The following is a 144,179-nucleotide window of genomic DNA, read 5'->3' as shown; positions in this document are numbered from 1 at the left end:
AAGCTGAATCCAAGCAAGATGTAGATGCTCATTGTTGGGGGTTATAATCTGCAAGATGAGATAGAACTTCATGTTTTGAATGAGGTTACACTCCCCCAGAGACAACAGGTTCATGTTTGGGAATGCTCTTGGACCTGGTGCCTGAGGTTGAGGCTGTGGCCAGGAGCACTTTTTACCAGCTGCTATTGATTTGACAACTCCACCCATTCCTTGAGGAGAATGACCTTAAAACAGTGGTATACCATCTGGTAACCTCCAGGTTGGACTACTGAAATGCTTTATGTAGGGTTGCCTTTGCACGTAATTCGGAAACTTCAGTTACTTCAAAATGTGGCAGCCATATTAGTCTCTGAGGTATCCTGAATGGACCATATTATGCCTGTTCTTAAATAGGTGTACTTTCTATCGATATGTTTCCAGGCAAAGTACAAAGGGCTAATTATTACCTTTAAAGCCCTGAATGGCTTAGGTCTGGGTTACCTGAGAGAGTGCCTATCTCTACAAGATCCCCTCCACTCACTGAGATCAGCAGGAGGGGTGGGTCTTCAGGTGCCACCAGTTCATCTGGTGGTGACCTGGGATTGGCCCTTCTCAGTTGCCACCCCTAGGTTGTGGGACATACTCCCTGTGGATATGAGAGGATTATCTTCTTTGGGGGCCTTCAGGAGAGCCTTAAAGACACATTTTTTAGCCTGGCTTTTAATATCTACATTAATATTAATCTGGTTCACATTTTTTAAAAAAAATAATTGTATTATTATGTGTTTTTGATTTTAATGTAAACTGCCCTGAGTCACTTTAGGAAGCTGCGGTATAGAAATCAAATTTTAAAAATATTGGTACTGTCTATTCTGCCCAAAAATTTTCTTTTTCCTTTTCCTGTAGGCTTGCTGTCTTCTATACTCTTCACTGAGGTGCATTTAGAACAGTCATAATATTCAGTTAGGGAAACCATAGCTACATGCCTCAAGATTTTATTGAGACCATTTTATTAGGCCTACTTTGGCCTGTAATGCCAGATGCTTTACTCACCATTATCCTTTCTGTACCAGCAAAGAAAAATGAAAACTAATAGACTGTCAAAGATGATCTGAGGTAGCTTTTTAGCATAAAAAGTTTCAAACCTCTAAAGTCTGATAGCTTAAGGGCTTTTTCTCCAAGAAATCAGAGCACATGTCATATGTTACAAAGGGAAACTGAAAACCATCTATCTTTTTGTAATAAAACTCATATTTCTAGCCTTTTAGCACTGTTCAGATATTAAATCTGTTGAGGTTTTATGTATAGAAAACATATTACCAACTGAAGATTATTCAGAGTCTCAGGGAATACATTAGTGTGGGAAACACCTCTATAATACTGACAGGAATGGAAAAAGGACCCCCAAGTGGTCCTTTGACAAAGTAATATAGTGACAGTTCTATCAGTGGTCTTCGGAGTTGAGAGTATATTTCTAAAGATGGTTTCCCCATGTCACTGTAGCCCTAGTCATACCTTATTTCCAAGTTACATATAATCTGTGTACAGTGTACACACATATACATCTGTATGCACCTACAATTATCCATACACTATGTACGCATGTAAAATACTCAGGTTGTTCACACAACCACATGAGCCTACCTGCCTTCCCTAGAGATGTGAAGGCTGGGGGTGGGGGCGTGTAGCAGATTTGTGGGTGGTTTTTTTTTTTTTTCATTTTTTCTGAAGGTCTTTTTTGTTATTTCTCAAAAATTTGGAAAAAAATGGGTTGAACGGAGGTCAGGGCTTGTCACATTACAGAACAGTTTGTGACACTGCAAAATGCCTTTGTGGAGGTTTAGGCCCAGCCAGCCCTACAAGCTATGAAATGGTTCACAGAAACAAACATGGCTTACTTTCTCCATGCAATTTTATACCATTGGTACACTGGCATTTTTGTGAAAATTCTTGGAGATGTTAAGAATTCCACTAAACAGTTTATCAGATGGTGGTGGAAAAATAGACTCCCTGTAATGGTTGTGTGAATAAACAATCTCACTTTATGATCTGAATGTCCCTGCTTCAAAGCTCAGCACCACTATAAATTCACTGAATGATCATAGGCAAGACAGCCTCGGCGATACTGTCTGTAACATGAGATTAATAATACCAGCCTTAAAGAACTGCTGTAAGAATAATACACAACATTTGAGAGTTTAGGAAAATGTACTAGGTAAGTACTAAGCATGATTTTCCCCCGTCATGTACCTTCTTTGTACCTTTGCATAATTCTATTGACTAGCCAACCCTGCACAGAGCATCTGTGCGGCGCTTTGGGGCTGGCTGTTTCCCCCTCCCTCTTCCTCCTGCCCCAGTCTGTCCTCTCTTCCCCTTCCTTTCAGCCCCGTGCTTTCCAGCCCTCCTCCCCTCCCATTCCTCCCACACACACAGAGCCCCGGCGGGCTGCCAAGAAGGGCCCCGCCGCCACCATTTTTAATCCCTCCCATCCACCTGCAGCCACCAGAGCAGCTTTTCTCTCCCCACCTCCATCCTCCTGACGCCGCCGCCTTTCTCTCCCCTGGCCCCCTGCCCGCCACCACCTTTCTCTCCTCCCCCCCCCCCGCACGTGCCGGCCAGCCGGCCACCGCCAGCACTTTCTTCCCCCTCTCCTCCGCAGTCCTCACTTTGGAACTCTCGCAGCATGTCGCAAGAGTTCCACCGCCAAATCCTGGGCACGCATGTCCCAAGAAAATTAAATATACAGTATAGATACCAGAATTACAATAAAAACTGAAATGAGGGGAGGGGTATTCTCTGCATTCTAGCAGTTAAACTGTTCATGATCATGACATCTCAGTAGATCAGCTAATGTACAAGGGGAGTCACAAAGAGGCCATAGGTAGTTACTCCTTTTTGCCTACTGCATAATGTATACAAGTTAAAGCTCTTGTACAACTGCAGGATTCCCCTCAATGATAATTTCTTTGTTGTACTGTATAATAAAAGACTCATTTTGAGTCTTTGGGGGAGGTGGTATATAAGAATATTTTAATTAATAAATACATAATGAATTTTGGGGAAATTTGCTTTCTCCCCTGTGTCACATTCCACCCATTTATCCCCAGAAATAGGTAAAATGTGACAGAGGGAAGGGAGCAAAGAATTGGGTGGCCCTCAGCCTTCATGAGTAGCTTTTAAGAAGGTGGCCGCCTTTGCTCATAATTCCAAACTTCAGGTTGATGAACCTGAGGTTAATCCTTGAACCAAGACCATCTTCCTACCCAGGTCGGGCAATGGTTTTAGAGCAGAGGAGCCCCTCCTTCTCCCTGGTCTGCTGAGGCTGCATCCCAGCAAGCACCTTATTGCTCATATCACCAGGCTGCGGGCAAGGCAATGGCATCAGCATGTCACCACCATTATCTCCTACTAATCTGTACAAAACATAGAGAAGAGCCACTCAAGAATTCCAGGGGCTGCCTTTCAACCCAGACCCTGGGAATAATTCCTTTGGCATCTTTGTTGGAAAACAACCAGTTTGCCCTGTTTATGGTGTCACCGGGACTTCATGTGCTTGTGCAACTATTTCGTCATCACTTAATTTGTGAGGACTTCTTCACAAAGTGCCATCTTGTCAACCCATCCCCTTTTCCTGAAGATTTCCAAAGGGAGGGGGAAGAAATGGGACACAGTGGAAAGCGGGCATCCCCCAATGTGGCTTTTCCCTTTTACATGCTTTGAAGTTTGGAGTGTGCCAACATGGCATCCCTGTTGCTGGACAATGGCTGGAGCAGTGCAGATAGTGGGGAGTGGGACAAGTGTTCCAAGAGGCGGCCAGCAAGAAAAACAGCAGGCAGAGATCTGGCATGTTTCTGGGCTGGTCTGAGCTGCCCTCTCTATGGTTTTGGCAGCAGCCACAGCATGAAACCCAGGTTATGACAGTGGCAGAATTTGGACGGCACGATGCCACCTTCAAACCTCAAGTTGGAGCAGCGAAACTCATCGCAAACCGAAGGTTCAGATTACAGTTTCAGCTTGAATACCTTGGGTTGCTTTTGTGACAAAACTATGGTTTCACACATTCAGGTGACCACAAAATAAAACCTCTGTCCCGCTTTCGTCTCCAGTTTGGCATTATGTGCAAAGGCGGCCAGTGTGAGAATTGTTTTATGGAAGAGGGGCAGAGAGATTTGCTTGTTTGGACTTTCATCTGTGGGATGCAACCCATAACTGAGAGATAGATTATGTGCTACAAAAGGAGGTAGGTGATTGATAAGTCCACTAGCACTCTTCTAACACAGCAATTAATTAGGCAGTTCAGCGTCTAGAGACAGAATGTTCCCGAGTCTTCCCAAAAGGAAGTTTTTTTGGGCTCAAGTGAAAAATCAAGTCTATCCAATATGTTATTTCAGCTTCAGAAACAAAATAAGCTATCATCCCTGCTCTCAGAATAGCTGACTGCATTCTAAAATTTCTTTTATCATTAAAAGCTATCTTCCTAATCCATTATATCTCATGAGCATGATTGTAGAAAGTAATTATTTTGTTTCTTGCAATTAAAAAACAAAATATTTTTGCAATTAAATAATTACTCTTTTCCCAGTGAAACACTGTCATTCTGCATTAACAGATTCTTGCCAAAAATACCATAGCACTCCAATATATATTTATAGGTGCTTGCCAATGACTTTTCCCTTCTCACTGCAAGCCTGCTTCATTAATTTATTGGATGAGAAATAAATATTTGATGTGCAATTAACTGGAAACTAGTGTGGAACTTTCCCATAGAAACAGATGCTCATTTCTTTCCTGGGCTGAAAGGCATTTTACAGTGAAGAACACAATGATATTGTGTCATTTTAGCCAGGAAAATGGTTCAAAACATTCAATTAGTGAATAAAATGGCTGCTCATTTAATACTTTGGGGTTTGATTAATTGCTGCTGTAGTGGGGGGAAACGACCAGTTACCATGTGTTCGTGTAAAATAGTTGCCAAGTGCCCATCTACTCAAAAGTGCTTTGAAATGGAAGCCAGCATAGACAACTCAGTATTTATCCAGTTCACAAATTGCCTGAGCAAGAATGGACTGTCAAATGACCACATGGGTGGGCACCACACCTTCGTAAAGACTTCTTTACATGGCTTGGGTCATTTTAACAAGGGCTGAACCTGAAGTACTCCCTGTTTTTCCTGCCAAAAAGTCCTTCCCTTTCCAGATCACTTTTGTGACTGAAACATTGTTCTCATTCTGAACTGATCAGTGACATCAGGATGTATCTAGTTGTGATGGGCTGCATAGTGTTGCTGTAACAGTTGTAACTTTTCTCAGAAACCTTTCGAAAAGCTTTGTTTGCTTTCCATTTACTATTTTATGCAGATGTATTCTTATTTATCTGTCTTTAAGTTTCTGCTTTATTGGTTGACATACTATGCAACATTATGTATGAACTGCAGTGTAACATTTGTGCTGCTGCATGAATCCCAAGAATTATGCAGATACAGTTGTGCAATTGACGACCATTACTTCTAATGGCCATCAGCTGCACAACTGCATTTGTGCTATTCTGGTGCTTAGCACAACAGCTCTTGTGCAACTGTATGAACGTTACATTGCAGCATACATGTAATGTTGCACAGTATGTCAGCCATTCTGTTTTTTGTTTTTTTTGTGTGTGTGTGATAACATCCATTGAAAGCAGGGTAGGAGCATAGGTACATAGGAAGCTGCCATATACTGAATCAGACCATAGGTCCATCTAGCTCATTATTGTCTGCACAGACTGGCAGTGGCTTCTCTAAAGTTGCAGGCAGGAATCTCTCTCAGCCCTATCTTGGAGATGCCAGGGAGGGAACTTGAAACCTTCTGCTCTTCCCAAAGCGGCCCCATTCCCTAAGGGTGCTCACACATCAAGTCTCCCATATGCAACCAGGGTGGACCCTGCTTAGCTAAGGGGACCAAGTCATGCTTGCTACAACAAGACCAGTAAATAATTTGAAAATAAATCATATTGCTCAGTTCAGTCCTTGACCCCCAGTTTGCCCATATGACTGATCCAGAATGCATTGCCAAAAAATCTCATTTGTTTTTGTTCATATCACAAAATGGTATCATTACATATTCAAATCTGATTTGCTGCATAGCATTGCAATGCTGTTATGACAACTGATTGGTGGGATTGCCTATGTGTCTAATTCAGGAAGAAGATGCCACAATCAGAAGAAAGATATGTCACTTAAGCAGGTAGGTGGAACAACTGAAGTGAACAAGGTTACAATGAACAAACTATTAACAATTTTATTAAGATATAATTTTGTTCCCCCTGCAAAAGCACTACTTTTGACCCAATAATAAAAACAGGAGAATATTCAACCACGCCAATGCAAACCCCTTTCCAGCTACTGTATATATCTCCACCTATACACCAACTAAAAGAATAGGAACCCAGTTCTCTGGCAACCTCAAGTTCTTTGGAGGCAGAAAGCCAATAAGGTAGGGATGTACATGAATTAATTTTTTTGTTTCTCAGATTTGTACCCGAATTTAAACACCCCCAATTTGTTTTGGGTCCGAATTGGACCCCCCCACCCCAAAATCACCCCAGCTTCAATTTGTACCTGGATTTTCCAAATCCGAATCAATTCAGATAAAAAAGGGTTCCAAGGCCAAAAGAGTGGGGGTGGTGGTAGTGCCCAATGGGTTGAAGCTACCACCCAAATTTCAAATACATTGGGCAAAGGGCACAACCAGCATTTTAAAAACCCAGAAATAACTTGAGATAATCTAGAATTCGCAGGACCAAGCCCGATTTATGTGTGGAGTGTGAACAAGGATCTCAAATGGACTTCGGGGTAGGTTTGGCTAGTGTGTGAATACACACACTCTCTTCCGAAAAGATTCAGGGTAGAAGCCCTGTCTGTAAAGCTTCCTACTGGGTCCTTTATTTGCCCCAGTGGACTAACCAATGAGAGAACATGGAGCTGAAAGAACACACTCAAACTCACAAAATACTGACTTGCTGGGTTTACTGAAACAGATCAAGGCAGATTGTACCACTAAGGTCAGAAGGTTTGCTCTGGTTGATCCTGAAGGAAAACCTGCATACATATATTAGGTGAAGTGTGCCGTCAAGTCAGTGCTGACTCCTGGTGACCACAGAGCCCTGTGTTTGTCTTTGGTAGAATACAGGAGGGGTTTACCATTTCTTCCTCCCACGCAGTATGAGATGATGCCTTTCAGCATCTTCCTATATCGCTGCTGCCCGATATAGGTGTTTCCCATAGTCTAGGAAACAAACTAATGGGGATTCGAACCAGCAACCTCTGGCTTGCCAGTCAAGTCATTTCCCCGCTGCGCCATTAGGTGGCTACGCATACATATATTTGTTGGAAGTGAAGGACTATACGCTGTCTCTTGTCTCAACGACAGTGGAGGACAGACTAGTGAGTCAGAGGACTAGAGGGTCAAGACATTGGTCATCTCTTTTCTACTGCTCTGACACTATCCCTTTGGAATGTAGATTGCTACTCTTAGGGACTAACTTCCTTCCTTCCTGCTGTGCACTTCCTCTCTCCCTTCTCTTCCTGTTCCTTTTGCCTTGCAACATGCAAGCTCCTCCCACTTGCACCATGTGTGCAGAGATGCAGAATCCATCTGCATCCAGCTAGCTAAATAGATTAGATATCCTAACTCCTCACTTTCCTGTCTAGAATGGAGTTCTCTAATAAATACCATTTATATTGATTTGAAACTATAAACTGGCTCCAAGTTACTTTACTCTCAGCATACACGCATGCCTAACTAAATTTTGCTGTGTTGTGCCTCTGTGCACTCTGCTATAATGAAAAAGGGTTTCTCCTACCAGAGAGAATTCCCAACAATATTAATATTCTCTTTATTGGTAGTTTTGTCGGAAGAAAATTGACACAAACAAACCACAATTGCATCTATAACTCTCTCTTTTAAAAAAGCATACACTCCATGACAACACAATTTATGCATAGAAGTAATAACATGCAGTAAATGATTTTGATCTGCATCACAAGACAGCATCTTCCAAAATTAACAGAAAACTGAAATGATCTTCAGTTCTTCATTGTGTGTCAGCAAACACATTGTAGCCAAGACAGATGTTCTGACCTCTGTTTACTGGAATCTGACAAGCAGTTTAGGTACCATCTGTCACCTGTTTGGGATACTCATCTGGGAGTGTTAAAATGGCTGAAGCATCATTATACCAGGTGTCATAGTTGATCAGGTGCATCATTATAGGTGCAATGAATGGAAACTTCCCTTTCATTCACCATCATAGAAGACCTTGCTTTTAACCTGCTACTCCTATTGAGGCCTAAACAATAAGTGCAGAAATGAAAGATAAAAATAAATCTCTTGCATATGCAAGATCTGAATATCCTTTTTAAGATGAGAAACAGGGAAACTACCCAGTATAGCAGTGTTGAAATCTGAGTGGCTCTATGAACAAGGTTATTAGGGAAAGATACCATTTCAAATAAGCACACAAGCCAAGAACAAACTATTTTTTAATCCATGCCTTCAAATTGTCACTGCTTCATCTGACAAGCTTGTACTGTCATATCCTTTCTAAGAAACAAGAGGTTTCCTGATCATTGATTGAAAACAAGACATCCAATCATACTGGCTCTCCTGGAACAGTTACTCTAAGGTAATTATTTTAGATGTTTCCTTTTCCTCAGGAGGATACTTCTTCCTATATAATATTGCAGAATAAAGATCACTTCTAAATCAGTTAAGTGAATTCACTTATAGTAAAATGAAAATAGACACTTTGCCAGCATGTTTGCTCTTACAGGTTCACCTGTCAATAGTGGCATGGGAATCCTTTGCAGAATGGCAGCATAAAAGACTCAGGCAATTCCTCCTTGTCACACACTTCTAAGAGTAGCAAATGAAGAAGGAAGGACATAAACCAATTGGGCTTCAATGAGAAGTCAGCCTAAACTATTGACTATTGTTTCTTTACAGGAAAGAGATGTTGGCAGATATGATGAGGAAAATTACTCAAAGTACTCCTATTTAAAAGGACAAAGTACTCCTATTTAAAAGGACCGAACCTGTCCTTTTAATTTCCTCCTAATGTCAGCAACTATGATTAGTAGATTAATTAGTATTATGGGAGACATACTGTAGGTGTTCTTTCAGCAGGGGCAAATAGAGATCTCCTATAATATAACAATGCAGGATATTTACCGCATTCACACATTACGGGAAACAGAAGTTGAAGGAGCCTGAGGTTGACTTTCTTGCATGTCTGAATTTGTGAAACCCCGGTCCAGTCAGAAAAGCAACCTAAGGTTTCTCTTCTCAAATTCCAATTTGAACCATCGGTCTGTAGTGAGATCAGCTGCTCCTACCTGAAGTTTGCAGCTGGCTGCTGTACATTCAAATTCTAAATTACAGGCTTCACTTGCTGTAACTGGAGTTAAGGGGGAAAGCTCCCCTCTCTCTCCAGCTGTGATTGGCTGTTGGGGCTGTTCTTCATGCCAGAATGAAGCACACACAGCCAGTTCCGCTTCCTCTTTGCAGTCTCCAGGACTGCAATTCAGTTCCTGTGCATTTCATTCAAATGTGGACAAGTAAGCATGCAGCAGTGGAGGGTGGAACCATGGGTCCATTGCACCCTTGGTTCCATGTTGTGTGCGAATGAGCCCAATGTTCTTCTTCTCCACCCCCACAAAGTTATATTTAAATTACATGTACAAAAAATTCAAAGAGTAAAATACATGTTGTCTTCCCAATTAAATAACTTTTTTCTACATGTAATTATGTCAGGATTGTATCCCATTACCCTATTTAGTCCAAATTTCCACTTTGTAGTATATTCTAAGGGTCAAACTACAGTTGCCATTAAAGGGCTCAGTGTGGCCTCATTTTATTTATTATTTATTTATTTATTGAATTTATATACTGCCTAGTATAAAAATCTCTAGGTGGTGTACAGAATTAAAACGTAAAATATAACATATTTAAATATAACATATATAAAAATATAACATATATAAAAAGATAAAAACCATAGATAACACATTGAAAACACTTTAAAATTTAAAAAGCAGTTGAAGGCCTTGGAAAACAGGTACATCTTCAGGGTCCTCCTAAAAGCAAACAAAGAAGGAGATGCTCTTTTTTTCAGCAGGGAGCGTGTTCCAAATCCTTGGGGCAGCCACAGAAAAGGCCCAGTCCCTGGACCTAAGCCATTAAGGGCCTTATAGGTAATAACTAGCACTTCGTATTTCATTCGGAAACTTATCAGCAGCCAGTGCAGTTCTTTTAGAATTGGAGTTCTATGGTCCCTTCGGGTTAACCCAGAGTCTAATCTGGGTGCCGTATTCTGTACCAATTGTAGTTTCTGAACTACGTACAAAGGCAGCCCAAGTAGAGTGCATTACAGTAGTCAGGCCTAGAGGTTACTGGCACATGTACCACCATTTTAAGGTCACTAGTCTCCAAGAATGGATGTATCTCGCGTATCAGCTGACGCTGATAAATAGCACTCCTGGCCACATCCTCCACCTAAGAAACCAGGGAGAGTTTGGGATCTAGGAACACTCCCAGACTATGAACCTGATCTTTTAGGGGGAGTGTAACCCCATCAAGAACAGGCAGATCTAAACCATCTCTTGGATCCCGACCCCCTACAGACAGTACCTCCATCTTGTTTGGATTCAACTTCAGTCTGTTATCCCTCATCCAGCCCAATAATACCTCCAGGCTGGCACTTAGGAGCAATTTCTTGATGAAGTTGGTATAGAGAAATAGATCTGGGTGTCATCAACATATTGGCAGCATCCCAAACCAAACTTCCTGATGATCTCTCCCAGTGGTTTCATGTAGATGTTAAAAAGCATTGGAGACAGAATGGAGCCTTGTGGAACCCCACACTTCAGTTCTCACTTAGTCTCCAAGTGACACCATCTGGAATCTGCCAGAGAGGTAGGAACAGAACCAGTGTAAAACAGTGCCACCCAATCCCACCTCCTTCAAGCGACCCAGCAGGATACCATGGTCAATGGTATCGAAAGCCACTGAGAGATCCAAAAGGATCCACAGAGTCATAGTTCCTCTGTTGGTCACCAATTGGAGATCACCCATCTGGCCGACCAAGGCAGTCTCATCCTCATAGCCTGCCTGAAAGCCAATCTTGAAAGGATCTAAATAATCTGTGTCATCCAAAACTGCCTGGAGCTGAGAAGCAACCACTCACTCAGTCACCTTGCCCAACCAAAGAAGATTAGAGAAAGGCCTGTAATTAGCTAACTCTGAGGGATCCAAAGCTGGTTTCTTCAAATAAGGTCTAATAATAGCCTCCTTAAGACAAGGAGGCATCCTGCCCTCCCTCAGAGAAGCATTTATGATATTTACCAGACCTTCTCTGATAATATGACTAACAGGTGAAATAAGCCAAGTTGGACAAGGGTCAAGAGTGCAGGTGGTGGGGCATACAGTCCGAAGCAATTTGTCCACATTGTTAGAAGTAACAAACTGAAAATGACCCAATTCAATCCTACAAGAGGATTGGGTTTTCACAATTTTATGCAGTTAAAAAACAAACAAACGCAGCTATGGGATGGGAGGTAGGAATCTGGATTGGGAGTTTGTGGAATTCATACAGCATACAGCATACAGTTTGTGGAGGTTAATGTTTTGGTCCTGCCACCGTCCAGTTTCAGAGCACCCCCACTTTATCAGCTGCTTTTTGTCCCAGGAGGGAAGCTGTGATAGGAGCCAATGGAAGCTGCCTGGGAAAAGGGCCTGATACAGACTGGTCTGTGGCAGACTAGTAACCTTCTTTCCTGTGCACCACACTTTGAATCTGGATGAGGCCACCTACCTATCATTTAAAAACTACAATGATGGAGAACCACTGACATGTTCAATGTCATGGATGAAAGACAATAGTTTTATACTGCACTGACATCTGAAGAACTTGGCTAGGGCAAGGGTCTGTGGCTAGTGGGTGGGATCCCACTGCATCTCTCATGCATTGGCTATGCCTGTTGATAATTGTTTCTGAACAGGGCTAGTATTTGCATAGCAAGCCCAAGAACTCCCATTGAAATAGTGGACAGAGACATAAATACAGGATATGTTCTTAAAAAGATCTAATTTTCCTGAATATAGGGATGCCAAGCTTTGATTTCAAACTATGTAGTACCTGGAAAGGCCATGGGATGGAACCTAGGACAGTGTTAGACCTAACACTAGGCCTGGGCTTACAGATGGCTTCACTGGAAAACGGATAGGAAATTCAATCTACCCCTGCTGTGGTGCTGTTGACACATAGTCAATTTGTTCTGCCACCAGATATACTCACTCCTTCAGATCAACAGACCTTGGCAGTAACAGTGGGCAAGAGAACCTGCAGAGGAGTTGAGCTGTGTGTCAAACAACCCTACTTTACTCAAAACAATTCTGGCAATTGGGTCAGATTACTGCCGTTTGCAGCATATCTCAAGCAACCAAATCAAAGGTTTTGATTCACACAAAAACCACTACTTTTGTTTTTGTCTGTTGGCAAGAGTGGCTAATCTCCAGATGAATAAAGCATGTGTGCTGCTAGTTGAGACGTACCGGTGCTGCTGTTGAGTTCTACAACCACAGATGTGTGCGTGTGTGAATGTCAATGTCCTCCCCTTTCCAGAAGCACTCTGTGCCATTTGAAAATGGATCCCCAAAAGTTGCACAGTTCTTGGTGACATAGTTTCAGGTGGAACAAAGTGGACCAAGGGTAAGGGAACGTCATCAAAATTACACATCTACCCCTTCATGATTGCCGGAGCTGTGTTAGTTGAAATCTTCAGCAGCACCTCCCTTAGCATCTTCACTTTGTTAGTCTGGATGTCAGCCACTGTATATAACCACAAGGGGGTTTAGAATACATTCGGCCTATTCCCACAAGCAGCCTAACCCAGGGTAGGGCAGCCTAGCCTGGGTTCGGCTGATTGTGTGCAGCACCTAACCCTACTTTCAATCCCAGCCTATAGCCACGGTTAAGGTCGCAAGCATGCCCTTAAACCCAGCACTGGAGTTATGTGTACACAGAGTTGGTCACCTAGACCACTCAACTCTCAGGGTAATCCCCCATTGAGGGATTCCTGGAGGTCAAGACTCATTGTCCTGACCTCCATGCAGTCACATGGCTTTCAGCAGCACCTGTCATGTGGGCACGTGAGCCGTGCAGCTTGGATCAGTGCTAGAGCATCTGGGAGGATGCTTTCCTGCCTTCCTCCTGCCCACCCACCCACCAGCTGTGGAAGGTCATGTGTATGACCTTATTATATTAAAGGGCACAAAACCACATGAATCTAGTTCACAAGGTTGTTTCTCCCCAACTGTCAACTACCCTGAATGGCCTTAGTTTTCCACTTTTTAAAAAGGTTTCTCACAGAACTGGTCTGTAAAGAAGCTTAATATTCCTCTGAAAATAATGTTATTCAAAACATGTGGAGAATACTGGCAAAAGACACATACCCATCTTCATAAGAACATAGGAACAGCCTTGCTGAATTAGGCACAAGGCCTATCTAGTATGGCATCCTATTTCACACAGTGGCCCACCAGATGCATCTGGGAGTCCACAGGCAGGAGCTGAAGGCATGCCCTCTCTCCTGCTGTTACTCCCATGCAAATGATATTTAGAGGCCTCTTGCCTCTTAGGCTGGATACAAACTAGTAGCCATTGATAGACCTGTCATCCATGAATTCATCTAAACTCTCCTTAAAACCATGCAGGTTGATGGCTGTCTCCACATCTTGTGGCAGAGAATTCCATAGGTTAATATGTATTGTGTGAAAAAGTACTTCCTTTTGTTGGTCCTAAATTTATTAGCAATCAGTTTTATGGGATAACCCCTGGTTCTAGTGTTATGAGAAATGGAGAAAATTATCTTCATCAACTTTCTCCACACCATGCATGATTTTATATACCTCTATCATGACCTCTGTCTCCCCGTGGTTGCCTTTTTTCTAAACTAAAAAGCCCCAGGTGTTGTAGCCTTGCCTTGTAAGGAAGGTGCTCCAGGCCCCTATTCATCTTAGTTGCCCTCTTCTGCACCTTCTCCAGTTCTATGTCCTTTCTGAGCTATGGTGACCTGAACTGTACACAGTATTCCAAATGTGGCCACATCATAGTTTTGTATAAGGGCATTATAACATTAGCAGTTTTATTTTCAATCCCCTTCCGAACTATACCAAGAATGTAATTGGCCGTTTCCACAGTTTCAGCACATTGAATCAACACTTTCAATAGGGATGAGTCCGAACCGGTTCGGAGGCCATTGTAAAGGCCTCCTGACTGTCCGGACCGGTCAGGACCTGGCCGGTTCGATTCGGGTAGAGGGGGTAGCTTTAAGGGCGGGGAGGGTTTACTTACCCCTCCCGCCGCTTTGCCCCCTCCAGCGTGCGTATTTACTGTAATAATTGGGGCGGCAGGATACCTCCCTGCCGCCCCTTGTCCCTCTGAATGCCGCCTCCAGGACGGGGTGGGTGCGCGCGGGGCTCTGAGAAGGAAATATCCTGAGGACTCACGTTTTTAAAGTTAACTCCTGATGGCATCATGGCAATGGTAAACAAACCCCAATGAGAAGCCGGCACAGCACCGAGCTGGCCTCCGGCGCCTCCCCGCTCGGCGGCTCCCCCATCCTGAGCTGCCGCCAGCAGCCAATGCGAAGAGCTCCGCCAGAGAGAATGTGCCGACACGCCCAGCGCACTCTCACTTCCGGATCCCACGCGACTCCCCCCCCCCGCCACATAGCGTGGCCCGATGGGAGGAGGAGAAGCAGGCAGCCACACTGTGTGGGGGGGGAAGTCGCTTGGAAGCCGGAAGTGAGAGTGCACTGGGCGCATCGGTGCGTTCTCTCTGGCGGAGCTCTTCGCATTGGCTGCTGGCGGTGGCTCAGGAGGGGGCAAAGCTGGAGGGGGCAAAGCAGCGGGAGGGGTAAGTAAACCCTCCCTGCCCTTAAAGGAACCCACCCCACAGCGCCAGACCGCAGCTCTGCAGTTCCATGCACACCCCTAACTTTCAATGATCTGTCCACCACAACCCCAAGATCCCTCTCTGGTAAGTCACCAACAGCTGAGACCCCACCAGCGTATATGTGAAGTTGGGTGTGTGTGTTTCCCCAATATGCATTACTTTACACTTGCTAACACTGAACCACATTTGCCATTTTGCTACCCACTCCCCCAGTTTGGAGAGATCCTTTTGGAACTCCTCCAAATCTGTTGTGGATTTCACTAACCTATATAGTTTAATGTCATCTGCAAATTTGCCAGCCTCACTGCTTACCCCAACTTCTAGATCATTTATGAATTATCCCAGTACAGATCCCTGGGGAACCCCACTTCTTACTTCCTGCCAATTAGAGAACGATCCATTTACACCCTCTGTTTCCAGTCCTTCAACCAGTTACCAATCCACACATTAACCTGTCCTCTTATCCCATGACTGCTAAGTTTTCTCAAAGTTTCTTTGAGGAACTTTGTCAAATGTTTTTGGAAAGTTGAACCATGCTATGACAACTGGATCACCTGGTTGGTTCCATGACCAGCTGTTCTAGGGCACAGTCATTTAATGTATCTAGAAATTTGTCCTCTTTGTCATTACCTGAATGTGAATTTATCCAGTCTATGTGTGGGTAATTGAGGTAACCCATTATTACCATTCTGCTCACACTTCATGAGGGGGTTAGCGGGGAGAGCGGGCTTAGCCCGCACTCCCCGCACACGAGCAGGCAGTCTGCTCTGGGAAGCCGAAGTGGCCGCCCACATGACTGCCAGCTCCGTTACGGAACCGGCGGGGGCTGGGAGGGTCGGGGGCCACACATCCTCTGGAAGCTCCAGCATGCCTGGCATGCTGGAGAGACCCCTGAGCTGGGAGGCTGCTTTTCAGCCTCCCAGTCAGGGGTCTCCTTGTGAGTTGCTGCGGCGTGGAGTCGCACTGCGGCAACTCACAATTTTAAAAACCAGGTTTGCGGAGCCAACCTGGGTAGGGGTAGTTTGGCAGGTTAACCGCCTGGAGGCCACCAGGCTCGCTGCGAGCCCAGTGGTTCTCACGGTCAGGCGAAATCAGGCTAGGCTCCCCTAGCCCAATTTTGCCTGATCGTGGGAATAGCCTCCTAGTCTCCCATTCATATGTAACCTGGTGGACCCTGCTTAGCTAAGGGGACAAGTCATGTTTGCTACCACAAGATCAGCTCTCCTCTCCTTAAGGGGGGAGGAGAGAAAAGGGGGATAATCCAAATCACCCCTATACATGCACTAAAATCCCTGTTTAAACAGTGTGTCATAAGAACAGTCCTGTTAGTCCAAGGCCTTTCTAGTATAGTATTCTGTTTAACACAGTGGCCCAGATGCCTATGGGAAGCCCACAGGTAAGAGGTGAGGGCATGCCCTCTCTCCTGCTGCTGGTCTCCTGCAACTGGTGCTGTCAGAACAATGCTGACAGAAAACTTCATGTAGATCAAGGTATGAGAAAGAGAGATCTTCAAAACATTGCTTTTGTGACTAAGCAATCACAGCAAGTTTTCTGTTTACATGGGCTTATATACAGGCAAGAAGAAAAGAGCTGTTTGCAGTTGACTTCCCCTGACACATATTAAAGAATCTGAATTACATTTCTTCCTGGCCCATCTGCTTCTTATTGTCCTCCTTGTCTTTTTTACAGGGCAAAAAATAGGGATATAGTTGGTACACCCCAACTTCTGTGATTTTGCCAACTGAGGACATATTTATGGAGCTGAGTGCAAAAAAAAGAGAGATACTTATTTCAAGTCCTAATTTACTTGAAACTGAATTTAGTGCTGAAGAAAGGTGATAGGTTAACACCGCAATGGCAATATTATTTGGCTCATACATTGTGGGAGTGGGGTGAGAATGCCTTTAACTTTCCAGCATCTCTATTTCTTTTATTTTCTATTTATGAAGTAGAAAATTATTATTTTCTACTTATCAATTAGTCACTTTTTTCCATTTATGAGTCAGCCCTAAGGTTATTGTTTTGATTTCTAAATAGCTGGCCAGCACCTGAAGTGTTATGGTGACTGAAATATGGAGACTTGCAGCCATGTGTAAGTTTTATTTTTTTAGAAACTCATTTAATTTCTTTTTATATATATTCTCAGTATTGTAGCCTTGAGTTTCCATGAGACAGAAGATGTTTTATCTTCTCTTTTAAATAGAAAGAATGTGTATGTTCTTCCACAGCTTGCCAGTGGTGAAAAGAGAAATCGTTTTTGTAAATTAAAAGAAGCCTTAGGCTAACAATGAAATATTGTTGTTTTTGTGTTGGTTTGGAAAGTATTTAGGAATCTTCTAGATGATAACTATCAATTTTGACTACCATTACGTCTCTTCATAGAACAATTCAAAATAGGTAAGCGAACATTATCCAGCTCCATAAGCCTGTGTTAAATCATTGATGATAGATGACAACATTTTTAGAAATTCATTTCAGTTTCCCCTATTTATCTGTAGAATGATATACCCACAGAAAATGAGAGGGAGGAGCAAATTAATATGTTCTTGCCTTCCAACACTTTATTTTCACAACTTGTTTTATAGGGATTAATGTTATGCATTGCTCCCACAAAGAACACTCTAAGTATTGACATGCACAGCCTAACCCCAGCCTGCATTAGGCTATGCATGTGAAGTGCCAGGAATGAGCCAAACCCCATGCTTGACCCTGGCATTTGGCTGAGCTTATGTGAACCTGTGGTTCATTTAGCCTTGGCTGGTGATCATCTGGGCGATTGCCACTGGGTTAAACAGCACCCCCGCCCTCGCCCACCAACATGCCACCATTTCTGGCAGCTGCTCCAATGAGAGCAGCTGCCGTGCTGATGCCCCAGGGCACCCTGGAATGCAGGAGGGGGAAGTCCTCCCATTCCCAATGTTTCCCTTCGTCGTGCCACTGCTTGTAGGAGTACGCAGCAGGTGAAGGTGAGGACGGCATCCACTCATCTGCTGGAGAAAACAGGTGAGCTTCTGCCTTCTCTGCAGCCAACCCGTTCTCCCCAGTGAGGCCATGTGCACAACCTCTATGCCTGAAAAGGGATATTACAGAACTGGAGAAGGTGCAGAAGAAAGCAACCAAAATGATCAGGGGGCTGTAGCATTTTCCTTAAGAGGAAAAGCTACAACACTTGGGGCTTTTTAGTTTAGAAAAGAAGTCAATTAAGGGGGAAGATGATACATGTTTATAAAATATTTCATCCTATACAACCAAATAATTAAAAACGGAGAGGTTGTTTCAGAGCCATGGTTAAATGTGCATCTTTCCCAACCTCAATCTGTCTGATGCCAGACTTTGCAGACACATTTTTTAAAAGTAGCTAGCTTCAGTTCTTTAAAAACGCTGTACCCACATAAAACGTTCCAAGAATGTTCCTGCATGTCTTGCCCTGGTTTCTGACCTGTTCAGAAGCGTCACCACTCTGAACACATAGTGTTTGTCTGCAGAGACAAATGGTGTAAGCATGAAGAGATTCTTTCCATGATCAGAAGTGTGGGGAGCCCCAGCCTACAAGGACAGAATTTCTTCATGTTTACAGCATTTGTCTCTGCAGACAAACACTAGCCTCACGGAGTTGTTTATTTTTTAAACAACTTGCTCATGGCTACAGTACCAAATGTGGATAGAGGTCTGTCACTCAGCCTCTCAGCTCACTCGCTCATGGTTAAGGCACTGTTTGTTTGAAGCGGAAAGTGCTGCAGTTGTGCTGATTGGTGCTTCTGTGGTCAGCAGCCTGGATCACCTGAGACTGCCAATTACAGAAGCGCAAACCATCATGATTATGACACTTACACTGAAACCACATTTGCCATTTTGTTGCCCAGTCCCCCAGTTTGGAGAGTTCATCATAATCTGAAATCATGAAATCTTTTTGGAGTTCATCATAATCTGCTGTGGATTTCACTACCCTTAATAGTTTAGTGTCATCTGCAAATTTGGCGACTTCGCTGGTCACCCCAACTTCTAGATCATTTATGAACAAGTTAAAGAGCACTGGTCCCAGTATCGATCCTTGGGTAACCCCACTTCTCAGTTAAGTCCATTGTGAAAACTGTCCATTTATTCCTAATCTCTGTTTCCTGTTCCTCAATCAGTTACTGATCCACACATGAACCTTATTCCATGACTGCTAAGTTTACTCAAGAGTCTTTGGTGGGGAACTTTATCAAAAACATTTTGGAAGCCCAAGTATATTATGTCAACCAGATCACTTTTATCCACATCCCTGTGGACACTCTCAAAGAACTCCAAAAGGTTAGTGAGGCAAGACATTCCCTTGCAGAAGCCATGCTGGTTCTCCTTCAACAAGGCTTGTTCTTTTATATGCTTAACAATTTTGTCCTTAAGTGTGCTTTCCATCAATTTACCCGGCACCAAAGTTAAGGTGACTGGCTTGTAATTTCCCGGATCCCCACTGGGTCCCTTCTTGAAAATCGGAGTCACATTGGCTACTTTGCACAGAGCCTGACTGTAGGGACAGGTTATATTTTTTTCTAGGAGATAGACAATATCACATTTGAGTTCCTTCAAAACTCTTGGGTGGATGCCATCTGGCCCAGGCAATTTGTTAATTTTTAGCTTTTCAAGGCAGTTTAGAACATCTTCCCTGGTCACCTCAAATTCACCCAGTTCCTCAGCTGCTAAACCTGAAGATCTCAATTCTGGAGAGGTTAGATGCAAAGAACTCATTCAGCTTCTCTGCAATCTCATCCTCTTTAATATTCCCTTTCACACTCTCTTCATCTAAGGGTCCAACCGCCTTCCTGGCAGGTTTTCTACTTCTGATATATTTAAAGAAATCTTTGTTATTCCTCTTGACACTATATGATCCTCAAACACTCTTTGCATCCCTTATTGTGTCCTTGCATTTTTTTTTTTTTTGGTCAGAGTTGATGTTCCTTCCTGTTCTCTTCATCTGGGCAGGACTTCCACTTTCTGAAGGAAATCTTCTTCCCTTTTATAGCCTCCCTGACTCTACTTGTTAGCCATGCTAGCGTCCTGAACTTGGTGGTACTTTTCCTCCTTCTTGGTATACATCCCAACTGTGCTTCTAGTATTGTGGTTTTAAATAGGTCCCATGCTTTCTGGAGTGATTTGACCCTCCTGACTTCCCTTTTCAACTTCCTTCTTACCAGTCCCCTCATTTTTGAGAAGTTTCCTCTTCTGAAGTCCCACACATCTGTGTTGGACCTCCTTGACAGTTATCCACTCGCATATATGCTGAATTGGATCACACTATGGTCACTGCTACCCAATGGTTCTGCAACTCTGACATCTCGCACCAAGTTCTGGGTATGTGGCCCCATTTCCAGATATGGTCTCATCCCGTGTCTGATGTCAGATGCAGGGGCTAGGTTGTATGGGGTGGCTTCACAGCAAGTGGTGGCTGGGTTCAATGGACCCACCCACACAATGGTGGCTCCTCCCATTTGTGAAATATTTCAATTAAAAGTGTGCTGTTTCAAGTTTCACTCTTTAAATAAAGGACTTGTTTGAAGCAGAACAATGCTGCTTGAAACATTTCAACATTTCTAGCTCTACTTTGGAGCTTTTTGGAACAAGTTCTCCCCTTGTTGATCGGTTTTCCAGCACTGACTTCCTATACAAATCAAGTGTTGTCATGGGCAACTGTGCCCCCATTGGCTGGGGGACGAGAGAACGGAGGGGGGAACTTCAACTTCAAAATGTATTCAAAAGAACTGGGGGGCAGTGTCACGCCCTCGATCTCAGATAGCGAGGAGGAAGGGGAAGCTGTCAACTTTCCAGCCAATGCAGGAGAGTCTGGGGGGCAGAGCCCAGCTGTCAGTGTTCACGAAACAGCTGTGGTAGATCTAGCTAATGATTCAGAGCAGGCACAACAACCTGAGACAGCAGAAATCGTGAATGACCAATCCGAAGAGGAGCTCTGCAATCAACCTCCACTGACTCCACAATAGGGGTGTGCAATTCAGGTTTTCGGGTGATTCGGCTCGGACCCGAACCGAATCACCCCTGTTCTGTCTTGTGCCCGAATCTGGGTCACCCGAATCACCCTTGATTCGGTTCGGATTCGGATTTAATCCGAATCTGAATCGATTCGGGGGGATAAAAAGGGGCCTAGGGGCAAAATTTTGGGGTGGGGTGGTAGTGCCCAATGGGTAGAGTCTACCACCCCAATTTCAGGGGGATTGGGCAAAGTCCTGATTTTTGGTGAATTTTTGAAGTTTTAGTGACTTTGGGGCAGTTCGGGGACATAGCATGGGATCTGAGCAAAAGGAGTGGGGTGGGGTGGTAGTGCCTAATGGGTGCCTAAAGGGCTGATTTTTGGTAAATTTCTGAAATTTTCATGTCTTTGGGGCAGATTGGGGCAGAAAGTGGGGCCTGGGGCAGAATAGTGGGGTGGGTGGTAGTGCCTAATGGGTGGAGGCTACCACCCCATTTTCAGGGGGTTTGGACAATTCACTGTGAATTCTCATTGTATCATAGCAAATGAGATTTTTTTCAATTAAACAACTCTCATGACCGCACTTTCACTTTTTCACACTCTCTATTACTATGAATAATATGAGGAAGTAATCAATTTAGCACACTTCACCTTATGAAGACAAACCTCATAAAAATAAATTCACCAAAATTCACCCCTCTGCCCAATCACTCTTAAATTGGGGGTGGGTGGTAGCCTCCACCCATTAGGCACTATCTACCAGCCCACCCCACTCCTTTGGGGCAGATCCACTTTCTGCCCCCAATCTGCCCCAAAGAAACCCAAACTTCAAATATTCCCCAAAAATCAGCCCTCTGCCCAATCCCCCTGAAATTGGGGTGGTAGCCTCCACCCATTAGGCACTACCACCCCACCCCACTCTTTTGGGGTAGATCCACTTTCTGCCCCCAAACTGCCCCAAAGTCACTAAAACTTCAAAAATTCTCAAAAAATCAGCCCTTTGTCCAAACCCCCTGAAAATGGGGTGGTAGCCTCCACCCATTAGGCACTACCACCCCACCCCACTCCCTTTGCCCAGATCCCATGCTATGCCCCCAAACTGCCCCAAAGTCACTAAAACTTCAAAAAATCACCAAAAATCAACCATGAACCGAATCACCTGAATTTTTCGGGTCTGAAATTCGGGTGATTCGGCTCGTGCCCGAAAAATATCGGGGGACATCGGGGGTGATTCAGTTCAGCCCCGAATCACCCAAAATTGTTCGTTTCGGGCACAGATCGTTCTGTGCCCGAAATTTTTTGCACATCCCTACTCCACAACAGTGGTGTCTTACGAGATGCAGGACTCAATTAGAGACTATTAGGAGGAGCAAATGCCTCTTGCAGAGGGCTGATAAGCCTTGAATTCCTGCCAGCTGGCAGCTCTCGGCTTGCACTATAAATTACATCACCAGATTTCTACTCACTGCTGGACAACAACATTTATCAACCTCCGTGTCAACAGCGTGCAGCCAAGTCTGGTCAAGATGAACTTTCTGAGCCCTATACTGTTGCAGCAGCTCCGTTTTGTCCCGTGATCTTCCCTGGCAGTCGGCCAGACCATGACAGGCAGAGCTAGCCATTATAATGGGTGACTCCCTTGAAGAAGATAATAATTCACCATGAGTTGCTCCTAGGGAAACCAAAGTGGTTGTGTGGTATAGCATGATAGGTGCTACCTACCACCAAACCCACAAAAAGAAATGGGCATGGGCAATTTTAAACAAATGTTTAACCTCTTCCCCAATCTCCCTTAGAATCCCACTTTGGTGTCCCCAGGGGAATTATGGGGTATTTCAAGTTTCCTCATTGTTCCCTACGGCCGAAACACTCAAAATGCTTTGAGTTGTTTTATCAGAACTGCCGGCTTGACCAGTTTTCAATTAAACGTTTCGAGTACAAAATAGAACACAAAATCTGTTTTGTGTACATCCCTCACCTGTACATTGATATAACTTACAACTTTTAAAATGGCAGTCAAGACATATTTGTCCACCCAGGCTTTTAATTATATATTGTTTTAACTGTGTTTTAATAGTTTTAACATTTTAAATGTTAATAGTTGAAATGTTTTAATCCTTTTATTGGTTATTTTCATTGTTTTGTTGTAAACTACCCAGAGAACTTGTGTTTTGGGCGGTATAAAATGTGTTAAATAAATAAATACATAACATTCATACAGCAAGAGAGGGTAATGTAATTGCTTATTATGTTGTACTGGAATAACTCCCTATTTCTCCATTCTAGGTGCTTACTTTTGGCAAAGCAAACACTGAGACTGAGCCAAGAGTAATTTCAATGGTGTTTCAGACCCATTTGTGAACTTTCAATGGGCCTTAACTCTCTTGTGATTTCCTAAGCTGTGGGTCTTTTGTGGTTGACTTCAGCTGACTGACAATAGCTTAAGGACATCTGGCATGGAGGAAAATAATTTGCCAGTTTTGCTTTATAGTTATATACCCACAAACTGAGGGAGGTTAATTTTCTTCTTCAAAACACTCATTAATATTCTAAGTGCCTCTACCACAAATTTGACGAGACAAACATGGCTGGTCACCTACATGGAAAGCTACATGAAATGGGCATTCTAAAAGCTTTGTAAAGCAGCATAAAATTGTGACAGAATGTATATTTTGCACTGCAAAGCAAGTCTGAATTTGTCAAGGGATAGTAACCATGCCTGAGTCCAGGCTAGAAAGACTGGTCTCGTTCTTTAAATTTTGCTATATAAAATAAGACAAGCTACTTGATTATTTCCCCCCTCCCAAGAACAATTATTATTATACAAGGACATTTCACTGAATAAGATTAAAATGTATTTGTGTAGAGTGCCAGCACACAGCTTCTTCTAGAACAAAGAAATCATGCTAGCAAATGTCTATCACATAAAGGGGGAACAAAGGTCGGCAATGATTAATTATTGTACTGTCCTATAACAAGGAACACACAGAATGTTAAATACCCATCAAATATGGACAGTATATGTAAATTCAAATATTCATTCTGCTTAGAAACAGAAAATGGTTTCTAAGAATGAATAACTAACTTGCAACTCTGAAGTGGAACACTTTTCCCATGATGCTGTGACTTCAGTTCTTGGACAATCTTATCAACATTCTCTTGCCTTTGTTCTCTGTCACCTACAAGCTGGAGCAGAACTGAATAGGTAAAAAATTCCATTTACAGTGATCAGCTGGTATTGATGTAGTTGAACTTCAATGTGATATAATTAAGTAGCTGGTTATGATTATTATGACTGCTTGCTTGATTATATAAAATGTGCATTCCACCTTTCCTATGCTCAGTGTGACATACAACATCAAATTACAACAAATTTAAATGGTTTTAAAAACCCAATAGAAACGAAGTAAACTTTGAACAGAGGCAACTTAATAATAGAAATTCAGAAGTACACGCATCAATGCAAACTAAAGGCTACTTTAATTCCAGAAACAATGGTCTGAAGATGCAAGATATACCCCATGGGGCAAGGAATTTCATAATCTGGTGCTGCCTCTGAGAGGGTGCTTTCCTGCCTGCTCATCAACCAGTGGTGGAACACGGAGGGGACTCCTCAGATGACTTTAGAAAGCAAGTAGTCTCTCTGTTCTTCAGATACTTTGGACTCATGCCATTTAGGGCTTTAGAGGCCATAATCAGCATCTTGAATTGACTCCAGAAATGAATCAGCAGCAAGTGCAGTTACAGTTGTTGCTTCAACAGTAATCAGCCACAAGACTTCTCATATACAACTGGCAGTTCCTTGAAAAGCAGATCTGAGAGGTTGCTCTTTCTAAGTATATTTTGTCACATTCCTCCAGGACATTGGCATTTAGGATGGTTCTGTTCCCTTCTGTCCCATCTGGGACTGCTGACTGTCTAAGACAGGCAGACAAACCATTCTGCACTCTCACAATAGGTGCAAGTGGGAAACTTCATTCACATGATTTGTGTTCTACTGTTTTACATGTAACTGGCTATTTTCCCAACGGCAACAGTCTTGTCCTTCTTGAAGGCTTTGGCTGTGATCTAAAGAGTGGACCTGTCAATGGGCATGGGTCAAAAAAATTCAGATTCTTTTTGGATGGCATGGTTCAGGACATTAGAGAGACTGCTTGATTTAGAGATGCTCAAGTTATATATGGAGCACCAGGATTAAGTATTGTTTATTAAGGGAATAATTAAAACTATTTAAGATGGGTGATTCAATATTCTATAGTTTGAAAAACTAATCTTAAAAGACTGGAGGGTTTTCCAAGTAGGCATGGCTTAGTCCTAACCTCTACCAAAACTGATTCAGATGCTTTATCCATCCCGATAGCACTTACCTGCTTACTAAAGTAAAGTACTTAATCCACAAGTCTCTGAATAAAAAGGGACATTTTTCCCCTTCAGTTACCTCTAGTAGCTGTTGAGGCAGATAGAATATTGGGATATTGGGCCCAAGAGTTCTGCTGCAGCTACTGGCCTTGGTCTGTGCCTTGTCTACTGTCTCAGGCATGAAGTTGGTCCTCCATTCCATTGCTGGTCAGTAAAGTGGTTGATTACCAGGATCCCAGATGAGGTATCTTTGCTAGCCAACTGTTAGGTTGCCTCAAGATGTGGGGGCAAAGCTCCTTGGATGCATTGCCAGTAGCTCCAAGAGTTGGGGTGCTGGACACATTGACCTGCTCCACAGAGCTCCCATAATGCATTGTTTCCCCCCTCCCCTCCCTGAAGATAACTGGGAGTCCCACAGTCAGCCAGCCTGGGCTGCAAACAGCTATGGCTGGCAGATGATCGTAAAAACGGGGTTAGGTGAGCACTTGCTCTCCTAACCTTGTTTTGGATGGTTGCTCTGTAGCTGGGTTTGCTGCTGCAGTACCACCACCGGGATCGGGCCGAATCCCAGTGGTACACACACATATGCAAAACCGGGCTGGGTTTCATTAGCCCAGTTTTGCACAGGCGTGTGAATAGCTTCTATATCTGTTTCTTGATTTTGATATATCTGTTTCTTTATAACAATTCCCATATCTATTTCTCTAAAGCTATTTCTCTATTTTCTCGATTTTTTACTTAAAAAAATATCGTAGGTATGTGCAGAATGTTTCATTGGCAAAACATTCTGACTAGAAATAGGACACCATCTAAATAAAGGGCCCGTTACAAGCTCAGAACAGAACCCTGTTTCAATCTGAATGTTTCAACATTCTAAGCACTATTGTGAATTCCTGACAAAGGAGGGAGTTTCAAAATATATTTAAGGAGACTGGGAGGCAGAGAGAGCTTGCTTCTTTATTTTGGTAGGATTTAATTTTTCTAGTTTCTGTGTGTGCGCTACAGTGCTACAGATAGCACTTTGTGTGGCACACACAGCATAAAGAGACCACCCAGACCCCAAACTCCTTTTTAAAATAACCACCTTAAAAGTGCTTCTTCTCCCTCACCCCCCATCAAATTTAGGGCTTGAATTTAAAAAACAACAACCAAGATGTCCATGAGGCATGAGCAGAGGGGCGATGCTGGTTTTGGTGGGTGACCGCAGTAGGGGCCCACTCCCTGATTCATCTGCATTGCTGTGCCTGCATGCAGGCTCACTTTTGAGGATGAGGGTGGCCCTGCAGTGCAACCACTGGGTCCGACTGAGCTAGAATTAGGAGGAAGGTCCGCCGCTGTCAGGGAAGAAGCTCTTCCTGTGACAGCGAAGGAGATTGTGTTGGCTGATAGCCCAGCCAGATCAGCCTCGCCATCCTCCCCAATCTCTCTTAGAAGTGTGTACCCTCTGGTTTGAGACTGAGGAAGAGCAGAAGGAACTAATTCTGCTTCCTGGACCTTCTCAGCCACAAACCAAGGGTGGTGGCGGTGGCCCCCAGAAGAAATCAGCAGCCCCAGTACCACCACCACCCAAATAGAGCCAGACCAGCTCTAAAGGCAACATGGTGTGGGACCAATTTGAGCTTTGCTCTGGTAACCCAACCCATGCCATCTGCTCCCACTGAAGGGCACAGGTCAGCAGAGGGAAGGACCCTAAGCATTTTGGGACATCAGGGATGCTGAAGCACCTGCAATGGCATCACCCAGGGGCCCCTGCATCTGCTGGCAGCAATAGGCCTCATATGACCTCAACCCAAGGATGAAGGGAGGATGAAGGGCGAAGCTGTCACCCCTGACTAGCTGCCCAGGTGGAGGGACCACCTGGTTGAAGAGGTTAGGCGAGCCCAGGAGAGGAGGCTGGGGCACCTATGGGGGTTTTGGGGAAAGGTTAAAAATTTGTATAATCATCAGCTTGCCCACTTCTTTTGTGTGCTGTGTGGTAGATAGCACCTATAATACCGTATCACCTAACTCACTTTAGTGCTCCTAGGAGCTACCCATGGGGAACAATGGGGTGTTTGAAGTTTCTCCATTGTTCCCTATGGCTGAAACACTCGTAACGTTTTGAGTTTGTTCCATCAAATCAACCTGCAGACTGGTTGTTTCCATGGAATGTTTCAGACATCTGCATTTTATTTCAAGCCCCAAACAGAACATGAATTCTGTTCTGTGCACATCCCTAAAATATAGCATATAAACCAGGCCCTTTTTTTCCCCTTAGGGGTATGCAATTTGATTTGAGGTCAATTGAATTTGGGTTGAATAGGGGGCAATTCACAGATTGACCTTGAATCAAATCACCCTCAAAATAAAAGGCCTGATATGGGGTCTAAGTTAATCACTTGATTCAACCCTAATTGATTTAGGTGATTTGAATGCCATTTTGAGGCCTGTTTTGCTGAGGGGGCGGGTAAGGGACTCAAAAGGGTTTTTCCCCAGGGAGAGCTGGTTTATCAATTGGGGTCAGTGGGTAGACCGGTCCTCCAAGGCAGGTAGATGCGTTAAGTCCACAGCAGAGGGCTGGTCTATCCACCGATCCCAATTGGTAGACCAGCTCTCCTGTTTTTCCGAGGAGTGCTGGTCTACCAATTGGGGTCGGTGGGTAGACCACTCCTCCACTCCCGACGGCGCATCTGCTCTCCTCAGAGGACTGACCTACCCACCGACCTCAACTGGTAGACCAACTCTACCAGAAGGGGGGGACATTTTGAGGCCCTTTCCCCAGCAAATTGGGTGTCAAAATGGTGCTCTAATCTCTCAAATTGATTCAGGTGATTCGTCAAGCAAGCCAGCCAAGCTGGCTGACCTTGATGAATCAATTTGATGGTTCTGCAATTTGATTCAATCTCTATTGGAATAGCAGAATTTGTAATCATGCACACCCCTACTTTTTCTTTTTAGCTATCTCCTATTTGCTTCAAATTTCTTTTCATTCTTCAGTGCTATCATTCTACTTACTTTCTGTCCTGAAAACAAGCAAGGTCTTTATAATTGTATACTTCCCACTTCTTTCTTTTGTCCCTCTCAGCAATGCTATTGTCAGAGGCTATACACTCAAAATAAATGCATTTCAATTTTATCAAAATGTTTCAAAATAACAGGTAGCATTCATAGGCCTCATAGCTGGTCTATTTATCCTTAAAGTTTATTCCCAGTGAGTGTAAATCCTCCTCACCTCCCAGAATAAAGAAGAAAAAAATCCTACCATACCAAGACAGCTAATATAATACACAGCAAGCAGCTCCTAATTATGTTGCATTCTGGTCTCATCAAACTGTTTTCTGAGTTTAATTTATATTTCATACATTTTTGTACTGCTCTTCAATAAAACATTCCTAGGATGGCTAACAAAGGTAACAAAAGACAGCATGCTAAAAAATTAACAAACAATGCAAACAAAAAACAAGAAGTACAAACTAGTAGCATTAAAACATTCTTCAAATGTTAGAAGGCCTAGGAAAATAAAAAGGCCTATACCCTGGGTGAAACCCCCCCTCAATGTATGCACCAGGTAAACTTCCTGAGTTTTGTCTTAGTGATCTCATTTGCTCCTTCTTTGACATCACCCACCAAAACAACACACACACACACACACACACACACACACACACACACACACACACACACACACACACCAGTACAATTCTAGACGCATTTACTCAGAAGTAAGTCCCATTGATTTCAATGAGACTGCTTGGTAGTTAAAAAAAAAATCCTTCAAAGGATTTAGACATGCTGTAGCCTATCTACGAGCATTTTGCTTTGGCTCCGTTTCTCTCTGCAAAAGAACCCTATGAAGCTTGGAAGTTTCCACTAATAAGAAAGATAATTATTCATTATCATCCATAACAAAAATGAGTGATGCTTCATAATCTTCTTCAGTGTAAAATGATGAATGGGCTTAGAAAGAATCCACTCCAATTTCCTACCAGAGAATCTAATCTCAGAACACCTCAGACATTGAAAACAATAAAACCCAGTGCCCTATGGGCTTGTGGTTCTGGGGATGGTTGGCACCCTATGTGCACTACACAACAACCTGCTCTGGGCCACCCTGGTACCTCCCAAGTGGAGTTATGGGGCTGCTGGATTCCCCATTATTCCCTATGGGGGGAAAGCGTAATGATGTGCCAAATTCAACAATTTTTAAAAAATCACCCCTTTTACCAATTGCTTTGAAATCTGGGTGGAGATAGGCACCCATTGGGGCACTACCACCTGACACACTCCTCATGCTGCCACTTGAGTGTCCAGTCCTGGCAGGGTAGCCCTGCCTAGCCCAGCTTTTAAGCCTGATATTTTGCATGAGTTAACGGTGCCAACACACCATTTGCCCAGGCTCCAGGATCGCATTTCTTCAGGCTTCGTTTAGCCTGTGGAGAAACAGAGACAGGTGCCTAGAGTGCCCACCTCCTGGGGGAATCCCCCAATGCACCATGCTTGGCACATTGTGGGATACCCAGATGCTGGGACATGTTGTTTCGTCCTCTGGAGCTCTGTGCTGTCAGTGCAGCAGAGGGTCATCTGGGAGCAAGGTTCGCACTCCCAGCAACAATAGATGGCTAATCGGGAGGGGGGCAGGGAGAGGTTTGTGCAGCTACTGTGATGTATTCAAAATGTAGTTTTGAATACACTTGCATTGGGTATTTAAATCAATGGATGGTTATGCAGCAAGCCATAATTAGACTGAAGCAAATATGTGTGTCATCGTAATCACATAAATGTTCCATGTGATGGGAGTTTTTCGTTTTCCAGCCATTATGCTTTCTATATAATGATTTTTAAAATATGTATATCTTTTAGCCAGTCAGATCCTCAAGGGGGAAGAAACCCTTGATTCTGAATAAAATATTTTTCAACAAAAAGTGAGAGAGAAAAAGAGCTAAAAAGAGATAAACACTGCAAGTTTAGCAAAGGTCTCCAGCAGTTACACTCTCTTTGAGATATCCTCTCACTTCCACATTGCTCCTATAAAGAAATTTTATATTCCCAAGCCCTGTTAAGAGTGTGGGTGGGATTTGGTTTTGTTTTGCTTGCTTGTTTGTTTGTTTAAAAGTCTAACTGCATGCACTAGCAGAGGAACACAGGTTATACTAAAAGGAAAACCAACTCACAAGGTGTTTTAGAAGGAAAATTGACAAGGATGCTTGCCATATATACGTCAATTGCCTGCTCGTGGCAAAGGATTGGATATAAGCAGATAATGTAGAGAACACATTGTGTAATGAAGCCTATGGGTCTGCATTAGAGTCTAAACAGATGTGTGATTTCAACCGTAAGGTACATTCATCAAAGAATGGGCTTAAATATATTAGGATTCTTCAGGCTAGAAAAGAAGAGTCTCAGGAAATATTGTGCTTACGTATAGCCTCTTCTCTATACTAGTGGATAATCATATTTTATTTACACTTTTAGGTAATGCTGGGAACAGGAAAAAACCTGATCAAATCAATCTTCAGAAATCAGACACTGAATCAATGAGACAGTGAATGGCCAGAGCTTCCCAGGTATGAGGATTTCTATGCAGTCTGTCTTTGAACTAATGGTCTTGGCAGAACATTGTTTCATAGTGTAGTTGTCACTTTGTCAGTAATAGAGGTCACTAAGGATGTATGATCTCAATGGTCTTCTTACACTGCTATCTATCTACTGAATATCAAATTGAATCAAAGGTTCAATAGCCAAGCTGCTTAAAAAAATGTTGCACACTGAAGTCTTGAACTGCAACACCAGCTCCATTTGTTAGAAACCAGAACTGTCAACCACATAACAGAAATATGGAAATACAAAGTTTGTGGCTTTGTTGAATGCTAATTCAATACAAAATGAAGCAATTCAGACAATCAAAAACTGCGTTCTTCCTGTGTTTGGGAGATGTGTGTGCTCCCAATTTTCGGTTCTGTAGAAGAAAACCTGTGTAGAAGTGATTGTATGGAAGCAAGGTAGGTGGAAAAGCTACCCAGGTTTCCCTCCTATCTTGCTTCCACACAAACACTTCTACCCAGGTTCTCCTCTTACGTTGCTTCCACAGAACCGAAAATTGGGAGCACACACAGCTTCCAAACCTGGACAGAACACAGTTTTTGATTGTCTGAATCATCTCAATGTCTTCATTTTATACATCTCCTTCATCAAAAGGTCCATTTGATGAGTTATAAATGTTGTATGAGCGTCAGCAATCCAGTCACTTAATTACTCTGAGAAAATATAAATATTCTTTCTACCTCTTTTCTAGTTGGTTACTGCCTCTTATTTTAGAACACATTGGTACAGTTCACAAATAAATGTTCATTACTTGATGAGTGCAGCAAGTTCTAGCTTGTATGTGTGAATAACTCCTCATAGGTCAAATTTTCATACTCAAGACTCTTCAGAAGCACAACTACACATTTTACACACAAGCAGTTTACACAACCCTACACACAAGCAGTTTATAGAGCCGAAAGGGGGTTTGCAAGGAGAGCGGGTTTGACCTGCTCTGCACACAGGTGATCAGGGAGCCCTACCTGCGTGGGTGGATCACCCGCCCAGATGAGCGGCAGCTTCGCTTGGGTGCTCCTATGCCTTGTCCAACAGTTCCAGGAGTCGGGTGAAGGGAAGTGCCCCACTTTGGAGCCCCAGGAATGCACCACGCAAGTGCGTGGCATTTTAGCTTTTATGTCCAAGCCACTCATAGCAAATAGCAGATAACTCAATGATTAACAGAGAACATCATGAGAGACTGGAAATACATAAACAATTTCTGAATTTCTTAAACATCTCAAGTTTATGTTGTGACACAGGACTCAAGCAGAATCAGTCCTGTTCTTGTATTATAATATCAGCAGCATTCTTACTACTATAAATTCAAAACCTGTAGGTCCCACCAACACAGGAACTAATATGAGTGAAGTAAGTCTCCCCGTCACTCCCCTCAGACATTTGGACAATTCTGACATCAGCAAATTCCAGTTTATGGACAATAATTGTCTTAGCAACATTCACTTCATCCAAATGGCTCACCAAGTGATTACGAACCAAAGTAGTTTATATTCTTGATGGAGAACACATCAATATAATTTAAGAATGGTCCAACTTTTTTCAAAGTATTTTATAGGACAGAAAGCAAAAATGAGATTTTTTAAAAGTCTATGCAAATTAAAAATGTAAGGTTATATAATTTATTGGAGAACAAGATGTACTAACTACAAAACACAAATGCATAAAAATATACGCAGATAATTTCTTTGGTCTCCCACAGTGTCTTTGTAATTGGAGTTCATGCTTGAGACTACAGTAGGGGGAAAAGATCTAAAACAAGAACATGAGTATGAAACTCTACACATACAGTGTATATTTTCACTATGGCTCACATTCACTGTACTGGTGTAACAGTGGCTGATATCTGGAATATACACCTATGAGCAATGGGAGAAGAAGCTATTTCTATGATCTCCCCTTAGCCTCCTGAAAATATGTCCCTGAGAACTGAGCAACCCTCAGGGACATATTTTTGAGATGTCCAAAAAGCGATGATTTCGATTCAGAGGGAAAGCGAGATAATCTAAAATTGCCCCTTGTACAACAGTGCAACATTAGTCTGGATGTCAGTCAATGTCTCACCAAAACAGTGCTAGTCTGGATATTAGCCAATATAGACAAATATCTCATATCTAAGGAATGCCAGCAATAATATTTCAGCATTTCTAGAATTAATACTCCATACTGTGCTAGCCATTCTACAGCACCACACAAGAGAAAACACTTTGATTTTTATTCCTTTAATCTCTAAAAAGCAGATTCTCTTTCTACATAAGTCAATTCAATTTCATTTGAACCCATTTATATGTTCAATCTAACACACCTATATACAAACACTTGTTTGACAGTGACAGATGCAATTCCTTTGGCATTTATTTTAGATAAAAAGAAATTCTGACAGCAATCCCGTGAGCTCTGCGGAGTCTTTGTAGCTTTGCTCTGACAGACATCAGACTCTGTTAATTTTCAACACACATATTCTATTCAAACCAGTTTTCCTTCAGTAAAAAATGTACGGCATCATCATATCCATCTTGGTATAGTGATTCCATTTTCTTTTGACATGGTGGAAATAGAGCCTGATGAAGTCTTACAAAGTTGGTTACGGACAACTGCAGCCCAGAAGCAAGACAAATGTAAGGATTGTATTTTTCAGCATTCAGCTTTTTTTTTTTTTAACAGAACTATCTATCTATCTATCTATCTATCTATCTATCTATATATATACTGAAAAGCAATATAATAGAGTTCATAATTATAACAGCCTAATATTTTGTTTGTTTCCATTAGCTTGTTTTTGAGGTAATACATGGGGCTGCCTTTGTGCATAGTTTGGAAACTACAATTGGTACAGAATGTGGGAGCCAGATTGGTCTCTGGGTTTACCCGAAGGGACCACATAACACTGATTCTAAAAGAACTGCACTGGCTGCCAATATATTTCCCAGCAAAATACAAAGTGCTGGTAATTACCTATAAAGCCCTTAACGGCTTAGGTCCAGGGTACTTAAGAGAGACCCTTCTCTGTCATGAACCCTGTCACCTATTAAGATCATCTGGAGAGGTCTGGTTACGGTTGCCACCAACTCGTTTAGTGGCATCTCGGGACAGGGCCTTCTCTATGGCTGCCCCAGGGCTTTGAAAAGTGCTCTCTGCTGAAATAAGAGCATATCCTTTTCTGTTTGTTTTTAGGAGGATCCTAAAGACGTACCTATTTTCCCAGGCTTTCGCTGAAATCTAATTTTTAAATTTTAATGTGTTTTTATCTATTGTGATTTTTATCTGTTTTATGGATTTTAAATGTTTTATATTTTATATTATGTTTTAATCTGTATACCGCCTAGAGATTTCTATATTAGGCGGTATAGTAATTAATTAATTAATTAATTAATTAATTAATTATGAAATATAGGGAGGTTTCATGTGACTTGTTCTGATATTCAACCAGAGTTGTGAGATGAAAAGTTTTCCAAAATGAAATTGTTTGGGGGGAAAGTCCCCATACTTTATTTGTCCAAGGAAAATTTTCTATTTGCCAAAATGTGGCTACTTGAAAAACTTTTAAGATACAGTGAAGGGAAATTAATATAGTGGAGGTTTTGTTTTGTTCCTTAACTGTAAAATAGGCCGAAAAACATGTCAGATCACTATCTATTTACAGAATCAGAAGAGTTTGTATAGTAACTTGTTTTAGAAAAAAATGACAATTTTATGCAAATACTAGGAAAATTGCATCAGAAAATTTTCCAGTTCTAAATTTTCTAGAAAACCCACATTTCTTCACTCAACATACAAGTTATTACCATCATTTATAATAATTTGACCCCACCTTTCCAAGGAGCTCAGGCCATTGAGCATGGAGTTATTCCATAATTTTATTATTTATTTTATTTATTTATCATATTTTTACACTGCCCAAAACTTACGTCTCTGGGCGGTTTACAACAAGATTAAAAGTAAAATGTTAATTAAAAACAAAAAGTCTGTATTGCGTTTATGCTTTTGTTTTAAATTTTTAATCAGATTTGTTTAATTTCCCCCCCCCCTTAATATTTTAATGGTGTCTTTTTTACCATCTTGTGTTTAAATTTTTTGCTGTAAACTGCCTTGGGATTGCTTTAATGAAAGGTGGTATATAAATTTAACAATCAATCAATCAATCAATCAATAAAAACAAAAAATTTAAAAGCAAGAAATTTAAAACACAATTTAAAAACAATATTCTAAAAACAACATTAAAACAATCAAAACAATATCAGTTAAAAGTCTGGGTGAAGAAATGCGTCTTTAGAAACTTTTAAAAAGATGTCAGAGATGGGGAGGCTCTTATTTCACTAGGGAGCACATTCCAAAGCCTCGGGGCAGCAACGGAGAAGACCCGTCCCTGAGTAGCCACCAGACGAGCTGGCAAAATGCAGCCAGGTGGCAAATGCAGACAAGGTGGCAAATGCAGACGGACCTCTCCTGATGATGATCTCAATGGGCGGTGGGGTTCATAACAAAGAAGGCGTTCTCTTAAAAACCCAGGGCCCAAGCTGTTTAGTGCTTTATAGGTTATGACCAACACCTTGTATTTTGCCCGGAAACATATTGGCAGCCAGTGTAACTCCTTCAATACGGGAGTAATATGGTCTCTCCTGGATGACCCAGAGACCAATCTGGCTGCTGCATTCTAGACCAACTGTAGTTTCCAGACTACGTACAAAGGCAGCCCCACATAGAGCACATTGCTGTAATCCAGTCTGGAGGTTACCAGCAGATGTACCACTGTTTTGAGGTCATCTAACTCAAGAAACGGACGTAGCTGGCATATCAGCCAAAGCTGATAGAAGGCACTTCTGGCCACTGTCTCAACTTGGGACACCAAGGAGAGACTTGGATCCAGAAGCACCCCTAGACTGCGTACCTGTCCCTTCTGGGGAAGTGTGACCCCATCCAGAACAGGCATTTGTCTCTCGAGTTCCAACCCCGCACAATGAGCACCTCCGTCTTATCTGGATTCAGTCTCAGTTTGTTATCCCTCATCCAGCCCATTACCGACTCCAGGCAGGCATTTAGGGAGGTTATGCCCTCTCCTGATGATGCTGACATGGAGAAATAGATTTGGGTGTCATCAGCATACTGATAGCACCCTGCACCAAATCTCCTGATGATCTCTCCCAGCGCTTTCATGTACACCTTAAAGAGCATTGAAGACAATACGGAGTTCTGGGGGACGCCATATAAAAGTTCTGATTTTGAAGAACAGCAGTCTCCAAGGTACACCATCTGGAACCTGCCAGAGAGGTAGGAGCGGAACCACTGCAAAGCAGTGCCTCCCACCACCAACCCCCTCAGACGCTCCAGAAGGATACTATGGTTGATAGTATCGAAAGCCGCCAAGAGGTGCAAAAGGACCAACAGAGTCACACTTCCTCTGTCCATTCCCAGTTGGAGATCATCCATCAGGCCGACCAAGGCAGTCTCCACCCCCATAGCCAGCCCAGAAGCCAGTTTGAAATGGGTCTAGATAATCCGTTTCCTCCAAGACTGTCTGGAGCTGGGAGGCCACCACCCTCTCAATTACCTTGCCCAGCCACGGAAGGTTGGAGACAGGCCTGTAGTTACTCAGCTCCGAGGGATCCAAGGTAGGCTTCTTTAGAAGCGGTCTAATAATTGCCTCCTTAAGACTAGGAGGCATCCTACCTTCCCTCAGAGATGCATTTATAATCTCTACCAGGCCTTCTACAACAACCTTCCTGCTAGATCGAACAAGCCATGTTGGGCAAGGGTCAAGAGGACAGGTGGTGGGCCGCACCGTTCCAATCAGCTTGTCCACATCCTCAGGAGTCACAAACTGGAAGTGATCCAACCTAACCACATAAGAGGACTCACTGGATACCTCCACATCAGATACTGAAGTAAGTGCAAAATCCAAGTCAAGACAAAATCCAAGTCGGCCCAAATATGAGAGATTTTTTCCACTTAAACACATCACAGCGGGTAATAGATGGTTCCAAATTCTGATTCAAGGGAGGAGGAGCACATACAAGCCCTCTCACAACCCTGGACAACTCTGCCGGACGTGAATTTGCGAATGCAATACGGGCAGAAAAGAACTGCTTCTTTGCCGCACGTATCGCCTGAGCATAGGTCTGTAAATGCGCTCTATGTTGCAATCTGTCGGATTCAAGCCGAGTCGTTCTCCACCTGCACTCTAGTCATCTACCTCGCCGCTTCAGCCCCCGTAGTTCTTCCCTATACCAAGGGGCCAGTTCTGAAGCGGGTCGGAGAGGACGCTTAGGAGCGATCATGTCTACCGCCCCAGTGAGTTTGCTGTTCCAATTCTTCACCAGGACATCAATCATAATGCCCTTCAATAGTAAAATAGGTCGTCTCAGGCTGACCAGTACTAGGAATATGCACGGAACTGGCGGAGGCCGGTTTGAAGGGGGGGGGACACAAGGGCAGGGGAAGGTGCACTTATCCCCCCGCCACATTTCCCCCTTTGGTGCTCTATTAAAAACCAGTCTGGCAGGGCGGCAGCATACCTCCCTGCCACCCCGTTCCCTCCTCGGTCCAAAAGTGACCAGAACTACCCCATGTGTGTGTACGTCAGCGCGCGCAAGCAAGCACATGTGCCCAACATGTGTACACACACGGGGTACTTCCGGTCACATCTGGACCGAGGAGGGAACGGGGTGGCAGGGAGGTATGCTGCCACCCTGCCAGACTAGTTTTTAAGAGAGCGCCAGTGAGGGAAACGCGGGGGGGGGGGGAGTGCATCCTCCCCTGCCGTTAAAGGTGTTCCTCCCGCCTTCAAACCGGCTGAACTGCCGGCTGTTCAAACCTGAGGCCTGTAAAAAGGGCCTCCAAACAGGTTCATGCACATCCCAAACCAGTACAGTAGTGAAAAGGGGTCACCCAGACAAGTTGTATCTAGAGGACACCCCAGGAACAAGTAACGTTGTTGATTTAACTTTTTAAAGAACACTCTCAAAAATTAGAAGACTGAGAATGAAAATGCACTATAGCCTCATGCTGTCATGGAATCCTGGAAGGATAAGAGAAGAGCTCAGATACAAGAGCTCTGTGCACTGTGTGACTGTTAGGCTAATGAACAGCTAACAGGCCTTACAGGGGAAAGGAAGTAAGATTAGGGTTAGGGGCTGCAGGCTAGGATGCTAGAGCAGTCAGATGTGAAATTAAGGATCTTTTTTCTTCTAGTCCATGATGCAAATAAATTTTAAAGGGCTGTGCTACCTCTAAGCTAAGATGGGGCTGATTAATTAGGATCAGCTTACAGTGCTTCCCACATTGTCATTAATCTTGACCAATAAAGCGCTACCTTACTGAAGTTCAGGCTGACTAAGCAGAAAGCTGCTCACATAGCCCAGAACCTGAACAGTGCAGCTGGAGGGAATATCCCATCAGAAGGGAGAGAAGAAGAAAAACACAAAACAATACACTTTGTTCTACTAGATTTATTCTCAGAGTGACACTGAGAAGTAGGCCACCCTGAAAAACAATAGCTTGCCCACAAGTCTCCTGAGCAGATCTGGCCCTGGGTTTTTCCTATTTATCCAGTCCTCTGTCTACTAGGGATCCAAAACTAGAGTCTCAATTGATTAATTATCACTGTTACTTGAATAAAACCTCATCAGAACTTTTATTCCCTAATGAGACAAAATTTTAATTGAAGTTGGTAATAGTTTTGAATAGTTTTGAGGAAAGCAGGTAGCTTCAAATTAGCACCTAATTTGTGAAATGATGAAAATACAGTGTAATATAACAGCGTTCCTAGAATTCACTATACAGTGCCCAAATTCTCATTTTACAACTCTAGTCTATAATAAAGTACCCATTTGATTTATTTTCCCAGAGCTTCCTTCCTGCTCATATAAACAGTGGATTTCTGAGTCTTCTGAAATTCCTCCATTGCCTTTTAATACCATTGATAATCTGAAATAAAACTTGTGCCAAAAACTTTTACATATCCTACACCCATGAAGAATCCAATGTCTTTTAGAGACACGTAACTCATGCCTGGCTTTTTGTTGCTTCTGAGGCTGCTTCTGGAGGGAGAGGAGATAAGTTAAAATCACTTCCCCCTTCCCTTCTGCCCACTCTGTGCTGTGGAATGCTGTCTCCACACAGCAAGCCACTCAAGTTCAAGCACTTACCATATAGAGACTGAGGGCGTTTTCTCCTCACCATTAAAAAAGCCACTAAAGCTATTGCCATGCAGTGGTTGTCAGTTAAACTAACCCCAAGAAAGGAGGTGATACAACAGCACAGCTTTCGTATCACCTACAAGTCAAAAGATTTTTAAACATGGCTTTTTTTGTTTTGCCGTCTGTTACTTTAAAGATACAACTTATCTGAAGACCTAGTGCCAAACAGAAGTAACAAACTTACCAGCCAAATAAAAGTACAAAGGTTTTGTTTTAGTTTATGAGATAGCTTAAGCATTCTCTCTTCTTCTGGCCTTTGTTGGCGTTAGTGGCCTACATCTTCTGTAGCCCAGAAGAGAGGGAGAGAACACCATGTCCCCCTCCCCTCTGGGCTGTGGGAGAAGCCTTTAAGTCATTCTGCAGGCAGTCACTCTGTAAGGGCACTGCTCTTTTTGTGCTGCAGAAGATTTAGGCCACTGAATTTAATTGTCAAAATTTTACTTTAGGGGAATGGGAGTTTGAACCAGACAGTGTTAAAGAAAGCTACATACCCAGAAATATACAGTGAGAATTACAACGTTATAAAATCTATCTTTAAGCCCAAATGTTTAGTACAATCGTCAAAAATTATTGCTAAGCTGTGCACTCACCATTAAGTCTTGTTTGGCGACTTTAACATAGGCATCTATGCGTCCTTTATCATGTGGGCATATGTCTAGTCGACCACAAAAAGGAGAAACAGTCACAGTTCGACCCACTGGCAGGATTGGGAGGCCATTGGTTAAACCTCCATCAATCCATTTCTAGTAGAAAATGAAACTGGATTATGTTATGTCAGTATTTAAACAGGTTCATTATTCTATCTTTGCATATGTTCCATTGACCTGTGAAAGGTGTGGCCCCTGCCTATAAAACAACCCTTTAAGATGTAGATTTCTCTAACACCTGCTAGCTCAGTGCACAGGTTTAGTTAACAGTTTATTCAAAAGTGCATAAATTTCCTGTTACAAAATGTCTTTTCAGATGCTAACCAGAAACATGTTGCTATATTCCATTTTGAGAACATCCTGCTTCTTTTTTCTTCTAGCTTTTACAATTGCTTTTGCCAAAACTTATCTTATCATATCCCCTTCTTAATTATCTCAACCCACAACACTTAAGGTGCTCCTCAAAATGTATTACATACAGAGTGATGTGTTATGCATAGGACTCACTGCAACCCATCAGAGAATGTCAGAGTCTTCATGAGTTGTTTGCCAGCAGTTCATGTTGGGGCCAATAAAGCATAATGAATTCAATCCGATATTATTATTATTAACAATATATCCTCAGGAACAACAATCAAAGCATACCTCACCATATTCATTATCTCAACTACTTCTCTACTCATCATTATACAACTTCAAATGGAATAAAGAGTCCCACAAACTATTCCATGAAGTCAATTCTAAAATAACGGCAATTGACTTCCTAGGCAAGCAGGAATTAGAACTGAGAAAGAGGTCCAAATCAGAGTCCAAAGTCAAACAATAACTGTGATTGTTTTTCATTCATTTGTTTTGACTTTCAGGATCCACAAGTATCCTGAATAAAACAAGCAATAGTTCATTCCCCAAATTTTTCATTATGAATGATCCTTGTTGAACATCAGAATAGTTTACTATGAAAGCCACAAAGAGGAAGACAGTTTGCTTAACAATTCAAATGTCCCTTTTCTGGTTTGAAATTTCTATACTCTTACAACCAATGGAAAAGATGTATTTCGAGTTGAGAGAGCCAAAGATAAAGGGCAGATTGATTTAAGGGAACACCTTCTTCACTGTGAACCACCCACCACCACCAATTAAGATAGCTGGAGGTTTATCTGCTGTTACCATTGGCTCAAGTGATGACTCAGTGGCGAGCCTTTTCTGTAGTGCCCCGGGGGGGAAGTAACTTCTGTCTCTGTAGAAGTAAGAGCTGCACCAACTTCAAATGGACTTCAGAAGAGCACAGAAGACCCACTTGTTCAGTCAGGCTTTTAGCTGAATTTTAAATTTGATTTTAATTTTAATCATCTGTTTTTAACTGTTGATCTTATTATTTATAGCTGCTTTTAGCCAACTGCAAACTGGCACGAGACATTTGTGTTTGGTGGTATATAAATGTGCTAAATAAATAAATAAATGTAAATCAAGGAGATTTAAAACAGTCTAATTCAACAAGGAAAAGGTCCAGTGAAAATGACTTTTCTTTTTCATCCAAGTAGATGAAAAATGGTCCAATAGGGTCCAAATTGACTGACTGACTGAGGGTCCAAATCAAATCAACTCCAGGTATGGGCCCAATTCAATGCACAGCCCTAACGTTTTCCTTCTTTACCTAAAGAGATCTTTTCTAATAATAATAATAATAATAATAATAATAATAATAAATGTTTCAACAACAAAAAGCTCACAGTTTATATAGCAAAGGGAATAAGGAGTCCTAAAAAGTCATAATATTAAAGAAAACAACCACATGTAAACAGGAGACATAAACAACCAACACTGGGAAGGATACTAAGCTGGGCCGAATAGAGATGGATGCCACCTCCCCTGCGAAATATAAGAGACTCATCATTTTAAAAGATGTTTCTTTGTCCTGTTAGCAGGGATTCCCAAATATTCTCCAATAGGGTCTCTTTTACATAGAGCCAAAACAGGGTTTTGTACAGTAGGGATATGTATGAACCTGTTTGGCGTTCTATTTCTAGACACTGCTTTAATCTGAAACACAGCACTGCACCCATGTTCTCTTTTTGCAAAGGTGTGGAGTTAATCAGAATGTTGGTCTATATGTTTGCATTAAGATCACATTTCATTTTAAACTAGGCTGGTTTTTTAAAGAAATCTATTAAATCTAACTTTTTTTTTAAAGATCCACTTTAATTTTGAAAAATACTATTTAAAAAAACAAACACAATCATGAGTTTTTAACCACACTTCTGTAAGGTAAAGTGTGCCGTCAAGTCGATTTCGACTCCTGGCGCCCACAGAGCCCTGTGGTTTTCTTTGGTAGAATACAGGAGAAGTTTACCATTGCCTCCTTCCACATGGTATGAGATGATGCCTTTCAGCATCTTCCTATATCGCTGCTGCCCAATATAATAGCAGTGGGGATTCAAACCAGCAACCTTCTGCTTGTTAGTCAAGCATTTCCCCACTGTGCCACTGAAGGTTACTACTGTAGGATGATCCATTTCCATTGCAGAAGAAAGTCTGCCTAAGGACAAGGACATGATTGCAGTAGCAGAAGAAGAGGGGGACATCAAGCATTAAGGTGTAGCTGAGCAATCCCAGCTAGAACAACACCTCTGACGATAGGGATGTGCTCCCTATTCTCTCAAGAGGAGATAGCCTCATCAGCTTTCAGGGAGGGATATGGAGGATTGTGCCCTTATTTCGCGCTAGCAGAGTCATTGGCCCAGAAGGATTTTGCTGGAGTTCAAATGGAAAGTGAGAAGAGACAGCCTTTGGTAGTCTAATCTCCTACAACTTATTATCTGAGGCTGCAGCAGCAGCACAGATGGACCATGTCAGGGCAGGACACTTTAACTTCCAACCAAACATTGAGGTGGGAGAAGCTACAATATTTTTGCTATAGCACTGTGGCCTCAAATGCATTTCTTCATAAATTCAGAGGGTGTATCACTTTTAGGTATTATTTCTAGTAATTCAAATATATATTACAAGCTGAAGAGACACTGTGAAATAGTGTGTAGTTAAAATCCACTTAAAAGAAGCACATGAAGCATGAAGACTAAACTTAATGGAATATACATCTACAAATACATGCAGGTATCTAAATCTATGTAATTCGGGGCTCATTCGTTTTAGAGTGCCATGTGTTGGTTCATGAAGCACACAAAGTATTATCTGGCAGTAAATGAAGAAAAGTCTGTTTTACTAATCCTCTGAAACATCATTCAGCATAAAGCTCCACACAGTGAATGGCGCTTCTGGAACAAAGTCTGGCTTATTAATACTACTGGTACCGGGATATTAACTCCATTAGGTACAGGTACAACATGGCTATAGATAAAGATCCATGGCAAGCAGGAAGAGCCCTGCCCTGAAGCCTGGAGATCTTTATTTTGTTCCCAGAAGTGAGTGTGATCACGTTTCTGTCATACCATGTTAGGGCTAAAGGAGACAAAGATACCTTCTGTACACATAGTGGGACTGAGAAACAGACTTCTTTCTAGCAGGTCACTCTCACTTGAAATTAGGATGATTAGGTGGCAGAGCACAGGCCTCCTGTCGCTTTAAATGTTTGCACAGAGGAGGGAATTTTGGCAGACACAGCTCTTCTAATAAAATGACAATCATTGCAGTTCTTCCTAAAAAAAAATTTTCCCCATACAAATGTATCCCAGCCTATTTGGCAGTCACCAAAAAGTCCACGGTGGATATTCCACACTATATCAATGATGTGCAGATATGCCAATCACATGGGTCACCCAGATAATGCGATTACTTACAGCATCAGAGGCACCAATCTTAGCTGAACAACCCACATGACTGGTGCCTTTGCCTTCATAACATGTGGTCTCAGAGCAGAACCAGAGAGAAGTTAGTTTTCAAGAAGAGGTTAAGAGTTAGAGGTGACATGCAAGCTGGAACTCTACTGCATCCTATTCAATGCCATGCTGATTTGGTCAGGGGAGGATTAAGCTTTTTGCCACCCACAGGCAAAAAGGCTTTGCTGCCCTTTTACCTTAAACAAAAAAGGTTTGCCTTTTTTATATAAGGTAAAAGGGGAGACTTTCTCTGTGGGCAGCTGCCACTGCCCACAGAGAGGGGCGGCAAAATTTGAGGAGAGGCAAAATTTGCTGCTCCTCAAATTTTGCCACCATAGGCAAATGCCAACTCTGCCTCTCCATTAATCCACCACTGAATTTGGTAGTAACAATGGAACTGTATTATCATAATATATAACATTTCAATATTACAGACCTCTCCTTTATAATCCATTGCATTGATTCCTGCATACAAAGGAATAAAACTGCTGGCCAGCAGAGCCTGAAGAAGAAGTAGAAAAATTAAATTAAATAAAAAACAAAAAAATTAAACGAAACTGAGATATTAATACTTCCTTAAGTTTTCATTACTAGAAAATGCAGTTATAATTACTGAATCCCTGTTTCATCATCCTCATAATACTAGAAAACTGAGACAACTAAAATGTTACAATTCTTGCATATTCAGTGGCAGCTTTTGTACAAAAATGGTATTTTAGTTTGCAAATTAAACACAAAGGTATGGTAGGAGGGAACCCCTCAAAATGGCTCAAAAGTAGGGATGTGCATGAAACACAATTCAGAAACCAATTTGCGGCACATCCCTTTAAAACAGAGGTATTACACATCTCCATTAACATGGAGGAGAGCAGGTCCATACCTGCTCCTTGTCAATTCGCTGCCACTTATGTAATCGCGACACAACCCCAGCCAAGCTCACATGCCACCATAGCATCTCCCAGTCCCCCACCCCATGACACTCACACACACATGGCGTTGCAAATGCACGGAGGCCATGTGTGGACCAGGTTTGCGCGGGGGCAGCTGGGAGATTCCCTGCCAACATGCCAGCATAGCTGTGGGAAGCACCACAATTACGATATGGTGGCGAGTGGAGGAACAGGTATGGACCTGCTCTCCTCCATGTTAAAGGGGATGTGTAATACCTCCATTTTAAAGGGATGTGCCGCAATTTGGTTTCTGAATCGCATTTTGCACACATCCCTACTCAAAAGGGACCTGTGGTCACTTAGCATGCGTGAATGAGCACTTTTCTAAACCTACACTGGTTCTTAAACTGAGCTTTTAAACTGAACTCAAGTCTAAACTCAAACTTTAACTAATTAACTGTACTAGGTCTCTGACTGAGGTTTATTACAGTAGAGCTGAAAGACTGTACATTTCTATGAAATTATTTTGTTAGGATTCAGCTCCTGACACACAGTACTTGACACACACAATTAGCTTCATCTAATAAATGTGATGCTTCTTTGGGAATCTGCTTTCTTAAGCAACTGCTTCATTCACTTTGCCCACAGTAAGGTATTCTTTGTTTTCACTGTAAACCACAGCTGATTATCTTGTATTGTGATCGTTGCCAAAACAATTTTCCATATGGTTATCTGCCATTTTTGTTGCAGGGTTGTTAATTTTACCCCCAGTAGATAAACAGCAGAGCACTAAGGAAGAGAGCACAAACTGCAGTTACAGAGTAGGTAGCAGAGGATTGTTTAGATGTTGCAGCTATTTAATGAAAACACATGGAAATTCTTGTAGAACTAAATATTAAGTATTTATTAGTTAAGTACATTTGGATAGGAAAGACCTGATCATAATTCAACATAATGAATAGGTAAGGAGAGGGAGCAATGTTTCCATCTACTCTCTAGGAGGAAAGGAAGGATTGAGACTCAGAACAAGAACAAGTGCTGAAGAGTCAGTTCAGGGGTCATAGAGTAGGGACAGATAGGGAGACCCTTACTCACTGTCTCTACTCCCAATGCCCCTAGTGGTCATGAGGATAGTTGGTGCAAAAGGTGGATGCACTGGAACTCCATCTCCAACGATTTTTACCTTCCGTCATTTTTTTAGAACTACACAATAAATAGAGCCCTAAAATCAAGTGCTTGAGCATTCTTAAACAGTCAGGAAGTTGCCTAGTTTTCTAGGAAAATTGTGCTCTGAAAAAATTTACATAAGATGTGCTGGTCCACCTTCACTAACCACAACTTGTTCTATCCACTGGTGATCATCTTCCTATTTGCTTTGACCAAAGCACATTCTCCACATGAGAGCCTTTTGCTTTACTCAAGCATGATGGCCTTTACAAGAAAGGAATTAAAAGACACCAAGGAACCATTGGCAGCCACACATTTATTTATCTAGCTAGATACTTAAGTTGAGGAAGGGCAATAAGATGTTCTTGTGGGAGCTAGTTCTTTGTGTAAAAAAAAAAGGGGAGAGAGAGAAAGGTGAGAGAACCGTCAGAAAATGAGAAAGGTGAGAGAACATTTGATGTTCAAAATCGAACTACTGAGTTATTCAATTGAATACATTTTAGAAAGAACTAGCCGACCCGCACAGAGCACCTGTGCGCTCTTTGGGGCTGGCTGTTATCCCCTCCCTCCTGCCCCACTCTCTCCTGCCCTCCCTCCTCCTCCTGCCCCACTTTCTCCTGCCCTCCTTCCCCCTCCTGCCCCACTCTCTCCTGCCCTCCCTCCCCCTCCTGCCCCACTCTCTCTTGCCCTCCCCCACTGACTCTTGCCCTCCCCCTCCCCGAACTGAGTTCTTTACCTCTGCTGCCACAGGCCTTACCGGGTGGCCGAGAAGGGCCCCGCCGCTGCCGCCCCTCCTGCTGGGCGGCGAACAGGGAAGTTTCGCCGCCTGGTTCCCTCCCGCTCTGGCCTCCCACGGGCGCCTTGCCTCAATGTGCGGGCCAGGGCCACCGTCGCCGCCTGGCCTCTAAGGGCAGGCTGGGCCCACCACCGCCTGGCCTCCGCGTGCAGGCCGGGCCCACTGTCTGGCAGGCCCACTGCTGGGCCAAGTACCGGTTTTGCAGCCCACCACTTGCCTCCGCAGCCGCTGCTTGCCTCCCAGTGCCAGCCAGTCCCAGCAAGCTGGCCCGCCGCCACCGCAGCCTCACCTGCAAGCCCACCGCCAGGCCGAGTACCAGTTACATGGCCCGCCACTGGCCTCCGCCACAGCATCACCGCTGCAGCCGGGCCTGCAGGCCTGCCACCGGGATGAGTACTGGTTCTGTGGCCCGCCGCTGGCCTCCCAGTGCTAGCGAGTCCCAGTAGGCCGGCCTGCCGCCGCCATTGGCCTGCGCATCGACCAATCAGGTGTGTCTGCCGCCCAGCCAATCAGCTGGGTTGCTGGGACACATCCCCACAGGCACGTTTACAAGAATTAAATATATGGATAAATTCTAATAGCAGACCAGGTGTTGAGTGCTACTAATCATCACCTCTTTGTACTGGCATAGCCTGCTCCCAAAACCTTACAGCTCTGTTCTCCCTATAGCCTGAAGCATCCACTTGCAACCATCATCCACATTCTCCCATTTGGTTACCAGTTTACAGAACTGGATGTGGAACTAAAAAGAGCTACTGACTTACTTTTATTTATTTATTTGTACACTTATATCCCACTCTCCTTCTGAGGAGCTCAGCATGAAGAACTTACCTCAGACACTATAAATATAATCCCCAGTTCAAGGAGACCTGGATGAGCACTGCACTGTGGATGAGCATTGGAGCCTGCTTGCACACTCAGCCCACTCTTGCTGGATTGGAGTGATAATCTCTCAAAACCCTTTTCTTCATTTGATTTTACTGTACACATGAAGATCTGGCTTGGCTTCTGGCTATCATTTTGTTTGGTATAAAGGCAAAGTTTCCACATGTGCACACACATACAGAGATGATTATTTTTAAAGGAATACATAAGACCCTGGTTATTAAGATTTTCAGAAATATTATGTTGTGCCATTTATGCTTTAACTACATCAGCAGTCCTTAAAGCAATGCAGTTACTCGAGTGAATAAAACGAAGAGTGCTCAGGTCACAGTTAATAAAACCCAAACTCATAGACCCTGGAGACAGTCATGCATTCTCATTTATAGAAGTGATATGCAACTCTCCTACCTTAACAAGATCCTCCCTGGAGGCAAAATTTGAAAGCAAATGATTTTTTCCATTTTTAGCACTAGTGACTGATACAAAGAGGCGATTTTCTGCTATCTCATGAGCATTAGGAGGGAGAATGGAATCAATGCTACTCCTACAGAAAAAGAGAATGATAAACATTAGTCAGTCTTAATAATTAAACACCTGGTAAATAATTAAGGAGGGAAAGAATGTTCCAATTCTTCACAGTTATTACAACAGCCATCCACACAGAATTTTCTCAGCAGCATTTATTCCGGGTATTACATAAAGCTAAATTTGAGAGAGACTTTGCAAAAGTACCTACCTAAGTTTTGTCATGAGATCATAGCCTGGTGTCAGTGCTCCAAAATGTAGTTTTCTTGTTTCTTCTGCAAATGTATAAGCAATTTTTGTACATTCCTGAAAAATAATGGTGGGTGGTTGTTTTTAAAATTACAGATTTTATTTATTTATTATTATTATTTATTTTTATTTGTTTATTCCTTTAAGTTAGAAAAACGTTTGATTTAAATATATTGGCCCATGTCTTCTACAGTTCTATGGGGGGGGGGGAATGTTCCACCTTCACAGAGCAGCAGGAGCTTCAAAAAGCCCTTTTTGCTGCCAGGATTATGTCCCTGAGGACTGTGTGATTGTCAGGGGACATATTCCTGGCAAAAAGGGGCTTTTGGAGGGAGGAAAGAAGTGAAAATAGCTTTCCCCTCCCTGCTGGCCCATGTTGGGGTGAGAATAAAGGTTCAATGCAGCTTGGTGCTGCTTGGTGAGGATGGAACCCTCCTTTAGCCCTCAAAGCAGCATGGGAGATGTCAGTCATTAAGTAGACTACAGAAAAAAAAATTAGAATTCCTGAAAAACAAAATGCCTAGCTATTCACTGAATTCCTAGTATGGTAGCACATGCTGGCTCACATATATTCCATATTTTCTTAATTACTAGACAATCTGTAATATTCAGGATGTTTAAGACTAGATTGAGCAACAAACTAATTTTATCTTCACTAAATTCAAGTCACTACTTTTATTTCACTCAAATGTTTAAGCAGTGCCTGAAACTCCACATAGCCAAAAGTGCAGATGCTGACCACAAAACTAAATTAGATCTTCCATGAGCAGAGAGCCATAAATAATAGGGATGTGCAAGAACTGGTTTGGCACCTCCTTAGGGAAGCGCCAAACCAGTTCGGGCACCAGGAGCCAAACCAGTTCAGTGGGGCAGAAAGCGGTTCCCTTAAGGAGCAGATGAACAGGCCCTTACCTGTTCCACTGCTGCCCTGACATGTTTCAGGGTGTGGCGCTCGCTCTGCCAAAGCCAGCCATGTGCGTGCCGATGCTGCACATAGGCTAGGGAACAGTGGCCTTTGGTAGAAGAAGGAGTGTTGTGCCCGGGAAAAGTGGCAGAGTGGCAGCAGAGCAGGAAAGGACCTGCTTACCTATTTCTTAAGGGAACCGCTCCCCGCCCCGCTCGGGTACATCCCTAATACACTGAAAAAATAATGCAGACTTAAAATCAAATATAGTGATAACAACTAGCTGACAATTTTGCATTTTTTTTAATGTCACCAACTAAAAGTTGTAATTTACAAAGACTAAAGCTCATAAAAATGCAAAATTAGCTTAAACAGCTGCAGACAGCATATGGGAAATATGTGTGGCTGTTGGAATTTAAAAGAAAATATTAGTTAAACAGGAATGATTTCCACCAGTGACTTACAAAAGCCTTTGAGGAGCTGTTATTGACTCCCCTGCTACTGGCCAAAAAGGCACCTTTCAAAGTAGTGATTCTCTTTATATTAAGCATAAGGAGATCAACTGGTCTTGTTTAGTGCTAGCACAGCTTATCTCCTGTCGATGTTGCTGGTGTCTACCTCGTGTTTTTTTAGGTTGTGAGCCTTTTGGGAACAGGGAACTCCTCTGGAGAGGAGAGCTGGTCTTGTGGTAGAAAGCATGACTTGTCCCCTTAGCTAAGCAGGGTCTGCCCTGGTTGCATATGACTGGGAGACGTGATGTGTAAGATATTCCCCTTAGGGGATGGAACTGCTCTGGGAAGAGCATCTAGGTTCCATGTCCACCCACCGCCCCGGCATCTCCAAGATAGGGCTGAGAGGGATTCCTGCCTGTAACTTGGAGAAACTGCTGCCAGTCTGTGAAGACAATACTCAGCGTTAATAGACCAATGGTCTGACTCAGTATATGGCAGCTTCCTATGTTCCTATGAACTATCTTCTTATTCTTTTTCTATGTAAACCACACTGTGAACTTTCTCTTGAAAAGTGGTGTGTAAATAATAATAATAGTAGAATCAAGGCCAGGGTAGCAGTCTTCGGAAAGACATGTTTTTATGCAGCAAATATGGTTTGGGGGTTTCAGGTAAAATGATATAATCAACATTTAAATCCTAATCTTATATAGCATTTCACTATTGGGGGTTCAATGAAAAACAAATTAGGGAGAAATTAGGGAGTAAGACAAGTAGTAGACATGAGTCCAGTTGAAGAGAAAGAACTCTACTGTAGTATAACATCTTAAACTATCTTGAACAGTTTAGTTATAAAAACTGATACCATGCAATACCATGCAGTTGTATGGACCCATTCTTGATTAAAATTCCTGCTTCTAATTAGGAACCCTGAGGTAATCTAGCAGATACGGTTTCTGAAGCAGATACTACACCTCCACTGATACTCATTTTCATTTCTACCCATTGTACCTGTACTACATAACACTTACACTGCCCAATGTCCTGCACTGGTGCTATGTAAGATGTGCTACTGCCGAGTTCTATACTAATGAAGCGCTGGTACAGTACTTATAGGAATGTACAAAGCTGCTTTATACCATCAGACCACTGGTCCATCTAGCTCAGTCCTGGCTGCAGAGACCGGCAGTGGCTCTCCAAGGTTTCAGGCAGAAGTCTCTCCTAGCCCTAACTGGAAATGCCAGGGAGTAAACCTGGAACCTTCTGCATGCAAGCATATTTTCCATTGAGCTTGGCCCCATCCCCTAAGGCAGGGATGTCAAACTGTGGCCCTCCAGCTGTTTTTGTACTACAACTCCCATAATCCCCAGCCACAGTGGCCAATAGCCAGGGATGATGGGAGTTGTAGGCCAACCTCAGCATAAGGGCCAAAGTTTGACATCCCTGCCCGAAGGAGAAAATCTAATGATGCTCACATGCAATCACCTATTCAACTGCAAGCCAATGCAGATCTTTCTCAGCAAAGGAGACAATTCATGCTCACTACCAGCTCTCCTCCTGGTGAGGGATGTACAAGGGACATATTTCTGGGCTGGGCAGAGAGCTTTCATGGGGAGGGGAGATCATTAAAATTCACTCCTCCCACACATGTCAGTGCTATGCTAGTCAAACCTACCAGTAGCTCAACACAAACCTATCACTAGCACCGGCACTTTAATAGTCAGGATGTTGGCCACTAACTGTAATTATCAGTCTATTTTAGCTTTGGTACAATTATTTTTATATCATTTAAGAAGAATAGGGTGGTTTTTAGCTATAGTCTCTGCCACAAATTCCTCGCTAACTACAGGATTCTCAGTCAATCAACAGACAACTCTTCGCATGCTTCATAGTACATATTTAATAATGGTCATGAGGAGGAAAATTACTCAAGATAGTCCCAATGAAATTAAAAGGACAACTTATGCAATATCTAAGTTGTCTTTTTAATTTCAAAAGGTCTACTCTGAGTAATTTTCTTCATCATGTCAGCCAATAATATTAGCATCTGTGTGGTGCTTTTAAGTGTTCAAATATTGTTTACTGTAATCCTGACAACAATCTTGTGACTATTATTATCCCCGAATGACAGATGAGGGGCTGGACATGAGAGGTAGTGGTTTACCTAAGGCCACCTAGTGAATTCATAGCAAAGATTAGAACTATGTATAATTGAATGCAAATTATAAAGTAACCAAACAAGTCTAAAAAATATTCAGATGGTCCACTTTTCTTGCAATAGTCCATATGCAAGATATACAAAAAGACATTAAAAAGCTTTAAATAAATCCATCACTGCTACATCGTTTTTTAACTAGAAAATTGAAGCAAGAGCATTTAGCTTTATTACAAAGCTTTGGCCTTGTTATTAGCATTACAATTGATATCATCAAAAGTGAGTCAATTTAAGACATCATCTCTTTTCAAAATCATATGTTCTTTTTCAATTACCTCTAGATTTTCTGGCACCGTTAAAAGAACAGTGGCAATCAAAGATCCTGAAGAAGCTCCTGCAAAGGCCTTCACAACCTTCAATAACTTCTTACCATGTCTGCAAAGAGCAGATGCTGCCCCCAAGTGGTATATCCCCAGAAACCCACAGGCTGCAAATGACAAGTTGAGATGTTTCATTTTGGCTGTGAAAAGAAAGTTTGCACTCATGGAATGGATCATTTAGGATGTTTTTCACCCAAATACTGTTAATTAGTATAAGCTTAAAATCTAGAGGGTATGTAGAGTTTTTCGAGGGGAAAAGGATCCGCAGCTTACCAAAAATATCTGGAAATGAAAAAATACAACTCTTTTGATATTCAATCCCTGATTTTTTGAAAGCTGATTTCCCCCCCCAATCTTTTAACCAGAACATTATTTTATCTAAAAGGAATTTTAATCTACTGTATAACAAAACACATTATTACATGTATCCCCTATAATCTAGCAGCTAATTCAAGAAAATATCTTCAAAAATACAATTTCCCCACATTTGTTTATACTCGTGTATAGTTTTTTATGCTTGTATTTTATAGATTTTAAATTTGGTTTGTTTTTATATTTTTAGCTTAATTTTTATTGTATGTTTTTTAACTTTTGTAAACCGCCTTGAGATTGTTTTTAATGAAAGGCGGTATATAAATCCAACAATAAATAAATAAATAAATAAAGTTGAAAGACAGGCACTAGGGATGTGCACAAACCTGTTCGGAGGCCCCTTTATGAGCCTCTGAAGAGGTCCAAACACTGGCCGGCTTCAAAGCTTGATGACGGGGCTGGGATAACTTTAGGGGTGGAGGAGGGTGCACTTACCCCCCCTCCGCTTTCCCCCCGCCGGCGCTGGCTGGAAAACTGGTCCGGTGGGGTGGCAGGTACTCCCTGCCACCCCGTCCACTCTTCGGACTGGAAGTAGGTGGAAGTAGCGAGCGCACGCACAAACTACCAGTCAGATTCGGGTACAAATAGTTTTGTACCTAAATTGAGTTGCACATCCCTAGTTTTTAAGGACTTAGAAAACAGAACATCAATTCTGCTCCACGGGGGACTACTTTAAAACTAACCATGGAGCCCATTTCTAGTGTAAATTGTCCTTACATACAATTTAATTATTTATTTAGTTTCATAATTAAATCATATGCGAGAAGGGGCCCTTCTAAGGAACCCCCCCCCCATGATCTGGGAAGTGGAACAGCACACCACAAGCATGGTCACGTCCCTGATCACATGGCGGGGCCAGGTAAGGATTTATTGTCCAAACTAGTCCACTCATGTTGAAGAGCCAATTAAAACTGCCATGTTAAAAACAGATTCCATATCAGAGAACTAAATATTAGAGAACTGCACACGCAGTGAAATCCTAAACATATTTACTCAGAATAAAGTCTAACCACTTTAATATGGCACATTTATAGACAATGCGGTCCATCTCTATCCCAATATAAGGATGTCTGCAAAGCATCCTCTAGATTGCCAAGAATAAATTTGGGAGTGGGGGAGTCAATTGACTAATCTGTAGCCTTCAAGTCATATAAATACCAAGCTGCTACTGTAAATATGCATTTTTTGTATCACAGGGAAATTACAGGAATAATGAGGAGCCAACCATTAGTCCAAAGTCTTTATGTTGGCTCATAAAATGAAGACATTAGCCAGAACATGACGGCCAATATGTGGCTGCTGCTAAAAGCAGCCCTTCTTCTCCCCACACCATCCTAACGTTTACTAATTCAAAATGTGTGCTGTGACATCATCACTTTGGACAGCATCCAAACTAGCACTCTTGACAGCGGAAGCTCCATCAGTTCATGGAAGGATCTTTGCTGGCAGAGGCTTAGTCTGGATGCCACCCATTGTATTTTTCCCACCCCCATAAGCAGAAGCCAGTTAAGTGGAGGGGGAGGTGTGGAAACTCACAATGCAATGCCACCACATTATCAGGCATTACTCCATGTTAGCAGAACAGACAAGGAAACACAGGGATTCTGTTTTCATAGTGGACTTAATGTACAGTTTCACCTACAAGATTATCCCACCTTAGCTTATAAATTTAGTGTGAGATGGTTGGCCATAGGATTGAAAGAAAATACTGCAAGAATACAGGTGAGTACTTCTCTAGTGTGAAAAACAACCCTGAAACTTCCACAAGTATATGGACAAAAACATTTCAGCAAAGACTTCAGGAAAGTATCTGAGAGTGTAGGTTGGAAACTTTGTATTTGCCACTATTTGTAAATTTTGGTGGTGGCATATAATGTACATGATTATATGCCAAGCCTGTCATCTTATGTTTTGACTTCCACCTTCTTTAGCTACTCTGGTATTATTGAAAAGGTCGCCTTTTCAATAACATCAGAGCAGCTGAAGAAGGCAAAAGCTGAAAAATCTTGCCCATATTCATAGTATCTCTTATGTAAATCAACAATAAATTCATACTTAAAAAAAATAACTGCATCTTTCTGGAATACAGATAATACTTGCATGCTGAGTGTGCTGGAAGCTTTAAAAATCAAGTCTCTCCCTCCCCTTCTTATGTGCGTGCATGTGACAAGCTCAACCTTCCTGTTCCAATCCATTCAGGTTCACACTACCATCAATAAAACTAGCACAATGACAAAAGAGTTAAAGTGTAATAGGGCGGGGGGGGGGGCAGAGTGGCATATGGGCACTTTCATAGTCTCCTGATACTATTAGTTCCAACAACAATAGCAGTTTGTAAAAGATAGGTAAAACTAATTAAGTATACAGTATATGTATAGTTCATGTGGCTAAGCATGCTGTTTGCATTACCAAAATCCACTATAATAAGCTTTAGAATGTTCTTTTCCCTGAGTAATCTACTTATTGCATTGTCTTTTTGTGTGTGTGCTTTAACTTCCAAAATCATATAAAAGATATGCTGGACGGATTGCACTGTGTTTCCAAGATTAATTGCCTAGAGGTACACTAATGGTATTATATTAGGAAGGGTGCTCAGCCTCAGCACGGTTCTACAAGTTCACTGACAAAGCAAAGTCATTAGTGGGGAGATCATTTTGGTCTCTGAATCATAGCATAGGATGTAGGCTGCCTTATGCAACTCAGTAATGAATAGTCACACATTGACTATTGATGCTTAGGCACAGCAGAGCTCTGTGGAACAAGGTCAGATCTTTAGTAATGTCTTCAAAGGCAGAGTTATGAATAAACTTGTATCTTCAGCATATAAGCCTTAGTATTTTGTCAGAGACTTTCTGGCAAGACTCAGCACCGAACCCATGGGCCACAGCTAGTCCTAGGAACAAAGTCTAATGCAAATCACACAAACTGGACTTTTGAGACATTCACAACAGTCTGTTGTATACAAATAGCTCTACAGGAAGTAAAAGAGTTGGGCAGAGATGGGGCAGTTTAAATTCAGATTGAGCCCAACTATTATGAACAAAAGTGGAGAACACTCTGATTCTGCCACCCTCAAGATTGTTATATTTGCTTGTAATTACCAGGAATCCTCAAGTATTGGCTGGTAGCCAAGCCAAGATGTGTGGCTGCTATTTAATGAGGGCTGAAACAAACAAACCAAATATTTATATACCACATTTCAATTAAAGTTGCTAAAGCGATTTACATAGAGAAATAATAAATAAATAAAATGGGTCCCTGTCCCCAAAGCCCCCCCAATCTAAAAAGAAACGTAAAATGGATACCAGCAACAGTCACTGGAGGTACTGTGCTGAGGGTGGATAGGGCCAGTTACTCACCCCCTGCTAAATAAAGAGAATCACCATGTTAAAAGGTGCCTCTTTGCCCAGTTAGCAGGGATCAACCTCCTTATCCCTTTGCTGCTCTAGCAACTGTTGCCACAAGAGCAAGATGTATAGGTAAGGGTGGGAGTTCTTCTCCAGCTCTGAGTAAAACTCAGGAATTAATGGTTGGTCTCATATTAAAGTTGAGCATTATGAATCTGCAGAGATCATATTAGGTGACTGAAATTTACTTATTGGCAACATTTCTACTGATGAGATGCAGGAGGCTAAGACAAGGAAGAATCCAGGAAGCAGGAAAATAAAGGCTGGATAGCTAAATCAGCAGTTTCATTGCAAGAGAAACATGGATATCTGTTGCATGTCCTGCCTAGGTCTTTGAGCAACCTTGCTAAATATTGCAAAAGGCCAATCAGGCTATCGCAGGGTAAGTAGTAGCAGGTGCGGCTGAGGCACTAAAGCAAACAGAGGCCAGGGAGTGTATCCTGACACTATTCATTCCATTGGCTCCCAATCTCGTTTTCTTTTGTTTGTCAGCTTATACTGTATGAACTCACAACCCACAGCTACTGAAGTAATGAGCAAGAGTACAGTATTGTAATCATCAGCATAACGTCATCAGCGTAATTATCCATGTGCAAATCAATAAGGCTTGCTGATGAGGAGCAGCATCACTTCTATCTTTCCTGGGTTTTGTAAATGCATGCCACTTAATTAGTTTCCAAAAGGTAGCTAAGGACTACTTTGACTTTATCTATAGTTAAGCAAGGGAGTATATAACCAATTGTTTCTACAATGTCTATAGCTTTAAGTTTAGCATTTGCAGGACATTAATAGTTAGAATTGGTTGGAAGCTCATTCTTGCCTAAGCTCTGTTGTACAATACTGAATGATGGCAAAAGCTAGAATGAAGCAGAAGCCCCATATGAAGTATCTGCTGTGGAGCAGTACCCTGCAGTCCCATCACAAAGCTAAAGCGTGATGTAGATTGCAGCCTTCTCCCTGCCACATCAGTTTTGAATGTGTGGAAGGAATATTTTATGTGAGCAGCATTCAAATATTCAGTTTTGCCTGCGGTGTTAAATTGCCCAGCAATAGAAACATCACATCAAGCCTCAGCTTATTTGAGAATAGTGGCTCCAGAGAGAAGCAAGGCAGTCCTCCTTTACTCAGAGAAAGCAACTGGTTAATCACACAACAAGAAAATAAGAAGCGTTTTACATCTGGCTTAAATAATCTTAACAATCCATTTCTGTATGAAACCATGAAGTCCTTTGGCTCTAATTAAAAGGATCAGATGACAGCGATTAGATTGTTATAATTATCAGTAGTTGTAAACTTTCTCTCTCTCCAAGAGACAGGTTTAACAGCAGTATATTCACTCAGGGCAAAAAGCAACACTGTTATGAAATTATAATTTATAAGTTAATAGGTATCATTTTTTTAGAAAGAAGAGACAGACTACAAACCAAATTAACCATGTAACAAGCAAGTCAAGCAATATGTAAGAGAGAAGTAATTGCTGGATATGAATATTTTATGTAGACAGAGGGAGGGGAAAAAATGATACAAGACAAAAGAGAGTCCCAGAGAGGCCTATTTTTGAAAAGAAAGGCAGCAGAAATATCATAGGAAAGAATTAAAACTTCATGTGCTCTGCTCTCAGACTACAAGCAATTTATGCAATACAGATAAAAGGAATAGTCTATGGGCAACTGAAATAATTAAACCTTAACTAGAAAGAGGCAGTGTTTTTCCTTCAAAAATTGTCATGCCAGGCAGCATGGTTAATGTCACCGAAATGCTTAGATGCATAGTTCTGCCTTGTAGTTTGTACACACCTGAAGTCATGATTGCAGCTGCTGCCTCCCCTTTCCATGATGGAGAAGAGTACTACAGACATTTCTCATATCTGAAGGGGGAAATGCTTTGTGGTAGCTCAAGAATTGGAAAAGTGGGCAGGCAGGATTGGAAGTCAAGTGGCAGTTAAAGAATGGAGAGAGGGTAGAGCTGGACTCATAGGAAGTAGTAAGAACTATATATATGACAGGACTAGATGGACATTTGGCTCCTATACATCCAATTATTTTGGCACATGATAATTTTTTGGTCTTACTAGAGGTTTCATCTGTGCCATGCTACTCAATTTTGCCTAACCTGCAACAACAATGATGCAATACAATCCTTTGTGGGCTTACTCAGAAGTTCCAATGCATTCTTTGGGGCTTACTTCCAGGCAAAGAAGATGCAAAGGATTTCACCCTTTGATAATACAACAATTAAATAAATGCATTAGGCAAACAGGATTCCAACCAAGTGCTCATCTATGCATTTTAAAATATTAAGTTAAATTGGTGCATTTTTTCTTAGATAGACTGGTCCTTTTATCTCTAGGAGATAAAGGACACAGTTTTGCAGTCCACCCTAACATGGGAGTTAATCCAACTGAGTTCAATAGGACTTATTCCAGAAAAGATAAGGTGACCATATCTTCAACTTGAAAAATGAGAACACCCTTCCAGTGCTCCCTCTAAGGCATATGCATGTGCATGTCCACACAAGTTTTTTTTAATGTCTGCTCAGTTAATTTTAGATCCCGCTCAAGCTGGATCTGGAATGCCCCACTCTGAATGCACAAATGCATACATTGCTTTGATACTGCTGCCCCAAACAAAACTCATTCTGCACACACGTGAAAAAAAATTAGAGAGTACACTGTACCCTCTCCACATTAAGATCTGGCCACTGGTGCAGTGGAGACCAGGTTTACCAATTAAGTTCAGTGGGCCAATGGCAACAATACACATGGCCTCCAGAATGCTCAGCCAGGTCCACCCATTGTTTTGGGTGGGGTAGTGCTCCACCCACCCATTAGACCTGGCCACTGGAACAACAGAGATCAGGTCTACCTAGACTTGACCTCCTATGCAGGTTAGCTCTGGCCACTGCTGCAAATCCATGTCTACCTGCTGGACTTCTTTCTTGGATTGGTAGCCCTGGCTTCTGGGAACTAATAGACCAAGCTACTGACTTGAAGGTGGCAGCTAAACACTGGACAGATTGCTTTGCCTCAGGGACATTCCTCTTTTTCACAGAAATGAGAACATGTCCAGGGGAAATGAGGATCTATGGTAGCCCTATGAAAAGAAAGTCCTGAATGTTTAAGATTTTAACTTTGGTGCCTTAACTGTTTATGTTACAGTGATTGTCTGAAATTTGGGCAATGCCAGCATTTGTGTGCAAATGTTAACAATCCCAGAATGGACCTCCCTATTTGCAGACCCAACATCCGCAGTTTTGCATATCCACGGTAGTAATTAACACTCAACCTTGGCATACATGGGAAAACTGGCAGAAAAGGGGTTAATTCTTCGTATCCGTGGGTTGGAGATGGCCAGAAATGACCTTGGAGGTCATTCACGGCCATCTTTTTGTGGAAGAGAGCCATTTTGTGGCCCATCTGTTAGCACCAAAAAAACCATGGGGTATTTTTGCAGAATTTTAGGGACTTTGGGATGTGGCGGGTTGGCATCCTCAGACTTCTGAAGGCCCACGGAGCACAAAAGGGCACTTTATTTGGCCCATTTTCATGTTTGTGTGTGTGCGGGGGTTGAATCTGGGAACCTAACCCTTGTATTCCTATGGACTCAATATCTGCAGTTTTGTTAACTGCAGTAATATGCAGGAAGGGAACTCCACGGGGTAAAAAGGTACAGCTGTATATTTTAAAAAGATGAATCAATGAATGCTGACAGTCAGCTAAATATGATGGTTAGTATTTTCGAGGATGTCTAAAAAATGGGGAATCACTTTTGCTATTCAGAAAGTATGTCTGAGATTGTCAACAAGTTCAGAAATTCACTGTAGTATTAACAATCTGTATTGTTTTTACTACAGTCAAAATGCATATTCCTAGATTGTGTTTATTCCATTGCACAACATCAGTGGTGTGCCAAACTCACAGAATAACTTAAAAGTTGAAGAGTAACTTATGACACAATCTACCCTTCCAGTACTCATTCAAGAACTATCCTTTACTCTTCTGGATAAGATCTACAATATTTTGACAATGTACTTGGTAGATAGGCTTATACTAAGAAAAAATTGCTTACTACAATAATGAAAAAATAATTTAGAAATCTGGTAATAATTCTGCAGTGCAATAATGTGATATGTTTACATTCACTGAAAGAAATTACATTTTAAAAACAGCTTCAATATAAAACACATGCCTGAGTCTAGGCATGACTTGAAAAAGAAATAGAAACATTTGAACTGGAAGTTTTTTCAACTTAAGCTAAGCACAATGGCTTTGGAACATGTTCCAGTACACCAATTTAGCGTGCTTCCTAGTAAATGTGATCACACCTTATCCTTCTGATTAGCAAATGAAAGTTAAATACCTTGGATATACAAAGTTAAAGTCTAACATCTGTCCAAGGTATGTTCCAGGACTGATTTCCATGGTGTTTATTTAGTAAGTCATAGTAAACTAAAAGGAGATGATGAGCGAATAATAATAAATATAATAAGAATAATTTGACCAGAAAGATCACAGGGACTAATTTTGTTTGTGTGAAGAAGTCATCAAAAGAGGATGCTCATCTTCAAAAACGATATTTTTTTAGTTATCTGGAGTGTAACAACTTCAAATGAACTCAGTTAGTACAATAACTCAAAGCAAATATTTTGAAATAAGAAAGGGCAAAGATCACTTGACCCCAATTCGTGGCATATTTGTCTTAAACTGGGAATCATTTCCCAGGGCAGGGAGAACCACAGATTTGCTGGTAAAACACACAAAACTATCTTTAAAGTTCCAAGCTATCATCAGCTAAATGGTAGATAGAAATGTATAACAAGTTTTTTGATCAGAGATGGAAATCTGTATACCTACTGTGTATGACAGAATGTGGAATATAGCATCTTACCTGGCAGCTTTAGAAATGTATTAAGAATCCCAGCTTTTTTTCCCTTTTTAAACATAGTTTACAGCTTTGTCGGGGGTGAGGGATGGGGAGGAACAGAAAGCTTTCTCTACATAGCACCTCTGTTTAACTCAATTAAACACCACCTGTCATTGGAAGGTGCTGAATGTATCTCAAATTACCCTGAGGATTCAACTAGAACTGTCCGCCCCCCCCCCCCGCCCCCCCACTATCTGCATGTTCTGTCAGGTTAGAGATTCAGGAAGATCCCAGCTATTCATATCTATTCATTCTTTCTCTCTCTCTGATACATATGAGATCTAGCATAGTATAGTACAGTGCAATGATTAACATACTGAGCTACAAATTAGGAAATGATTGGTTTGAATCTCTCCTCTGTCATGAACTCACTACATGGCCTTTAGCAAGCCTCTCTTACCTGTAATACTGGAATAATTCAAATAATACAGCCCTTATAGGAGGTGATTAAGAAGGCCAAACATGACATAGTAGATATAGTGCCTGCTATATGTCCTATGTGCTATATGCACCTGCTAAATGTTAGTGCCTGCTAACTGAGCAAAGAGGCACCTTTTTCAAGTGGTGATTCTCTTTTCTGAGCAGGGGGAGAGCAACTGGCCCAATTCATCCCTAGCACAGCATCCCTGCAGTGGCTGTTGTTGGTGTCTATCTTAGGTCTCTTTTTTAGATTGTGAGCCCTTTGGGGACAGGAAGCCATTTTATTTATTTATATATATGTAATCCACTTTGGGAACTTTTTGTTGAAAAGTGGTATATAAATATTCGTCATATTCATACTCATAATGCTCAACTAGCACTGGGCAGACTCAGGTTCAAATTCCCAGTCAGTCATAAAGCTCACTGGCTGATTTGACCAGTCACTATATCTTACTCTGACCTATCTCACAGGCTTGTTGTGAAGATAAAATGTACATGCAGATATACATGTATGTACAGAAAGCATGTTGTTAATATTTATTTCAAAGGAATAGAACCAATGAATTTAAAATTCTTGTTTAATACTGGAGCCGCTCCTTCCAGGAATTCCAGAACAGGCATCACTTTTAAGATATATCAAGGAAACAGCTAGAAATGTTCCCAATAGTTTCCTTTCAATGCCCTGATTTTTATTTTATTTTTTTTGGTTGTTGTTCCAGTGGTGCATTAAAATGCTGAGCTTTAATTGCAAACCTACTATTCTTCTTAATTTCAATACTTTTGGGGGTGACCTAAAAACACAATTTTAGAAAACCAAATATTAGCAGAAGACTGAGAACATAAACACCTATACAGATAATAGTCTAAGCCAGCTCCTTCCTTCCTTGTAGTTTACGAAAATGTCAGCTGACTGTGTTGGTTGAATAAAGTGTGGCAGGCAGGGGAAGGAGGTTAAAAAAATCAGAAATTAACCAGATTGACTGGGAAACCTGACCTGCAATTCTGTGTACCCATTCCAGGTATAAGCCCTTTGGACTTAGCAGTAACTACTTCGAAGTAGATACACAGAGATGGGGCTCTTATCCCCCAGAGTAATATAAGATGTCTTGCAAACATATTTCATGTTCAAAGAACCAATCAATCTGCAGTGCTGGACAAATTTTTCAATAATTCCTAGCTATTAACCCCAGGCAAATAAAAATTCTGAAGCACATGCTTTTGTCAAACCCACCCTTTAAGAAGTTTTAAAAAACATATTTACTTTTAAAAGGCAACTGGCAGAAAGCATTCTAGAGGAATAAAATAAGATACCTTCCATCTCATGCTGCCTTCTACCATATGGTGCCTTGGATTCTTTGGCACAAACAGTATTGCTTCCCTCTGTATTGACAGCCGTTTTCATGTCCATTATCAGCCATGCGTTCTGAACTCGAGAAACCTACTCACACAATAAGGAAATTAATGTTTTAGAATATCAATGGGGAGAGAGAAATCGAAGTATATACACCACATAGGATTTTACAACAATTAAAAAAATCACACCCCTCAAAAACTGCTAGGTTTGCTTTATATCTAAGAAAAGAACTTATATCTAACAAAATTATTTTTAATGCAATTACTGCAAGCTATGCGCTCTTCTTACATCATTTTGCTGTAGAAGTTTCTTCAGTGAGTTACTATTAGTAAACTACATGGAAGTAGATAGTGTTTATTTGTTGTATAAATAACTGTATGAGTTGGTAAATACTTCCTTGCCCATAATCACCACTTACGGAACAGCATATCTGGACATATATTCATTTTACTAGCCCACTCCTGAATGCTTACAGAGTAAGCCCCATTGATTTCAATGGGACTTACTTGGAAGCAAGTATGCTTAGGACTGCAGGGTAAAATCCCAATTGTAGGCAAGTTTCACCAAACTCAGTAAGATTTATTGTCAATCGTAATACAATTTTAATTAAATAATAAAATATGAACATGTACTTTATGCCACCTATCACTCTGTTGATCCCTCCCACCCCAAAATCCACATTTTCTGTGGGGCGATGCTCTTTATTCTCAACCCATATGCAACCAAGCATTAAATACATATCATGGCTGCTTACACTCTTTTGCCTTCTTGCCTATTCTGGTCTTCTTCCCTCTTTATGTTGCCCCCACCATCCACTCCAGATTGAAAGTTCCTTGGAAACAAGGACCTGTTTATGTTAACTCTCTAGGGTGCATGTTGATTGAGCATGAGCTATAAGAAAACGTTTAGGACCTATATATTTTCATTTTCTATTTCTTCTGTCACAGTTTAGAAAAAGAAGGATAAAGCCATAAGATACTGCAGTAAAACCTGTGTGTGGCATATCAATTAGACTGACTAGAAATGGAGCTGGTAATAACCTAGCAGGCTATGGATTCTAGTTAGGCTCACTCTGCAATACAGGATGCTTTTTATTAAGTAGCTTTGTTGTAATTCACTCACAATGGGTCTGCGGCTCTGGGAAGATTGAAACAACTGAGCATGTCCTATTTCACTGTTTGTATTACAGAGACATTCTTTCCTCCTTTATCCACCCATTGCTAATGCGTTTTGCGTTATCCTCCCATTGCTAATGCGTTCGAGCCATATCTATGTCCCTATGCTGTGCTCCGACTCTAAGCCCGCTAATACATACAGCATTGCCAGGTTCTGTGCAGCAGCGTCCAAAATCTGCCGGGCATTGGTAAGCAGTTAGTCCAAGCAGTTTTACGTTTGATTGCCCGCAGACTTCTGTGTGATACAATGCGCTCATCCAATACAGCGCACCACCCGAATGAGCTGGGCTCCTCCAACTTTGCAATAGCTTTGCGCTTTTCGTTACATAATCTTGTAGTATTCATTATTTAGTAGTTTATTAATTAGGCATTTAGGCAATCATGGTTTTTATTTTATTTATCCCTTTTATGCCTTTTAATGCTATTTTAATGTCCTATTTTGTGCCTAAATACTTTTTAATGTCTCCAAATGTATCTTAATGTACCACTATGCATCACACTTTGCATTATAATCATCTCCTGTATCTTATGCTAGTCTATGATAGTAATAAAGATGATTGATTGATTGATTGGCTCACCCTGGGCAACAATTGGTGTTGGACAAATCTGGACATCTTCTGCTGACTTTAGGTTTATGAAAGCAGGAAGAATAGTTCATTTTTTGTAGTGTGTGTCAAAATATTTTATATTAAAAAGAATATCTAAATGACATTTTGATCTGAACTGCAACTATCCAACACCCTGATCATGTTTCTATTCACCTCCAGCCCTTAGTCCCAGTCAGCTGCCTTGAATCAAATTTCTTGATTCCTTGCCTACTGCTTTTCTGCACATGCTTGTGAGAAAACCTATTTCCCCAAGGTACTAAAACTGTTCAAAACCTCCAAACAAACTTTATTAACAAATGAATTCATCATTTACAAAACTGTATTTCACACATTAAAAATGCAGCCTCTAGAAAAAAGAAGGAAAATCCCCCTTTCTATACATCTCCCTTGATTTGTTCCCCAACCCCTATCCCCAGCCAATAAAATTTATCACTGTATCAGACCTCATTTATGAATCCAAACCCAAGCCTTAAGACAATAAACATGGTTCATGGTCATAGGAATTTGTGGGACAATACTTGTTCAATGCTAGTTAAAGGATCCTGTTTGTTTGTTTTTAACTTGAAGGCAAGTTAGTATACACAGCCATTTCAATACAAAAGTAATACTTACATTGTATGTTGATAAAACACGTATCGCTTGTAAAATGTAGCAGCTATCAGCAACACTCCCAAACCATTGGATTTTAAGAAACAGAGAACTGTTAAGTCCAGCCTGCTTCAAGTGAATCCACTGTCTTGAGGATTTATAAATGCCTTTCGTAGCCCACATTCCTCTGAATTCAGATAATATCAGGACAAGCTCAAAGAAGATTCATTTTTCTGTCCACCAACAGGAATAATAAGGCACACAAAATGTCACCAGAGAACACTTTGAAGATTCCAGATATTCCTATAACAAATTTGAGGCTAGCTACCTAGTTAAAAACAAAACACAGTTGTCGAAATATTATTGCACACTAGCGAATTAACAGTGCAGGAAGATTAACAAGACTGAAGTAGAAGACAGCAGTCACAGGATCAAGAGAATCAAACCTCCTTGACATCAGCTGAATATGACATTGCTGGAGAGACATTTGTGAATACTACAAAATAATCACCTTGTATTTGCAGCCATATAGGAAGATGCTGAAAGGCATCATCTCATACTGCGCAGGAAATGGCAATCGTAAACCCCTCCTGTACTCAACCAAAGACAACCGCAGGGCTCTGTGGTCGCCAGGATTCGGCACACTTTACCTCTATTATTTCTTAAAGGCCTGAAACTGCACACACTTAAGGCAATGATAAGCCATGGTTCTTTTCACATGACAAAATTATGATTCAGACTTTGGGTTCCAACCTTACAATATGCGCATTCAAGCAATATTCTACTGTATGGCAGAATTCTAATAAATAAAGTAAAATAATAATATTAATAATTCAACACTGTACGGAATATACCACTGCAGTAGGGCAAATGGAAATCACTGTTAAAACAACAAGACTAACAAACCTTCCTGCAACATATATGCTACTGTATTTACCCAAATTGAAGACAACTCTGAATTTAAGACAACCCCTTTAAAAAGTAGAGGTTATACCTGCATTTACTCAAAAGGCTCTGAATTTAAGACCCCATGATATACAGTATCAAAAAAACTTGGGGGGAAACTAGTATTGGATTAAGGTGAATGCAGTATGTAGAAGACTAAAAATCCTTTATTCAAACATAGCATCTTCAAGAGAAAAAGTTAAAATGAAATAGGTGTTTGTTCCTGGAGCATTAATCATGGAGAAAATTTCCAAATTTTCCTTAATAAGACATTGTTGTGGCAATTAGCTTGAGAATATAGACCAGTGTGTTATCAGCTTGTGATAGGTTTCACTGACTTGTAGCATAAAGATAGGAAGAACTCCACATACACAGTCTCACTTCAGTGTACCTGACTGTATGGAAGAAGACATAACACTGGCCAACATCTTGACTTAACAAAGTGCCTGTGCTCAGCTGATCACACAAGTAGCATTGCCAGCTCCCTGAATTTGCAGGATAGTACCTAGATTTTAAGCATGTCACCTGGATTCCCCTGGATTTCAGCTTGCTTGCTTTCTTTCAAGCTAAGCTCTAGCCCTTGTAGAAGCAGAGTTATGGAGCAAAATGTGCAGTCACAAATCTGCTCAACCACTGGACTTGGATTAAGGCAGGAGGCTACCTGGGATAGTTTCAGAAGTACAGTAATCCCCTGAAGAATGTTGCCATTGTTTTTTTTATCAACAGGAGATCTCTATCAGACTGAGAGGATAGCTTGCTTTTCATGTAAATCATTGCCTGCCTACCAGGCTGTGTATTGTAATGTTTAAGGACTTTGAATTTACATTCTACGCTTGCCTGCTTTTCAAGTTTCAATCAGATCTTCTATCAAGTAAGTGTGTATAGAATTGCAGCCTTAACTGAAAAGCAGTACTTGTTTGTTTGTTCTATTGACATGTCAAGGAAAATGGTCAGGCAAAGATATTTCCCCCAACTATTGTTAGTAGATATTCAGAGCAAATACAAGTCAACTGGAAAGCGCATCTGCTAATCTGCATAATATGCAAATCCTTTGCAAGTCAATTTGCATAATGTGCAAATTAGGGCACCTGGATTTGGAGAATCAGAATATGGTAACCCTTCACACAAAGAGCTGCACGACCCTCAGGCACTTTTGGATGGCAGGGTGCATTTCAGGTTCGGGGAGATCAGTGAAAATAAGTTCTCTGAGCATACCACTTTATCCCAGAAGGCAGCAGCATTGCACATAAGGTGCTGGTACTTTGTTAGTTGGGATATCAGCCACTGTAATGAACAATACAGCAGACAAAAATTTCCAGAGAATCCCTGTAAAAGTGCCCAATACTATTCAATTTTGTTGGGGTGAATGCAGTTTAATGTATTTATCCACCAACATGATGGGCAAAGGTATGTAACAGATATGATGAGGACAAGTACATCATTGGGGTCAAGTGGCTGGTTTTTCAGTTTTTGAATGCTGGTGGGCAACAGTATTTTATTTTTAATAGCTCACCATGATAGAATATAAGCAGAATGCCCTTCAATGCAGACATATTCATATATTTTATTTTATTTTCTATTGTATCCCACTATTGCTTCAAGTAAGAAAGAACACCATATGTGGAGTATATTCTTAGGTAAGTCAGGCTAAAGTAAGTGAACTTCAAGTTCATTCAAAAGTTTTATGATTGAATAATCATGAATTTTAGACAATACATGAAAATTTGTTCTTAGTAAAAAGAGTACAGTGTTAAGATTATTTATTGAATACTGTATTTTTTATTTTATTTTTTACCAGTCATCTGCAATGGACGACTTACTTCCAGGTAATGTGTTCCTGGGATGATAATTTCAGGATGCCCCGCTTTAAAAATCATCAACTCAAGGCAAAAAGCTATAACCAGAAGCAACGCAAACAACATGGTTAGAAATACATATTTACAAGTTTCCTGTACAAATATTTGAGAGGACTGCATTAACTTTTCATTCTAACCATCACTATGATGGTGGCAGGGTTTTCTTTCCCCAAGGCAGCTGTTTTGTGCAATATAGTTCAATGATGTTTAATAAGTGAAAAGTTTATTTTTTTAAAATGTATTTAACATTTTCATACTGCCCAAAACTCATGTCTCTGGGTGGTTTACAAAAAGAAGTTGACTGCCCTACTGCCTAACACACAAACTCACTCACACATATATCTGATACCAGTGCCTCAGTGTTGCAGACACATATCAATGTCAATCCACCATATGTTACTGCCAGTTCAGAGATATAAGACATCACAATTTACCTTATTGAACTATACCACCCAGGAGCAGTTTTGTACAATGCTAACAAACCTAATGTGCTTGATGAAAAAACTACATTTCAGGGGCATAGCTATAATTGAGCCTATGGGTTCAAAGAACTCAGGCCCCCAAGCTCCTGAGGGCCCCACAGCTCCACCCCTCCCTATTTTCTTCATTATCCCCCTCACTTTGAGGGGCTGCCAGGGAGAGGGGCAAACACAGGCCCCCTCTCCCTTACTACACCCCTGCTACATTTACATCATTATCACCAAATTTGAATCTAGCACATTAAAACTACCACTGCTCAAGCTAAAAGCAGTTCCCACTTGGCAACAGAAGTATTTTCCATATCTTTGTCTCCTGAAATACAAGTTTTAATCGGTTGGATTGTTGCAGAGAGGATGGAGAAGCATTTTGCCTGAAAAGCTGCTACTTCAGATCTTCATGCCCTTTAAACAAGGACTTGTCTATTAAACCTATCCTACTTTCTTTTCTGAAATAGATTTTTCAGTTACTAGTTCAGTAACTTAAACAAGCAACAAAAGAGAAAACATAGGGGCTTCATTTTTTTGTCATTAAGAGCACCAACTTTTAATAAAAATTCCAATCCAATCAAAATTTAAAGCCATAGGTTTGGTGGTGGTGTCAGCTCAGCTCATTATGAACCAACAGGTATACATCTATGCCAAAGGACTGTAGTTAAGGGAAAGGAATCATAGCTCAGTAGTACAGCCCATTATTTGCATGTCTAAATTTAATCCTTGGCATCCTTCTTAGGATCTTAGCAGGGCTGGCAAAATCTAAGATTTAAGCTGCCAGCCAGCCAGCATAAACAGTCCTAGGTTTCATGGACCAATGGCCTGACTCAGGATAAGGCAGCTCAATTTCAGCATCCTATTTCCATGCATAATAGATTGAACTTGGGTCCCAATAACTGCCATTTACAAATCAGCAACCAAGAGCAACCTGGAATCGTCGTTTCCAGCAAACACAGCGCTGGCATACACCTACTTTTTCCTAATTTGGAAACTATTCCAGCGACAGTGACCAAACTTCAAGATTACAGTCTCCCAATAGCAATTCGCACTGAAGTTTGAAAGAGATGGCTCTCACCCTAGGGATAACTCGCGGAGAGGGGACGGGACAGAAGAAGAAAAGGACAGGACGAGAACTAGAAAGGACAGCAATTTCGCAGCCTCTTGAATCCTCCTGGGCTCCTTCCCTTTGGATTCGCTCTCCGCTTCTTTCCAGCCCCGCCTCTCTTAGTAGTACGTACTACGTAGTCCTCGAACTACGTTTACCTAAAGCGATTGGCAGATTCCACACACACCACTTCACCTTCCTTTTAGAGCGAAGGAAAGATCAAGCAAAACAGAATCGGCTATCTCGGATACCTTGCTGACTTACTTACAGACGTATCTTCTTTGTATAATAAACTTTGTATAATAATTAGGGTTATCCGCTCTGAGCTTCTCACTGGACACTGAAATTACTCCTGGAGAATTACCCCGCGCGCCTCCACCGCAATATCTTTTTTCAGAAAATCAAGCTACTAATATTTCCAGGGTTGCTTTCATTATTTTATTGGAGATTGATGTGGATTTCTCGAGAGTCCAGGTCTCCTCCTCGTATTCATACAAGTTTGCAACGTCCAACGTGCGTTTTTAAGTTATTTTCATTTATCCTTTTAAATTATTTTCATTTATCCTCACAAGGTCCTGAAGTAAGGTGACTCACCTCCTTACAAAGGGAGGAGAGCTGGTCTTGTGGTATCAAGCATGGATGTCTTCTTTGCTAAGCAGGGTCTGCCATGGTCTCATTTGAATGGGAGACTGGATGTGTGAGCACTGCAAGATATTCCCCTCAGAGGGTGGGGTTGCTCTGGGAAAAACATCATGCTAGGGATGTGCACGGAACCGGTTTGGAGGCTGGTTTAAAGGCCGGGGGGGTGCAGCTTTAAGGGTGGGGGAGGATGCACTTACCCCTCCCTCTGCTTTTCCCCTGCCTGTGCTCCTTTTTTTAAAAAAGAGCCAACATGGTATAGTGGTGAGAGTGCTGGATTAGGAATGGGGAGATCCGAGTTCAAATCCCCATTCAGCCATGATACTTGCTGGGTGACTCTGGGCCGGTCACTTCTCTCTCAGCCTAACCTACTTCACAGGGTTGTTGTGAGGAGAAGCATAAGTATGTAGTACACCGCTCTGGGCTCCTTGGAGGAAAAGCAGGATATAAAATGTTAAAAAAATAATAATAAAGTTCATCGGGGCAGCAGCGTACCTACCTGCTGCCCCATTGCCCTCTTTACCGGAAGTAGTCAGAAGTTTCCAACTCACCTGCATGCCCCAGGCACAGGTGCATGCACATCACACACGGGCGCGGGTGCGTGACAGGCGCAAGCCCATGCCCAGCATGCACAGGTGTGGCGGATACCTCTGGTTACTTCCGGTAAAGGGGGCAACAGGGCGGTACACTGCAGCCCCGACTGACTTTTAAAAAATAAAGCACTGGCAGGGGAAATGTGGAGGGAGGACAAAGCGCACCCTCTCCCGCCCTTAAAGCTGTACCCCCCCGCCTTTGAACCACCCCCGCCCGGTTCCATGCACATCCCTACTGCATGTTTGTATGTAGAAGGTTCCAAGTGCCCCCCCCCGCCAGACATCTCCAAGGCAGGGCTGAGAGAGACTCCTACCTGTAACCTTGGAGAAGTTGCTGCCAGTCTGGGTAGACAATACTGAGCTAGATGGACCAGTTCCTTTGGGTCAGTCAGGGTGGAAGAGTCAAGGTTTGTCCACTGTGATGATCTGTGGGAAAGCACTTGAGAAGGGAGGTGTGTGTGTGTGTGGGGGGGGGGTTACTATTAAAAAGCAAACAGTTTACAAAATGGTGGAGACATTCACGACTCCTTCACATTCGTGCTCTGCTTATAAGCTTCCAAGAAGCAAATGGCTGCTTCTGTTGAAAAATAGAAACCTATTTTCCAGTTTTATTTTTTTAATTTATTTAGTACCATTGGTGTCCTGCAATAGATGCTTCCCTTCTGAAGCTGAGAGGAGGCCATTTTAACTGGGACTGTGAGGCAAGGGGAAAGGAGCTACCTCTTCCCTACATGCCCAGGTGTCAATCCATCTGGATCGCTACTATTTTAAGAGACAGACGTACAGACAGACTTAAGGAAAGAACACTTTAATGAAGCTTCTAAGCCTCAGTGATGCAAGTTCCACTCCAAGTAGTTTCCTAATGTTCTCATTAGGAATTTCAGGAATTCCCCTGAACCTTAAAAATCTCTCTTTTTGTCTTAATTCTAACAAAGCCATTTGATCCAGTAATTTTTCTCTATCATCTTTCAGTGATTGCACATCTTTTTCTACAACATCCACTAAATCTGACTCTCACTGAGCCCTGAGTTAGAGTGTTTGATTATCACCTTTAGCAACTCTGGCTTTTCCTTCTACATTCTCTTGTCCTGGCCACAGTACAGGCCTGGGGTTCAATTCAGCCGGGTTCTTCTGTGATTTCAGCTCTTGCTACAGCCACAGGCAGCACTGATTCTCTCAGCCTGTGCTAGCAATTCCCCAGCTTTGACTGGCCTCCAGCTTCTCCACTTGGACTAGTTCCTACAAGTCTCCAACATTTACTTCTTGTCCTTCTGACTTCTCTCTCCTTTTCTCTGCACACTCCAGCACTTGTAACTGCAGACTCTCCACTCTGACTTTCAAAACTGAACTCCCACTGCTGTCTTCTGGAACAGCTTCTTCACTCTTCCGCTGATGACTTCAGACACTACCCTTCTACTCTGACTAACTCTCTCTCTGCTAAAGCAGCCTCCTATATACGTATACACAGATTGTCCCAACAGTTCTTTTTGAACAATCCAATCCGTATAACACAACGTTCCCTCCATTTTACAAAATGTTTCTTTCCTCCCAAGCCAAACTGTCAAACTGACAACCTAAGTGTGAAACTAAAATACAGCAGGCATGAACTCTTGACCTCACAAGCATTCTTTGCAACATAGGGACTTTGCAAGCATTTTATATATACTATTTACAATAAGAAGAATTTTAGGAATATCAATGCAATAATAATACAATTCATTTGCAAGGGATTATTTTACAAAAACCAAGAGGACTAGGCATCCACACATGTTTTGACTCTCAGAGAAGATTTGCTCCAAAATTCACTACAGTAGACAGACAGTTTTAGATAGGGCTCCCCCATGTCCAGAATCGGCCTGAACAGCCCAGGAATCAGACACCCCTGTCCAGGATGTACGAAAAGTGTGGTCCTGAACATGAAATGTCCAGAAATTTTAGTGGGAAGATGGATTTAATAATTTGTACCCCTTTTTCTGGTACCTCTCCCCTAAGCATTGTATCTTCATGGTTTCAGCATCTAAACCCCCATATTCTTAGCCTTTCCCTGGCATCAGTGCTGTTGACTGGCTAGGTTGGCTATATATGGCTCAGTACGACTATTACTACAAATATTTATATACCACTCTTCAACCAAAGTTCTCAAAGTGGTTTATAATTTGGAAAAATAAATAATAGATATCATAGTCCCCAGTCCCCAAAAGGCTCACAATCTGTGCTGGGGTTGGACAGGCTAGTTATTCTCCCACTTTAAAAGGTGTTACTTGGCTCAGTTAACAGGAATCAATAAAGCCCTTATGTTCTTTTCTGGATCATCTCTGGAGCTAGAAAGGGTGGTAGTCAATAAACCCCTTACAGTCTTTTCTGGATCATCTCTGGAGCTAGAAAGGGTGGTAGTGGGGCTTCTGGGCCTACCTGTGAAGTATATGAACACAGAGAGCCCCCTTTTCTCTATGGCATGGTTGGAATCCCACTTATCTCCAGAACACTCATTGCCTGATGCAGAATCTGCAGTCTTGCGAAGGCCCCTCTTTGCCAACAGGAAGTATCTGCAGTGAGGAGTAGCAGGAATAAATGCAAGAAGCAACAGGCCTTAAAACAAACCTGTCCTTTATTGTTGCAGCATGAAAGAGAAAGTTCTGCATCCAGCTGCTGTTCCCAAAAGATATAAGCACTTAACTCTCTCCTGCACAAAGAACATTATTGAGGGAAATGTGTGAAAGATCAGCCAGACATCACTGTTGAGCACTCTTTCCAATCCCGGTGAAAAAAGTATGGTTCTTCAATTATTGGAAGAGGGGACTGTAATTTTTGTATATTCAGAAATAGTGCCACTTTTGATGTAGCTTGCAATCCTTAATCTCTGTCTAGAGCCACTAGTTATTGACTGTTTTAGTTAAAAATGACTGCATTGTGATGAAAGCCTTAAAAACACCATCAATTTTTAAGATAATTGCTTTTTTTGGTAACAAAAACCAATTTTTAAAAAACCAAATCAAAACTGCAGCATTCTGTAAATCACTAAAGAAGTAGTAAGTGCCAGGTTGTATTTTTCCCCCTGTTCTTCTTTTTGGTAGAAGCTGAAAGCCATCTCTGGATCCCCAAGAGAACTGAAGGTGAAGAGAATGGTGTAACACTGTGTGCTTGGGGAAGGAAGGGAGATGGTATAGATAGACAAAGCAAGCCTTTGAAGAAGAAATAAGAGCTGCAGGCCTATACTGTACAAAATACACAGTACTAAGTACACTTTCTTAGACTGGAAATCCAAGAGTGTTTTTGTTTTTTAAACTGGTGACATGGCAAATCAACAACAATATACATTCTTCCCATCTTAATGCTGAATTGGTAATATATTTTCTCTTTAGAGAGTTTTCTCTCTTTCTTTCCTTGTGCCAGCTCATAAATATTTTTACCTTCATATTTTAACACAGTTTGACTTTTACCAGTGCATTTTGACATTTTAAATTGTCTTCTGGATATTTAGCTTGGTCCAGATCATGAGTCACCTTATGCTGAAGGTTAGGACATTCCTGTGAACGATAACTGTAACACTTGGAGCAGTTTTATAAGACACGCATATGAGTTATAACGCACGGAGTATGATATGAAGTTGCAAAGAGGTTCAGTATGGGAACAGGGAAGCTTTGTACAAACAATAAGTCCCATGTTCTCATCTCTGTTTATAAATATTGACCACAAACAAATCAGATACTCCCCAATGCACAGGCATTATTCAGTTCACAAAAAAGAATAGAATGCTCCTGCGTGCAAACAGCTCTGTATTGACAGCAGAACCCCAACCAGAGCCTCTAGATCATAACCATTGTCTTAAAAAAGACCCAGAGATCTAGGAACTCTGATTAACAGACAGATGTAGTCCTCAAGGTGAAGATCATCACTGTATATGGAAAACAAACTGCAGTAGTTTATTAGATTCTTAAAATGATTTTTTGTAACATTATAACCTGTATATCCATTTTTATTATTTATCATCTTACATGTGTTTTAAACCATGGTTACCTGCTAGATCAAGTGGGCTGAAAAACAGATGCTATTATCTTTGTCACAGTCTATTGATATATGTGTATCAGGCTTTTCATTACTTTGCCAACCTGGTATTGAAACAGTTTTGCTACTCAGGAGCCCATGAAACCTCAAAGGTGAAATCTGATCTAAAAATCCTTTTCTCCCTATAAACACATATTAAAATGTCAAAGGCCTTCCAATATAATCTGCCATTTTACAACAGTTTTTAAATACGGGAAATGATGCACAGCTAGTTTTGGCAGAAACTGCAGTAAGTTCATGGGGCCTGAAAAAAAAGCATAATGCTGTAATATTTGGCTGGTTATAAGCAATAGCAAGCAGATTTTATCCTTGGGCATTTTTTTTATTCCAAGTTAATTCCCAAGATTTTACTGATGCCAAGAAATACTAAACAGGAGTGAAATATAACAGCACTGTGAAATATACCATATGTGCAGATATTAAATGGTACTCTTTAAAATTATGCAAACATTTATCTTCAGACAAACATGACAGCTATAAAATTAATAGTCAAAATAGCCAATAAAACTAATAAAATCTTAACTCTCTCATTTTAACAATAAGTATATAAAATTAGGAGCAATATTAGTAGCAATAGCCTGCAATTCTGTTTACACTTACTTGGGAGCAAGTCCCACCTACACAATGAGCCTTAATTCTGAGTAAACATGCATGAGTTCAAGACTGCACAACTGCAAAATGCTATTTGAAGGTAAGTTGCAATGATTGCAATTACATTCCCTTCAGTGTAAACATAATTAGGCGCAGACAACAAAATGTAGGAATAAATTCATAAAATCTGGTTACAAGTTACATTAATGGATCCTGTTGTGGTAATTCCCATGTTTGTCTGTCCCCACGGGAGCAAGCATTGTGAGTTGTGTCCTCTCCCTTAGCAGGCTCTCAAAAGGTTCTCTTCCTTCCCCCTTCCCAAGATCCTCTCTGCCTGTACAATGGGGTTTTTTGTTTGTTAGTATTTTTGCATAAAGGTGTTCTTCCAATACACTAAAACTGTGGAAGTCTCACCCTCCCCCCTGCACAATACACCATTTGCTCTTCCACTGCACCTTTGTTAAGGAGGACACCCCCCAAATCTATATTATTAATTCTCCAAGACGGGCCATGCATGGGGACGTGGTAGAAAGGAGGCGATTGGCCGACAGAGGGGGAGGAGGTGATTGGCTGACAGAGTTCGCAAGCAGAAGCACCTGATTGGGCAGTGTATAATAACTCCATATGCAGATAGGGAGAAGGAGCCTGTGAGAGCAGAAGTACCATGGTGATTGGGCAGTGGGGATTCCATTTGCCGATAGGGAGGAGACTGTGGCACTGTGATGATTGGGCAATGGGGATTCCATAACCCCTGCTAACTGGGCAAAGAGGCACCTTTTACCGTGGCGATTCTCTTTATTTAGCAGGGGGAGAGTAACTGGCCCTATCCACCCCCAGCACAGTACTTCCAGTGACTGTTGCTGGTGTGTGTCTTATGTTTCTTTTTAGAATGTGAGCCCTTTGGGGACAGAGCCATCTTATTTGTTTTATTTCTCTTTGTAAACTGCCCTGAGCCATTTTTGGAAGGCTGGTATAGAAATCGAAATAATAATAATAATATAATAATATAATAATAATATGCAGATAAGGAGGAGGAGCCTGCGATGGTTAAGGTCAGTTGGAATGCAACTGTTAGTGGTTGGAGGATGTTCTGTCAGCAGCCTGAGGGGAATGAGCGGCCATGGCAGCACTTGCAGCAAGGAAGGGCCCAGTCAACCACTGCTGCTGTTTGGGGCTACCGAGGCCATTGTCAGAGGGGGGCTGTGGCAGGGGGTGAGGGGAGCAATCAAGTACTAGCACATAGATGCTCTAGAGCTAGGGATGGTGGGAGTTGTAGTTCAAAAACAGGTGGAGGGCCAAGGTTTCCCACCCCTGCTCTAGAGTGAGCAAGAGTTGGCGGTGGCCAGGAGTCGGAGGCAGAGGGCCGGTGGGCAAAACCCCACTGGGTGGAGGAGGCAGTGGACAGCCTGGCCCTGGCTGGCCCGCCAGGGTGAGACAGCCTGGCCCAGGGGGATCCACTATGTCACAGAAAAGGCTAACATGACTGCTGCATTTTATTGTTTGTTTTTGTTTTTCCCTGCTCTCAAGGCAAAAAGAATGCTATCGCATGGGTGCACAAGAGAAGTAAAACACGAGAACACTGAAGTTTTAAAAAAGATCTTTCCACCCCTTTCCAAAAGGACTAGACACCCTAGATTAAAGGGCTTAATTAGCAGTAGCTGGAACAAGCCTGTCAAAGTCAACTGAAGTCATTAATTCCATTCCCCCAAGGTAGAGACAAGACACTCATTTTTGCAGAAGTTTGTAATACTTGATTCAAGAGGTAGAATGCTAGAACAATGCATAATGTCTAACAAACGAGCATAAACAAAAAACCAAACCCGCAATTGTCTGCTGGTCAATTTCATCACTGCCGCATAATCCTCCATTTGGAATTCAGCTGGTCAGTTTCACGTACCAAGCCACCCGGAAACAAAAGCAACATATATTTGAAGCATATCTTTCCTTGGACGTTGTTGCTTCTTGATTAAACATTTTCTAAATTCAGTAATCCAAAAACCTATTGTTTTTATATTACTGAAACTATCCATGATACGATCTTGAGAATGTACCCACCATTTTCAAGTAAAGGACGAATGTGAAAAGAGACTTCCAAAGACCAAGAAACAGAAGAAAGCAAAATGGATGTCAGAACAGATGGTGGGCATTACCAAGAAGAGGAGAAAAGCCAAAGTCAAGAAAGATAAAGACCTCAGGAAGAAACTTAATAGGGAATTTCAGAAAACTATTAGGAGAGACAAGGAGCAGTACTACAATGACATCTGTAAAGACCTTGAGGATGGAAATAGACATGGAAAAACAAGGAAAGTTTCCCAAAAGATCTCTGAACTTAGTGGGAGGTTCCAACTTGGAATTGGTATGTTAAGGGATGTCAAAGGACAGATAGTAACTGATTCTGAGAAAATCAAACAGAGATGGAAAGATTATATTGAAAATCTGTACAGCAGGAATGTCAACATCCAATATACTCTAGAAGATATTCCCTATTTGCAAGAAGCTCTAATCTGGGAAGATTACGTTAGATCAGCACTCCGACCATTACCAAGTTGGAAGACTACAGGAATTGATGGAATAGTTACAGAAATATGGCTGGCAACAGAAGAAGAATTAGTCAAGACTCTAACCAAACTATGCCAGCAAATTTGGAGAATGACACAGTGGCCAACAGTCTACATACCCATATTAAAGAAAGGAAACCGAATGGATTGTGCAAACCATCACACAATATTGTTAATTTCACATGCTAGCAAAATTCTGATCAGGATCATCCAATGCAGATTAGAGTCCTACGTGGAAAAGGAAATGTCAGATATTCAAGCTGGTTTCACACTGGATAATTGAGAAAGCCAAAGAATTTTTTAAAAACCCAGTCAATATGTGCTTTATTGACTACAGAAAAGCCTTCGATTGCGTCAACCATGTCAAGTTGTGGAATAGCCTTAGGAAAATGGGCATCCAAGAACATCATATTATTCTCATGAGAAACCTATACATAGGACAGGAAGCCACAGTCCAGATGGAACATGGTAAATCAGACTGGCTCCTGGTCGGCAAAGGAGTAAGATAAGGCTGTATATTTTCTCTCTCTTTATTCAATTTATATGCTGAACATATAATGACAGAAGCTGGATTGGAAGAAGATGAGCATGGTTTTAAAATTTGAGGAAGAAACATCAATGACCTGCACCACGCTGATGACACTACTCTGATACCTGAGAATGCAGATGATCTGCAAGCTCTAGTTATGAAGGTCAAGGAGCACAGTGAAAAAAATGGGACTACAATTAAATTTAAAGACGACTAAACGAATGACAATGGGTACAGCAACCAGCCTCAGAACTGACAATGAAGACATTGAAGTGGTGGATAGTTTCTGCCTTTTAGGATCAACCATCAACAGTAAAGGATCCAGCAGTCAGGAAATACGCCGCAGACTAGCACTTGGTAAGGTTGCAATAAAGGTCTTGGAAAGGATATTTAGATACTGTGACATGTCTATACCTACAAAGATTAGAATTGTTTAGAGAGTGGTTTTTCCTGTGACACTCTTATGGATGTGAAAGCTAGTCTCTGAAGAAGCAAGATAGAAAAAGTATTGACACTTTTGAACTTTGGTGCTGGAGAAGACTTTTGAGGATACCATGGACAGCCAGGAAAACAAACAAATGGATCATAGAACAAATCAATTCAGAACTTTCACTCTAGGCACAAATTACCAGGCTCAAACTATTATACTTTGGACACATTATGTGAAAACCCAGCTTCCTTGAGAAATCCATAATGCTGGGAAAATTTGAAGGAAAGAGAAGAAGAGCAGCAAGGGGGATGGACTTGATTATGATAGCAATGCATACACCACTGAGAGACCTAAAAGGCCAAGCTGAAGACAGATCATCCTGAAGAGAATCTATATGGTCACTAAGAGTCAACACCGACTTGATGGCACTTAATCAATCAATCATTGATTTAAAATAAGAGTTAAACTGCTTTACCTTTTCACTTGTGCCCTAAAAAGAATGAAAATTCCAAGTTAACGTGTCCATCTTAACTTCCGTGCCATATAAGCTGTAAATACTTTGCACAGTCTGGTGTATGATGATGGCTTTAGAAATGAGGTTCTATGCACCCACACTTTACCTTGGTCTTTCAGTTAGACATTGGGATGTGGAGGGATGCATCCAGTCAGACATTTAACAGGTGCAGTTTCCCTAATTACTTCCTAGAGATGTCCTTGATTAATTTCTGCCTGATTCATCTCTGATCAAGGCAAAGTGTGGATGCATGGAGCCTCATTTCTAACATAGGCTTCTGCTGGTTCACGTTAACTTACAATTCATCGCAGTGCCATAGAATGTTAGAGTTGGAAGGGACCTTAGAGGCCTTCTAGGCCAACCCTCTGTTCAATGCAGGAAACTGCTACTTTATCCTGACAGATAGCTAAGCTGCTGGAAACCTCCAGTAGATCATTTTAGAAGCAAATTGTTTCATTATCAAAGAGCTCTTATAATAAGAAAATTCCTCGTCTAACTTAAATGTTTCCTTGCAATTTCAAGCTGTTGCTACGGAGAACAAGTTTGCTCATTTTTTTTAATGCAACCCTTCAGACCTTTGAAGATGGTTCACGTATCTCCCCCATGTCTTCCCTCCTCTGAACCAATTCCAGTCTATCAATCTCCTTCATAAATGTACAAGGGAGTTCCGCTATCTTTATGACTTTGCCCATGTGGTAAAGAGGTTATAGAATCTACCTCATATGTTTACCTTCCTTGTGATTTTTATAGTGAACCCCTTTCAAGACGTATATCTCCTATGTTAGATAATTTGTCTGGCCGGTCTGATTAATTTTATTTAAATTATCTTTTAACTAATGTGAATAATGACATTATCTCTGGTGTGGCCAGGTTTTGTTATATTATTTGTAAAATGCGTACTGTTTTATTGTAAATGTTTGCTGGTCAATGACTGAATAAACTCATCTCTCTCTAAATGTAGGTCCCAAAATTCAACACAGTATTCCAAGTGATGTTTGACCAGTGCAAAATAGAGTGGAACTATCACTATCCAATGGATCTCTCCCAATTTCCTAAAGGAAAAATCTCCTGAGTTGGGAGAGTCAAGAAGGAATTCTGCATATATATTATACTGTACTTTAGCAGACAGCACCATAATCTTCAACAGAGCTGCTAAAGAGGTCTGTATGGCATTAAAAAATGTTTTCAAGTAATATCTTGTAAAGTTCTCTCTGATATCTCTTATGAGCCCCAAGTGAATTTCTTCTGTGAAGCACCAAACCACCTAGGGTGCCGGCATTCAAACCAGCTCAGCAAGGCAGGGAGTGGTTCCCTTAAAATGCAGGTAAGCAGCTCATTACCTGCTCGTCTGCTCCCCCACTGCTTTTCCAGTGGCAGCACCCAATCTCCAAAAGGCCACACATAGAGGGAATGCAGCGTTTCACTCTTCAGTGTGATGGAAAGCAGGAGGGGTGTACAGATTACTAGAGGAAGAGGTGCCCACTAGAAAGGTTTCTCCGTGGGTCCAGCTTCCTATGGATTTGAGGTAAGCTGGATGGATTGGCACAAGGGCCAATACAGATATTGATTTCAAGCTCTTTGTAGGTTGTAGTAGGGCAAAAGCAGTGCCCAATGGAGTCCCAAGTATAGCATATGAGAGAGCATGAAGGCTGCTGGTTGGAGTCCCAAGTTTTAGCACATGGTGGAGTATACAAAGAAGACTGGTTTGGTTCAAATAGAACTGGACTTGAACCAAACTGGGCCCAGTTTGGTTCCATTCATGTCAAGCCAGACCCCAGTTCGGCTCAAGGCCAAACTGGTTTGGGCCCGGGTCAAGGCGGGGTGGGGGGTGTTCCAGAGGGTTTAAAAAAAAAATTAAAGAAATTACCGCTCGGTCCAGCGGCTTCCGGGGGGTGATGCCACAGGGGGATCTCCAAACAATCCTTGCTCCTCCCACCAGCCATCCTAGATATTTTTAGGGCCGGTTCAGCCCATTTACGGGCCTTTCTGGCCCTGTGCCTGCTCGTGGTGGCCATTTTGAAGACTGCCACATGTGCGCACTGGCCATTTGTGTGCCCGGGTGCTGCCGCCAGACCAGATGGTAAGTTTTTATATCTATATCTATGCCCATACCCTGGCCCAGAATGGCAAATATCACTGCCTCTCACAGAGTGGTGCTTGCCTGGTCCATTTTGGAGAAAGGAGTGGGGATTCTACCCCAGTTAACAGCTCAATGCTAGCCCCTTTCAGAATAGCAAGTCCTGGCTCTCCTTCCTGAAGGTCATCATAAAGACTTGTGCAGAAGTTCTCCACGGGGGAGAAGATATTTGCAGTTCGCCAAGGAATGGGCAGCCAGGTTGTCCTAGTGAGTGATTTACAGCATGGTCATCCAGGGGCAAAGGAGGCAGTTGGAGGTGAGTGGGAGGCCTGGATGGGGGCAAATTGGGTTGAAGACAAGCTTGTGGGTGTGGCAAAAGGAAGGTTGAGTTAACCCTTGGAATAGGGTGAAATACAGCCCTGAGAGAGTGGAGCTGGGGCAGGACTAGGTCATCCAAATGAAGGGAATGATCCTCTGGTGTCCAGAGAGACTCTCTCCTGTTTGCACATGTTTTCACTGGCAATGATAGCCCTTTCCTGCTTGAGGTATGTGTGGCAGGGAGAGATATTTTTTCATTGTGGTGAAGGCTGAAGGGGGGGGGGAGTTGTGTAAGGAAGAGACAGTTTGAGGAGACCCCAGAGATTTGCAGAAAGAGTAACAAGAGTCCATAATGAGGGAAAACGCAGGAAGGAACTCAAAGGCCATGCAAGAGAAGGGATTGCCCCTTGGCCACAGCATCCTCCACACCCCCAGCCCAGAAGGTGTTGGGGGAAAGACTAGGAGAGACTGAAAAGGCTCAGAGAGGGGTTTCCCACAGCCGTAAGCAATTTCTTCCAGGGCTTTAGAAAAGTTGGCCTCCCACCTTGGGACCAAGGGTGTAGCTAGGGGAGAGGGGGCCCATGTTAAACCCTCTCTTTAGTGGCCCCTCGGAATGAGAGAGATAATGAAGAAAATAGGGAGAGCCTATTTATATAATAGGGAGAGCTGGGGGCACTCAGGAGCTGGGACACCTGGGTTTTTTGAACACATTAGCTCAATTATAGCTACACCCCTGCTTGGGACACACAGCTTGAGTGCCAAAAAATATCCAGCTCTCTTCTTCCCTGCCTCAAGGACTCCTCAGACCAGGGGACTGAGGGAGCTATCTGGACTCTTTCCCTCGGGCATGTTATTGATAGTATTTTCTGTCCTGGATGGATTTCTAATATTTTCCCTTTTCATTCAGCCATCAGATGAAACCTCACTGGGGCAAGCAAACAGAATTAAAGGTGATTGAGGAGTCACTCTTCTGCCTGTGACACCTACCAGAGAAAGGTACGGAAGAAGACAGTGAGATAAATTCCTTTGGAGCTTCCCCTCCTGTACCTTGGCAAAGATTCTAGCTGGGCCTGTGCTAACTGGGTGGGGGAGCCTGGCTAGCTCTCAGACTGTATGGAGACAGGTGCTGGATGGAGACAGGTGCCTTGAGCCCCCTTGACCATGAGGGAAAAGGACAGACAGGGGTCTTCTGAGACCCAAAGGGACAATGAGCCCCTCAGGCCACTAGGGATGTGCACGGAACCGGCAGGGGCCAGTTCAAAGGTGTGGGGGGGGGTACCTTTAAGGGCTGGGGAGGGTGCTCTTACGCCTCCTGCCACATTTCCCCCACCAGCACTGCATTTTAAAAGGGTCTGGCAGGGCAGCAGCATACCTGCCTGCTGCTCTGTTCCCTCGTCGGACTGGAAATGACAGGAAGTACCAACTCTAATGGTTCTGGTTCCAAATTGTTAGAAATGGCCTGTGGTTTGGTTCTAATTAGAACCCCCTAGAACCGGTTATAAAAAGTTCTCCATAGGGAATAATGGGGCTGAAACCGGCCCATTATTCCCTATAGGTAGCACCCAGGGATACCAAAGTGGGGTGTGTGGCAGGCTCCCATGGTTGCCAACTACCACCCAAGCCCCAAAGCACTCGGTCAAAGGGGTGATATTTAACGATTAAAAAAAATATTTTTAAAGTTTTATTATTTCTACCATAGGGAGTAAAGGGGATTGGATTTTTTGATGTCACATAGATTCTACATAATGAATTCCTGATTATCCATCAGATAATCCAACACTAGTTGGCCCCCATGGGGACCCACCACACACCCCACACCCCACCCTAGGTGCGCCACCAGCCCAAACACTCAACGCAAAGTCCCAAAAACCATAAAAGTGACCAAAATGAAAACTACAAACACACTACAAACCTAGCCTAAAACCACAAACCATGTGCAAACCACAAATGTAACTACAAACCACAAACCTCACCTGACCAAGACAGGAAGGCACAATCCAAACTAACAAGAAGTAACCACAGAAGACTGCAAGCCTGTTGGAGCAAACCACAAACCAAACAAGCAGACACCACAAACACATTGCAAATCACAAACCTGCTAATACCACCAAGTAACACAAACTACAGAAAAAGCATTTAGACACAGGTGTTTCAGAAGCTTTCTCCTTTTCTTGGAGTTGTGCAGAGACCCTCTGCCTCTTTCCAAAATAAAAGTGTTGTAATTATCTGATCTTCTTTCCCAACCAGAGTACCTCTTCCTGGGATAGTATGAGGCATAATGAGAAGATTTTGAGACAGTATGGGAAGACTGAGGGAGAACCGGGAGACCCTTAATGAACAACTGACATTCTATTGACTTCCACTGGTGTTCATTAGGCCTCTACATAAGTGTTCTCTTCATCTCTTAATGCAAAAGCTATCAGTATTTTTGAGAATACTGCAATTTTTTATTGTTTCATCTCCTTTTTGCTTGCACAGCATTTGAGGGATCTGTTCTTTATCTTGTACTTACTTTGGTTGTTGTTGGCTGTAGGTTGTGCTTGTTATTTGCTTAGTATCAAATTGACTTCATCTTATTTGCATTTGTGCTGACCTTATTTCAAAGATCCATCATTATTGCAGATATTGGTGGACTGACCTCCTTTATAATTGTTCCCATCAGTTATCACCTTACTGATTGGCACTGGTTTTGACACTCTTGTCAAAAGCACGAATCAAGTTACTCTTGAGTAGAAGAGTTCTTATTCATCTTAAAAGTGTCATGAATTCACACTCTTATAAACTATAATTTATTTCAAACCACCATCACTCCAGACATTTATCAGTTCTGCAATGTAGTTTCCTTCTCTCTCTCCCCCTTGCTCTCTGCAAATCAGCCACCAATTTTACCTCAGAAAAGAAAAAGAAAGAGAGATCCATCAACCAGGGTGGCCCAAGTTATCCCAGTGCCTGATAGGCACAAAATACTGCCTTTGCCCCTTGCCCCTGATAGGGGCCAACCCCCTCCCAAAACCAACTTTTTGCAGGTTTTGAAAGTGCATGGTGGGAAAGTGCAACAACTTTACATCTTGCTACATTAGTGGTCCAACAATCTACTGACTGTATTTCATCATTTCTCATGAAAGGGCTGTTCCTGCCATCAACAGCATGCAGTCTTTTCACTGATGTGACAACGGCTGGTGGTGGTGAGTTGCAAAGTTTCATTTTCAATCTTTAATAGAATTGTGGAGGAATGGATTGATGAGAAGAGGATACAGAGTTTCTGTCACTACAGGGTGAGAATATGGAATGACGGGAACCGACTAGGTGGCCAAGTTTCACCTGGAGCTCTGAGAGTCGTTGCTGTTCCTCAGTGTATAGATCCATCAGTCCTTTACTAAAGTCCTGTGATACTCCTGGTCTACCACTGTCATGGACTTGTAGTATGACCTTGAGCAAGTCATTGTGTATGAACTTTAGTTCTCTACCTGCAAAACTAAAATAATAGTAATAGTTACTTGGCTGCAATTAATATAGCGAAGCACTTTTAAAGTATATATTTATAATATAGCAAAGCACTTTTAAAGTATATATTTATAGGTTGTTCAAATTATAAGTACTAAATTAATAACTAATAATCTGCAGTTTCTCAGTAATTATATTGCATGAAATAAATTGTTGAACATCCTAATAAAGGAGATGAAATGGTGACATCCAAGAGCTTTTGGTGCCTGAGGCAGAAAATCCAAATGACACTACCACTGAATAATGAACTAGGTGATTGACAATTGTTGCCTTTTAATGGTACCTCCCCCCCAAATCTTGCTGTCTGAGGCAAGCTACTTTACATTGTCTAACGTATTAGGGGTGTTCTTATGAAAATTAAAGTGAAAACATGAGGCAGGAGACAACAGAGCTTCCCCTCTATTAGCAAGAAGCAGCCTCCTCTGTATACCAGTACCCATCTAATAGTTGAAAACTTAAGTTTCCAAATTAATTGTTTACAGAGACATGGCATGAGAGTTCAAATAATAACTTTAAAATTAGCACAGTGAATTAAAATAATAACATCCTACTAGGAATTCAGCTAGGCGTCATGCTAATTACCACTTATTCACAAGTTTGAAGTCAAGGCCTGTTGGCTTTGCAAATGTAAAAATCTAATTTTAACACTTCTAATGGTACCAAGGGAAACATAGATTAAAAGGCTACTGTTGCTGCTGCCAAGCATGTTGTTATTTAACAGACAAATTAAAACCTTGGGGAAAACCACTAACTCCTCTCAGATACTGATTAGATGTACATCTATTTAAGTGCTGATTCAGTGTGCTAGTGGCTACAGGCAACAAGCAGTGAAGGGAAATAGCAACAAAAGATACAGAAAGATCTTCTCATCCCAATCCTCTGATTGGCTCTGCTAAGGCAGATATGTGCAAAATTAGGTAACAAGCAGGTACAAGGTGAAACTACCTCTGCACAAATGAAACATGGGCTCTTTTGCTACTTACCAGGAACATTCCCTATTTTCTGGAATCTGTCCCTGGTAAATCACTGTCCCCATTTTGTCCTTATTTTTACCTCCTAGGGATGCCTTGCTCAATTTTTCTTTTCTTCACTTGAGGTTTTCAGGGTTCAGTTCTCTCCCCAGAGTCTATAGAAATTAAACTTCCAATTGGATGGGTGGATGAATCATGTCTCTAGTGAACTTGCATGTAAATGGGTGCACAACATTAAGGCACTATGTAGTGCAGAGTATATAAGAGGCAAAATCCAATCTTCAGCAATCTGTAATAGTGGGAGGGCTGCATTTCATTCTGACCCCTCCACCCATGAACATCACCGTTTAAGGGTGCAACGAACATCTCAAATTGGGTTTCCAAGGAAATGCTTCAAAAATGAATGTTTTCATATCCCTCCCAGAAACATGGGAATCTGCTAAAAAAAACCCTCTACCAAAGTTTTGTGCTAGTTTGTGCCATTTTTTTTGCCACAAACCCCATGTTTTGAACTGCCTCATTTAATGGACATCTCAGATTAAATAAGGCAGTGCAAAATTTAAAGTGAACACAAAATGAAAATGAACACAAAACTCTGGTAAAGGTTTTGAGGGGATCCCCATGCGGATAGGAGGGAATATGAACATATTACTTTTGGGGGGGGCGTATTCCTTTGGAACCCCAATTTGAAATGTCCAGTACACCATTAAACGAGGTGGCACAAAACCCGGAGTTTGTGGCACAAAATTAGCACAAAACTTTGGTAGCGGTTTTGAGAGGATATGACAATGTTCATTTGAGGGTGGGTCAGGAGGAAATGCATCTTGTTTGTCCAGTAATTTTTAGTATGAGAATTGTTTGTTACAAGTGTATTTTAATCTGCAAAACATTAGGGAGTATGAGTTTGGTTCATCAGCTTGGTAATCTGAAATAATGTGTTCTGCATTCACTTTATTTCCTGCTTTCCATTTGAGGCATGGAAAAAAGAATTGTCTGTCACACTTCCCAAACTGCTTGGCCAGTTCCCTTCATATTGAACATTACACTTCCTAGCTTGCTTGGCACATTCACAAACATGTCCCTGTTTTTATCAGTGATACACTGGATGGTTTGATAAAAAGTCACTGTCGGTATTAGGGCTGAACTGAATAGTTGGGTGGGGGTAGGACTGAATTTTAAATTAAAACCACCAATCAAGTAAAACTTTTCATTGAAGCAGTATGTACTTCCAGCCAAGGAGGGCAACGGGGTGGCAGGGAGATACGCTGCCACCCTAAAGACTTTTAACTGCAATGGGCGCCAGTGGGGGGAAAGCAGCAGGAGGGGTAAGTACACCCTCCCCCACCCTTAAAGAGGCACTCCCGCCACCTTTGAACCGCCCAGCTCTGTGCACATCCCTAGTGAATAGCAGTGAAGAGAGTTCTACTATTCTTCTCCCCCTTGCATGTTTCACATTTCTGATTGTATACAGATGTATGCCAAAAGTCTCAACACTTGACATGAAGTTACTGCCAACACTCTTATATAATGGATGCATATATTACACAGGCAGGGGAGTTCCTGTGTGTTATAGGGGAGAGGTAAAACAGCATTCTGTAACCCAACCAGCCCCCCCACCCAAACACCCAATACTCTGTGGCTTCTCAAAGCTTTCTGCTACCACTATTGGTGCCTGAAGGGGCATTGTTACACTCAGAATCGCCTACTCAACAACGATGCCAGTTTTTAAAATCAAATCCATGGAATAATGGCAAAGTTATGAAGAATAAAAGCTGAAAGGAAATTTGTCATTGTTGAAAAACAGACATGACACCTTGTGACTGCAGCTAGGTCTCCCCCCCCCACACCCACACCCACACCCACCATATTTATAATGGGTATCTTTTGCCTTGACTAAGGAAGCACAAATTTACTTAATTGCTTTAGGAAAGGTCTCTTCAAATGGCCTGTGTCATGTACTGTGTGCTTTCATTGTTTAGTCAAAATAAAGATGTTTGAAATTTCTGCAAATTACAGACAAAGAGGGGCCCAAAACATCAAGTGAGGAGTATGCTCAAATCACTCAGAATATTCGAGAGGAGAAAAGGGAAGGAGGGAGGGGGAGTGGGCAGAGAAGGGAGGGGCAAGTGCACAGCTTCTGCCCTGATTGCCCAGAAAACAGCTGTGCAGGGGAGCTTTGTTTTTGCTCCTTCTCCGAAGAAATCGAAATGTCTAGAAAGGATAACCATTACAGCTGAATGGTATAACTGATGTATCTGAGGAAAACAGGCCTCATTGTTGGTTCATTTTACCTCAGAACTGGTAGGCCTCAGTGCTCCTGTATGGTTTTAAATACCTTCTAACCTCATTCCTCATAATGGGGAAGGGCTGTTGAGTTCCTTGTAAGGGCCAGAGGGAGCAGGACATTTAACAGTTGTGTGGCAGGCAGAAATTTAACAGGTGCAACTTTGGTTAGCACAGGAGGGTGCAAGCAGCACCTGCTGATATTCTCCCTTTACTTCAAGCTCCTTGGCAGCCATGTGTGCGCACACACGTCGATATGACACTTACCAGGGCTGCAGGGAGGTACACTCTAGTCTCGCACCAGTGGTTTTAAGGAGAGCGTTGGTGGGGGGAAAGCAGCAGGGAAGGTAAGGGCACCCTCCCTGCTCCTTAACCCCGCCTGCCTCCTGAGAGTGCACGAATCAGTTCATGCACATCCCTATTGATAAATGACTGAATGTATTCACTCTCTGCATCTGAGAAGCATATGAGAGGCAGCATGGTGTAGTGGTTAGACTAGGACCGGGGAGACCTGGGTTCAAATCCCCATTCAGCCATGATACTAGCTGGGTGACTCTGGGCCAGTCACTTCTCTCTCAGCCTAACCTACTTCACAGGGTTGTTGTGAGGAGAAACTCAAGTATGTAGTATACCACTCTGGGCCCCTTGGAGGAAGAGCAGGATATAAATGTAATAATGATGATGATGATGATGATGATGATGATGAACTTGTATCACTATAATGGAGAATATACTCAAAAATTATTTCACTGTAGATTTTTGATGAAAATGAGAAATATATTGATTAAAAACTGAATTTTTGTATCACAGTACAGTGATGGCACACTCCTATTCCAGCCAACTTCAAAAAGCTATTGATTACATTGTAAGGAAGCACACATTTATCATTTGATTCATGCCCAGCCTGTTTCCTTCACTCCTCGCATTATTTTCTGTTCAGCACATTTCTGTTTTTTAAGGGTGTTCCTTTCTATGAATATCTGAGTAATACAAATTGATGTGATTTATGAAAAACTATAATAAATATGATGTAATTCTAATATAAGCAATTATATAATTGCAGAGAGAGAGAGAGAGAGAGAGAGAGAGAGAGAGAGAGAGAGAGAGTAAAATTAAAGTTTGCAGGCTAGCACCAGAGAAGCAACAGATTCTGGATTCTTCCTGCAGGGGGCAATGTACTACAATAAAAGGAAACAATGAAAATAAGCAAAGTAATTTCTCCAGATTACACAATTAATTTTTATAGCTCAGAAGCATAGTGTTTAACTATCTCTCTTTTTAATGTTTCGCAATATTGTAATGGCTATAAAGAAAAGATACTAAAATGTTTTTCCTTCTTTATTTTATATTCATGTTTTGAGAGAAACAACACTTAAGCATCCATTAAGCTTGTTATTGACAGAATGACTGGTGTTTCTATGAGAAAAAAAGATCAGATCAGATGGCAGAAGATGGGAATGATTAAACGATCAGACATCACAATGTATGAACAGCAACTGTTTGAACAACAGTGTACAGGAAATGCATAATGTGGAAAATGTATAAGAAAGTGTTTTGACATATTCCCATGAACTTCAGTGTCAAAATTCATCCCCTTTAAATTTCAACTTTTGCTAAAACAGTGACTGACATCCAAACTAGCACTGCACTGTAAGAGTGCAGAGTTCCAGCCAAGAAGACTATTCACACACACGTGCAAAACTGAACTAAGGGAGCCCAGCCCTGTTTTGCATGCACGTGTGAACCACCGGGATTAGGCCAATCCTGGCAGCTCCACAGTGGCAAACCCGCCGAAATAGCCAACCTATAAAATGAGGTTGAGCATTCCTTTAAACTCATTTCTGTATCATGTGTCAGCCACACTGTGTGGTGCCCGGGAAGGAGAGGGGAGGCGGGATCCCCATGATGCACTGCACACTTGTGCAGTGCATAATGATATTTCTGGGGGCTGATCTTGGCCTGACCCTCCCCACTGCCTGGCTGCACGGGTAATCGTCTGGATGCACAGGGAATGTGCCCAGCAACACCAACGGGATCATCTGTGAGGAAGAGAAGTATAACCCACCTTCCCTGCAGCCCGCTCAAGAGCCCTTCTCACAGATCGTGAGAAGAGGCTCTACCTCTGCACTGTCATATGAGCAAGTAAAATGTGATTTTCACCAATTTCTCCTCCCTTCTGAAGCCCATTGTACATCATGAAAATATCTGCTATGTGACATCCATAGATATGTCATCTAACCCTCAGGGACGTATTTTCAGGTTACACAGAGGGTTTCCTGAGGAGGGGAAGATAGTTGAAATTTCTTCCCACTCCACAAACACAGACAAGCCACAGACAGGTGTTAGTCTGGAATTCTTCAGAATGGGAATTCTTTCCCCATTGCACCAGTGCTTCTCTAGGTGCAATGTCAGCCACTGTGCCCTAAGCAATGTGGAAGAAGAGTGAGAAATAAATGTAATAGACAGTAAACATAATTCCTGGAGGAGATGCAGTGATTTAGTGCTAGCACTATTTATGTTTGTTTTTGAAAAATGGTATCTCAATTCCCTTAAAATGTAACTTGATATGGCTAATAAAGTTAAAAGTTAAAACATTTTTTAAAAAACCACAGCAGCCCAGAATAAAAACAACAGCAGGACAGAAAATCAGACTGACCAGAATTTAAATCAGTCAGGACCAACAGCCTCTTTACAAAGCCATGTCTTAGCCAAGCATCTGAAGGCATAAAGTGAGGATAACATACTTGCTTCCTTGGGGAAGGCATTCCACAATTTCAGTGCCACCACAGAGAGGACAAACTACCACATTATTCTAGTAGATTTCTGACAAAGCAGCAAGTGACATTTATATATTTGATGAAATGTTTCCATTAGGCTTGCTAAATTCATTATAAAACAGTTCCTTTTGACACACATTTGTGTCCATTTTTCCCTTCGGCCTTAAGCATAACAGACAAGAGTTATTTGATTTAATGTATGCCCTAGAAAGGCTACATTTGCAGTTTGGATTAGAAGAATGCATTTTGCAGTTTTAACTTCACAGTTTTATACTTTTACTTTGAATTCCGTATGGATTTGGCATTGGGTTAATTACCAGAGCAATTTGAGACACACATGACAGTTTCCATGGCCCTATTCACATGTACCACCAAACCACAGTTAAATGGGGCAGAGATTGGAATTCCTGTACATCTGAACACGTGAAACTGCAGTTTCATGCCCAAAGTGACCTGCGGTTCACCTTGCCAAATTTCAATTTGAATCTTCGGTTTGTAGTGAGTTTCACCTTGAGGTTTGGGGGTGGCAGCATTATGTCTGAATGCAAACACTGCCATAAACATGGTTTCACACTGTTTATGGAACCAAAATCATAGAAATAGTGGCCGAGACACACCCAGGGACACATCCGCTCCATGCCTGCCGTGCTTTTCGATGGCTGCCTCTCTGAGCACTTGCCACATTCTACCCCTTGCACTTGTTGGAGACTCGAAAACAGAAAGCTTTCCTGAAGGTTAATAAGATTCTCCTGTATTTTATAGCTAGTTTTAGTCTTTGAAATGGTTTACATGATTAAAGTGATGTCTGGGAAAGGAAATCTTGAAATCTCTGCAGTGCTTACCACAACGCTCCTGTGGGTAAAATCTTGGGTCTGCATCACACCAACCTGATATTCTTGATACCCAAGACTGCCAGCCAGGTTCAGTTCTAAAATAAACTGCAGTTGCCAGGTTCTGCCTAATTACCAGTAGAATTCAAAAGACCATTTTATGTATTTGAACTGAGTATTATTATCTATTAAAGATAGCTATTATATAATGAGGCACTTCTCATGAGCAGTGGGAAGCGCTGAGAGGAGGTTTGTGGGGAGAATGGGCTTAGCCCATTACGGAGCCGGTGGGGGCTGTGGGGGTCACCCCGGAAGTTCCAGGATGCCCTGTGCAGGGTATCCTGGAGAGACCCCCTAGCCCGGGAGGCTGATTGCAGACTCCCAGCGGGGGTCTCCTCTTGTGTTGCTGTGGTGCAAAGCTGTGCCACAGCAGTACACGATTAGGAAACCTGGGTTTCACGATCATGAAACCCGGAGCGCTCGCTCTGGGGAGGGCTACTTTGGCAGTCTAGTTGCCAGGGAACCATCGGGCTCGCACACAAGCCCGCTGGTTCTCACGATGGGGAAAAACTGGGCTGGGCTTCTTTAGCCCGGTTTTCCCTCACCATGAGAATGGCCTCATTGAGTTGGTTTTTTCCTGCTTCCCCATAAATGTTGTTGCTTCCCCAATATTTTTAAGTGTTTCTAGGAACCTTTAGGAAGTCTATGTATTTTCAACTTTTGTATTTTATTTTATTATTTTTCTTTTTACTTTCGCTCTTCTGTATTTGCTGGTCAGTGACCGAAATAAAAATTACTACTACTAGATTAATTATCCCTGATAAAAGTCAGGTTGATGTTGTGCCAAACTGGAATCACAGTTTTCCCCTCCTTTCTCATGGGAAGCACACGCACTGCTCCACAGGAACATACAGAGGCAATTCACATGAGTAGCCAAGCCCAGGCTTGGATCGCCTACCCTGGACTTTGCTGCCCGTGTGCACCACTGGGATCAATCCTGATCCTGGCGCTGCATCAGCCCCAGGCCCGGGAATTTACCTCAGGCTTTAACCTGGATTTAAGGGTGCAAGCACACCCGTAACCCTATGTTTGGGGTCGTGTGTGTACATGTGGGGCTTAGTATGATGGACTTTGTGACTTGGCATAGGAAATGCACTGTCTTACCCCAGTCCTGTACTATAATTCTCAGGCCCATTGAAAGAATGTGTGTGTGCTCAAAATAGGGATATACACAAGCTGGTTTGGCACCACAGGGAGGAGAGTGAGGAGCAGGATCTTTAAGAAAGAGAGTCAAAAAACATTCCAACCTGGCAATCCTTCATCTCTTCCCTTCAGACTAAGGGCCAAGAAAGCCATTGCATTGCATGGAGCCTGAAAGATGGGGAAAACCTTTCCCAGATGGGGAGAACAATATGTGAAACTGCTACATGACTTGAATTTCTTCTAGTTAGTTTGAATTGAATACAGTTTGTGTATGTCTCTAATAAGCAGTAATCACTGCCCTTTGTAGAGATTCATCAGGCAGAAATTCATTAGGGTATCTCTAGCAAGTGATTGGAGCAGCAATACCTGTTGAATTTGTACCTAGATACACCTCTGCACAGCCCAGTGTTGAGCTGAAATATCAAAATAAAATGTAGATGAATGGAGCCTGATTTGTAAACCCAGCATAATATAGGAAACTGTACAAATCTTTTATGTAGTATATATGCTGTGGAAGTTAAGATTGACACTTTAACTTCAAATTCCCACACTTTTCAGAGCACAAGTTTAATGCACCTCAACTCTAATCTTTTTGGATTACTGAAGACTATAATGTTACAAACTACCCATCTATGTCAGCCTATTTGTGAAGGCATGAACTAAGTTCCACCTATCTTGTACAAAAAAGCCATTTCATGGGGGGGGGGGAATAACATTTCCCCCCCAGATATAGGAAACCAGGCTTCACTAGGTTCACCTAACTGCCTGAACCAATGTGCTGTTCCTTAGGAAGAATTAGTCATATCAAAATGGCTTCAATTAATTGATAAAGACCAAGGTCATGGTAACAAAGATAAGCTGGTTTCAGAAATTTCCCATTTAGATAGATAGCTTATTACGGTCTATAGACCAGAACAAAACTGCCTATTTGTAACCTATTTTATAGCTGCTTCCCTCACAAACACAAGGTAATCTTATATAGATTTAACAAAGAGTTTATTCAGAAACAATTCCATTTTCTCCTCCTTTCCCTCCTTTTTACTTTCTGACTCCGCTCCCCGCCACCATACTCTCTACCGGATCTCCACTGGGACAAACTTCTAAACAACAAAACATAAAATATACTGGATAGATTACAACATAACCTTATCAAAAAAAGAGAAAAGATAGACCCTTTCTTCCAAATATGATTCATTAGTTACCATTTTTGAGAAGTGAAGTGACCTTCTCACTAAAGGTAAAAATACAGATGGCAAGCCAATGGAATTTTGTGTTTGCACCATAAGTGCCATAATCAATGCTTCCAGAGAGAACCTTTCTACTGAAATTTTTAGGGAAGCACTGCGTTCATCCTTTCCTTTTAAGGATGCCATAAGAGTCAGATAGTCACCTGCATTAGAGAAGATGAAATACCTATGGGTGCTCCAAGACTGAATTGTAGAGGGGACCAGTATGACCTATCCCCGTTAAAGCAAAATTTCCACTGTTCCCAAATGCTACTTCTTGACCTGGAACAATCTTCCCTGAGTACTAAGAGCTTCAATCTATACAAAAATGTTTTATTATTCCAATGTACAAAATACAGCTCGCTACACATGTAATGTGACTTGTAACTTGGCCAGTTTCACACAGATCACTGTGCATGTCCATTGTAAATTCCTTTATAACCGTATTTTCCCCCCTTCAGTGAATAGCCATTCAAACATTTGAATGGTAGAATACAAGCCAGTTCCTGATGCCGAGAAGTTGTCGTAGAAGATCCTGTCAGATTTAAGGCCAATTTCTGTAAACCACAAAGCTCCGAAGCAATGGACACTGTGTCTTTCATACCGTCCACTATTAGCATTGCTAATTCTGCCATTTGATACTGTGTTCAATTGATCCCTGGACTGAATGGTGTTATGTTTACACATTTTTTCCATATTATGTTTTCTTTACCACCATGTTCCATTTTGCCATGGGAGTTCAGACCTCTTGTGCTCAGCTATAAATATTTGACCCCTCATTCTCTCATTTGTCTGTTTTCTCCTGCTGAGCCTTTGCCTTTTCGTATAAAAGTCAGTCAGATTGAGTGAGGCCCGTGAATGATAGCCTGTCAGGGGCTGCTAACCTCGTTGAGTTGCACAGCACTTCCCCTCAGCAGGTAACATCCTGGAAAAACAGTGAGTGTGACAGGTTCAGAACACAAAGGGCTTCTCTTATTGTTATTTTAAAAGAGCAGTGGACTTTTCATTGCCAGTTTTTATCATAGATGGATATTGGTAAACAGGACCAGTGTCCATTGTACCTGCGTTAAGCAACATTAAGGTTCAGTCTGAAATCTTGTAACAGTGATCTTCAAATATCCAGACTGCACAAATAATAAGCTTCATAGCGTCTGGAGGGAATAATTTTCACCTCTTACGCATTTTTATTCATTACCTTCATATCTCTTCATCCAAGTTGCTCAGGATAATGTACATTGTCTTTTCTCACACCATTTTATCCTCATAACAACTCTGTGAGGACAAACTATACATTACAATAAATACTTGTAGGTGGGGCCTGAGTGTTTGTGGAGTTATTTTTAGTGCCACTCTGCAGCTGGAGTTGAAAGGCCCATGGATTCCTGGAACCTGCACTACATGCCTGTGCAAAACAATATGATGAGAACTCATCATGTGATAGTATTTTGAGGACAATGTGCTCAAAAGGGAAAGAGGGAAATTGTGGCAAGGAGGGGAGGGTGGCAAAGAAGCTGCAGAGCAAGAGCACGGTCTGGGGAAAAGCCTCTTTTTGGCATAGGAAGTATTATGTTTAATGTATAACTTTTGATTCCTTCGGAAAATGGACGTCCCAGAACATCTCATTGTTCTCATGAGAAACCTATACACAGGACAAGAAGCCACAGTTCAGATGGAACATGGTGAAACAGACTGGTTCCAGATCGGCAAAGGAGTAAGACAAGGCTGTATATTTTCTCCCTCTTTATTTAATTTATATGCTGAGGAGCTGGATTGGAAGAAGATGAGCATGGTTTTAAAGTTGGAGGAAGAAACATCAATATCCTGCGCTACACTGATGACACCACTCTGATAGCTGAGAATGCGGATGATCTGCAAGCTCTCGTAATGAAAGTCAAGATGCACAGTAAAAAAATGGGACTACAGCTAAATGTCAAGAAGACTAAACTAATGACAATGGTTACAGCAACCAGCCTCAAAACTGATAATGAAGGCACTGAAGTGGTGGATAGCTTCTGCCTTTTAGGATCGACTGTCAACAGTAAAGGATCCAGCAGTCAAGAAATAAGCTGCAGACAAGCACTTGGTAGGGTTTCAGTAAAAGACTTGGAAAGGATATTTAGATGCTGTGACATTTCTATACCTACAAAGATTAGAATCATTCGGACAATGGTTTTTCCCATGACACTCTATGGATGCGAAAGCTGGACTTTGAAGAAGCAAGATAGAAAAAGTATTGATGCTTTTGAACTTTGATGCTGGAGAAGACTTTTGAGGATACCATGGACAGCCAGGAAAACAAACAAATGGATCATAGAACAAATCCATCCAGAATTTTCACTCGAGGCACAAATGACCAGGCCCAAACTATCATACTTTGGACACATAATGTGAAATCCCAGCTCCTTTGAGAAGTCCATAATGCTGAGAAAAGTTTAAGGAAAGACAAGAAGAGGACAACCAGCAGCAAGGTGGATGGACTCAATTACGAGATAATCTATTTATGTGGTCGCTAAGAGTTGACACCGACTTGATGGCACTTAATCAATCAATCAATCAATAATTTTTGATATAAATAGTGGGTAATTTTGTAATTGCTTCTATTTCATTAATCCAACAATGCCCTTTTCAAAGGTACTATAAAGTGCCTGCCTATCTATCTATCTATCTATCTATCTATCTATCTATCTATCTATCCCTGCCATTGTGCCCTCAAACAACTTTATACCATTTCATAAAGAAAAACACATATCTCATATTTGCCTTGCATTTCTTAGTCATCTCCCTCTGTGGAAGTGAAGGTGGGGGCTGCTCCCTATTCTTGGATGACCTTTACCGGGGAATTGACAGAGGGAGTGTGATTCTCTTGGTCCTCTTGGATCTCTCGGCGGCATTCGATACCATCGACCATGGTATCCTTCTGCGTCACCTGGCAGAGTTGGGAATAAGGGGCACTGCTCTGCAGTGGTTCCGTTCCTATCTCTCGGGTAGATCCCAGATGGTGGAGCTTGGTGACAGTCGCTCCTCAAAGCAGGAGCTGTTATATGGAGTCCCTCAGGGCTCCATTCTGTCACCAGTGCTTTTCAATATCTACATGAAACCGCTGGGTGAGGTCATCAGGAGATTTGGTGCTGGGTGTTATCAGTATGCTAATGACACCCAAATCTACTTCTCCCTTTCATCTTCAGGAAATGGCACTCATTCTTTAAATGCCTGCCTACAGGCAGTAATGGGCTGGATGAGGGATAACAAATTGAAGCTGAATCCAAGCAAGACATAGGTGCTCATTGTGGGGGCTCAGAATCTGAGGATTGAGTTAGAGCTTCCTGTGCTGGATGGGGTTACACTCCCCCAGAAGGAGCAGGTTCACAGCTTAGGAGTACTCCTGGACCCAGGCCTCACCCTCGTTTCTAAGGTGGAGGCCATGGCCAGGAGTGCTTTCTATCAACTTCAGCTGATTCGACAGCTGCAGCCATTCCTTGAGGAGGATGACCTCAAAACAGTGGTGCACCAGCTAGTAACCTCCCAGCTTGACTATTGCAATGTGCTCTATGTGGGGCTGCCTTTGTACATAGTTCAGAAACTTCAATTAGTTCAGAATGTGGCAGCCAGACTGGTCTCTGGGGCAACCCGGAGAGACCATATTATGCCTATTCTGAAATAATTGCACTGGCTGCTGCTATGTTTCCGGGCAAAATACAAAGTGCTGATTATTACCTTTAAAGCCCTGAATGGCTTAGGCCCGAGTTACCTTAGAGAGTGCCTTCTTCTGCGTGATCCTCACGGCACATTAAGGTCATCTGAGGAGGTTCGTCTCCAGTTACCACCAGCTCGTCTGGTGGCAACTTGGAGGTGGGTCTTCTCTATAGCTGCTCCGGGGCTGTGGAATGCGCTCCCTGTGGAAATCCGCAATTTGAATTCTCTATTAGCCTTCAGGAGAGCCCTTAAAATGTATTTGTTTGGCCTGGCTTTCCAGGGTTTTAAAATCTGTTTTAATATTCTAACCCGATTTGGGGGCTTTTAATCACTGTAATTGTTTAATTGTTGTTTTAAAATGTTTTTAAATTGTTAATTGTTGTTATATTGTTTTTAATTTGTTTTAGCTCTTTATTGTTTTAATGGTTTGTTTTAATTGTAAACCGCCTGAGCCATTTTGGAGGGGCAGTATATAAATCAAATAAATAAACAAATAAGTAATGCACCCAGACCCAACGAGATGCAGAGAGATTACTATGGTGTAATTGGCCAATTCTTTATTGAGGTTTAGCTGTATTGCACATACAAGCATATTAGCTGGGATTGGCTTGTCCCTCTACAGTGCGGCAGCTACCTGGCCGGCCACAGCCGTGGCCACCATTATCTAAACGACCGTGGCGATAGCACCTTGGCTCCAAGCCGCTCCTCCGTTCTAAAACGGAGGCGCCCTTCTTCACCGATCTAAGGTCAGGTTTTAACTATCAGACACCACCCCTCCAATGCTGCACAGCCATACAGAAAGGGTGTCACCTGCATAAGAGTTACACAGCAACCCTGATCTGTCAAGCCTCAAGGGATCCGCTCTTCCTCCTTGATTTTAAACGCTTACCTAAGGTGCCACACCTATTTTCTTAGCTGTTCCATGCCGCACTGTACCTGCCACAGTGGGCGTTGGCCTAGCTTAACGCCCCACACCCCATAGGCCCAGTATGACCTTAGCCAATCCCAGCCTCAGATCGTCAATGAAAAAAACCTCATGCCAATGGCTGAAAGGTGGACTCCGTTGGCCCGGTACAGGGCGGGCTGTGTGAATACGATGTCATCATGCGGGATGCACCCGCCACCCCTAGTGGCCAGGAAATGGGCCATTGCCGCGTTAACCCCTCGCCTTGCCCTGTCCACCTTGTTCTGCTTGCAGACCCCGCACCACACCCTTCACTGCGTGATGTCAGACCAAAGCAGGATTATGCCTGGGCACCAAGCTAGGACTGTCCCCAGGTCCTGCATGATCTGTTGAGACAGTGACAGGCCGGCCCTTCTTGCAGTGGCTGTGTGACACCGTGGCCAGATGCAGGCTGCCGTACTTCCGTATCAGGGTGACTGCGGATATGAGGGAGGATATGAGGCTCTGGTTGGGCTTCCTGGACTCTTTCAATGGGGTTTCCTTCTGGCGCTCCTTGCAGCTCCTGGAAGCGGACTTCCAGTACAGTCAGATATGGCCGGGGGCCTCGGCTTTGGCCTGTATCTAAGGGGGAAATGGTGTGCGGAGCGCTGGCCTAGTGACTGGACAGAGAGGGGAGTCACAAGGGACCTCACCTTTCTCGAATTATTCCCCCATAGTGGTAGCTGTGCACATCTGGGCGGACCATTTCAGAGACTCGGTCGTGCGCTTCTGGTGCGACAACCTGGTGACAGTGCAGGTGGTTAACCACATTGGTTGCATTGGTTTGAGCCTGCCCTACCTCCAAAAAGGTAGTCGTCAAGTTAGTGAGCTGAGGAACAGAGCTGCACTCTACGGTGCAGCGCCCATTCTAACATTGAGCTGCAGGCCTTGAAGGCCGCACAGGAAACAGTGCAGCCCATGGGCAATGCCCTGTCAATGTAGTATTTTCCCTCAAATGCAAACCCCAACAGGTCAAAGTCATCTGGGTGGACAGGCAGTAGCCGGAAAGCCGACTCAATATCACACTTGGCCAGCAGTGCCCCAGGCCCACAAGCCTGGACCATTGCTGTTGCCTCATCAAAGGAGGTGTAACGGACCGAGCATAGCTCGGCTGGTATGCCATCATTGACGGAGCTGCCCCTTGGGTAAGATAAGTGGTGTATTAGTCTGTATTCCCCAGGTGCCTTCTTGGGCACCACCCCCAGTGGGGCTATCCTTAACGTCCGCAAGGGAAGCTCAGTAAAAGGGCCAAGCACATGGCCTAAGGCCACCTCCTTGTTTATCTTCCTCGCTACCACCTGCTCCATCCCTTCTACCAATTTTAGATTGGTGGTGAAACTAAATGTGCATGGAAACTGGCACGGGATCCTAAAACCCTCTGCAAAACCAGCCGGCTCCAAATACCGTGCACGCCCTGTCAGGGTAATCGCGCAGCAGCCTCTTAAGCACGGGCATTATAATTGGGGTGGGTCCCTTTTCCCACACTGCCTCCCTGGGCGGCTGTGGGCCCTCTGCTACCACCACCCCTGTTGCCCCCATTTCCCATTCTAAAGCCCTTAGCCCGCGAGCAGTTGAGGCCAGGGTGCGAGCCGCCGCAAAAACCTCATTCATGCCTGAATTTGCAGGGAGAGTGAGCATACATGCCGCTCCTGTTGAACTCCCAGCACACCAAGGGACTTTGAACCCCCTGGGCGCCAGCGGGCGAAGCTGCTGATGCCGCTGGAGTTTTAGAGATTAAATGGCCGCTTTCGGTGCGCTCCCCAGTCAATGGCCTTGAGGGCATCATGATTCTAAGCCACAGCTCAGAATACTGCTTTCCCCAAGAAATCCCGGGGTTGTTGGATGCCCGCTTTCTGAACGCCTGGTCATACGCCTCCCAGGCATTACATGCAAAGTCCATAAATGCCCTGTGAATGCTGTCAAAGTATTTGATGAGCCCTGGGCTCCTTTCAGGAATCTTCTGGGTGACCACCCCCATGTAAATGGTGAACCCAGACACCAAGTGGTTCCAGTTACTCTCAGTGGGCTTCCTTTTGGTACGCACCTTATCCTTTTCCTGCTCACCCTCGGTGCCAACAGGCTCAGGTTCTTTAAGCAGCAGTTGGAAGATATCTATGTACTCTCCCTTCCAAATGCGCTCTTTTACGTGGGGCAATAAATGGTCACCCAACGGGACTGTCCTGTCGCCTGAACTGTTGCCCGCACTTGTCGGGGCAGCCTGCGCAGGGGTGGCACTTGCGCCTGCCTGCCCCTCCTCCCCTTGCCAAACCTGGTTACAGGTGGCATGCGGAGATGCCCAATTGGTCTGGCCTGGGAACCACCCAAAGGCCCCTGTAAGCAGGCCCCACGGTAAGCCCCAAGGCCAGACTCCCTGGGGGAACTCACCGTATCCGAGCCCTTGTCCAACCATGTCCTCAGCAGCACCTTCTGGTGTCGGTCCATCTGCCCTCCCGCTGCCTCCTGGACGGGCCCCAGTTGATGTAGCTGCCTTGAGTGCTGCCAAATGGTCAGTAAAACCCTGCATCAGTTTGGCACGCTTTGCAGCCCCGGATAGCCTGCGGCTTCCTCCACCCTTCCCTCTGGGATTCGCTACCCCAGATGGGCCACCCCCTCTGCTATCTCCCTTGGGCGCCGTGTGCTCTTTTTCTATTGCCCCCAAACGGGCAATAAGCGCCCTGATAGCTGACAACCCAAGTTCCCATTTGTCCTCTGACAAGGAGTCTGGTTGAGTTGGGGGCCTCTTGCGCCTCAGGGCAGGTTGTTTTCCCTTTCCCGCTGGCGCCTTCTTGGGTCCCATTGTCATGGGGCGGGGGGGGGGAGAGAGGCTGAACCGATGCGCAGAAGAGGGTGAATGGTGCGGGTGCCCACCAATCTGCCCTTTCTTTCCTTTTCCCTTCCCTGAATACAGTTGGTGGGAGGGATTAGGATGAATTGTTAACTAGGTGTTAAGGGGTGCTGGGGGGGGTTCTGAAAGCCCATTAAGGGGTGCTGGGGGGTTCTGAAAGCCCAATTGATCACCCACCCCGCTCTCCAGGGCCTTATCCCGGCCTGCCCCTGCTCTCCCCAAGCCCCCCAAACCTGGGCCAGGTCAACCCCGGCCTGTTGCCCAGCAAGGGAGCGCTGCTGCTGTTGCTGCTGCCGCTGTTGCTGCTGCTACCGTGTGCTGGCCCCGATGTGGCAAGGAAGCACTGCTGCTGTTGCTGCTGCTGCCGCCGTGGGCTGGCCCCGAAGCCTGCCACCCAGGCGCATCGAGCACGCCAGGTTAAATAAGGGAGCGGGCGGGCTGCGGCCCGAACTCTCCGCTCTGCCCCCCTGCCAGGCCCTGCCAAAAATGCGGGCTGGCATGGCCTAAAATGGTGGCCGGGCCTGCCATGCCAGGCACCGCCGCCCAAGGCACTCCGAGCACGCCTCCGCCCTGGCACTCTGAGAGCACCGGGCTAAAGAAAAGGGAAGCGGGCGGGCTGTAGCCCGAAATCTCCACTCTGCCCCCCAGCTGGCAGCTCTCGGAGCCAGGCCACATGCTTCGTGGCCCAGCCAGAGCTCCTCCCGGCACGTCCAACCTCATGAAAGAGGCAGACTGAATGCCGGCACAGGCTTGCTGCCGGCTTCTTCACTTCCACCCCTGCCCCCGGAAGAGGCCGGGGCCCAATGGGGGCCGGTTCCCCAGTCCCCACGTGCTCCTCTCCGAGGGGAGGGGGCTGGGGCAAAGCAGCCGTGCCGCCGATATGGGCGGCGAGCAGCTTCCTTCTTAACGGCAAATTTCCACTGGAGGAAGCATCCTTATACAAACCACTTTCACTTTGAACAGCTGTGAGTTTGGGCAGGAACAAGAAACATGTGCAAATGGTCATTTATGAATGCATTTATCACATATTTGCAAACTCAATATTGGGTTTTAACCACAACTCCTAAGTACTGCTAATATCTGCCAGGAAAATAATGAATGACCCAGAAGTTGCTTTTCATATTTTCCCCCTTTTTCATTGTTCAGGATTGGTGAACAAACTCAGTACATAAAGAAGTTGAAAAAACCAGTTTCACACTGTATGTCTTTGATGCATTGGCCATAATGAAAAATGTGGAGGGCAGAACTATATTTGTAAACATGCAGTGGATATATGCTAGAGAACTGTGTTTAATTATACCTCCCCAGCTCATGGTTACCACATGTGCTTTTATGTTCTATGTAATCATAGAACATAATTATGTTCTATGCACATCTGTACAACTTATAAACACACCTTTTATAATGATACAAAATCAGGGCCAGTTTCACTTTTCCAGAGTCCTTAGCAAACTGGTGTTCATAGGCCCATGGGTGATCCTTGAAAGAGTCACTCCACCACCACCACCACCACATGAAGGCTGTGAGCTCAAAGATGGTTTCAGGAATCCACAGTGGCTCATCTGACAGCTCAGCAACTTGACACCAGCCCTTTCCAAATAAATAAAAACCAAACTGTTTAGAAACAAATGATGCAAACTCTCGATGTAATCCTTACCCATAAAAGCCTTGGGCGTGCGCCCGTGCCGCCCGTGTCTTTTTCGCCCGTTCTGGGCATGCGCGGAGATGGGCGGCCATGTTGGACCCGGCCGCCAGTGGGCGACTGGCCCCGATGGCGGCGGCCGCCGCCACGGGAGACCAGAAGGAGCAGAAGCGGCGGGCGGAGAGTGCGGCCGAGGCGGCGGCGGAGCCGCGGCCTCAGCCAAAGGAGTGCGGGCCAAGGAGGCGGTGGCCGTGGCGGGGCGACTGGTTCCGATGGCGGCGGCCGCCGCCACAAGAAACGGCGGGCGGAGAGAGCGCCCGAGGCGGCGGCGGAGGTGTCGGCCCAAGGAGTGCGCCCGAGGCGGGTGAGGCGGCAGCGGGAACCCCCCCCCCACTAGAGCCCATTATTACAACGGGCTTACACATACTAGTATAAAAATAAACTCCATTTGTCTGGTTTTACATAGGAGAGTCTTTACCTGAGGGATACTCAGTAGCAATAATCATTGATACCAAGTCTTTTTTAAAATTCTAGTCTCTTCCTTTCTGCCTGTGGGTATACAGAACATATGCAAACATACACTTTTTGAGATATAAAGAACTTTCACTCAAGCTATTTTCAATCTGTACGATCATGTGGTATCAGCAGATAACTGAGTAACTCATCCATCTTTTTAATGCTTGGGAATATAGAATGGCAGTATAGAAGTCATGCATCTCCCCCTTAATGAGATGTATAAGCTATCTTCACACAAAATAGATAAGTGACTCGATCATGCAATCAGCATAGCTTGATCATAACATCTGCACACACACACCCTTTTTTTGCAAGAGCTTATTGTATATGTACTATATGCAACAGAATGGTTTACCATGTGAGAAGCCGCATGGGACCTGTGATTACTTCATTTTAAGGAGCTACAGAGATGGATATAGGAAGCAGGAAAATGGCACCGGATTCTGCTGCCTGAAGCAATTCAACAGTGTAACATAGACTGATGGCATACTGACAATCCAGTTACTATAATGAATATATAATCTGTTTTTAGAACACTGGCTCTTCTCCCGATGAATCAGCTGCAACACAGAAAAAGATTGTTGAATCTCTCAAGAGAGTTGATGGTCTTGCAGGACTGAGATGCCAAGTTCTAGTCAAAATAGAATTTTGGTGTGTTTATGTACAGGAGGTATCCTTCAGCCAAAAAGTCTTGATTTCTAAACAAACTAATAAATGCCATGTGTCAAGCTTTCCCTACCCCATTTCAGTTAACCTTGTTAAGCGGGTTAGTTAAAAAAATACCGGTTTAATATATCACAGGCACTGACCTGACCAGATGACCTAGGCCGCTCAGATGAAGAATATCAATTTCTAGGATTATTAGGGGAGAAGGACAAGAATTAAAATGTTCACAGCTGAGACACCTTGTTGTCAAGCTGTCACATTTCTGAGTATCAGGATCTGACATGGATTGCAGGTGAAAGTGCAAATGCCCACACCGCAAGAAGATGAAAAGTACAGCTTGCGAAAAAGGCCAAACAACTGAGCTAGGATTACTTACGTAGATGACATTTCAAACCATTATGTAGCCCAACCTAACAAAGCAGTATTGCATATTGTATTGTGTAGTTATAAATCAGAGGGTCAGCTGGGAGATGGACAGTATATGATGGGGCAAAAGGCTAGTAGGGGTGTGCACAGAACCAGCTGATCCAGAACTGGACTGGGCCAGTTCAGTCCAGCACCCCCTCAACCCCGCCCCCCAGTCCGTTCCGCGAGTTTAAATTTTTTTAAACTTACCCCCTCGGGGGGGGGGGTCTCCGAGGCAGTGACAGGGGGTTCGTGGAGGATCCCCCTCCCCCTACCGGACTCCCATTAATCCCAAACCGGCCTGTTCTGCCATTCTTTGGCCCGTTCAGGCCTTTCCCCCTGGCATGGTGGCCATTTTGGAGGCCGCCATGCCTGCACAATTGGCCTCCGAGTGGCCTGTGTGCACATCCCTAAAGGCAAGTCCAGGCAGGATTGGGGAAGCTAAGAGAAATCAGGTAAAGAATAAGGAAACATGCCAGGCAAGATTCAGAATTATTATTCATGGCATATCATAGCAAAGAAGAAGAAAAAGGAGAGAATGCAAACACACTGAAAACACAGCCAAGGAGCTCTAACCCACTTCTAGGTTGCCGGGTTGGATACATCCAAAAACCTTGAGATTTCTGAGCTGTTCCTTGGTGATGTCTCAAAGCTGCCAACATTTGAGAAATGAGGAAAAACAATATGGCTAGGTAGCGGAGTCCAGCAGCAGCCCCAAAATGGGCTGAGATTACCCTGTGCCACCCATCTTAGGGGGAAAGAAGAAGAAATGGAGAAATACAGAAATGTGGCTGTGAGCCCGATGGTTCTTAAGTGGGTCACCCACTTAAGTAGCCCGGTGCTTAAACCCGGTTTTTGCAATCATGAGTTGCCGTGGCAACTCACGAGTAGACTCCCAACTGGGTGGCTCAAAAGCAGCCTCCTGGCTCAGGGGTCTCTCCAGCATGCCTTGAGCCTCCCCCTCCCCCTCAGCTAAGAATTCTATTTGTATATGTACAGACAGATGAGACTTAGATAAGGAAAACAAAGTAAAATTGTGGTACTCTGGGATTCCAAATGAAAAACAAATTAGCTTATGCTTCCACTTAATGTAGTATAAGAAATAAGATGACAGTTAAATTGTTTGTTTTACAATATAAAATGCATGTGCTTCTGAAAAGTAGAAAATAACTGAAAAGTAAATCGCCATCATATTAAGCCATGCACAGTGGGAGAGGCTCGAACTCCATTTGTGTTTTCCCTGGGATGTGCCACAACCTTTACAGAGGAGCTAGTTTCACAGTTAGAGACCTGTTGGTTTAAACCACGGATTCTCAACGTTGGGTCCCCAGATGTTATTGGACTTCAACTCCCATAATCCCCAACCAAAGGCCACTGGGGCTGGGGATTATGGGAGGTGAAGTCCAAAAACCTCTGGGGACCCAACGTTGAGAACCCCTGTTTTAAACTATGATAGTGCAACAACAATACTCTCCATTTATTAGAATGGCAAGGTCTCAAGGAGAATGAACCCTCAATATGACTGCTCCTGTGTGATCTCTAATGGATATTTGACTAGCACAGAATGTTGTCATGCATTTTGAAAAAGTTAGTACTCTAGCAGTTTCAGATTTATATGCTAAGGGATATGTCAGTGTGATAAATAAGTTTATAAATGATCAACTTTCAACAATGTAGCAGTTCCCACTAGATGTTAAATCTATTGAACATAATTTTAAATAATCAGAACATACACACACATCACGTTGCTGAGGCGGTTTGGGAGGACTTTTGCAGCACATAAAACAAATGTTCCATTGAGCAAGAGGAAAAGAGGATGACAGACTTGAAGGACTGAAAAACTGTGTACTTATTTATCTTTTATTGCTAGAACTCATGGAGGCAGATATCTGAAAGTGAAGTTGTTAGGGGTTTTTTCATTTTTATGTAAGATTATTTCAATATAGCAACATCTGAACTTTACAAAATAAAAAAAGTTCTCTCTACAAACTTTTTTTATCAAGCTGATTTTCACCTAATCTCTAAACCAATTTAGCTAGAGTACATAAATTTAAACCAGTTTAATCCATTGACTCTGGATTGACAGGGTAATCCTCTAAATCAGGTTTGACAGATTGGCAGAGTAATCTAAGTCAGGGCTATGCATATTCAGCCCTCCAGCTGTTTCTGGACTATAGTTCCCAGCATCACCAGCCACAGTGCCTAAATCAGGGATTATGGGAGTTGTAGGCCAACATCTGCAAGGGGGCAAAGTTGAGTAGCCCTGCTCTAAATCATGCCTGTTAGACTAGGATAGTATATTTTACTAAGTCCCCTTGTGCTGGCAAATCTTGAAAACATGCTGGTGCAACCACTATGCTCTTGGGCAGCACCAACCCAGGGCACAAATGGGCAGTATTCAGTGCATAGCTGGAATCTATTACTTAGATGTTGGTCCAGCCTCACCCCCCCGCCAATGATGGCAGCGTGCCTGCAAAAGGTATATGTTGAAACCATTGTGTAATCAGACCCGATCACCTTCTCTCTCTCTCGCTGCACACAACATCACAATGGAAGAAAATAATATTTCTAACACTGAAGTCAAGCACAGCATGCAAAAAAGCCAAGTTCATTTTAAATCAACAATTACATATAGTCCTACTAAGAATTTATTGCAGTCATATGAAGCTATTCTCACGATCAGTGGAAAGCAGGCTAAGGGTGCTTAGCCCACTTCCCACCAGACTTGAGACTCACTGGGCTCGCAACCAAGCCCAGTTGAGTCAAAGTGGGTAACCCGCTTAATTGCCCCTGCCTCAAGCCCAGGTTAGCGAGCGCTCCGCTAACCTGGGCTTTCCGATCGTGAGTTGCTGCTGCGTGGCACGGCTCCACGCCACGGCAACTCACAAGTAGACACCCGACCAGGAGGCTTAAAAGCAGCTGGGAGGCTTAAAAGACTCCTGGCTCGGGGGTCTCTCCAGCATGCCCTGTGCACTTGCGCAGGGCATACTGGAGCTTCCGGGGGCCACACGGCCCCCCAACTCCCCAGCCCCTGCTGGCTTCGTAACAGAGTCGGCAGTCGTGTGGCCAGCCAGTTCAGCCACCCGCAGCCGACTGAAGGGTCATCTGCCGGGAGAGCAGGCTAAGCTTGCTCTCCCCACTAACCCCATTTTGGCAGTTTCCACTGATTGTGGGAACCACCTCCAGGTGTAAAAGCAAGCAATGACAAGGTGGTGCAAAACTGACAAAGTGAATGGTAAATGGTGGGCAGTGGCAGAGTGGCCATGCTCTCTGCAGAAGTAACAGTGGCCATCAGGCTTCCTTCATTAGCACATGCTTTGAATATTCCTCTTGGGTCTCTGACTTTGATACTAGGAGTGCATAGGAGCATGACTACAGAACACCAGTGTAACAGCTGACCATACAGATTCCGCCCTGAGGAAGAATATGGGCTCAAAAATGCATCAGTACCCATTTCCCAATAAATTACTGGCAGTATTTGCGATGTATACTGATAGTATTTACAATTGTTGTAGGGGCAGCCCTCTGCTTTCTCCATCTGATCAAAGCTAAGTGCTCTACTTCATGTAATTTTTAAAAAGACCTTTTAAAAAAGAAAATAATTTCATGAATAAGATTATCCCAGAAGTTAAAAAAAAAGATGGAGAAGTATAAATATTTTTATTTTAGGAATAAATTGATTTTAGATTGTGAACCTGTTGGGGACAGGGGGACCATCTTCTTCCTCCCCATCCCCCATGTAATTTCTAAGAGAATGTTTTTGTTGAAAAGTGGTATAGACTTCGTCATAAAATAATAGTGATGATGATGATGATGATGATGATGATGATGAAGTTTCTTTTTCCACATTAACAAGGGAAAAATATAACAGTAGCATCAGTCATAGTAAACATTCTTGCTCTATATGCCAGCTCATTTATTTATTACTGTTTATTCTTTCTTTTGTTTCCCACCTGATAATTGTACTGCAGTTCATTATTTCATTGAGGAACCTTTCACACACACCATCCCCTCCACCCCCTTGCCTTTGCTCTCTTGCTGGTCTATGGGAAATAGTTTGGATTGTGCAAAAGCAGTCAGAAATGAAACACATGTTCCAAAAGGGGGAAAGGTATGCTAATTATTTTCTGAACCATCATAAAGAGTCACTAAGGAGCTGTGCCTGTATAAACAGTGGCTGACAATTTGACAATCTGACTAATGCCGTATGCATGTGTGCGTCTAACAAGAGTGTGCATGCAATGCTAGCCCACGCACTAGTTCCCCAAGTGCATGACTATTTTTGGCACTCTCCCTCTGCATCAGAAGCACTCCGTTACAATATTTCTGCTCTAACAGAGTGGTTCTGAGCATGGAGAGAGTGATGAAAATAATCACACTCTTGCTCAAGCATGCCTGTGCTTCAGAAGTGGGGGGACTGGTGCGGGGTTAGCACCGGGTGCACACTGTTAGAAGCGGACACATAGCATTTGTCAAAATGTCAACCAGGGCATTTTATACAGGCTCATGGAAAGGAAGCAACTATAATTTTCAATCCCTCTTTGACCTTTTTCTTGATTATACTTCATTTTAAATATTGACTTGCATTTTCTCCTTCCTTTACAAGGCATTGATAATAGAGTTAACAAGGCAGTGTCAACAGTTTGCAGCACTACAGTGAATGTTTTTGTTCTTTTCATGCAGGGAACAGAGAAGAAACACTGACAGCTGAAATGTCATTTCCTCTTTCCACCTCTCTCCCACATCACTCTGATACCTAAAGTTTCTGAAAGGCAATGATGTCCATCAGAGAAGCTGGCAAAAGATACTTATACTGTTCAATGCTGTCACATACTTGTCACATTCATACTTTAGTCCTTCATGGAAAGGGTTTCCCCCCCACCCTGGCAGCTCAAATGATCGAGTTGATAGGCCTCCTTGTCTCTATATACACTTTTCCTTTTTGAAAAGCTATTCAGTTCCCACACATCCAAGAATCTGCTTTACACATTTCAAAAAAGAGAACTCATTGCAGTTCCTCAAAAGGCCAAAAACAAACGTTGAGAAATAGGTGATAGATGCCAGCAAGACTGAGAAATGGTGTTCAGGTGCAGAAATAGTCAAGTAGAATTTTGAAAGAAAGAAATATGATCATTCTTTTCATACAGAGGCATTGCCAGGCTGGCATAATTTCTGTTAGCAACCTAATGAGCCACATCCTAACACAAACAAAACAACAATACAGTTGGTTTTAAATGAATTAAACCCACAACATGTCATAACAAACAAGTAAGGGATTTGCATCTCTTTGGAATAGCCTAATTCAATTTGGCATAAGGTTTAAAAGCATGAAAGTTGCAAGCTTTTTATTTATCCATATTACATTAGCAGACGTTATGAATTTAAATGTTCACAGCAAAGGATATGAGACATTTTTTTCTAGAACTATGTTTGTTCATGTCTCCCAAATTAAAGGCCACTCCAAATCTTATGCATTTCGTAAATAGGCAGATGTTCATGTAGGGAAAAGTGGGAAACCCTCACATTTAGATTGTTATACAAATGTTTGTAACAAAGTATTTCACCACATGTATGTATGACTTCCACATAGACATCCTCATCTATTTCAATGGAGGATGCAGATCAGTCTGAACAAAAGAATGTTCATCAGCTGTTCCCACTAATATGAATGGAATATTCCTTGGTGGGGCAGAAGCTCTGTGTACATATATATCTAAATATAACTCATATCAACTTAAATGTTTTAAACAATCATTCTTAGGAAAATAAGACAGCGAATTCATAGGGCTGGTCCAGTTTCTAGTCAACAAGCAGAATTTTCTTTTCTATAATCCACTAATGTTTTTAAAAGAAAACATATTCAAAGGGCACCTGAGACATGCGAATATGAATTTATAGTCATGTATCTGCATGTTTTACTCCTCCATTATACTGGCACAGTTGTGCCAGTATAGTTAAGATAAGTAGTGTTTTCAACATTCCACCATCATAAGTCCTGAACATTCTATTGCTTATAAAATCAAAAGTATCCATTCACACCTGAATACAAGTAACTAAATGCCCCATTCAAAAGCTTACCTAGATCAAGGAATGATTGACCAAAACACCACATTTCTCCTTTGCCTTCAAATAAAAGACCAGTCCCATCAAAATACTAACAAAATTTGGAACACAAAACTATACACATAAAACAAGAAATAAAGATCAAAAGTTGGTCCACAGGCCATGAAATGTAGGACCAACAAAATGAAGTATTCCTTCAAGAGTGCATAACTAATCTATGGAATTCTCTGCCATGGGATGTGGTAATGGCCATAAGGTTGGATGGCTTTAAAAGGGGCTTGAACAAATTCACGTCTTGCTTGTGGGCTTTCCAGAGGAATCTGGTGGGCCACTGTGTGAAACAGGGTGCTGGACCTGATAGGCCTAGGACCTGATCCAGCAGGGCTGTTCTTATGTTCTTATGTGAGTTGTTTCCGCATTCTAACATTATAAACAAAGACTGTTCTATAATTCTATAAATGATCTAAATGTTGGGGTAAGTAGGGAAGTGGCCAAATTTGCAGGTGACACGAAAGTATTTAGGTTAGTGAAATTCAGAACAGATTGTGAAGAGCTCCAAAAGGATCTCTCTAAACTGAGTGAATGGGCAACAAAATGGCAAATGTGGTTCAATGTAAAAGTAACTCTCATCATTGTTTTTACTAATATTATTGTTAGCTTATGGTGTGTATTAACAATAGAATTTTGCAACTAAAGGGTGTAGTGATCTCCCCTCCCCTTTCTTAATTGGTAGTGGAGCGTGCTCAGAAGGTCCTGAGCTGGTCTTGTGGTAGCAAGCATGACTTGTCCCCTTAGTTAAGCAGGGTCCTCCCTGGTTGCATATGAAAGGGAGACTAGAAGTGTGAGCACTGCAAGATATCCCCCTTAGGGGATGGAGCTGCTCTGGGAAGAGCAGAGGGTTCCAAGATCCCTCCCTGTCTTCTTCAAGGGCTGAGAGAGATTCCTGCCTGAAACCTTGGAGAAGCTGCTGCCAGTCTGTGAAGACAATACTGAGCTAGATATACCAATGGTCAGTATATGGCAGCTTACTATGTTCCTATGCCCTTGGAATCTTCTGGAGGTTCCAGCCCACCAAAAAGCAGAGAGTTCCTGAGGGAGAAAAGGAGATTTTGGAAACCCTATTTATGAACTTGCTTCTGTATTGAAGGTAAAGGGGAGAGGAAATGGTTTTATGTAGAATAGTATTAGTCAGACTCTGAAAGTAAGCAGGGTTGGTTGGAAAGTTAATATTGCTGTAGCACAATATTGCTAAAATAAATTAATAATTTCATTAAATGTGTATTGTAATAGTTATGTGCATTTGTATAGCAATGTAAAAGTTTAATGAGAAGGTCCTTGGAATCTTCTGGAAGTTCTAGCCCACCAAGAGACAAGAGAGCTCCTGAGGGAGAAAAGGAGATTTTGTACACCCTCTGTTTTAAAAACTTGCTTCTTTATTGCAGTTCCTCTTCAAACAAGTTGTACACCAGTCTGAGACTCTGGACAAGCCCAATCAGCTCATTGCGCATCTACTTTCTTTGCTTCAGCTGCACATCCATGAGACCTCTCATAGGAGTGGTATGAACTATGAAAAAGTGCCATTTGGGATAGTTTTCTTAAAATAAATAGATTGGGAGTTTGTGTTTGGTTTGGTTTTCTTTATCAAGCCACATGCTACATTGCAGAAGAAAAGCTATCATAAAATAGCCTTATGATGTCATTGTATGCATGTTTTATGATCTGCACCATTTTGTAAACAGGTATTTGAAGTTTATCTTTATGTGTGCTTAACAAATTCATATGAACACAGAGATGCTTATAAATCCTGAGTTTGGCATTAGAATTTTTATTTCTTGCAGTCACTGGTGAAAATACATTGTCTCAGAAAATATAGAGACTTGAACCCCAAACCCTATTTCTTGAGTAAGAAGATGGGTTACATAAGCAAGTGTAAAGTGATGCGTATTGAGGCAACCCCCCCCCCAACCCAATGACACATATACACTATGTGATCCGAGCTGTCAGTGACTGACCAGGAGGGGGCTCTTGGGGTCATGGTGGACAGCTCATGTCAACTAATTCCATGCTAGGGATCATTAGGAAGGGGATTGAAAATAAAAATGAATAATATTATAATGCCCTTATACAAATTTATGGTGTGGACACATTTGGAGTACTGTGTATAGTTCCGGTCTGTGTATCTTAAGAAGGACATTGTAGAACTGGAAAAGATGCAGAAGAGGGCAACCAAGATGATCAGGGGCCTGGAGTACCTTCATTATGAGGCAAGGCTATGGCATCCGGAGGTCTTTAGTTTGAAAAAGAGGTGTCTGTGGGGAGATATGATAGATGTACAAAATTATGCATAGAGTAGAGACAGTGGCCAGAGAGAAATTTCTTCTCTCTCTCACACAGCACTAGAACTAGGGTCCATCCCATGAAACTGACCAGGAAATTTAGGACCAACAAAAGGAAGTACTTTTTCACACCACACATATTTAATCTATGGAATTGTCTGCCACAAGATGTGATATTGGCCACTAGCTTGGATGGCTTTAAAAGGGGCTTAGAAAGATTCATAGAGGACAAGTCTATAAATGGCTACTAGTCTGGTGGCTATGGGCCACCTCCATTCTCAGAGGCATGCTGAAATAGATAGTCCTTAGACTTGATCAAGCCGGGCTGTTCTTATTTGATTATAAGACCTGATAACCTTCACGATAGCACTGTAAGGTCTGCTCAGGCAATCCGCTTGAATGGGCAGGGAGGAGTGTGAGTGCTCCCCCCAAAAAATTCCCCAGTCCCCCTTTTGCTCCCCATCCACCAGACTGGTAATTTATAGACAATACAGTCATAATATAAGCAGAGATGTACTAACTTGTGGAACTCGGGGACCCGGTCTGGTCCTCCATGGTCCAGGGGGGGCTCCAAATGGCCGGGAGGGCCTCAGCAGCCACCCCACACCCGCTCCTCCATCCTCCACTATTTATTTTTTAACTTCTTACCACGGCCAAGAGGTGGCTGCAAGGGGAGGGAGCAGACCAGTCCTTCTGCCTTCCCAGCAGCAGAGAGACTGGATGGATACTGGCCACGTCTGTTCGGTCCAGCATCTCTAACAAGTGTGAGGTGCACCTGCTCAGTTTAGAGATTGTCACAAGCACACCTTGCACTTTATTTAAGATGCTGACCTGAATAGACGTGGCTAGCGTCCATCCGGTCTCTCTGCTGCAGGGGGAGAAGGGAGAAGGGCTGCTCCGCTCCCCCACCCCCACCCCTGCAGCCACCCCTCATCTTTGGTAAGAAGTTTTTTTAAAAACAGCAGAGGTTGGTGGGGTGGGCCCCCCAAAGGAGGTTTCGCGTGGCCTCGCATGGGGTGGGCTCATCGCTGTGGGGTCCAGGCACCCAAATTATCTTGGTGCACCCCTAAATATAATATGGTCTTATCACTTGAATTGACTATTTTAAAATATTTCAGTTGTTTAAATTTACTTATTTTTATTTTATTCATTTTATACATTTCTATACCGCCCCAAACCAAAGTCTCGGGGCGGTTCACAATAATAAAACAATACAAAAGCACAAAACATTAAAATCAATTAAAATGCCAAAAAGCTGGCTAAAAACAAAAACAATTTACAGTATTTAAAATTACAAAAGTTAAAAGTTAAAAGGCCTGGTTAAAAAGACGAGTCTTTAAAGCTCTTTTAAAAAACGCTAGAGATGGGGAGAGTCTTATGTCAGCGGGAAGTGCATTCCAAAGTCTCCGATCAACAACTAAGAAGGCCCATCCCTGAGTGGCCACCAAACGACTTGAAGGTAGCCAGAGACGGACTTCCCCTGACAAATGCAGTGGAAGATGGTGATCGTGCAGAAAAAGATGCTCTCTTAAATACCGTGGGCCTAAGCTGTTTAGGGCTTTATAGGTTATAACCAGCACTTTGTATTTTGCCCGGAAACTTATAATGAAGCCTCATTCACTTGCTCCTCTGCAAGCAGCAGAAGCCATTGCAACCAGGTAGGGCAGAAACTCCTCCAGTCTCCCAGAAGCCAGGCCAATCTGTTAGGTTCCTTCCTGGGCAGTATACAGGCTGGGTGCAACCATGAGTGCAGGGTGTGTGGGGGGGGGTAATTTCCCCTGCAGATTTCAGTAGTGACTTCTTTCCCACCTCAGCCTTTCCTGTGATGTGAAAGGGCCGGCCAGGCCAGCCAGAGAGGGAAAGCACCGCTGATGGGCCGTGAGGGATAGCGCCAGCCAGACTGACCAGGGGGGAGGGAAAGAGGACAAGGAGGGGGGAGAATGGACTGAGGCTGAAGTGAGGGGGACATATCCAAGCTAATGCCCCGGGCGGGGAACAGATGCCAATAATGTCTCTAGAGGACCTTTTGCAGAACCGTGCGACCCAATGCCGCCTGTGATTCATAGAATGACAGAATTTTATAGTGTTTAACGAAAGGGGACATGGAAGACCAGGCCGCTGCTTTACAGATGTCTTCCACAGGAACCCGCGCCGAAAAGGCAGCAGAAGCGGACGCACTCCGAGTGGAATGCACCGTTACACCCTGCGATACCGCCAAGTGAGAAGTTTCGTATGCCAAAGTAATGGTTGCCCTCAACCAGCGTGCCAAGGTAACCTTAGTCACCTTGGCACCTAATTTGGACGGTAAGAAGAAGATGAATAGAGAGTCTGATTTCCAAAAAATCTTTGTCCGTCTCAGATATATACGAAGTGCCCTTCGAACATCTAGAGTGTGCCAGACATGCTCCCGAGGATGTTTCGGCTTAGGGCAAAAGGAGGGCAGGACCAACTCCTGCGCCCTATGGAACACCGAATTCACTTTGGGCAAAAAGGTAGGGTCCAGTTTTAATACGACGGCTTCTTTCTGAAAAATGCAGAGTTCATCTCTTACTGATAGTGCCGCCAACTCCGAAACTCACCGCGCCGAAGTAATTGCGACAAGAAAAAGGACTTTAAAGGACAGTAAGCGCAAGGAGGTCTTTCGCAGAGGTTCGAAAGGTTCCCTCGTCAGAGCTTGGAGAACTTTATCTAGATTCCAGGATGGAAATCTAGGAATCGGAGGTGGATTCAAGTTCGCTGCACCCTTTAAGAAACGTTGAACGTCAGGTTGAAGTGCGTGAGAATGTTTGTCCGAAATATCTAAAATGGAAGACAGCGCCGAAGTTTGTCGCCTCAGCGTGTTTGTACTGAGACCCTTATCCACCCCTGCCTGAAGAAATCTAAGAACTGTAGCCACCCCTGCTTGTAAAGGATCCAGGTCATTAGCCTTGGCCCAAGCACAAAAAGTTGCCCACGTCATATGATATATTCTGCGCGTGGACTGGCGCCTAGCCACCAAGATAGTTTGCTGAACTGCCACGGGGTAGCCCTTATCTTCTAGTGACCTGCGCTCAACCTCCATGCATGCAGGCACAGCCAATCTGGGTCCGGATGGAGGAATGGCCCTTGACTCAGCAAATCGGGTTGTATGGGCAGTGCCCAGGGTTTCTGAACTGAGAAGTCTAGTAGGTCTGAGAACCAAGGGCGCCTCGGACAGAATGGGGCTATCAGGATCACCTTGGCTTCCTCGGCCACTACTTTCCTGATGACCATTTGCAGAATCGTTAATGGCGGAAACGCGTAGAGCAGAATGCCCCATGGCCACCTGGATACCAGGGCGTCCACTCGTTCTGCCTGGAAGCAAAGGTGCCGAGAAAAGAATCTCGGGCACTTGTAGTTCAGCCGGGACGCAAAGAGGTCCACCGCCGGCAAGCCCCATATCTGAGCTACCTGTTGGAAAACCCCTGGGTGGAGAGCCCACTCCCCTGGGTCCAGATACTGCCTGCTTAGCCAGTCCGCCAGGACATTCACCTGACCAGCCAAATGCTCTGCCGTTATGGATTTCAGATGGATTTCTGCCCAAGAGAACAGTGCGTCCGATTCTCGCATCAGGGACCACGATCTTGTGCCCCCTTGATGGTTTATGTGGGCTTTCGTCGTCACGTTGTCTGTGCGTACTAGGACATCTTGGCCCTCTAATAGGTGTTGGAAGCTCAGCAGACCCAGGTGCACCGCCTTCAATTCTAACCAGTTTATGTTATGTTTGAGGTCCTCCTGACCCCAAACGCCCTGTGCTTGCTGGTTCAGACAATGAGCTCCCCACCCGATCAGGCTCGCATCCGACGTGAGGATGCATCTGTGTGTAAATTCCAAGGGAATTCCGCGAAGCATAGCTGGCGATGTCCACCACGTTAGAGATGTTCGTACCTTCGGCGATAGCTTCACCCGGACATTCTTTTGTTCCATGATGTTCTCCTGATAAGGCAGCAGGAGCCACTGTAGAGGCCTGGAGTGCCATCTTGACCAGGGAATGCAATCGAAGCAGGCAACCATCATCCCCAGGAGTTGCGCCAAGCGCATCAGGGGAACTTTCCGCTCGTGTAGGCATGATAAGACCATCTTGGAGATCTTCAATCTCCTCTCTTTTGGAAGCCAAACTACACCTGCCTGTGAGTCGAATAAAACTCTGAGATGTACCAAAGTTTGTGACGGCTGTAGATGGCTTTTTGCCACATTGATCAGGAAGCCGTGCTCCCGCATGATCCGTACCATGTGACAAACTCTCACTTCTGCGTCTGCTGCGGAATGCGCCCGAACTAAAACATCATCCAGGTACGGATATGCATGAATACCCTGCATCCGGGCATGGGCGATGACTGGTATCATCAGCTTTGTAAACACTCTCAGAGCTGATGAGAGGCCGAATGGAAGTGCCACGTACTGGCAACAATGGTCATTGTATGAGAAGCGAAGGTATCGACGGTAATCCGGATGAATCGGTACGTGCAGGTAGGCTTCTGACAAATCGAGCGAGGCCAGCCAGTCCCCAGGGAGGACTGCTGCCTTGATGGACCTGAACAACTCCATCTTGAAATGCCTTTTCCGCACGTAACGATTCAACCTTTTGAGGTCCAGTACCGCCCTCCAAGAGTCGTCCTTCTTTGGGACGAGAAATAGCAGGGAGAAGACCCTTCGGAAACCTGATGCCATGGTATCGGTTCTATCGCTCGAATGTCCATCAGATGTTGGATGGCAGCCTGCATCAGTTTCCTCTTTACAGGGTTTTTGGAAAGGGGGGTATTGAAGAAAAAATCTGGAGGGCGGGATGTGAACTCTATGTGGTACCCCTGAGAAATTGTTTGAAGGACCTAACGATCTGATGACGTGTGGCCCCAAACCTTGGTAAAGGCCCGCAATCTGCCCCCTACGTGGAAGCAGTCATTGCTTACGGTTTCGTCAATCCTGTCCGGCACCGAACGAACTGCCTCTTCTGCCGGTACCTCTGGGTTTGGAACTCCAGGACTGACGCCATGGCTGCCTGAACTGGTTTCCCTTGAACTCTCTGATGTTGTCCCGGAAGCCCGAGGCTCCTGACCTTCCGTAGGATCTAAAGGGACGAAAGGAAGTTTGAAATGAGGTCCCGCCCCGAAAGGGCCTCCTCGCCTCGCCCCGGCCAACCGGCATAGCCTTCTTCTTATCTCTAGTTTCTACAAGCACTGGATCCAGTGCTTCCCCAAATAGTTTAACCCCCCGAAAGGGCGTAGCAGCCAGAGTTGTTTTTGTCTTCGAGTCAACGTTCCAGTGCCTCAGCCACAGTCCCCTACGGACCGCCACATTAGCTGCCATAGCCCTGGAAGCATGTTGTAGACAATCCAGGCTAGAGTCCGCCATCAGTGCGGAAGCCCTGGCAATTTTATTTAGACCTTGATGCAGTTTGGTCAGCTCTGGGGGTACTAATTTGGCCAACTCCTTCGTCCACAGGATCGTCGCCCTTGCGAAGATGGAATTGGTGGACGCTGCCCTGATCACCGTTGCCGAAGCTTCGTGTGCCTTTTTCAGCAAATGATCTGTCTTCTTCTCTTCAGGTGACTTTAAGAACTCCTCGCCCTCCTTGTTCACCAGTGCTCCAGTCACCAATTGGGCCACTGGAGTGTCGAACACAGGAACGGCTATGAGTGACATAATATCATTAGGTAATGTATACAACTTTTTTGGAAAATTGAAAGCGGGCTTAGATGCCACCGGTACCCCCCATTCTGCCAACATCACCTCTTTAAACTGTGATGGGAAAGGAACTGTGGCTGGAGAGGCCGAGGTTGAAGGAAAAACCTCCTGGTCTAGACCAGTCACTGGTTGAGAATTAGACTCGCTAGACACATCCTTGATAGCTCGTTTGGCTTTAGCTAACAGGATCTCAAACTCACTCACTGAAAAAAGCCGTGATGTAGAGGGCCTGTCTGATGGGGCTTCCTCATCGGAGAGTTCCCCCTCCTCCTTTTCCGACCCGTCTGAGCCCGAACTCGAGTCCCTCGAACTGTGAACTCCACGATCAGTGGCATCAGGAACCCTGAGGGCAGTAGGCGCCTGATGGGTTTCCTGGTTTGAACCGGCTACCGGGACTGTATTGGGAACACCGGCCTCTTTGGACAGGTAGGAACGATTTCTCCTGGAGGAGTCCCCTTCCTCCATCAAACCTCCGTGACGTCTCTTTCTTGCATGTCTAGCCAGCCAAACTCTCTCTCCCACTGGAATAGCCTGCCTAACCGGGCTGGAGTCTGGGGAGGATGAGAAGGAAGGGCGCCTCCCCCTACGTGATAGAGGAGCCCGTATTGAGGGATCCCCATTGTTATGCAGCGTGGCCGTTTGCAGTATGGCTGTTTGCACGGATGCACCCGCGATCTGGTTAACAGCGCTCCCCATGCCTTGCAAACTGGGACCGTGCACAGAGTCAGGAAGAATAGGATTAGTCCCCTGTGTGCAACCCTGCTGAGCTAGAAGGGGTGGCACAATCGCTAAGCAATTTTTCTGCACAAAGGCACTTAGCCAGGCAAGTTCCTTAGCAGACAGAATTTCACCGCTTGGTCCCACCGCGCCTTCCTCTGTCACAGTACTCACGGTATTACTCACGGAAGAGACAAAATGATGTGACTGCCCTGAGCCTTCCAAGCACACTTCCGGGGGCGCAGACACGATCGTTTGGCTCGACACCCCCAAAGGCACTTGATCTGCTGCTATAACTGATGTTAAATTAGCCCCAACCAGCTGAGAAAGCACTAAGGGCAGTTCAGCAGCAGGGAAAATGGCCGGCGCAATTTGAGCGGGAAACACCATTGGCTCCTTCCCCGGTTGCTGTTCCCTCACAGCCTTGATTTGTAGCCTTTCGCTCAGGGGCAATTTAGCTAATAATGCCTTCTTCTTTTTCTTTTTTGGTTTAGAGCCATCGGGCTTTAGATGTTTCAATTTCTTTACAGGCTTAGAATGCTCTTTTATCTTTCGTCTCGAGTGCTCTTTGCTGGAACTACACCCAGGCGCGCTCTCCACAGGCAGCAAAGCTGGCGCCAGAGACGTTTTACTCTCCCCAGTCCCCGAGGGGACTACTGGGGGATCACCAGCCACAGGGATATCAGACAGTGGTCCCTCAGAAAGGGGCGCAGTCAACATATCGCCGGTATGTGCGATCTCCATTGAAACAGATCGAGTAGAATACGGAGCGGGGGGGGGGGGGGGGATGAAACTGACCAGACCAAAAGGAACGGAACTCTCAGCGCTAGAACAGCAACAATCAAAGGTTCAAGCAGATAAATAGCGAAGCAATGAAGGAACAACAACTCCTTTCCCCCCCTTCACACACAGTAGAAATGAAGGCAAAGGCAAAAAGATAGCTGAGCCAGCCAAGTAGAACTGCTCTGGAGCAAAGACAGGACCAGAACTGGGTATGCTGGGGCTCGACAGAGGGAGTACTGAGAGTGCTCAAATCTTATTGGCCCTGTCTCGGAGCATGCAGTGACTGACAACCCATCTGTTGACGGATGCCCTCCCCATACTTGGAAAAATGCTATTTACATGATTAGGTAAAAGACCTCTCAGTTCAGATATTTCTATTCCAGGCAAGTTTATATATAGTAAAAATTGTTGTAGTACATAGACTGCTCAATGGATAGCTACACCCAGATAAAAAACTGTAGAGAAAACTCAATTGGTGTTCCCTGAGAGAAAAAACAAACAGGAACATTACTCCCCTCCTCCTTTTTTTTGATTTGGGAATTTTAAGTACATCCATCAAACTAACAATGTTAGTAACTTTTGCTGTAGTATATGCAAATTAAATCACACATGCACATATAATCAAATATCAACCAGGAAAATTGATTGTACATCGCTGTGGTAGATGATAATAATATGATATGATGCAGGAAACATACTTTCATTTTGGATTCATAGTATACTTTTAATGAGTTATGCTTACAGAGAGGCAATGGTAATTTAATTATCCCCAACAGTTCATTCCATGCTAGAGTGTGAAGACAGAAAAACAGAAGGGGAAATGGTAGATGAAGGATAGAAAAGGAGCTAGTGAAACAAACCACACCACTTCAACCAGAGAACAATTCTATGAATTATCAAGTAAAAATGTGTTTCTAGAGTCTTGCTAATTAGGCACAATGCTCTAGACCCACTAAACATTCTCATTTTAAAACTATAATTACCAGGATGTGAAAAATTGGGGAATTCAGAGAAATCATATGACATATGTTGTAATCACAACAGGAATTCTGATTTTGATTTATTTGGAAATAATAATGAGGTTCTTCTGAAAGAAAATGGTATACTATTTCATCAACAACAATATGTTTTTCTCACCTCTTTGCGTTCTTTTGTTTTCTTAAATTAAAGTGAGACTGAAATGATTGCGTGTGCTACTGCTGTCTTAGTGAGGTTCAGGTGACCACCAAAGTGTAAATTGGCCACAAATCATTCACTAATATGTTATGGGGAAAGTGACTGAAAACACTGGCTTTGTTTCTTATAATGGGGGACAGGATTTTAAAAGGAGACAGTAGCTGGTTTAGCCATCACTATTTGAAAGTGTATAGCACGTACAATTAGATTTTCCCAGTCTTATTAAAGATATCCTCACAACCACCCCACCTTCTGTGTAGGATTACCAACTTGGCCAAAAAGAGTTGACCTGGCCAGCTTCTGTCAATTTAGTTGAAGGTAGCAATGCTGAAATCAGCAAATGAGGCTTTTCAGAGTATGGGGGTGTCACCTGATAGCTAGTGCAGATTAGGTTGCTATTATAGCTACATGGCCTGGTTCAAAAGTGAAAATAGCTTGTGAAATATAGCAACTTGCACAAAATCATCAAGTGAACTTAATGGCTAAATAGGACCTTTATTCTACAGATCATGAGGAAGACACCTAAAATTGTCATTTAGAAAATCAGAAACACTACTTAATACAGTGGGAAATCTGATTGTTACAGCATGATGTTGTTCACAGAAATGTGGGGGTGTATCACACTAGCTAAGAGAATGAGCTGTGAATCTGCTTCTCCAGTCTGAATATCATGTCTGCCATGAATGCACTAGATGGCGTTAGTCAAGCCACACCCTCTCAGCTTCAATATGGCGATAACAATAGTCTCCTTACAGGGTTGTCATACATCAAGACTAGTTGGCCTGGGCGCATAGCATCTGTGCCCCTAGTCCTCCCTGTCTCTCCTCCCTCCCTTCAGTCCCAGTCGCCCCAGTCCATTCTCCTCCTCCCAGTCTGCTTTCTCTTCTCTCCCCACCCGGGGTTCTACCTTGCACTGTAGTGCCCGGAGCTTTTCTTCCTCTCCTGTAGGCCTGGCCAGTGCTTTCCCTCTCTGGCCAGCCTGGAGGGTGCTTTCCTACTCTGCTGGCCAGCCTGGCGGTGGCACCGCTCTCCCTCACCACCTGCCCAGTGGCAGCCCGGCAGGCGCTTTCCCTCGCCACCGACCAGCCAAGCAGCGGTGCTGCTTTCCCTCTCCACCGGTCGGCCCAGTGGCAGCGCTGCTTTCCCCCTCCACTGGCCGGCCACCAACTATGGCAAGGCTGAGTCCGCCGGCCAGTCAACCGCCTCCTGCCACACGAGTGGCTCTACCGCCCACCCAAAGTGCAACTCTCGCAAAGGTGCCGCCACTCTCACGAGAGTTCCACCACGCATCCCCATGCATCCCCACTGCCACGTCTACAAGAATTAATTAAATAGATAATATGTGAAGCATTTTGCCCACTCAAAAAAGCAATATAAAGATGCTTCTTCTTCTTCTTCTTCTTCTTCTTCTTCTTATTATTATTATTATTATTATTATTATTATTATTATTATTTTCAATAATCTTGTATTTGGGGCAAATTTTCATTGCTTTTATTGTTTTGCTTTAATATGCTTCCCTATTTTTTTTTAATTGATGTAAAAAAATATAAATTTCTCTTCACCAACTCTGATAATCCCAGTACAGACTAGAAAGCCTTAAATCTGGAAATAATTACACATTTGTTTATGCTGGCACATAGATCTTTCAACCTCAGACTTTTCTAAATGTCTGCTAATTGTTCTTTGGAATTTCCAGAAGAGTTAAAATGGAAGTCCCGATCTCTTTCCCCATGAAGCTGATGGGGAAAATAAGTACTCATCAACCTACATAGATTCCATTCAATGTTCAAATGAACTCTTCACAGGAGTAATGAAATGCTCCCTTCAATGGAGACTGTCTAACAGAACTATCATTGTTGTTATGTTGTATTTTTAGAAGCACAAGTCTAGACCGGAGCCCACTGCTTTAGTAGTCATATATTTGAAGAAAAGATGGATTAGTTCTCAAACAGTAGAAGTAGGTGAGCATGTCTAACTGTGGGTGGTGTGTTAATTAAAAGTCATGAAAACTATACTCTCTGACAGTTCATTAGACAAAACAGTATGTAGAAAGTGTCTTGTCATGTCTAATTACTACAGTTGTTTGCATACCAAGACATCAGCTCTTGTGAAATCAGCAGGAAGGATTAATTAAAGGAAAGATTCTCTTGCTGGTTTACAGTTATCCTCCTGCGTGATCTAAAACATTCAAGTTTGATTTGCAGCTACAGCTTGACCGGGGGTGGGGGGGAGATTAAAAAGGTTAGACTAGAAAGCCTTAAGGTAAAAGATGGAGGCAGCCAAATAGTGTCTATGTTTAGTTCAGGTTTAGCTGAAAGCAAAAGCCAGGAAAGCTGTATTCTAAAAACGTTCATAGAAATCGCAAACCTACATGGAATGTTTTGAATTTGGTCAACATTTCTGTAAATGTTACCAAATTCTTTTCACAGACACACGTGTGTGTGTGTGTATTTCATTATATGTTTCAATCACTACTTCTATGCTGCTTGTCCATCTAGGCCAGACCTGCTCATCTATGGCTCTTTTGCAGATGTTGGCCTACAACTCCCATAATCCTTGGCTATTGGCCACTATGGCTGACAATTATGGAAGCTGTAGTCAAAAAATATCTTGGGGGAGGGCAAAGTTGAGCAGGCCTGATCTAGGCCCATCCACAAAAGACTCAAATCATGCATTCATGAACTCACCAGATGGCCATAGGCAGGCATCTGTTTTCTAGCCACAGTCTCCCATTTGCAAAATGGGAATGACACTGACTTACTTCACAGGGTTTTTGTAGGAATTCCTCAGATGTGAAGCACACTGGTCATTTAAAGCCCCATATAACAGAGCCATAGCCTAACACATGTTTTGAATGTAATTGGATCCTCGTTCAGTCCCAGGAATGTCTAATTAAAGGATCTTAAATAGTTAGGGCTGGAATCTTTGCTTGAGACCCTTAAGAGTCGTATCCAGTCAGTGCCCCCCATTGGAAATAATGGGTGTTGTGTCATGCAACTGCACATTTACTCAACTTTAAGTAGTAGCAGAATTGCCCTGTTCTGCAGCAGCACAGGAGGAATTTACACACTTGCAGCAGCATGGACCATGATCAACTGTCCACATTTTGCTGTGCTGAATGTGGGCAGTATTGAGCTAAGTCCATGGCTCAGTATAAGGCAGCTCTATATTCATTCATTCATTCATTCCGTTTATATATTGCCCTTCCAAAAATGGCTTAGGGGTGTGTGGGTGTGGGTGTATGCGTACGTGTGTGTATTACATGGGTTCTAAGTTGTGTAGCTTTGGTCTAAACTTCTCATTGTACTTATAGAGCTATCTCAAATACATGGAAGAAGTATGGAGCAGCATGGAAAACCCCTCCTCCAAAGTGCAAAGAACAGCAATAACAGAAAAATAAGAACAAGGGAATGGAGTGGTTTTAACTTGCTATTCTCTATCCATAAAGCTTGGGGAACTGGCCAGGAGTAAATGGAACTGAGACTCAAAATGGGACATACAATGTACTGTAGTGAGGGCCCAGGACAACTGGAGCATCCAGAGCATTCCCAATAGCAAATATGAAGGATGAGCTCAAATGCTTGATATGAACCCTTTCTGCAATCACCTTGCAGTATTTAGGCATGTTGGTTCCTAGTTACAAAGTACGTCTCTTTCCAAGCAATTATTTTTTACACTGCTGCTCTAGCAACTATATCCCTTGACATTAGATAGTGAGTTATTACTGAGTTAAAAAGAGCATTATCAACGAAACCATGTGGCTAATCCATAATTCCCTATAGTCACCCAGGAATTAATCCTCATATTATTGTGTCAGTAAATTCACTGCTCCCTCTTCGATAGAATTACTTTCCCAAGCAGAGAAATGTATTGAGTGTTTTATTGATCTGGAATTGTAATATACTTAAATCCTTGACCCCGCAAACGTTTGAGCCTAGTGTAACATTAAATCAACTCTCAGCACCATTCAGTCACTTGGACTCTGCCAGAATATACCTTCTAGAGTTGGCAGAATTCCTAAAAGCATGCATAAGGATATCACTATATAACAAACTGGAAGGAAAATACTGCTACTCATTTTCTGGATCTTCAGGCATGTCCACATCAGTGTAGATGAAATAGTAAATGAAAAAGTTCTATATGACATAGAAGCTCCTTCAAATGTCTGCTGACAAAGGCCTTGCATATCCTTGCAAAAGCAGATGCAGTGTCAGGGGACACAAAGTTTTCCCAAAGAAGCAGTGTGCCCCTGCAGGAAAAACGTATTTTGCTTCAAATTCACAAGCCTTGCCTCCCTCTTAGAAAGTGTGTGCCCTGAGAGGACGAGGACTGTAATGATCACCATGCCACAGAATGCTTCCTTAGTGGGCACAGTGATCCACAAAGCAACCAGGAGAGGGGGAGGAAAGTGCTTGCCCAGACAGGAACAGAATATTCTATGGATGTCACATTAAAGAAACAGTTGCCACTTCACAGCAAATGAATATAAGAAAGCCTGGTGGGCAGGGGTGGATTAAACGATAGGCAGAGTAGGCACCTACCTACAGCGGCAGATTGCCTAAGGGCAGCAATTTTTGGCCCAAGTCCGACCCCGACTCCGAGAGGAAATAGGGGTGCATATACACAAACCTCGAGTTGGATCACTTAAAATTTGTTGTTGTTGTCAGACAGACTCACAGAGACAGAGTTTGAACTTTGCAGCATGGACCAACCAGCCATTGCAGTGGTGCTGCTGGCACGTGGCATCACAGGAATGGAAGAAGATTTAGGGATGGGGAAGCAGCCTGCAAAAAAGCTTAGCCAGGAGGAAGGGTGGCTCCTCCTATGCACTCCAGTGAGGCACATTCGTTACTGGTGGCCCAGCCCAATATGCTTCCTGACATGGGGATGGTGTTTGGCTTTCCCCCACACAGGCCCCAGCAGGTCTTGGGCATTTCTAATCCCCCCCCTTGTTCCCCACCCCCAGCAATCCCTAATAATAATAACGATGACGATGACGATGATGATGATGATGATTAACCCAGTCAACTGAAGAGACTAGAGTACAAACTGGGTTCCAACTTCAGCATGAGATGGGGAAAAGGTTTGGAAGAGCAACCCATGCCCAGCAGAATGGCTGGAGCTCCCATGACTGTGTTGGGAATTCTCTGTGGTGAGAGAATCCCTTTTTCATTATAGCAGAGTGCACAGAGGCACAACACAGCAGAATTTAGTTAGGTATGCGTGTATGCTGAGAGTAAAGTAACTTGGAGCTAGTTCATAGTTTCAAATAAATATATATGGTATTTATTAGAGAACTCCATTATAGACAGGAAAGTGAGGCGTTAGGATCTCTAATCTAGCTAGCTAGCTGGATGCAGATGGATTCTGCATCTCTGCACACATGGTGCAGGGAAGAGGAGCATGCATGTTGCAAGGTAGTAGGAACAGGAAGAGAAGGGAGAGAGGAAGTGCAAAGCAGGAAGGAAGGAAGTTAGTCCCTAAGAGTAGCAATCTACATTCCAAAGGGATAGTGTCAGAGCAGTAGAGAAGGGATGACCAATGTCTTGACTAGGGCTGCTCAACTTTGGCCCTCCTGCAGATGTTGGCCTACAACTCCCATAATCCCTGGCTATTAGCCACTGTGGCTAGGAATTATGGGAGTTGGAGTCCAAAAACAGCTGGGGGACCTAAGTTGAGCAAGGCCTGGTCTTGACCCTCTAGTCCTCTGACTCACTAGTCTGTCCTCCACTGTCACTGAGACAAGAGACAGCATATAGTCCTTCACTTCCAACAGACTGGAGACGTGTAGGAGCACAGATACCAAGGCCAAGCTGGGCTTAAGGGGGAGGGACATTTGCTAGAGCAACAAGCCTGCAGAAAAGTATAACAGTGCTCATCACACAGCACAAATGCAACATAAAACTAAAAAACACATTTCTGTCCTGCCAATACAAGGACAACGGCCCTGAGAGACAAGAATCACAGTCATTGCAAGGATAGATTAGTAGATAAGTTTTTAAGGGGTTTTTTGGTGGACTGAACTCTCAGTGCGGGAAGAGTCGAGTGGGCGGGGACAGTGCCAACTTGGAGGTGGCGTGGAGGGAGCATAGGCCAGCTTTGAAAGCAGTGCTCCACAGTGGTGAACTGCCTGCTGGTTCAGGATAGAACTTCCTTTGCAGGCCAGGACTGGCTGGCTTCTTCTCCCCCTGACTCGAGTCCTGGGGTGCTGGTGGTCCCTCCTGGAGGACTACCACATGCACACACCACTGGGGGTGGGGCAGCAGTGAGGAGGCAGGTAGGGAGAACAACCTGGACAATGAGCCTGGCCTGGCAAGCCCACTTGGTCCACTCCTGCCTCTCTGTACTGCTTGCATTCATTGTATTTATTATTGTGCACATTGTCGGGTAAAGGAGAGGGGCATCAATCCTTGCTTGCCTATGGTTGGCAAAAAGGTTAATCTGCCCCTGCTGCTGGGTGAGACAAAGGGCAGTTGGTTTGCCATTGGGAGAAGTTGGGTGGTGGGTGGCGGCAGGCAGTGTGACTGGGACATGTGGGAAGTCTGGTTTCCACAAGCCACTACTTCCTGGTGAGTGTGTGTTCCTGATGTCAGCCACAAGTTCCACTCCAGGCATGTCATGTAAACCTGCCAATCTCCAGTTCCCCAGTGCACTTCCCTCCACCACCCAACACCACCACCCAGCTTCCAACATCAGTCTTGTCTGCTTAATGTGCAGTGGTCCCAAGTATTTCCAAGGATCATCTCAACAGACATGGCTACATGAACTGCATGCCCTGAAATGAGCATATCTGATTCTTTGCCTTTGAGTGGGTGCTTTTAGTAAACACACTTGCCTCTTTTGAAAGCAGTTACAATTTGAAGTGTGCAAATACAATTAACTGGTGGCACCTACACTTATTAACAATTATGTTGCAGTTCAGTTGCAGCCTAAATCAATTTCACGTTTGTATTTGACACGGCTGAGAAAACTAGTGAGGCAGACAACCAGAGCTACTCAAAGTATGAAATTAGTTTAGAAATGATTTGTAAAAGATGGTATAGTCAAAAGGGTGATTGTAGTCAGATTTGCTTCAAGTTTCTTGAATTTAGTGCCAGGAGGAGAAACTCCCTCTGACAACATAAGCAGTATCTTGGCTTTTGTTCAGGTGTAATTACTTCATATATTGTATATATTTCTTCCTCACTTCCTGTACATTAGTGGAAATATATTTAAAAAAATGATGAGCTGATTCACCATAGAATTACAACAGATTTATATCAGGTTATCTATTAAATTGGACCTTAAAAACAAATGACCAGCCAAATATAGTGGGCTTAATATTTCAGAATTGTTCAAAGCAAGTAATACACATTCAGTTCTCACAACTGAAATGGGGAGGGTTGGTGGGTAGGCAAGCTCCTACCTGCCTCTCTGCACATGATCAACCTTCCGCATTAGGCTCTGTTGCTCGCATGGCACATGATTAGTGATGCAGCAAGCAACAGAGCTGGGAGCTGGAGGAGGAAGTCCTCCAGCATCCCATAATGCACCCTGCCAGGAATGAAGTGCATTGGGTGCCAGGCACTCTTGCATCCCCACCTTTGTACACAATCAGGCTGCAGGCAGTCCGAGTGTGCACACGACTGGAGACTGGGGTAGAAGGGCACACTTGTGCCCTTCTACCACAGTAATAGCCCACGCAAAAAAACCTCAGGCTATCCGGTGGGGCTATGTTGGGATCGGGCCCAATCCCAGCACTCTTCTCGAGCTGCCCTAGCTGGGTAGGGCTGTTCAGGCCCAGGTAGTGCTGCTCATGTGCATGTCCTCACTGACTATAAGTGGATTTGTGGATTACTCAAAGCCTTGCATGCTTTCACACTTTCTGCTCTTTAAGGTATCCATTTCAATATGCATCCTGATGCCATAACATTAGTACTAGTATCCAGTAGGGGCAAATCAATTCACCTGCGAATCGATTTGGGGATGATTCATGGATTCACATGCAAATTGAACAGCCCCTTAAATGAAAGGGCTGGTTTGAGGGTGAATCAAATCACCCTCAATTCATCATGAATCGGTTCACATGATCTGCACCAAGGGTGCCATTTTGTCTCCATGTTTCTCAATTGCTCATTGGTTTTCTGGCATTGGCTTCTGATTGGCTTGCGAACTCCTTGCTTCTTGATTGGTTTGTTGTCATTCAAATCAAGTGTTGGCATGGGCAACTGTGCCCCCATTGGTTGCGGGAGGGAAAAGAGGGGGAGGCCAAATGAGAGTGTTTCAAAATGTATATGAGGGGCTGTTTGGAGGCAGAGAGAGCCATTGCTTTTTGTGATTCAGGAGAGAATCATCAGAGAGAGACTGCAGCAGCACTGAGAGCAGAGTGGTGATCTGGGCCAGCCTGCCTGGCCCCCACACTGTGAGTGGAGAGAGAGACAGAAGCTTATCTGACTCTCTAATATATATATATATTTAATCATTTTAACTTCCAGTGCCAACTGCTGCTTTATTTTATTTTTTCCTGCTCCCAGCCCCCGGCTTGGAATTTATTTCCTTGGCTTCTTTTCTCTCTCATTGCTTATAGCCAGCTCCCTTTAATAACTGGGGTGCTGGGAGGGTTTCTTCTTCTAATTTTCATTGAAGTGTACTAGCAGCCTCCAGGCTTTAAGTGCATAGTGCCTTGAATTTTATTCCTTGTTTGTTTGCTTTTTCCTCAAAAACTGGGGTGCACTGTTGTGAGGGGTTTTTAAAATTTATTTTGCAGCCCTGATGCTACCTTTGCTGCTGCTGTCTGTGTGCTGCCTATGCCTGGTAGATTAATGTCTGGTTTTTGTAGGCTGCTGTGAGGTGCCAAGCCAGCCAGGCTCTTTATATTTACCCTTTTGGGGTTTTTTTTTTTTAAAATGTTTGGGTGGGTGGGTGGGTGGGTGCCTGACTGGTGCCCACCTGCCATCCCCCCAGCTGTCGGGTCCCGGTGTCTGCTTGGCCCATGAGTGCCAAGAGAGTGACACTTGACAGACTCCAGCTGAATATGCCACAGGAAGCTCCCAACTGAAGACACCAGAAAGTCGCACATGCACACACCGCCTTGAGCAGTGGGTTAGAGAGAGGCCACAGTAATCCCCTTCTTTTCCTTCCCTAACTTAGACCTGTCCCATTGTTGCTCAGTCCATGCCAAAAACAGCCCTTCCCCAATAAAGGCTTTTTAATGTTCCATCTTTAGTTCCATCTGGTAGGTTCTTCAGTTTTTATAATTCTTAATTTTTAGCTTTTTAATAACCTGTAATTTGGAACTTATAAAACAGAAACAGTAATTCTGATTGTGGTTTTTAGCCAGGACGTTTAACTTAATTTAAGGAACTTAAATTTCCTTAGTTTTATTTTACGTTATATCTATTTTATTGTTTTGAGCCACCTGGAGCAGTAGTATACTGGAGGAATGGGGTATAAATATTTTAAATAAATAAATAAAATGAAGATTGCTTCTTTATTTGGGGAGATTTAATTTTTCTAGATTCTGTGTATGCACTACAGTGCTATAGATAGCACCCCCTTAAAGGTGCTTCTTCTCCCTCCCCCTGCCCATCAGAGTTAGGGCTTAAATTTTTTTTTAAAAAAAACCCAAGATGTCTGGGAGGGTGCAAGGCAGAACCAGGAGCAGATTGCCAAGCACCCTTCCACATGGTCTCAGTCCTGAGACTGAGGAGGACATTAGGAAGTCATTCCAGTTCTTCCTGGACCTTCTCAGTGCTTGATGGAGGGGGGTGGTGGCCCCCAGAACAAACAGGCATTCCCAGTACCACCGCAACCAAAATGATCCCAGACTGAGAGCAGTGTGGTGTGGGATCACTTTGAGCTCCACCATGGTAACCCACAGCACGCTGTCTGCATCCACTGCAAGATACAGGTGGTGTCCACTGCAGGACACTGCGTGGATCTGCGGGACAGTCCCAATGGGAAGCACACTGCTTTCCTGTCCCTCATGGCACACTGGTGGGGTAGGAGAGCAAGGGGGAAGCTGCTGGTGGCTGTGTGGCAAGCCCCGCCCATGTAGCAAAGCACAAGTGGGCTGTGCTGCTTGTGTTGGTGCTGGATACTGAGCACATGGAAGCTGAACTATAGGCCATGGATTGCCAGGTAGTGGAATCACTGTCCGGGCTTCATGATCACTGACAATGCTGACAACATCACAAAGGCAGCCGAGCAGGTCAGTTTGTGTCCATCTGTTGTGTGGGGCACACTCTGAACCTGGTAGTGAAGGCTGCACTTAGCCTTTCTGGGGCTGCGGCCAGTTGAGACATCCCAGCTGCAGGCGCTGGGTGCCATCCTGCTGCTGCCATGGCTGCTCTTGTTGAGAAGTGCTGCAAGACAGCAGCTTACTTACACTGGAGTGAAAAGGGTAGGCGCATGCTCAGGCAGTGAGAACTTGAGCTGGGCCTACCTGAACACCTGATCCCTCAGGATGCTGTGACCCAGTAGAACTCCACCTTTCTCTTGCTCCAGCACCTGCAGGAGCAACAGCTAGCCATCTGCTCCCTGGAAAGGAGGTGTGGCTTGGAAGTGTCCTATCCAACAAGGACTGGGCGCTCCTTTCCAAGGTTGTCTACGCACTCAAGCCATTCCTTGTTGACATGATCAGCTTGTGTGCTGAGACAGCAACACTGAGCCAGGCTCTGCCCACCAATATTCTCCTTGAGAAGCCAATGGATGAGGTCTAGAGCATGCTGACCTCTGAGGAAGGAATAATCTTGGCAGGTCAGCTGAGGACTGGAATGGTGGATCAGCTCAGGACACCCTTGGGTAAATTGTCAGAGCATGTTTTGTCCTGCCTATGTGACCCAAGGATGAAACTGGTCATCACCAGCTGCCCAGGTGGGCGTGTTGCAAAGTCTGGCCAGACTAGTGATGGTTGCCAGATAGTTTGTTTTGTGCCTGCCAACCAGCAGCCAGAGCAAGAGGAAATTCTCCATGACTGGAGGCGTTGAGTCCCCATTGCTCATGCTTGGACGCTGTGGTGGTGGAGTGGCTGGTCCTTCTGAAAGCCAACCTCCCCCTGCTGGACTATCCTTAGCTGGCCATGGATAGCTGGCCACACCCCCACCCACTGCAACTCATCTCACCCCACTCTGGCCAACCGCAAACCCAGATGTGTCACAGTCTGCTCCTTAGTACTGCTGACCAGGCAGAAATGCAAGCATACCGCCACCATGGTTAATATGATATGGACTGGTGGCCTGACCAGGCTGTCAGCTGGGTCCCAGCACCAAACTGGGACCCAGCACCAAACTGGGACCCAGCACCAAACTGAGGACATAGTGTGTTGTGCAGACAAAGGCAGGCAGGCAGGCAGGGATGCACACTTATGCTGGAGAAGGAAGAAGAATTCTTCTCATGGTGAGAAATAAGCTCCATGTCTGGCCTTGAGAGTAACTTGTGCTTCACTCACTGCTCTGGTCTGCTCTGCAGTCTGCATTGCAAGGTGTACTCAGTCAAAATGTGGCTGAAGACATTGCTGTAGCTGAGCTGATGGCTATGCTTTCTAGCTGCTAAGAGTGCTGCTGTGGCAGCTGTTGTAAGGAGTCATAATTGTGCTTGAGACAACAACTTGTAATGTTACTGCAGTGCAGGCACTGTGGCTGGCAGTGGAATCTCGCTCAGTGATTCTTTTTTTGCCATCTTTGGACTGTGTGTTTGGAAAAAATGTGGTGTTCAGTTTTGTGTTGGGAGGGACTGTGTGCTTCTGTTCTGCAGTATTGTTTTTCAAGGTAAAAACAAATGCAAAATGTGTGCATACGTTGCAAAATGTGTGCATGCTGCTTGTTCAGCCCACAGAGAAAAATTGGGAACTTGAATCACCCCATTGTTCCCCATGAGTATGTCCTAGGGACACAAAGTGGGTTGGGACTGGGCCAGTTTGGTTTTGCACCCCATCAGTGCCCCCCCCCATTTGATTCCATTGTGGGGGTTCATAAAACTTTTTTTAAAATGTCTTTTTTCTTTTAACTTACCCACTCCAGGGGGGTTCTCTGAGATGACAGGAGGGTCTGGGAAGGTTCCCTCTCCCCCTGCTGGTCTTCGTTTTTGTAAAAATCACCAGTTCAGGTGTCTTCAGCCCTTTCTAGGCCACCTGCTCAGTGGGACCCTGCGTGGTCCCACTGCACAGGCACAATGGCTTCCATAATGGTTGCCACACTGGGGAAATAGGTCCAGAAAGGGCCAAAGATGCCCCAACTGGGTGATTTTTACAAAAAGGAAGGCCGGCAGGAGGAGGGGGACGCTCCGTGCACCCCACCACCTATTACTATTCCTACACATATTCTTTCCTACACAGAATAATCCAATTCAGAAGTTATATTAAAAACCTCTGAACACCCTTTAAAGCATTGAAAGCAGGTTGGAATTACCTGTCCCAGCGAGTACCTCACCCCATCTACCGTATTGCTTGTGATTACAGTGGTGATTTTCTGCAGAAAGAAACACCGTAACTGTGATGGAAAGTGCTTCTATAATTAGCAGCCTGAATCGCCTCAAGCTGGCCATCACTGAAGCTCCTGCCATTACGGTTACAGTGTTTTTGCACAGTCTACAAACAATGCAAATATTTGTAGCATTTATTTATTTATTTATTTATTTTTAATTTATTGTTCAATGTTTATACTGCCTTTTATAATGCATCTGAAGGCAGTTTACAAATACAATAACGTTCCATAAAAACATCTCAAAACTTAAAATCAGTGCAACAGTTAAAATCATACCTCCCTCCCAAACACATTTTAAAAAAGAAACAGGAAAGCTGTTTTTGTTGTTTATATTGTCATAGTTTTTGTTATTTTATGTTTTTCACTCTATATTATATGTGTTTTATCTATATATATAATTCTCTAAGGTGTAGCTGTGGCTAATCCTGTGTGTGGCAGCTCTTGCGATAGTTCGCAAGCAGAAGCACCGTAGTGATTGGGCAGTGGGGATTCCATATGCAGATAGGAAGAGCCTGTGATGGTTAAGGACAGTTGGAATGCAACTGTTACTGGTTGGAATATGTTCCTGATTGTAGAGGAGAGGGATCTATATATATAAAAGGATAGTGGGCAGAGGTCTGCGAAGAGAGGCGTCGTGTGGGAGGAAAGAGCCCCTTCAGGATATGGAGGCTATCATTGTGTGAATTAGATGAGGAAACAAGATGAACAAGATTGGGAGAGAAGGAAGGGAGAAAGAGAGAGAGAGAGAGGAGAAGGGAGGGGAAGAAAGACAGAAGGGAAGAGGGAGTGGAGGAGAGAGAAAGAGAGAAAAAGAAGGGAAAGGAAGAGAGAAAGAAGGAAGGGTGAGGGATGGGCCCAAGCCTGTCAGCGGCCTGAGGGGAATGAGTGGCCATGGTGGCACCTATTGGCAGCAAGGAAGGGCCCAGGCACCCACTGCTGCTGTTTGGGCCTACTGAGGCCATTGATGGAGGCAGGCAAGCAGGCAAGGGGCGGGTCTGGGCCTGTCAGCAGCCTGAGGGGAACAAGTGGCCATGGTGGTGGTGGCAGTGAGGAAGGGCCCAGTCAACTGCTGCTGCTGTTCATCCAGTGGGGAGGAGCAGGAGTGGGGCTCGGGTGAGGATGAGGTCTCTGGGGATAGGGGGCTGAAGCTTGGCCAATAGGCACCAGCAACACTGCAGCTGCAACCAGGAGGGGTGAGAGAGATGGAATAAAGGGATGGAGGAGTGATCAAGTGGGGTGAGGGGGATGGAAACAACTGGATGGAGGAGGAGGAGGAGGAGCATAGCTCAGGTGAGGGTGGAGACATCTCTGAGGTGAGGAGGGCTCTGGCAGGGGGTGAGGGGAGCAATCAAGTACTAGCACGCAGATGCTCTGTGCAGGTTAAGCTAGTTTTAATTATAGCTGTAATTATTTAATTATTTAAGTATGCCACCTTGAAAGCACTGTGGAAATACAGGATATTAATTTATGACTGACTAATAATTTTATATTTACAAAAATGCTTTGCTACTTTTTTGGCTGAAGAAATAAACTCTATTACTCTTATTTGCCATATTGCCTTTAACACCCCATTGAATTTCAGCAGTTAATACAATCTGTAAATGAATAAGAAATTCCTCATATTTATCTGATAATGTTTAATATTACAAATATTATAGCATAGGTGTTATTGTGGTTAAATTCCTTCCCTATGGTAATGGGTAAATTGAGATTATAAAGTAGCAAAAGTTGGATATCAGTTCTTGACTACATGATTACTAAATTATGATAAAGGTAATGGTACAGTGATGGAGGGAGAGGAAGGAAAGAAGCAGATTGCAGGTTTTAAATTCTTAGTTACTATAACGACTTAACCTTAAGCTTGAGAAGGGCAGTTATAATTGGAACAGCTTTATGGTCCCTTAGGAATTGTTAGAGGATAATGCATAAATGTAGAACTGCACTTCAATACCTTTGTTGTAACAAAATTTTGTTCCACATCAGTTTCTTGTTCGTTTTACCCAAAATAAATGCACCCTGAAGTAATCTGAATCTCAACAATTTCAGAATTGTTACTGAAACAATATATAAACATAGTAATCAAAGCTACATACATCTATTTTTTCAAATTATTGATTGACATAATACTACACAACATTATGTGCACATTACAATGCAATGTGAATGCAGTTGTGCAAGACTGCTGTTGTGCTACATGCAAGAATTGTACACATGTAGTTACACACTTGCCAGCTATTGGAAATAATGACTGGCACTTGTGCAACTGCATTTGTGCAATTCCTGCATGTAACACCCCAAACGATCTGTTGTGACATGCATGTAATATTGCTCAGTATGTCATTATTTTTATTAGGGATGCCAGGTGATTAAATATGGCTACAAACAACTTGCATCAAAGTTATGTGTTAGTAATGATCCTAGATTCTTAATCCTGTTCTTCCAAGGTAGAGGATAATGGAGATGATAAACATCTTTTAATGGCTTTTCCTTAACTTTTTCATCCATATTAAAACATATTTTCCTTGTACTTCGGCTTTGATTCCAAGATGTTATCCCCTTGTCTTATCTCCTGGAAGCCCTAAATTCCTGTAAATATAAGAAAAAACATCTACCTGCCCATTTATTTAAAAGTTGTGCATGATGTCCTAAAAGAATCATGTTCATAAAATCCAACTGTTGTCACTAGCATCTACTATGGAATCTGAAATAAAACAAAAATAAAATATATCAATTTCCTGTTAAATACTGAAATTGTAACTTGTCTGTACAATCAACTGGCATTAAAGATAATTCGTTGTACTTCATTGTTATTAGTCTGTTTATAGCCAATTACTTCATCCTGGCCAGGATTACTTTATTTTTGGCTTGAATTTTAATAGTAGAGTTGTATGTTCATACTAATTCACATTAACAGGGCTATACTTTGAGAAGAATCATCCTTTTTATTCAGCCTTTTTGTTCATTGTTTACTATAAAGTATTAGAGTCTTTAATGAAATTGTTTTTTAAAGGATTATTGATCCTTAATAAACACCAATAGTTTTAATCTCCACTTGAAATTTCAGATGGAGAGTTGTGACTTCAGATTGCAATAAAGTAGTTTAAGCTACTGAACAAAACAAACATTTAACCTTTTAATTTGCTCTTAATCTTGTTATAGCTCCTGAAGATATATGAAAGCAATTGACATTTTTGAACAGCAGCAGGAGGACTGAAACAAGCTTGTGGTGAGCAGTGTAGAAAAGCATTCAGAAGAATTTTGCAAGGGTTTCAGGTTTAAGGAGAATACCCAGATTACTGTGTGTCGAACCTGTCACTCAAATTCTCATTAGTTTCAAGGTCAAATTATCTGACATGAATAATTTTGTGCACAACTGCTCTTTCTTTTGAACTCTACAGGAGCTTGACATCTGTATTCTGTTTGTTGCCTTTAAAAATAGGAAGAAATTGGAAGGTCAATTGCAATTTGTAATAATAAAACTACATTTATTCAGAAAATACTTTCTGTCACCCCAGCTTTGTGAGTTTAGCATTGCAAAAATTCCAGCACTGATAAAAAACCAAGTGGCATCAACACAGTGAGATTTACTAAAATCAGCTCACCATAGCTCTAAATTAAATGTTATTTGGATTCATAAGTTAGTTGTGCTTAAGCACCATTTAAATAAATGAACCAAGTTAGTCATGATTACCTTAAAATCTCGTTAATTTCAGTCATACAGCAACATGACTAATTTTCTCTGGATCCAGCATGAAAAGTTGCGCTATGTACATTTACCTGAGAGCAAATCCCAATGAACTAAATGGGATCTCCTTCCAAGTAGATACTCATCAGATTGTGCCATTTATCAAATAGAAATCTTAACTTTATGGAATATGAATTATATTTGTGTATTAAATTACTTTACTTTTTAACTGATATTTTAAGATTAATGCTATCTGAGTCAACATTCAGGGAATGATCCAAACAAAGTAAAACACTTTTAGTGCAAATTATTTCAATGGGAAAATTAAACACTTGTTTAAATGTCCTCTGGAAAATGTTTTGGAATTTAAGAGGATCGCTTCCATAGAATCCAACTGCTGTTAATAGAATCCAACCTTTGTCACTAGCATCCACTATGGAATCTGAAATAAAATAAAAATAAAAATAAAATAAATCACTTTCCTGTTAAATACTGAAATAGTAACTTGTCTGTACAATCATCAGTTGTGTGCTAGAATCTGTTATCTGAATGGAACATTACTAAGAGAATGGGCCAATTCAGATGATATAGCCCCTGGCAAACACAATTATGAAGGGGATGTGCTAAGATTATATGCATTGGGACATCCTACATGGACATCCCTTCTGGCATGTCCTGTTATCATGTCAGCGGGGGCCTGTTCATTCAAATGGGGGGTGGGGGGCTGTTCATTCAAATTTGCTTAAGTATTAAGCAAGTACTTGGAACACATCTATAGGAACCATCTAGATGAAGAGCCCTCTCCGCACACAATAAAAGGATATGCTGGAGGGCGTTGTGACATCTGCAGAGAATGTCTCAGCGGGATTGCTCCCGAAATATCCCCTTCGTTATTGGGTGTGGCAGGGATGCCCCCCCCCCATACGATAAAGGCACATGGAGGACATCCCATTGGGCACACTCTCAGTGCATCCTGTCATAACTGTTTGTGCTGGGAGTTGTATTGTCAGATCCAGCCCATATTCTAAAAGCATGAGCAGCAGTCCAGTCATTGTTTCAGGCTTAGGAGTTCTGATGCATTGCTCTCACATAACTCTTCCATTCACTTCAAATTATGGCAGAGAATTGGCATAATTTAAAGTGATGTCCATCCTATTAGAACATTCAGAGCAAATTATAAGCTCATAGCACGTGAGTGTGCACATTTGAGCACAATTTAACAATTCGTCTTGCTTCATAGTCTATATTCTGCAACAGGAAAATCCATCACATTCTATGATTGGAAAACAGGGCTGGCTCAACCAACATTCCTAACCAATAACTTGGGGCATCAAATGTCTGGGAGTACTTAAGGTATGAGATGGAGAATAAAATCTGTCATAGAGCCCCAGTGCACCTCAATGTGTAAGCTTCAAGGTCTTCTATGACACTGAGCTCATTCTAATGACCAGCCCTGTCCTACCTGGATAGGACAGGGCTAGCCCAGGTAAGGCTGGTTGTGAGAAGCGCTTTCGATCCTGCCACTCCTCCTCCAGGTAGCCCTGCTTTTCTACCCGGTCTAAAAGTGAGGTAGGAGGATGAGTGCCCACCTCTTACCTCACTCCCGCGTTGTGTGGACACTCGGGCTGCCGACAGCTCCTTCCAGGAGCAATCTTTGCCATAGAGCCGGGGCAATGAATTCCGGCCTGGCAGCAGGAACTATACAAGGCATAGTGCTGCTTACTTAGTGCACTGTGGGATTCCTGGTGGCCCAGGTTCCTTCCCCCTGCTCCCGCTCATCATGCCACTCGTCTGGGCATTCAAGCAGCAGAGCCCTGTTCAGCTGCGATCATGTGGGGAAAGGCACGTAGGCTCCTGCCTTCCCCCCAGCGACCTTATTACATAGGATGCTACAGTTCAAATCTCTCCTTACATACACCACCTGCCAATGCAACAGTAAATTAATTAAAATGTTGTGCCCCAGGATCCTTTGTGAGATCACAGAAGCATGCCAGAAGCATGTCTGCCTTCCTTGTTGCAAGAATGTAGAAGTCGAAAAGTGAAATCCTCTTTTTTTTTTTTTTTTTTTTGAGGGGTAGCTTATTTCCTGGAATGATTTTTAATCTTTTTAAAAAAAATTGTTTTGGAGTTATTTTAATGGAGTGGCCTTTTGCAGATTTATGATTTAATATGTTGATTGTCGTGTGTGTGTGTGTGTGTGTGTGTGTGTGTGTGTGTGTGTGTGTGTGTGTAATATCTGGAATTTCAAGTGTATGACAGCATTTTTTTAAAAAAAGAAATCAATCAAATGACCAAGCTTCTTTCATTCAATGATTCCTTGAGGAAAACTCTGAGTTAGGAGAGGAGATGAAGAAAGAAACAGATGAGATTCATGCATATCTCTCTCAGTACAAATGACCGGAGCATTCCAACCTGTCAGGCAGGTGGCCAGAACGTCCTAGCATCTGCCTGCTCTCCCTTGGTGGTGCAGTTGTTGACTCTAAGTGTTTGGTTCTTGAAAGGCAGGTATTATCTGCAAGACATCTGTGCATAGACCAAGGGACTTAAAAAGAGAATTATTGGAATGTAACAGCTCAGGATTTATGGGAAACAATAGGGCTGCATGTGGCGGAAGCATACGCAATTCTGATTTCCAGCCAGGACTATTCACTCATCCCTTGTGAACATTAAATACAATTACAAATATACACAGGTCAAAATAATCTGAAAACCAAAATGTTAATTTAATATTAACTTGAGTGTGGTGTATATGCATGCATGCATGTTGTGTGTGGGGTGTTGTGTGGATATGTGTGTATGAGAGAGATATTTATACTCTACACAGAATGTCAATACCATACAGCCTCTCCCTTCAAAATTGCATCAACAGAAATTCCAAGCTGCAAATCCCTCTTAAGTTTACAATATGGAATCTGGCTTGCATTTCACCTCTGCTTCTGCCAAAAGGGATAAACCAATCTACTTTCTCTGTACAGATCCTGTAATAAAAGGCAGTACATTTAATGAAAGTAAACTACAAATCATTTTATCCAACTGTATAACAAATGTTTCCATTCTAAGCAGATCAGAAAAATCCTTATGGTGTATTTTTATTTCCTTTGCAGTTCTATTTTGTTTTTTGTGATTAGTCTCTACTCTCATCACTTAGTGCTGTCGAGAAGCCATCACAGTGCACAGTACATATATCATCAGATTCTAAAAATAAGTTACATTCTACGCACCTTTTTCCATGGGATTTGGAAAATTTCTGTAGTAGTTCAGCATGTTCATACTCTTTGTTCAAGATATTTTTCTTTTGTACTATGTACTAAAGCCACCTAATGGTGCAGTGGGGGAATGACTTGACTAGCAAGCCAGAGGTTGCCAGTTTGAATCCCCACTGATATGTTTCCCAGACTATGGGAAACACCTATATTGGGCAGCAGTGATATAGGAAGATGACAATGGTAAGGGTAAACCCCTCCTGTGTTCTACCAAAGAAAATCACAGGACTTTTTGGTCGCCAGGAGTCACCGACTCGATGGCACACTTTACCTTTACTAAGGAATCACTTGTCTTTTTATTTCAAACTAAACTTCTATTTTAATACATTCGCTGGGAATTCAAAAAGCAGGTTATTCCCATCTAAGTAGGCCTGCACAGTTCCAGTGGAATATTTGAGATTTTCTTTGAGCATTTTTGTGCTCAGCTTCCAAAGTTCTCTGGATTATCTATATATATATTTCTCCTGGGTGTGCCAGGGAAAATGCGTCCCAGCAGCCCAGCTGATTGACTAGGCTGCGGAGGTGCCTGATTGGCTGGCACACCCAGGAGGAGGAGAATTGGCTGGCAGTGAGCCAGGGCCGCTGGCAGGCCCGGCCTAGCAACAGGTGGTGGCCGCGGCCCGGCCCAGCCGCGACAAAGCAGTGTTGGGCCCAGCTGAGGGCCGAGGCGGTGAGGCTGCCGGCGGGCCCCGATACCGGGGCAGAAGGTGGGGGTGGAGGGAGAGGTGGCTGGCCTATGGCCAGCCACAAAAACTGGCAAGCGGTGGCAGCGGGCATGACAGGCCGCAGAGGCAGCACTTGGCGTGGCGGGCCCGCCGGCGGGACAGGCCGTGGAGGCGGCTCTAGGCCAGGCAGCGCCAGGACTGGCCACCGAGGCCAGGAGGAGCCCGTGGGAGACTGGGGTGGGAGGGAACCGGGTGGCAGGACTTTCCTATTCACCTCCCAGGAGGAGGAGCGGCGGCCCGGTAGGTAGAACTTTTAAAAATTAAGGAGGAGGGGGAGGGCAAGAGGGAGTGGGGCAGGGAGAGAGCAAGAGGGAGGGGGGAGGGGAGGGAAAGAGGGAGTGGGGGAGGGGGAGGGAAAGAGGGAGTGGGGCAGGGGGGAGGGGGAGGTCAAAGGGAGTGTGGTGGGGAGGGGGAGGGGAAGAGGGAGTGGGGAGGGGAGGGCAAGAGGGAGTGGGGCAGAGGGGAGGGGAGGGAAAGAGGGAGGGGGGTCAAAAGGGAGTGTGGCAGGGGGAGGGCAAGAGGGATTGGGGAGGGGGAGGGGAAGAGGGAGTGGGAGGGGAGTGCAAGAGGGGGAAGGGGAGGGCAAGAGGGAGTGGGGCAGGGAGAGGGCAAGAGGGAGTGGGGCAGGGGGAGGGCAGGAGAGACTGGGGCAGGAGGGTGAGAGGGAGGGGAGGGTGAGAGAGATGTGGGAGGGGGAGGGGGAGGGCAAGAGAAAGTGGGGTGGAAGGAAGGGGGAGGGAGGCCAAGAGAGAGTGGGGTGGAAGGGAGGGGAGAAGGCAAGAGAGAGTGGGGTGGGAGGGAGGGGAAGAGAGTCAAGAGTGTGGGGCAGAAGGGAGGGAGGGAGAGCAGGGCAGGAGGGAGAAGGGAACAGCCAGCCCCAAAGAGCACACAGATGCTCTGTGCGGGTTGGCTAGTAGACATTATTTCCCCCATCATTTAGAAATCATGAGAAATGTGGGCACTTTTATGAACATAGGATCAATGCAGAATGAAATGATGATTTATGAAAGAAAAAATTATGATTTATGAAGAAATCAGTTGTTAGTTGGGTTTTTTTATTTTTGCATTTCATATGCAGTTGTGTGTCTTGGAGGTGACCTTTTATCTCATCCACAGGGTTCCAATTAAAGTAGTGGATTTGCAATAGAGTGCAGTGCAACCTGAGGCCTGTGGAGACATTCTGAGATTACTACAGTGGAGTAGACAACCTTGGCTGTCCAGCTGTTGTTGAACCACAACCCCCATTATTTTCAGCCACAGTTTATTGTGGCTGGGGATGATGGAAGTTTTAGTTCACAACAGCTGGAGAGTCAAGATTGACTACCCCTGCACTACAGCTTCAGCAAGGGCTAGCATGATGTAGCAGCAAACAGAGTATTCAGTGAACTGGGAAAATCTGAATTGAAATCCTTGTCCAGACTCGAAGCTCACCTTAGTGACCTTGGGCCAGTCACAGCTGTATGAATAGCTGTGGATAAAATAACTCTCGTGTATGCCCTCATGTATGCCCTCGTGTATGCCACTAGAAACCAGCCACCTAATGGCGCAGTGGGGAAATGCTTGACTAACAAGCAGAAGGTTGCCAGTTCGAATCTCTGCTGGTATATCGGGCAGCAGCAATATAGGAAGATGCTGAAAGGCATACTGCATTGTAGGAGGCACTGGTAAACCCCTCCTGTATTCTACCAAAAGAAAACCACAGGACTCTGTGGGCACCAGGATTCAAGAGCGACTCGAAGGCACACTTTACTTTAATGCCACTAGAGTAAAGCTGAAATAGAAATGTGACAAATACATGAAATAAATGCTTCCGATCTGGCTACCATTTTAATTTAATGATTTTAATTGTAAACTGCCCAGAGCCACAAGTTTGGGGTGGTATAGAAATATAATACATACATACATACAAGCAGTGGTGGCCAGTGAGGGAGCTTCTGGGGTGGGGGGGAGGCACCCTTAAACATAAATTAGTAGGTGCTTACCTCCAGTACTACCGCAGCATGCCACCCAGCACCTCAAGTGGCAGGGGACTGGCTCCACCACTCACCTGGCCTCTGTGTGCCTATGAGTGGTGGAGCCGATCCCCCACTGAACCTGAGAGATTTAGTATGGGTGAAGGACTGCCATGAAAAAAGGACAGTACAGGGAAATACAAAGACTTTTCAATCCTATATGGTTGCAGTCTCCTCTGGTACTATTCGTCACAATCGAGCACACCTTGTCTTGGCAGGAGATTCAACAGTGTCTCCAGAAAACATCACTGAAGCACAGCCTGCAGAAAATACT

At 43.3% G+C, this 144,179-nt stretch overlaps 1 protein-coding gene and 2 long non-coding RNA genes across 16 annotated transcripts; 2 read left to right on the top strand and 1 right to left on the bottom strand.

Annotated features, from left to right (window-relative positions):
- Positions 1-32,473: 32,473 nt before the first annotated feature.
- On the bottom strand, positions 32,474-72,824 carry PNPLA4 (patatin like phospholipase domain containing 4). Of its 13 annotated transcripts, none has more exons than XM_053308371.1 (10): positions 69,133-69,322; positions 67,552-67,625; positions 64,811-65,019; positions 62,373-62,499; positions 51,896-52,080; positions 48,015-48,109; positions 47,687-47,822; positions 43,977-44,042; positions 39,651-39,803; positions 32,474-33,459 (listed from the first exon to the last, which is right to left on the bottom strand). In XM_053308371.1, exons 3-10 carry the CDS (start codon positions 64,967-64,969, stop codon positions 33,328-33,330), a joined length of 1,053 nt encoding a protein of 350 aa, XP_053164346.1. In that variant the 5' UTR covers positions 64,970-65,019; positions 67,552-67,625; positions 69,133-69,322; the 3' UTR covers positions 32,474-33,327. The 13 variants fall into 13 exon arrangements, with proteins under 13 accessions (XP_053164346.1, XP_053164344.1, XP_053164350.1 ...); XM_053308369.1 differs by having other exon boundaries at positions 64,811-65,114; positions 69,133-69,321; XM_053308375.1 differs by lacking the exon at positions 69,133-69,322 and adding an exon at positions 69,031-69,049.
- On the top strand, positions 69,353-112,754 carry LOC128350297 (uncharacterized). Of its 2 annotated transcripts, none has more exons than XR_008319245.1 (5): positions 69,353-69,675; positions 80,043-80,241; positions 82,384-82,472; positions 84,602-84,661; positions 112,486-112,754. It is a non-coding gene; the product is annotated as an uncharacterized LOC128350297 (long non-coding RNA). The 2 variants fall into 2 exon arrangements; XR_008319244.1 differs by lacking the exon at positions 69,353-69,675 and adding an exon at positions 76,282-76,760.
- Positions 85,893-95,047, top strand: LOC128350296 (uncharacterized). The gene is made up of 2 exons (XR_008319243.1): positions 85,893-89,717; positions 94,732-95,047. It is a non-coding gene; the product is annotated as an uncharacterized LOC128350296 (long non-coding RNA).
- Positions 112,755-144,179: the final 31,425 nt, after the last annotated feature.

This window comes from Hemicordylus capensis, chromosome 3, assembly GCF_027244095.1.
Source record: "Hemicordylus capensis ecotype Gifberg chromosome 3, rHemCap1.1.pri, whole genome shotgun sequence".
Lineage (NCBI taxonomy): Eukaryota > Metazoa > Chordata > Lepidosauria > Squamata > Cordylidae > Hemicordylus > Hemicordylus capensis.
Note: the sequence above shows the minus strand (reverse complement) of the source record. Positions and strands in the feature narration are given on the sequence as shown.

Bases quoted from the DNA above. Each gene is read 5' to 3' on its own strand.
- PNPLA4 (XM_053308371.1), bottom strand. From the start codon at position 64,969: ATGTGGGCTACGAAAGGCATTTATAAATCCTCAAGACAGTGGATTCAC. The intron at 44,043-47,686 runs GTAGGAGAGTTG...CTTCTTCTTCAG, and splicing joins CCAGGGAGGATCTTGTTAAG to GCTCTGCTGGCCAGCAGTTT. The intron at 39,804-43,976 runs GTCTGTAATATT...ATTTTCTACTAG, and splicing joins CAATGGATTATAAAGGAGAG to AAATGGATTGATGGAGGTTT.